This window comes from Strongylocentrotus purpuratus, unplaced genomic scaffold (genome assembly GCF_000002235.5).
Source record: "Strongylocentrotus purpuratus isolate Spur 01 unplaced genomic scaffold, Spur_5.0 spur5_scaffold_16, whole genome shotgun sequence".
In the NCBI taxonomy this organism is placed as follows: domain Eukaryota; kingdom Metazoa; phylum Echinodermata; class Echinoidea; order Camarodonta; family Strongylocentrotidae; genus Strongylocentrotus; species Strongylocentrotus purpuratus.
The window spans coordinates 17,777,657-17,921,835 of record NW_022145601.1 but is presented as its reverse complement, the minus strand read 5'-3'; the positions used below and the strand labels follow the sequence as shown (position 1 = coordinate 17,921,835).

The 144,179-nt window shown below is 37.5% G+C and overlaps 2 protein-coding genes and 1 pseudogene across 2 annotated transcripts; 2 read left to right on the top strand and 1 right to left on the bottom strand.

The window, feature by feature from the left end:
* The first annotated feature begins 47,844 nt into the window (after positions 1 to 47,844).
* LOC115924691 lies at positions 47,845 to 57,448 on the top strand (annotated as a pseudogene).
* A 5,196-nt stretch (positions 57,449 to 62,644) lies between these two features.
* LOC593176 (mitochondrial 2-oxoglutarate/malate carrier protein) lies at positions 62,645 to 81,204 on the bottom strand. The gene is made up of 11 exons (XM_030986953.1): positions 81,114 to 81,204; positions 76,904 to 76,965; positions 75,606 to 75,696; positions 73,946 to 74,029; positions 73,023 to 73,066; positions 71,431 to 71,509; positions 70,812 to 70,902; positions 69,052 to 69,142; positions 67,508 to 67,607; positions 66,133 to 66,184; positions 62,645 to 63,015 (listed from the first exon to the last, which is right to left on the bottom strand). Exons 1-11 carry the CDS (start codon positions 81,179 to 81,181, stop codon positions 62,857 to 62,859), a joined length of 921 nt encoding a protein of 306 aa, XP_030842813.1. The 5' UTR covers positions 81,182 to 81,204; the 3' UTR covers positions 62,645 to 62,856.
* A 27,081-nt stretch (positions 81,205 to 108,285) lies between these two features.
* On the top strand, positions 108,286 to 128,290 carry LOC115918704. The gene is made up of 10 exons (XM_030987436.1): positions 108,286 to 108,428; positions 112,004 to 112,391; positions 118,534 to 118,581; positions 119,706 to 119,917; positions 121,426 to 121,515; positions 121,726 to 121,876; positions 124,214 to 124,396; positions 125,541 to 125,846; positions 126,376 to 126,578; positions 127,781 to 128,290. Exons 2-10 carry the CDS (start codon positions 112,022 to 112,024, stop codon positions 128,288 to 128,290), a joined length of 2,073 nt encoding a protein of 690 aa, XP_030843296.1. The 5' UTR covers positions 108,286 to 108,428; positions 112,004 to 112,021.
* Positions 128,291 to 144,179: the final 15,889 nt, after the last annotated feature.

Genomic DNA, 144,179 nt, shown 5'->3' with positions numbered 1-144,179 from the left:
CCCTTATCTTTAGGGCGTATTTTTCACTCTCTAAGACATCAACCTAGACCCTAGAAATTGTTTCCTTTTAAAGCTTGGAAATGAGATGTCATTATTTTGTCTTTCTTATTTTCATTTATTTTATGTTTTTGCTAAAATGAGAACGGTTTTTCTTTCCAGAAAGCATCCAAAAATAGGCGTCTAGCTCCTACAAGTGTTAGCAAGGAAGCGCTTCAAAGGAAGACGAAAAGCTAGTGAAGATAGTGTACCAAGGTACAGACAGACGAATTGGATAGTACTGTGACTCTGCTTCATAACTCTAAGTAGTGTATCCATATCTCCTTAAGGAGCTCCATTGGATATGGTGAATGGAAAGTGAGTATTCGGTGCATGTCAACAAGCACTTCTAGTACTCCACCTGCCGACCGCAGAAGGAGGGGAAAACCGCCGAGCACGCCGCAGTTACATCATGGTTGTGCACCGTAAGAGATACGTGCAGTGAACGAGACAGTGAGAAATACCGAGCGCTTTTGAAGACATAACCGAAGGTGGACAAATAGACGATAAATTTATTCTAAGAAGAGGAAGAAGGTATATAAGACATAGAAAGCGATTCTACAACATAAAATGCACAGGCCTGTTATTTTCATGTAATGTAACCGTTGTTTAAAGAAATTAGAGCTCGTTTCAAGAAGCATATCAGTTCTTGTCATGGCCATTTTCCTATTCCAAACGAAATACTTATCGTGATCGTAAAGACACAGAGAGAAAGAAGGATAGAGAGGGGAGGAGAGCAGCAAAAAAAGTCCATTCCGAAGGTCAGAAAGTTGGGCGGATATAATGCCTAATTCATATGAACGAATGTCACTATAATGGTAGGAACGTTTATTTAGGCTTTATACATAGTCATTTAAGAAAGTTTGATCCAACCGTTTGACCCTTTTCTCGTCATAAAGAAACCAAATTCATTTCAGCTATCCTTTAAAAAAATATTAACAAATAGTGTTTCGAGCTCAAATATTTGCTTCAAAGGTCATTGTCATAAATAGCAAAACAAAATTTTGCTCACCTCCAGAAGACATGTTGATAAGTTGTTATAATATGGATTATAAAGACAACTTTAACTTAGAAATTAATCTAATCGAGTATTGCAATGAGCAAGGTAGCCGTTTCATATGAACCACTTAAAAAATTGTCGCAACTATATTTGCGCTTTTTGCGAGTACAGGGTATGGTGATGAGACTAACATAACATAGTAAAAACATCCGCCTTAAAAAAAAACATCCCATAAACATGAGACCTACATGCATTGTCGGTTCGAATTATTTGTGCTATTACATATCAAACTTGATTGTAATATGAACGGCATGTTAACTTGATAAAATAACTGACATTTTATCATGATCAGTTTGTCCGATCAGACATGCATACTTCACATCAATATGAAAAGGTCTAACATAGATGCGACAATACACACAACCATACAGGAACTTTGCTAGACTAAATCATCAATGGAAAAACACAAAGGTGAGATGTTACAAGTTCTGAACGAAAAGAGAGAGAAAAAGAGAGGTGTTGCGTTGAAAATATGAGATGCAGAGGAAATTAAAAGGGAAGGCAATCGATCCACCTCAAGTCTGTTGAAAAAAGGCAAATATCAGAGCATCAACGAATAAAAAGAGTTATATTTTAATGACAATGCCATGGTCTGCGTCGTGAATGTGTGCCTCTTCCACGATTTAAAGAGCCAACATGGCTGAAGGGACACTTGAAAACATATTAAATGCCCTTCGTTGGCCAATTTTATCACAATCGTTGTTTGATAAATACTTGTACATCACTGAAACCAGTAGGTGTAGCAGTTGATAAGGTAACACGCTTGGATGTGTGCGCGGGCAATTGTGTGTGAGGCTGAGGGTGTGTATGAGTACGTGTGTGAGTGGTTGAGTTTATTGGGTGTTCGTTTGTGTAAGGGAGCCTACCGCAAAGCTTCTCATATTGCTTCGTCCACAACCATACCTTGCCTACGAATGTCCGTGCACAACTTTTTATGGAGTTATCTTTCCATCTTAATGAGTTTATGGAGCTAATTGCTGACCAATCGCCCAATAAAATCACGTTATGGTGAGAAATGATCGAACGTGTTTTTTTTTCTTTCTAGCTGATCATAGCACGTATGCCCCACAATAAGAGAACTACGATAGTTCCATCCTATGACAGTAGATTAAGGTAATATGATAAATCTTGCAGAAAGCGAGATATCAGCAGAAATTGACATATGTGAAAGAATGATAAAATAAAATATTTAAACACATTTGTGGTTAGTGTAATCTGTACAATCTTATCGGACAGAGTAATTGATATGCACGTGGATGTTAAACCTTATGCCTTTGGGTTAGGTAGAATTGTACTTTTGCTTTGGGGTCAGAAAACAGCATGAGATTCTTGAATAGTTAAATACTTCTACAAATTGTGCCCTTAAGAATAAATAGAAAAGGGGGTTATGAACACATGGAGTGCCTTTCCTCGAGGTTTACTCCAGACAATTAATTCCTCTCTCAGGAGAGCAATTGTACCTATTCAATAGTTTATAGGTTTGATTGTTTACATTGGCTAAAGGGTTTTGTTACAACTATAACCAATGTATTTACATGCTGAGATTAATTTGTTTAAAGGTTTTCCAAAAGTGTGTTCACTATTATGAGTTTCATTTGCCGTGCCAAAATTTATAAAGTAGATCAAGTTCATCGTTACCATGTTCTCTTCTAAATTTGATACGTAACATTTAAGTCTTTTATGTAACTTTTTTTCTTCTTTTTAAGTAGAATGAATATTCTACCCTCGAGGTTTAAGAATATTCATTCTGAATAATGAAGAATTACTGTTTTGGTATTTTGTGTTAGTCGTAAGAAATCTGAAAAGAACACCGACATCGGAAACTGTGATTTATGTTTATCATAAACAGCCGATGAGGGCCCACAAAGCTCTTGTAGCTTATATGCTGTGCCCCCCCCCCCCATCCCCTCCCACACTAGGGCATGAAGTTATTGGTAAAAACGCATGCATCTACCTTTTTATCTTCCCACCTGTCCAATCTCAGGTCAGATACAAAATGACCTCATTTGCGGACAACCATCATCCGATGGTCGGCCTTCACAAGTAAAGTACGTCCCCCAAATGTATCAATTTAACACCAGAATATTGCAAATGGGTGTGACGATATTGTCTTTGCACTTTTGGCGGCAAACCAAAGAGGTTGTGTGGTGGCTGTTAGTGCGTCGCCCCGATACACTCTATTGCAGAATGTCATTAATATACCTACATCATCCAAGCGCAAAATATCCAGCGGAAAATATAACAAGAACAACGACAGCAAAACTGTCGCGGACGGAGATACTGGGTCTTTCAGATGAGCTATTAGAATGATTGACTGCTAATAAACCCTTCAGAATCGGCGATAAATTACGAACATGGCGTAGCTTAGGCCGATCCCGGCTTCTTTAAAATTCCAATGGGTGTTTCGCCTTGATGGAACCTTGTGACAGAAGATTAATTGAATTACCCTTTCAAGGTTATGGGGTGCAGAGGGGTAACACTGCGATGAACCTGAACAAAATATATGGCTTATTATTTCGTGATAATTATTAGAGAAGTATTGCTTCTTGACGATTAAGTATAACATAGCTCTCTAGTCTTTGCATTACGTCGTTCTCTCTGAGGTGAACCGGCTTGATAATTGTATTACCGCTCGAACATTTTCGCTATCTATCTACAAGACGAGTACACCATGAACTCTATCTTAGCCTGTTACCAGGGCCCATGTATTAACATTTTCCCTATTCTTAACAAAAAATGTCATGTAATGATCGTAACGAAACTGTTGTACCAAGTCAGAAGTAGGAAGGAATATTTTGGCTGGATATTTCTGTATTTCCATGGACAAGACTTCTACTCCAACGTCATCAACTTTCAAAAATACACATGGCACTTTGCATGGAAACTTTATATTATGCTTCAAAAAGAACGGAATATTATTATTATTATTATTATTATTATTACCAGATAACGTTTCAATTGTCTGCTTTCCCCTCAGCAATAATCCTTCTACCTTCGGGAATTTGTTGACGATGCAGCGTCTTACCCTATTTGTAATATCTGTGATATCACCCTAATATAGTTTCCATTTTCTGTCTGACACCCCCCCCCCGGAGATATTTATATTCATTTCAAATGTATCAGCTGTTATCCTATCATACAGTTATATACACATTATTTTTAAATCACCAATTTGCATCTTTCCTCTTCAATTTTGTTGATGTCATTTATTTTGGTGGTTATCGACCACATGCGATTTGTTACCGTTTGTTAATGAATATGACCAAATGCTTTTCGACATTCCTCTGGATGTGTAAAACTGTGTCAAGGTTTCAAGAACTGAAATTATGAAGAAAAAAAGAGTCCTGTAGGAATTATATATATATATATTTTTTAAATCAGCGTTTCTTTTTTTTCCGTTTTGCGAATGGGTACATGATCAATTGATTTATTCCTTCGTTTGCCTTCTTCGACTCTCTGTACGGTTGCGCCTTTGCCAAACGCACACTTTCCCACAAAACAATTCACACTAATTGACAGAGGGGTTGGTTTGTGCAACATGATAGCTTTACAAAATGACACATTCACGGCCTTGATCAGTTCCTTGACAACCATTTTAACACCGGTAAAGATTAATCTTACGCTGGAAACAGATAGTCTTGAAACCTTTGGTATTAATATCCCATTGTGGATACATTGTTCTACAGTGAGATTTCAATAAAAAAAAAAAAATTAGAAACAACGATGACTAAATAGAACTAAACGAAGGCTTACTGCAACTTACAAGGATCTTCCTTGCATCTATGTAGGGCAAAGGGGAATAGTCAGAAGTCAAGAAAAAGAAAATTGCTACTTATAAGATTTCAGCTCATTATATTCATCAATCATCATCAATTATAATACTTGACAGACTTGATTCCAGCAGTCTGATTAAAAATATCGGTGCGCGTGCTCACAAACAAGCTTGTTGCATTATCGTGTAAGGAATACATTCGGTTTCTCCGTTTTTGTTCTCATTGGTCATTTGGTCTGATTTCATATTGTTCGAACATGAAGGTTTACCTTAAATGGATTAATTAGCTACGGGATAAACCTTTTTTTAACACTAGCATAGATTAATCTTTAGCTGGAAACTGTTCACATATCTTGAAGCCTGTGGTGTATCTCTCCATGATGAATACAACAAGGTCCAGGGAATTTATTTGTGCGGCATATAAAGAGTTATATCAAGTGAATGAAATGAGAACATAGAGATTCAGGAAAAGTGTAACCCACCACTTTATATTTGCCTTCCTCCACGCCGTCAAAATGTGGTACTGTACATTGCAGGTTTTTCATTTAATTTTCTACCACATTTAAAGAAATAAAATCCATAACCATGATAACCGGAGCCCTAGAATTCGTCCTTGTTTTCACGAAGTGACGGTAGTGAGGACAATCGTAACGCAAAGTGAATGCAATTATTTTTCACTACCGTCACTTCGTGAAAACAGCGACGAATTGATTGATTTGTAGCTGAATTGCAAACTGTATGCATCTAAGAGAGACAGAGATATAAAATAGAAATGAGATAAATAAGAGAGACACTAACAGAGAGAGTTATTGATAATGAGATAGAAAGATAATGATGGAGAGAGATTTAAGAAAGGAAAATGGAAACGGTAATACCGTGCCATGAAGATGTTAAGTAGGAGAGGGCGGTGAACTAATTGCCGACATTAAAAGGAATTAACAACACTTACATCATTTAAACGAAAAAATCGAATAAAAAAAAGGCCATCGGAGGTTATAAGATGGAGTAGCTAGACCTTCTCCTTTATCAATGAATACAGCATCATCTGTGGAATTCCTTATAGAATAGTTCGATCTTGAGGCCATACAGGAAGTGATATATATTTCCATCTAACGATCCTGAACGATAAAACTCCCATGAGATATGCTTACGCACTTTTAATGTTCGGAGAGAAGAGAGGCATTATATCATCCGCATTTGTTAGGCATTTTATAATATACCATGCTAGAATTTGTCATTGCATTGCCAATCCTTGAAAAAAGGTGAAGAGAAGGGAACGCTATAGATTAACCCACTAATAGACTATCATGTCGCATATCATTTTGCTCACTGTCACTAAATCTTTTGAAAGTGCAGTGATTGATTGAAAATAATCGTTTGGATTTTACGTGACATAAAACTATCAAAGTCGATATTTGAGCATCAAAATGTTTGTTGGTTTGGGTGCATCTTTTCTAACTTTGTTTGTAAGCATTTATATACGTTTTTAAGCACTTAAATTAGAGTTATGCAAGTCCCTTAAAACTCCTATCCCTTTTCATACTCATTTTCATTCTAATAACATATTATCTAATTGAACGGTTTCTTGATAATTCCCTGCCATATCACGTTTAATACTTGCAAGTTCGTGACTTGACAGAGCTAAAGAGATTTCCGCTCTTGCTATTATAATGGTGCCCCTCCGAACACCTTTTCCCCCTTATCTTGCCTCTTGCATCCCAAGGCAGGTATCTGTTTCCATTGCAAAACATGAAACGTCTCTTGACGCCACGTCGCGGTTCTTAAAAGGTGGGAGTTTAGCAGTCTTCATACTGTCATGTTTCGCGTAACCTGAGCTGCCTTCTTGCACCCTAGTCACGATCAACCGCATATACCTAAGAAAAACATAGCTAGATACAGCACTCTGGGTTTTGCATAAGTCCTAACAGATACAATGTTACTGTACAAAGCGGGAGTGTGGACGCACCTTGTTACTCCGTGTTTGGTTTCGATACATAGAAGGTCTATTCTGTATCCTCGCCATCGGTGAAAATGTGCATTTATCCTCATAGATTCTTGTTTCCTCTTCATACAGGCGTTGGGGGATGTAAGGTTTGCTTAACCCATCACTAAACACTATAACGGCGTCATTTTAACGGAGCAATGCGTATCTGACACTTAGAAGATATTTACTTAAGAGGAGACCTTGATAAGATTCGACTTTGTTCAATAAAACAGATTAAGCCGAAGATATCCTTGACGTAGAGACCAGGGGGAGGGAGCGTTTCACAAAACTTGTCATCAGTGACAAATGACAGTTTCTGTTATAAGCTACTAAAGTCCTTTGCGTCTGATTGGTTATCAGCAGATTTGTCACTGATTTTTGTCGTTTGTCATTGAAAAAAGGCTTTGTGAAAAGAGCCCCTTGATCAAGCAGTTGATGTCATATTTTATTGTAAATGACAATTTAAGCCAAAGTAATATCGACATCTTATTCCGAGCTTATTCATTTTGAAAAGGAAGCAAAGATCAACCTCACAATCCGATTTCTCCTCTCTCCTCCTCTGCCAAGCAGTGTCATGGAGCGAACAAATTGATATGAATGTCCCATTAAACTTTAATTATTCAAAAAAGCTTACTTTTAATTGCTAGAGAAAAACCTAATTTCGGTCATTACATTCATTTCCAGAGACCGCTTGTATAACTAGCTTTATTTCAACGAAAAATAGGGATTATATTGATTTGGTAAAGGAAACAGTTCAATCAACGTAATACTAAACAGATGAAATGAAAATTGTATAAACCGGTAAGTTATCTCAATTATTTGATAGGTATAATCAAGATAATTGCTCGAATTTGCTTTCAAAATGATTAGTTTTCGGGGGAAGATCGTTCTAGTTCTTTTTTTCATCCTCTACTGATTGCGCGTAAGAGCGTCAGGTCAAGTAACAGAAGATTCGATGAATACTTAATGGATTAAATTTTACGATAAATGCGAAAAAAACTACTTTCATATTAAACAGACCGACATTCAACGAAAACAATTAGCTCCCATATCGCTTTACCGATGTCAACACTCGGTCATTGTACAACTGACGTTATAATTACCGATTCCGTATCTAAATTCTATTGTTCCAACAATCTGCGTATTCATTTTCAAAGAAAAACAAGTTAAATATGGGGTTTTAGAATTGTATAAAGCGTCTAAAAAACAAATACATAACGGAAGATGAAGCCAAACGGCTTTCCATTCCATTTTCACAACGCCATTATGAAATACTCCAGTCGTCAGAATGTATCAATGAACGCCTAGACGCTGTATAAAGTACCTACATGAACATTTGACGGATTTGAAATTATAGCTGAAATCATGAAATGAAAAGCAAAAACTCTGATCCGACATTTTTATGTATTCAATTTATCTAGCACACTGTCCTAGATAACACTGTGGAGGATAAAACATCAGTTATGATCATCAAGTGTCATGAACCGAGTCCATTTGTATATATATATATATACCATTTACCGTAGGTCTGCGTAGCTATCTGACTTCCTTCTTATTGAAATCGATTTAATTCTGTCATGTGAAGACGCCTCCCCGTTGATAATCAATAATTTAATTTCAAGACATACTTCTATATAAACCCAAGCTAGACGGGCATTCTATAACCTTTCGAAGAGATGATTCAATGCGATTTCCATCCTTGTGCCAATGCAGCACTAAGGTATGGTGAATCAGAAGTCGGAATAATTGTGCAAAACAGTGACGTATCTGTGGTGTCACAATAGGTAAAGTAGGTATTATTAAGTTTGTGGACCAGAACAATGACTTAAATCTTTCCTGATATATCTTTCATCCAGGAAATCAATTAGAAGAAAGAAAATCATAAGATGGTGTGCAAATACTTCCAGCTTTCACTAGAGATTGCTAACACACGCACCACATACGCACACACGCACGCACAAGTATATATATATATATATATATATACACACACACACGCACATTATATATATATTACTATTAAAGGCGTCATCAGAGGGACATTTGAAGTATAAAAAAGGTGATTCACTAAGTAGACATTGTCCCTAGGAGGACAATAATACAGACGAGTTTTAGGATTAGGGTTTAGGGTTAAGGGTAATGGTTAGGGTTGGGATTAGGGTTACGGTTGAGGGTTAGGGTTAGGATTTTTATGATTTTGACGAAATGTACCCGATAGGCTTATATATATATATATATATATATATATGTGTGTGTGTGTGACGGGTACTGGGATACATGGAATAACGTCTTATTCTTAAATCATAGCTTAAAACACATTATTTCCATACCATCCTTTACTCCGTACGCGCTTTTAAAAATACGTTGAAAGAAATTCGTTATGTTAACTCAACATAAGCAGAGGTTGATAGTTTTTTTTAAAATCTCTCATCGCATGAAATCATATTTTTCTGGCAGAGTTCGAAAGTTCATGTGACAAATTGTTCCAATAATCGAAATGGAAATGAAAGTCACGTATAGGATCGTTTAGGTAAACCATGAGAGTTAGAAAATGAGAATAGAGATGACAATATATTGATATTCCCTGAAGAATACGTGTCCACGAAATAGACCAGAACAGACAATCAAGAAAAAGATTAAGAAAATGAGAGAGAGAGAAAAAAGACGTTGATATGGAAGAGAGCGAGGCGGTCGGATAGGTGGGGATTTGTCCAGGCACTGAGGCTATTAACTCGTGTTGTTGCATTTAACTTTGTCATCTACATCACACCTCATTGGGCCGGAGGTGAAGAATAATTATCATGAACATCTTTAAAGATGGCTGGAGGATGACTGTTCCTTTTCTATCAGTACACAGGGCTAAGAATGTCAAAATCTTCAAAGGCTTCTTGATTGAACTGGAATAGCTCTCGGTGGCTTCAAGTTCCCACGATCGACGATGCCCTACATTCACATGACCATAAATAACATTACCTACAATGTACATAGATCTTCATTTTTGCACGAAAGCAGCATAGATCCTAACTTTCATGACATATTTAGTTCACCCTTGTGTGTTATTGGGTTTTTACAGACGTGTATCAATCAGATATGATTATTTACGTCTGGGGACCGACCTTTAACGTCACCATCCGAAAGGCGTGTCTCAGTTTCGAACCTGCGTCCTCGGCTCAATCACTTTGTAACTTCCATTGTTGGCCGGATTACAGGCGCACGCCACAACGCCCTTGCTTAACTCCCTGGCCTTAATACGCATCAATATATGCCCTTAGAGCCTCCTCTCTCTCCACTCCTCGTTTTAAGAGCACTAGCTCTTCATCACATTTAAAAGATTAGGTTGAAATGGGTTCACTAGAATTGTAGGTGTATTTATTATTCACCAAATTATACTGTAAATATCCTCAACATGCGTAATGGGTCTTTGCAATTGGTCATTAGCTAAGCTAATTCAAATAAGCTATGGTTATTTAAACTACAAGAGTTTCTTTCTGGAATCACATTTATGAAGAATAGTCATAACCTACAATCAATATGCAATGCCATTTTCACCCTTCGCCCCTTTTCTCCACTGCATTCTATAACATTTACTTGGTATAATTTTTCGTTTGTAGCGCGGCTCCCTTGACAAATAAATTGTTCTTGGTCATAAAAAATTATTAGGACTATTTAACCTACTTCATTTATTTCAACTCTCCCGCGACATGACTTGAATTAATACAAGGCATGCGATCAGATATGATCCATACCCAAAGCACGTGCACAATAGAGGAGCGTCGATAGATAGATGTCAGTTCCTTAATTATCGGTCGGGAGATTCGATACTCTGGGCGGATTATGACTCTGAAGTTCAGTGCCCAACTCTCCGACCACCTTAAACCGTTTGCAGCCCCTTCTTGCTTAACAGGCGGAGTAATAATATCGCTATGGCCTAAAACCATATTCGACTAATTTCAATTTCCTCTGAGAGTCTGTAACCACGATGGGTATTACATCCAAAGGCTCAATATATTTAGCGACCTGCCATCGACCACCTGCACGCCCTCCACCTGATAGTGTTTTAAAGCTACTTTGCCGCGGAAAAGGCGCCAAATATCTTCCATTTCTTCTATGTATGATATCGTCTGTACTCGATACATACCAGCACGCAGATTTTGTTCGACAGCTTATTTCATACAAAAAATGTAAGATCATATGTGACAAAATTATCCATTATCCAGGATTAAGAAAAAATGTTCACAAACAAAATATTACCCACGCACACAAACACACACACGCATCTCTCCATGAACAGTAGACAAGTACAATCTATACACACGCGCATACTATCTCTTACCCACACTATACTACTTTAAAAGATGCTCCATACATAATTCAGGAAATGCTGCCACTAATTAACAAAAGCACTATGAAGAGCAATATACCGACCTTAATGAAATATACTCGCTATTGTTTCCCATCTTCACTTAAATTTGCCCAGAGGATGTTTATGTTTCTCCGGTACCAAAAGACAGGAAATAGATATTGTCAATGAAAATATTCGCGCGGCGGTCTTTGGGCGAGGTTGGGATGGCATTTGAGATAGGCTGATGAGTTGACTGTTCTTCAATATTCCATTCTTCTACTATTGAGAGTTCTTTCTCCTGATATTGCCTATTAATATTTAAAGCTAGGAGTAATAATATGTACCCCTCAACTTTAGAATTAGCATAGGTCATTGCCAAATAAAGCAATAACTGCACACAAATAGTTTGCACAATTATTGTCTTAACACACAACTAGTTGACGTTTAATCTTTGGATCGAATAAGATACATAATTTTTATCTATAGCAATATCTTCGAATACTTGGGGAGGGGGGGGGGAGGAATGGTCAAATAGACTTAGTACATACCTGGCATTATAATAGGCCTCTTCTTTGACACTTGACTTAATTTCCTGATTAGTTCTACCACTCAAAAAGCAACGAGAAATAAATATTAAAGCTGCCGCATTACCCATAATGCTTCAATTAAACAGAAAACAATGGGAGTTATACTACAAGCATATTAAACTTTAGGAAATAAGGAAAACAGAGGAGATACCACCTTTTTCTAAATTACATAAACTAAAAGTTTTGAAATATCTCAAAAGTGAATTTCTTCAACTTTAGACCTCCTTTACTCTGTCATATCTCTATTATATAGTATCTACATGTATATATTAACTTCCTTTCAGTTTCATCTATTTCTCAAGAGATCAACAGATAAAAATACGTATATGAACATACAAATGTATGACTACTGTATTATCTAATTCCCATAGGCTTAACACAGGGTCCACCAGGTTCCAGTAAGCAATGCGATAAGATGAATTATCAAAAGTGATGAAGGCAGTGGCCAAAAAGGAAACAAACCCCGTAAGAAGCCAACCCTTTAAGAAAACAAGATATTAAAAATGAAGTATCTAACCTAATAAAAGAGCCTAATATTGAATCTTATATTTAGATGATAAAGATACCCTATATTTCCTTCTAAAACAGATACTGAAGAGCTATTCTGAATGTTAGAGGGAATTGCATTCCAATTCACCGGACCTTGGTCAATTAAGCTATTTTTAAAAAGGGAGGTATTGCACTGTGGGATGGGGATATTTCGAGAATGTTCTTGCTCCCTGTACTCCCTAATCTGTCACGTCATCTCTCGACCTCTCTTTTCACTTTCTCTTCGGATCTCCTCACATCTCTACACCCCTCACCATGTTCACCTGACAGATAGACGATGTCAACTTACAGTGACAGCATGGTGTTGCTTTTTTGGAATCGATTGCGTGTAAATTGACGGACCTCTGAGAGGTATGAAAAACTGCATGTGATCAACCATCCATTGTTCGGGAATTCCTCTGATCTAAGGGCTACCTTTTCCAATTATGAGATTTCTGATATTGAGTCTGGTTATTACAGCGGGCATGAATGACAAACAAGATTGTTGACCTTCGCTAGTCGAATATCGGAAACAGATTTCATTTGTGATACTATATTTAAAATTGGCGACCGACAGCGGCGGAAGAAAGTATGTGGAGGTGAAGCCGAATGTTATTACCAATAATCAAAAGAAACAACGTTTCCTACGATACCTGCAGTGATATGTTTATTTTGCTGCTTGAAAATTATCAGTGGTGTATCCAGCCCTAGGTCACAGGACTCTGGGGGCAAACCATCTCAAGTTACTGTGATTATAGTTCAGTAGGGAAACCACCTCTTAAAGGTCGGTTTACGGTGGTTGCATGACCTGAGAAGGTGGCGTCCAAAATGATGCGTTTGAGAGAAACAACAAGTTATGTTTCGATGTATTTAATTTCCGTGATTTCTATGTGCATTGATTCGCAAATGATTGTTTTTATCAGGGGGGATGAAACTTTTAAAAGGGGCAAACTCTCCCCTTGTCCTCTCCTTCAAATAGACTTTTGGATTGTATTGGGTATTGAACTCGTAGTTGGGCTTGATTGGCTATTCTGTTCGTTGCATCAGAGATCAAAGTCGGAAAGGGCGGCAGGGGCCAGAGTAGATATGAAACAACGCCACGTGGAACTGTCCATTATTCTACCTCACGTCTATAGCAATTTATGACAAATGCATACAATGACACAATATAATCTGGCAAACGTTTATATTGCAACGATGAAAGAAAAAGAAGAAAAGGAAAAACAGGAGTACTATATGTTTTGGTCATCGGAAAAGAGTAATTTCGGTTATAAATGAAATTGCTATTATTGACCAATTGATGATTTCCAAGGTCTAGTAAGCGATCCCTTATCTCTTTATTTATTGTAAAGTGAACGGGAGCGGAAGGGCGCGGAAACGACCTTCATTATATTTTATCTTTAAGTTAATCAAGTACCTTATAGACAGAAATATATATACATTGACTGTATAAAATTATTTCACGTATATACACTGGAGGGACATTGTGTCTAAGCAATTAAGTTTAATCGCCTTCGTTTCATTTTCATTAAAGAAATTAATTGATGAAATTATCCGTGGACAAATAGATAGATAGATAAAGAAAGAAAGGAAGAAATCTACAAATAAGATGTCTATCTGTGTTGGCACCTGATAATTCGCTGTATAAAATTAAACATGATTTCATCGTACTTAAAAACTTAATCATTACCCTAAAAAACCTCTAAAAAGGCCTCAATATCTGAAGAAAAAAAAACATCCCATTAACATTCCATTAATGTTTCCATGTTTGCCGCATGCATCATGTATTTCTATTTCTAGCCACCTCTCAAAATACACTGTGCCAACATTGTTTTCAATGCTTTAAATCAAATAGCAATGCACTTTCATCTATTCTAACTGCCATGTTTTATTTTGTCAGAAGGAATCATGCATCGTAAGAGCTTTATCCATTTAATCCAGCTAAAAAGCACAATGCTCGCACTTTAATTTCCTCCCGAATTAAAGATTCTGACTTAGTACAGAAACGGCGTAATTTGAAATTACTTCTAAGTGATTCCAAGCCGCGAATCATGTGCTTAAGATGAAAGGCTTTCAACGTAGAAGGAGAAGAGGAGGATTTTGTTTGCGTGGAGCATGGTCTTGCCTCTCTGTATCAGTTTCTTGTCGGTTGAATTAAACCTGATTGCGGTTAGTTATACCTTAAAATTTTGCGCTTGCTTCGCTGCCGATTACCCAAAACACGTGTTGAATGCTAGTTCTTTTCACCCGGAGCATCAATTAACTCAGCAGATGGGCTCACCATCGTTATACCTTCCATCGATCTCAAGCCCGATCTGGAACAGACGGTAGGAGCATCATTAGACACTCTTGATATGACCCCAAGTAAGAGCCATTTCGCGGTCTTGATATAAGGAGCTGGAGAGGATCAGATAGCGGAATGACCCTGAGGATTCAATCGATAAAAGTCGTGAAGAATTCGACAGAACACCTTTTGCCACTTTTTGTAACCGGATCCCCGCGAGGAAACACAGGCTGATCGACTCTGGGATATTTGCGAGCTATAAACCCATCACATTTTACACACGCTTCCGTGGCGAATATATCGATTGGAAGATGATAGGAAGGGTTAAACATCCAGATCAATGGATCAGAGTTAAGTGGGAAAGAACATGAGAAACAAGATAATGTTTATATTAACCTCATCGTTTTCATGATCATTGTGTTAAGTGATCATCCGTTTTCCAAATCTCTACTACGAGCCCATTATCTTTAAATTTCACGTTCTTGGCGAGAATATTAGAAGCCAAATTTAATTAATATTAATTGTGTTATGGGAAAAAGTGCATGATCAGTACTAGTTGGATATAATAATATATACATACATTCTACATCACTGAAATAAGGGAAATAGAAGGATAAAACGATGTTTGTCTAACGCTGACAGGTAACAGAATTCTGCAAAACACCTAGGAATGATTTTCAATTCTACTTGAAAACGGTAGAAAGGCATGAAGGTATTGCGTAAGTAATACAACATTAGAGCTTTATTGTGTAAAATTCTGTATTTAAGCTTTCGAAGTTTAATCTTTAGCATACTTGCAGCAGCTAAGACGATAGAGTATGAAAAAATTACACGTCCTTTATTCTTTCCGGTTGATTATTTTCGTGTCTTGTCGAATATCGAATTTCATATGGATATACGAACTAGAAATTTTGCGTTTAATAGGGTGTAATAGGATCGGCGCCAAAATTACCATTACACAACGTATTCATTGCACGGCGGGGTTTATTAGTCAAATTGGACAAGTTTAAGGGAATTAGCTAACTCCAGAAACACATGTGTAAGAACGTCATCTCGGGTTCAAGATTAATCTCAGTTTTAAGGGATCACGTTTTTAATGCTGATTAATTAAATTTCACCCTCACCCCTGTCTCTAAATATAGACCTAATGAACCTTTTTCGTCTTGTAATCCGCCGAGTAAGACGCGGGAATGAATAGGATGCTTAAATCATAAAAACAATCAAGAACTAAGAGTGTCTTCGGGTAAACTGGATTTTGTACTTTTCATTGAGACATAAAGATGCCCCCTCTCTCCTCATCTCTACCTCTACGTCTCTCTCTCTCTCTCTCTCTCCTCATCTCTACATCTCCCTTTCTTTATATCTCTCCATTGATAATTTGAAGGGGGTATAATTTATTAAAGTAATGCTTTGAATGGCTAGCATGATTGCATCATATTTCCTATGTCCAAGACATAATATTCTGAAGTTCAATTTGATGTAATATAACAGATTTTTAAAATGGGTTAAAGAATGCAGCCAATAAGAAGCGTCAAAATGGATCACGTGTGCTGAATTTTACCATATGCACAGGGAGCACATTTTGGTGATAACGATCAAATTATTCTCGACTTTATACTCATATTGTAGACTCATCTTATGAAACAAATAATAACATGTTTGCGAGTACATTAGTGAATATGCACTGTATTTGTTACGTCACAATAAGACGGACAATGAACTCGAGAAGTCTCGTTTGTTATCCTACTGTGACTTAACTTGCGTGCAAGTGCATAAAAAATAATGTACTCCAAACATTAATTGTATATTGAACAAGCCTTTATAGAGACATTATCTATAAATGATGCATGCGGATGAGTTCATTATACTCTTAGTTGAGGCAGTATGCATCTATTTTCGCTCTGCAATCATGTTCTTTCAGTGTGTAATATTCCGTGACAAGCCATGTAAGGTATTGTTATTAAGTGCATCTGTAATTCCCAAGTCACAAAGCTAGTCGTCGTGACTATATCATTAAATTCATTCATCGATGCTCCTTTTTTCCCCATCGTCTTTGAACGGAATGGACCATCGCGATTTTGTGCGATTCGTTTCATATTTTGAATGATTACCCTGAAAGCGAAGGTATTTTCCCCGTCTTCTCCATACCTCAAACGCACCATCTAGGGAAATACAGATGTGTAAAGATGTACGCTGTTGAAAAAAAAATCAACACTTTGCACGAGAGTTTAAAGGGTGCATTTTCTCCTCGCTCAATAAAACTCTCTTTAATATCATGAATCTAATATCTATGACTTTTTATCATGGTTATCAAGCCCATTATCTTTCCATTTAAATCGTGGTTTACCACTTAACGCTACATTTAAGTACTATTTGCGACATCATGCCCATGGCTTTTGTTTGCTTTGATGCTCAGATAGATGCTTAGAACCTGACCTATCCATGTGAACTCCTCACTCCTTGCGTGTGATGACAGACTACGTCACTCCTGCTTTCATGTCGTACGCATTTGGCAATAAAATGAACATTAACCTCAAATCAACAGATGAATTTCCATTTAATGAATCGCATTGCGTGCTGCCCACACTCCGGGAAAAAGAACAACAATATTCACAAGATTAACCGGGGATTACAGCGCACCTGTCAACTGAGCTCCAATATCGAACTACAAATACAGGGGGCGTTTCACAGAACTTGTCATCTGTGACAAAAGACAGTTGTTGTTATAAGCTGCTGAAATCCTTGCTTCTGATTGGTTATCAGCAGATTTGTCACCAATTTTGACATTTGACATTGAAAAAAGGCTTTGTGGAACGGGCGCCAGGAGGCAAGGTAAAGATCATGTAATAACGAAAGTAGATTCTGCAATTATTCCTTCCTGGTCCCAATCCAATAGTCTCTTCAAATCCTAATACAGATATTTCGTTTTTTGTGCGCATTGCTCATTACAGGTGTCATTATTTATTTATATGACAAAATCGGATATTGGAAGGATGAGGCATTATTAGTCCAAGTCTGGTTTTGATGGACAAGCGTGGTTGCCCGAGCGGATCAGGAGCTTATCATTTCCCGCTCAAGGAAATGTCAAGACGATATTGTGATGTATGTTTGATTAAAAATATATATTTCCTTTTTTTTTTTTTTTTTAAACAAACAAAATAAGCGGTATGTCACTTTATATTTCTTATTTTAAAGTTAAGTTTATGATTCGCGTTGATAGACAGTGGATTTATACATTTGAAATAAGAAATCAATTTCCTTTTTTGTGATTAGTTTATCAGATTATATTTTCCCCATGTTTGATGAAAATATAGAAAAACACATTATTAAACCGTCAGAAAGAAGATAAAAATACAAATTGTTTATGTATTAAAATCTAAAAACACGTCTCAGAATATAATGTTAATACATACACACATTTTGGGCATACTTTATGATAAAGGCCTATTTATTTGTAAACATAAGCATTACTCCATTGATTAAAAGAAAGAAAGAAATCTAAAGAAATACATGCATTTATATGTAAAGGGCGTTATCTTTTTAATGCCCCAAAGCAGTGTCATTCATGTTTTATACGTTCGTTAATTCCCTGCATCGTGGCGAAGCCCATATAGCACAACTTATAGGAGCACCGTTTTTCATAGTGGATGAATATCAGTATTCTCGGGTCAATCTTATAAAAATGTAAAATCTCGAAGAAAGGTTTTTAGGGTAACTTAAAAGGGATTCGCATGCGGTTGTTTTGACTCAAGTAGGTTAATGTAATGAAGAACATTGGCAGAGAGGCTTGAGTGGGTTGGGTGGGGCGAAGTGAGAAAGAACGAAACTTTAATACTCTTTAGGGTATTGACAACGGAGTATTGATCGAGGAAATCAAATAAAACATCTAAATATATTTTTAATCATCGCCTCCAACACGATCAATTTTAATATGACTAAATAAGAGAGTAATCTTCAAGGCTTCCATTAATTCAACGAACAACTATCATGTTTTAATATAGAATCTTCTTACGTGACGGACTACATGACTCTCTTAACTTGTTGGTGGAAGTATGTATGGACAACAATGTGTTTTTGTTTTTCAAATGCTTAAAAGCACCTGCGCAATACACAACTACGGTGCAATCAGGGAGATTAAAAAAAATGGATTCGCACAATGTAATCTGTTTAGGTAAACTTTCTAGGTTCTCAATCGAGTAAGCATATTGGATGTGCCTACACAACATAGACTCTGATAATCCACACTTTGAACACACACAATACTCATACACACCCGCACCCACACCCAACCCAGCCCCACACACACTTCTGGCTATGTTAACGTATACCCCGTGTTTATTCTAGGTGCACTTATAACATTCATTTCTCCCTCATCCTTGTTGCTCCTACACTCCCATAATTTGAACACACACACAATATACACACCCACGCCCACACCGCAACCCAGTCCCACACACACTTCTGGCTATATGTTAACGTACGCCGTGTTTATCTTAGGTGCACTTATAACGCTCATTTCTCCCTCATCCTGGTTGCTAAAATGATATTTGGCCATCGCTTACTTGTTTCCTTATCCACAGTTTCAATCACCTCTGTTAGCATTTTGAAGGAAATACGTGTAAGGAATACATGTAACGCAAGAGGATAAGTACATGCGTCAGGATATTTGGAGGAAAACAAAGTTTCGAGAAATACCTTTTGTTATATCGCTATGCCTGATTATACAGAATGCAAACCGTTAAACTTTGCTGACACTTTGTTAGTATTCTGTTTCTTCACAAGGGAGATGTTTTCCTGCTTAAACAGCAAAGCTAACGCCTAATTGTCCCAATGGCCCAGTTGTGACGCTATATATTCATTAATGTATTTAGACCATCGACTTGATTAAACACAACACAGTCTAAGCTAACCAGAAAAAAAAAACTCGTGAAATAATGCTCCCCTTGATGGAAAGATCGGAGGAGTGACAATATTAAATCAAGTTACGTTTAAAATAAACGAGGTAGCAACTGTACCTCTCGTTTAAAATTAAATCTCATAATCAATCACGATTTTTTAAATTCATTAATGTTTGTCAAGTAGTATTTCTTTCACACAATTTTACTAGTTTCTTTAGAATACGCTTCTCAGCTTTGAATGATGCAGAGTCGAATGAAAAAACGTACTACCGCATTTACTGACATTTAAAGCAGTATATCCGTTGTTCATTTATGAATACGAATTTGTTAAGATCCGATGACAAGGTCGTTGCAAACGGATATTTTGCCTTTAAGCCACTTCATTAATCTCAAACGTCCACTAAAATACTGAATGTGAGGAAACGCGCCCACCGCTAGCCAGAACAGAGAAATACAATGTTTAAAAAGGGAAATAATTCATATAGTGTGACGGAATGAGAGAGAGAGAGAGAGAGAGAGAGAGAGAGTGGAAGAAAAAGGAGTTGGGCGGTAGATGAGAGAAAATCATTTGCAGAAATAACTAAAAGAACATTCTTTAAGAGAGGGTGAGATGATAGGGTTGGTAGGGAGAAACCGAGAGGGAGAGACGGGGAGAGGGGGTTGGTATTGGCTATTTTCCTCTCCATCGCTATGCTGAAGATTGCTAATAACTTTAGAGGCGGGACAAAGTAGTTACAATGACCAATCATGAAGAACTGCATTCTTTTAGAAAACAAGGCTGTCATGGAACTTAAAACCGAAATGGCATCAAGGTGACTAGCAAATTAATCACGAAGCAAATTCAAGTGATTAAGTGATACAGGTCGCCCCCAACAGGCAGAGATAAGTCGGTCAGCATGTCACATAGAGAAGAACATGATATACAAAGACGGAAGCATTTTAAATTGTCTCTTGTACCCCCGGAAGGCGAACAAAATATCTGGAGACTTTGGTCACTTTTAGAACACATCGAGGTAATCATATTTTAACCACTGCCTATTCTTCATGCCGACTTTTGAATTTGAATTGATGATAACAAAACCATTCATTGTACAAATACGTAATAAATATATATATATATATATACATATATATATATATATATATATCTCTCTCATTCCGTCACACTATATGAATTATTTCCCTTTTTAAACATATATATATATATATATACGAGAAACTATATCGTTGTGTTTATAATCATTGAAGAACCGTCAAAATAAAAGATAGAAAAGATAGAAATATCTTATCATTTAACTGTGTTTGTAACTTTTATCGGCATTAAATTTGCTTGGTGAAATATGGAAGATATAATTGAATTTTTTTTAGAAACGTTTGTGTCAAAAGCTAAGAATGAGTGCTTGCAGAACCGACTGGAACTCAGCCATTCAACGCTGGCCTCCAAAATGTCCTTCTCGAGATTTATATGAGTTAGTTTACTTGTATTACTTTGTGATATTTCTTAGAAGGCTATCTAATAAATAATAAAATCAATATCTTTCAAAGTCCTTTCACCCTCGAGGGTAATATTCATTGCATTTTAGCAATATCACCTTTGCAAGTTTTACGTAGGCGAAGTCAGTTGGTTATTAATTTCAATAAAAGATCGGGCATGGAGATTTATATTGCATTTAATTAAGTCATTGGCTGGAATTTATACGCTCCTTTCCTATAGAAATACTAGAAATCTATAAAAATCTATGATTTGATCTAAAATGCTCTGCTATATGAATGCAAGTACATGGAAATCCTCTGATACAACATCCTTTTTCGGGTAATTCCAAACCCTCGCTGCGAAGGTCTTTAGCAGGACTTCAGCACAACAACGTCAGAAGAACACGTTTTAGGGATAATGGTGTTCTCGTCTGATTCGTCATCGTTACAGAGTTCTGATACCACATCCAAATGAGGAGTAAAGCGTGAGTATATAGTCATTGATGGGGGTGTGTGTGTGTGTGGGGGGGGGGGTGGCTGGAATCAAAGGGGAGGGGTGACACCGGAAAATAGATAAAACCCGACAATATAAAAGGGGAAGGGTGATGGGGTCTCTTTCATCTTTTTACGATATACTTTCCCTCACTTTTTCCCTCTTTTAAATTCCCTCTCTCTCTTTCTTTGCAAATCGATGGGGATGGGGGTACACGACTCCGTGTCCTCGCTGCTACATTGTGTTCCATAACCATCAACTAATATTTTCTTGAAGATGTCTTGAAGATGCACTACAAAAGGGGTTACGTTAGCATTTTTATCTTTATAGAAATCTAAACTGCCTTTCTCATCAATTTACTGCGTAAATTGTATTGACCAACTTTTTAAAACCACTTATATGCTGATACACGTTTTTATATTATATCATTTACATGGAAACATTCGACGTTGGTCACGTTATATCTAAAGAATGGAAAAGTGGTTTCAAGAATTTGTTTTAAGTCGTAATGTACTACTTACGTTACAGGTAGATGATTAATTTTGTGGCGTTGAAAGAAGTGTCCCAGACATGTCCCACATACTGCCCCAAATCTATCATTACTAAGCTATCCATTATAAATGGTGATATTTCATGTAGGCCACTGCTCTATTTATATTTCATAAGCAGCTGCTTGAATTCATTTCATTTCTTGCAAACATATTTGGTTTCTATCAAGAAAGACAAATTGTTGGGTCTATTCAATCTCCCTATTCGTGTGTTCTTCAGATAGATTAACAAACATGCGTCATAGTCGGGTCCCGGACTGGGTCGGTTGAACCAAACTTGCCACCCGATCATCATGATCATGCTGGCAAGAACTATTTGTTGTGCCAATTATTTGTTGCGGAAACAAAAATACAAGGTGGGCTTTCGATTCTGATGTCGAGTTATATATAGAGTAGAAGTTTGTAAATATTATGAGGGATAGATGTTGAACTTTTAATGTAGTGATATTTGTTTCCGCCAGACAACGCATCATTATTTATCTCACAGCAATTGATCGCTATATAAAGACGTTCACATGATAGAAACCAGATCTTATTATCGCTTCATAGATATTAATTGCTCTTAGACTAATTCGTAGTATCAACTAATGAAGTTATTCATTCATCGCTGCTTTCAGATCTAAATGCATTGCCTTGTATTATTTTCTCAAAGATATAGAATTACCAATGATTTAAAGATAAAGTTGAGTTCTGGTCATGCGATTGCATTGTGAAAGAAACGTTGTGGAATCGATCAGAAAAAGTTGATTATCTAGCATATAAGTATTGGTGTGTACTGCAAGGTTCTGAAACCATCAAATGATAAGAAATTGGGCCCCAGTCCTGGTAAAGTTACAAGCATTGTACACAGAAAGATGTAAATGGGACTACACGAACATGTGGCATATAAATCCGTCCCGGTTTTTATGTTACATGCGATATATTAAGAATATTAAGGCATTTGAAGAGCCGTGCTTTTCAGGGAATATCTTTTATCTGATGTTCTTCCACACTTGCATAATACAATGATCCAGCTCACAAATTATTTTTCACGTCTTCCCAGACTCAACCTTCTCTTTAAGTATGTGAGCTTTAAAATGGCAGCTAGCATATGTGCGTGCATTTCTCGAGCTTGGTACAGAATTACAACCGTGTATTTAAAATTCAGAGCAACAGTCGCAAGAGGACAGGGACATTTGTTTCGAGTTATTTGAGGAGTTTAATGATCGGATCCCTACCGTGGACACGTTTGCGGATATAGGAGAGCCCGAAGGGCGAAAGGTGATGTCTCATCCAACATTTTGACAAATTTGTGGTTCTCTTGGTACAGGCCGGGGTACATTTCAGCGCGATTGTGGAGATGTAGGAAAGAGCAACACCTTTTGAAAACAGTGACATCCTTGTCAGAAAAGTGTAACTTTTTAAAAGAGGGGGAGGAAGTGAATGGACGCTGGACAGATTAGAGATGATCTGCCAACATGCCAAACTTTTTATTTCTTCATCAAACTGTTTAAGCGATACCAGATGTTAGTGGTGTGAAGGGGCTTTTCAGATATCAGGGATTCAGAAATACTCCTCTCAATTTAATCATAAGGATCGTCCTATTTGCGACAAACGACATCAAAGGCATCCCGATGACTTGGTAATGGACATTCGGTTTGCAATTCATGGTTTCAGACTGGCGTGTTCTACTTATTTTAATGTCAAATTTTATAATTCATGTTAAGCGATGTAAAAGAGTCAACCATGACGAGAATAATTGGTCTCTAATAAAGGTCATGTAACCTCTTTGATCTCATGAAATGTGATACATGTACAATGAGGGTCCAGTTTAGAGAAACCTATCGATACTTGTAGAGTATTGAAGGGATAGTTGAGTTTTGTTGCAGAGGGCGCTACACAAAATAATTTTTTGTGAGAAAATAAAAAACTGAATGTCAAATTTGAAAGAACGTAAAAAAACAAAATCATCTTTGTTTGATCAAAGTCGGTTCAAAAAACGGCTGAAATAAACATAGATATAACCATTTCTAATAATTGTGGGGCACCACAATTAATATGCGAAAATTTTGAACCAGCCGTTGAAAAGGGTGATAGCGCATTATACGTCTTAATGAAGCCAATGACGATGTTGGCTTTTTGGGGCTTTTTCGTGTTGGTTATTATACGCACAACCGGCTGGTTGTGCCGATGTATTGTTATTATTAATTCACCAATTAATAAACAGTCACCGTATTTTTTCGAAGTGGAGATGAATTGGTATGATCGTATTTTATCTAAATTTCACACATTTTGGGGCCTAAAACTACCTTCATATCAATGTTAGGTTCTAAAAGGGCACTAGAGATGTCATAAATAAGAATACGAGCAATAACCATGCACTTTGAAGGCATTCGCGGTCCTAAACAAGAACTCAACTATCCCTTTAAGTACGACCGAGTTATGAACGGCAACATTTGAAAAGTATTAAAAACGATCGGGAGTGTAAGTTCCTTCCTTTTAAGGTTATTTTGAAATGTTAGTTTTTTTTAAATCACTTTTTGTATCACTGTTTATGAGGATTTAATTAGCAGTATAAATAAACGAAAGGATATATGTGAAAATCCCGAATTATTTATTTCTGTTTAGGATCCCTATCATTTGTAATGAATTGTGTATTTCGTTCAAATTAAGCAGGACAACATTACATTTTCTACAATTGTTTGATGACCCAATCAATAATGGAAGCACAAATGAAATCAAAAACCTTGGAAAATTATCCTCAACAAATTTTGCATTTTACCGACGGCATATCGGGAACTATTTCACAGATATTACCTTTTTATGATAATGATGCATATTTTCTCATGACTGCTACGAAAGTAAATGAACGTTTGAACAAATTGATTGGCGTCCTATCCGAGGAACTTGGTTAAGAAATGGTGCCTTACTATCTTACTTAAAGAGCACTAACTTATCAAACTTCTCACACCATAGTATAAATAAACAATATATTCAATGCAACTGAGATATGACAAGCATGTTTCCTGATAATGAAATACCTTACAATCAATATTCAGCACACGTGTGAAGCTCTGATAACCTGACAACATTCATGTAATAGGCAATATTCCAAACTAGTCTTTCTTAATAAAGTCAGAATGTTTTGTTCGAGAGAATTAGTGAGGTTCTGGATCAAAAAATTATATGTTAACATATTTCATGCTTTAGATGAGAGTGACATAAATAGGATTTTGCACTTATAAGGCTTAACTTTTGATTCATTGGACAACGCTAACTACGCGTTTGGGATATCATTTGAAAGTGTGCTAAGGGTATACTGAATAGAAAAAGGCTCATTTGTATTTCAAAACATATCTCATAATCCCGTTTAAAGCAAGTCGCCATTAGTGTAATGATCCATAAACCATTAATACTTTACATTCCCCGGCTATGCTATAAAACGTCAAACGGCTTCAGGAACAAAGCGACGCATTTCTTTAAAAATGAATAACTGGATTGATGTTAGAGACATGGGATATGAATTCTTTAAGGTATTGGCGGTTATCTTGTACTTTTGCGGTTGAAAGGAAACGCAGCTTATCCCGATGAACGAACGAAGAAAGGTAATATATTCTCTCATAATGTAATGGCAGCATGAAAGTGGCTTTTGCCAATTCAAAAGATACTTAGCGGTGTTAATCACACCCAAGCGCACGGAATATTTGTGGACTGATGGATTTGAAAGTACCAAAAGCGTTTTAATCGCCCAGCAAGATAGATGGAACATTTCACGTCACTCACCCTTTTTGCAAATACCTTTACCATCAGCATTGTTGTACAAAGCATTTCATTTTGAATGAACATTCGTTAGATTACATATCCGATTCTTTGATACGGTTAGGCAAGTGATGTATGATCATTGTAGAAGTCACCCTTTTCCGTTGTTGCACGGAATCATAACGATTAAACTGATATAATTATAGTCTTCATTAAAAGAAGGGGAAGCACGATAGGAGATCTGTCGTTTCCATTGGTCATCATTGCTTTCCGGTTCAAAAAAAGATTTGGAGACAAAAATTCAATTTGTCCGAGTTGCCCAAAGATGAGATGAAAGGGTAAAGCCACAAATATTCAACGTGTAGGGTTTTTCACCTCCGCCTGATAATTCTAAAACCAGGGTTATTTTTTTACATAATATGATTTCAATTTACGAGGGGTGCATATATTAGAATGCAATACTCCCCCTACCATAATAGCTAAATATGCTGTACTATGTATGTGATGAAGTGTAGGGTATTTCTCCAGCCCCCCCCCCGGCAACACCCTAAAATAGAAGATTACCTTTATTTACAATCTATTTTTTTTTAATATAAATAAAAACAAATAGTTATTGATCTTTATCCAAATGGTAGTATGGCTCTAGATCTGAAACATGGTTTATCAATGCAACCACAGTAAATCAGACATAGTGAATATCATGCTTATCAACACTTCTGAAAACACACATCGTTTACGACATTTTTCGTTTACATAAAAGAATGCACGTAACATACCTGTTCTTGCATTTGTGGAAAATCTTCTTCTTGCAGTTCCATGACAGGCAGGCCAAGGTCTAGCGTCCTCCCCGCTGCTACGGCCAGAATGGCGGCCAGTATTGCGAGGTAACACGTTGTGAGATTCATGGTGTCTGTTTAAAAATGTCCTTTCGATATGGGTAGGTAAGACTTTGAAACCAAGTCAGTTTCTTTCTCCTCTTCAATGCCGATGTCAGGGCTGTGTTTACCCGCTAAGCTACCCCGTATGAAGATGTTCAGTTGTCCAGTTCACGGTGAAAAGGGGAAGCGAGAGTTCTAAACGTTTGCTCGCGGGGTTTCTTCGGCGCGTCGGCGTTTTTGTCGTTCAGCAAGTTTTGACCAATAGCGAGGCGGGAGCAGAGCGTAATACGGCCACTTTGAGATCGTGCGTACTATTGAAGAGAATGTGGCGCTCCGCAGATATTTTATATAAGGACCTCGCGCCGGAATTGAATCCACGCTGAGTTTACTTCAGTGGAAGATGTACACGGAGGAGTCATTAGGGGGCGTGAGTTAGAATACCAACACACAGTTTTGGAGTGACACCTGTTAATTTTGCTTTGAACGTGAGATCGTGAAATGCGCTGTCCATCACGAGTGTAGACACGCCCATTGTTTTCAGAACCACTAGTTAATGACGTTCAACGTACGTCAGCATGTGCAGTTGATCGACTTGAGGGGGAAAATAAGAGAGAGAATATTCACTCTTTGTAATTTGTTGAGGGGTTTAGCGGCCCGCTCAGATTTATGTAATGAAGTTCGGTTGCATGCTCAGAATACCAAGCATAGTCATTATGGTATACGAACGACCAAGTTCAGTAGACGTAATAAAAACAATTTTGAAGAAGTGATCATTTTTCTTTATTTATTTGTTGCCTGTGGGTCTTTTGTTTTTCTATTTGTGGAGATGGAATATTCCACTGTATGACGTAAGCATCTTAATTTGCTTATCATAATTCATCGTATGCATCCTATCAATCATTGTTTATTCATCACGTCATTGGCGAAATTCGAATGAGTATATCAGTTTTCCCGGGCCGGCATATGAAATAACCGAAATGGAAACAACTCACAATTGGTTGATAAATATATTGATGTAATAGTAATAACAATAATAATAGGCCTAATCTTTTAAAGTCCACTCCAAATTTTATTTTATTGAGTTAAACCGAAAACGGACATTCTTTTTGCCGGCAGCCACTGAGCAGCGCCAGATCGACGTTGCTCTATCCCTTATTGTTGAACGCCAAACAAGGTAGCAGCAACTCCCGTCTTTTAACGTCTTTTGATATGCGGCCGGGGTTCGAACCCACGATCTCCCGGTTGTGAGGCGGACGCTCTACTGACTGAGCCAACACACCGGTATAAGTCATGATATTATAGATGAATTATTTCCTCCTATTGTGGACTAAAAACTAAATCATGACAATGGGGGGGGGGGGGGGTGGCCACTCCCTGACGATTTCAAATGATAAGTTATAACGGCTTTTCAACATGACACATAAAATGCTTTGAATTGTATACTGATTGTGGTGCGACGCTATACCTGCAAAATAAAGAAACAATTACCCGACTTAGATAATATCACGGTTTCGATTATAAATTATTTCAAAAATGAAAAGTATAATGCAGATTCGAATTGTAGAAATAATAAATTCACAAGAAAATGGTTTCAATTCGGGAATTTGTTTATATGAAATGATGTTTTCTTTCAATGAATATCAGAAATACATTATTGAAAATTTGTTAGTTTTCTGTTAACTCAACAGTTCAACAAATACTTGTATCTTGAGTCGTTAATTTTGTGTATGTTATACATGTATGATACCTTGAATATATATTTGTTAAGTTGTTGCAAATTAAAAATCAATAAAATCCCTGTGGAAGGAAAACTATGGAAACAAACAAAAAATAAGAAAAATAAATCTTTTATTATTATTTCAATTATTCTTATCATTATTATCGTTATTCTTCTAATTATTAGTATAAATATCATTATTGCAATAATTATCGTCATCACCATCATCATCATCTTCTTTTTATCTGGTAAAACTGAAGATACGGGCCAAATTATAGAAAGAGAAAAATGAATGAAGGGTGATTGAGCATATAGGGCAATTTAATTAGAATATGAATCTGTCTTGACGAAATCGAAGGAGGCACGTATTAGTATTCAATGATTCTGATATATTTTTCAACCATTCATAAACTTAATTAAAGAAAGACCCAATAACAACGGACATATGCTTACGAATATCCTTGTAAAATGCATATTTCATGACCGGAAATGAGAATGCATGAGCGAAGACTTTCCTGAAATGTTAAAATACAAATTCATCCAGTTGGCAGGTCGCTTCTTCATTTCTCTCCTAATTTCGGGATTAAATTAGCAAGGTCACGAGTTATATAAGCCAAAGACATTTCGATCTAATTAGTGACTTTCTAATGAGGGGAATTCTTCTCTGTAAAGGGAAACAATGCTACTGACCAGCCTGTAATGAGTATGCGCAACAACGTTTTGCCATGCTCTGATGGTGCATTTGTGCAGTATTCAAAGCTGATAATCATTTAATTTGTTTTATTCACAATTTCCACTCTGCATTGTGTATTCCAATGGATATTTGTTGTACGGCTACGTTGTGTATGATGAAAGCGTCAACTCAGGTTGTGCGTATGACGACCCATTTTTTTCTCTGTTTTATAAGAGTTAAGGAAAGACTTTTATTTCATTGAATTGTAAAATGTTTCGTTTGACTCAACAAAATAGCCTCCGAGGTCTAAAACGGTTTTTTAAAGTCTATGTATGAATTTATTTTATCGTATACATGCTAAAAAGTTTGTATAATTATGTATGACGATGCATGTTGAAAATAAATGAACATCAAATCAATACGATGTTCTTAAACTGCATCTTGATAAAAAAATGGAGCAGCAAAAGGTTACGATGCCATGCAAGTCATAATGCGTACCCTTCAATTAAATGTTCCATTTTCATTAGTGTTTGTATTCTAAATAACACGGAGACACTTGATTCAGCAAATGTCTGTTTTTTCTCCACGTATAGATTTCCACATTCTCTTCAATTTAAAGAGCTTGTCAATTTTACAAGGTTGTACTGTCACAACAAGGGAAATATGAGCCCTTGGGAAACTGATCAAAATATCCTGCTCAATTTTTCCACAAAAGGTTGATTTTTTTCTTTTCGTCAGTCGGTATTGACCTTCGTTGTATCTCTGGCTATTCAGAAATCAATGCCTAGATCGGCATCTAATTTAACATTGTCAAAGCAAATTGAAATGACGAGAAAATTGACGGTAGAAACGCTAAATCATGAAGTATTTATTTTCTACAGTTTTTGATAGGTCTTTTTTAAAGTGACTCGGTAACATTGCCTCAGATTCTGAAACAAAATCCTGGATTTAGCTCATGTTGCAATCATAATTATAAACATTTAGGTCAGTCAGTAATCCCATGACTTTTACAATCCGAGCGCCTGTCTGACTATCAAGATATTTATGATTTGAAATCGAGATTTCATTTTTCGTTTTCCTAACGGTTTTTATAATACTAGTCTATTGGGTAAAATGAGTATGGTAAAACCGGTCACTCAAAGATTTTTACATTTTTTAAGGCACTTCATGATCATTTTGAAGCAAATTCTTTTTAGTGCTTTAATCTACCACCATATCTCAGATACTGATAACACGTAGGGCCATGCATCTCAGATTTAACATTGTTAAGCGATTCCTTTTAATAACGTTAGCCGTTATCCATTTAATAGAGGAGACATAACCTGCGCTACTATCTTCTATTGCAAACCACGTTGCATAAAACAAAAATAACATTAACAGATCACACATTTGCATACGCAGGTCCAAAAGTGGGGAATAACTTACCACTAGACATTAGAAAATCCACCATCATTGATATTTTTTAATGAAAACTAGAGACACGTCTTTTCATTTGACTTAATCTAGTACATAATGAGTATATCAGGAGCTCCTGCAGCGCAGAAGAATGTACTTGAATAGAGTCCAATTTATAAATGTATTTTATTAGTAGTAGTAATATTATTATAATTATTATTAATACTACTGTTATCATTATTATTCTTATTATTTTTATTATTGTTAGTAGTATTATCATTATTATTATAATAATAATAATAATAATACTCAGTTTATATATAGCGCTTATCACTAGGCGCTTCCAAACTTGGAGAATATTACCCCGACTTTAGCTGTGCTTCCATTGCGGCCATTACTATTATTGTTATTATCATTATAATTATTATTATCATTGTTATTATCATTATTATTATCATTATTATTATTATTATTATCATTATTATTATTATTATTATTATTATTATTATTATTATTATTATTAATGGTTCAGAGGCAGGGCATTGGCAAACCAGGATGTCCTGGATTCAAAACCAAGCCGATACGTTGGTTCTCTTTGGTAAGACAGTAATCCTCATTACCAAAAGTCCATAGGAAAGGACTTAAAGCCGTCGGTCCCCTGGTTGCAGTCAGGTAAAACAAATCAAATTAAACAATCAAACCACATACGATCAAATAATATGTTATAATAAGAAATCCAAAGGTGAAGCATGAAGTAGTTCTGTCTTTGCATCTTTCCGAAGCCAGTTATCCGTGAGGTCGTTTTATCATACTGCTCCTGTTTTTCCCCATCTCTGACTGGATCAAGAGGAAGGATTACGGGCGGATCGTCGCAAGAAATAAAACGCGGGATACGTGGTTGACGCACACCCAATGCGCCATTCCCAGCTTGATTCTACTCCAGAATTAAGACCCGGGTTAGGAAGGTTCCCGCTCGGGTTTCGAGGTGAGGCTTTGAGTGGCTTGACAGGGACGGTATTAATTATTTCATGAGAGCGATGAGAGATAAAAGGGAATGATTGAAACCTAAGAGGACCTTAAGATAATACATTTGGACGAGGGAAGTCGGTGCTGAGTTGGATTGCAGAAAGTTCTAAGTTTGATAGATAAGCGCGCACATACCTCATATGTAATACGAGAACCCGATAGACAATGCTGGAAAAAAAAGCAACCGTGCGGTTACTTCTGACCTCATCTAATTGTTTTCTCGTGAGATAGAATATCGATCTGCAGTTGCCATTGGTGATTTGATAACTCTATCTCAGAAAAATGTTTGCCTGTTTTTACCATCAACTACTCTCCCTATTCGTTTACATAAATGTGAAGATTTGCATTCGAATACGATACATTCAAGGCCTTACTGTTCAACGAAATTTTCTTTTTCTTTGATTTTTTTTTAGCAAGAAGTCAAATATATACTACAACCATAAGATTTTGTATTGTGTATTTTGTTTTGTTTGTGTAAAGACAGAATGTATTATTTTAATTATCAACTATGTTATCTCAGGGACGTTGCGCTTCAAACATTTTTCGTGTATGCACTGTTCGTACTATGTTAAATATCTCAATGTAACCCACTGAATTTTATTATATGTAAACAATTATTTTACATGGTGAATAAATAAAACAAACAAACAAACATAACAATATGTATTCTTATCTTTTTTACAGAAAACTAAAAAGTCGTCATTATTCCTTGTACTAATACATATTAGTATAAATATGACAAATTAACAATTTACCGAGTTGGAACAGAACTTCCCTAAAAGCATACTTAAGCCAATATTTGAGCTGGGATATATGAGTCGACCATGCACTTTAACAATTATAATCAAATACTAACTGTTAAGATAAATACTTAAAGGCACACTGTCCTACGTGTAGCTACTTGCTCCCTCTTTATAGAAAACTTCTCCAATCGGTGCCTGTTGGTCCCCCATGATCCTCTTTTTCTTATGTTAAATGAGAGCTGAGTTAATGAGATAGCCACCTGTCACAGTGACCTCGCTGGCTCGCTGGGTGGTCTTATCCCTTCTAGCTGAAGTAGTAAAGCCTGTCTAAAAAGGGACTTGGTAACATTGTTCAGATGAGAGATAGTGGTGCTAAGGTAGTGACCTCAATGCTAGATGTATAATTAAAGATAATCTGAAAAATTGAGTGAAAACGGACCATTATTCATGGTACAAATTGGGAAAAACTCATTTAATCGATTCCTTACTTCTCCCAACTATATTATTACAATTTAGTTACATTTTAGGTGAGTGGAATTCGTCACAAAGCAATACAATGGCTCTACATTCCATTCCAGACATTTAATTGTTGACAGATTTTTTTATAGACTGTTTTATGTCTTTTTTCATGGAAAAACGGTTAGGAAAATTCAAAAATGGTTGGGAGAATTTACTGTTAATCACTGTTAGAGAGTGTCATACATCGACTCCTTCAAAGAAAACCATAGATATCTTCGTGGTTTGAGAATTTTTGTCAGGACTTTTTGCATGTCAGAGGGTTAGTACAGTAAAAGGAATATAGTAAGTAACATTTTATACAAAATTTAAGCAATTTTTTCATCAACCTTCAACAACGTTACCAAGTCACTTTAAGATATACGGACTCAATCACACATTGTGACCTTTCTGATATGAGAGTATATAGTCCCGCAATCCATCAAAACAAAAAGAAACATGAAACAAAAACAATTATATCTTCCATAGAAACCAGAGGATACACTGACAACAGATGTTTTACACTTTTTTCACACTAGATTCTTTCCAACTATACACCTGACATTCTCCCTCTCAGCGACGACACGACGATAGTACACGAGCTACTGGTGGAGACATCTGCTTTTGAATGTTCAAGAGTTGGATCGTGTTAAGTTCGAATACCAACGTGTTCGTTTGAAGTGCACAACCGAGGGGACGTTCCCACTTCTAAGGTAAGATACATTTTCTGCCAAGTATGATAACAATTCATGAAGCGTTCATCTGTTCACGTTGTCAAAATGATGTATAAATGAGTAGAGATATATATAGATAATTAAACAAATAAATTCCACATGATATGATAAAGTAACAATATTAATATACTACTAGTACTAGTTGCAGTACAATTAGGGTTAGTAGTGGTAGTAGTAGCAGTAATAATGATGATGATGGTGATGTTGATGATGATGTCAATGATAATAACAATAATAGTATACAAGTACAAGTAATAATGACAAAAACAATAAGTATTAAAAGAATAATAATAATAGTGATGACAATAATAGTAATAACAATAACAATACTGATAATACAATAAGAAGAAGAATAACGAAACAAAACAGTAATATTGACAATGATAATACTTTTTGTTTACCAAAGGAAGTCTCAATGATATTAATACTATTTTGGCCCTGTAAGTCTGAAACCATATTATTATCTAGATTCTCGCAAACCTACTATGAAAAGGCGCTGAAGAATTCCAGGAATTTCTTTCAACCTAGTATACCCATTTACTTCTTAACCACCGGGACAGAGATTTGCAAATGTAGATCGATGTCTTGCCATAGGATATGAGTGCCGTTGCAGGGATTCGAACACCGCACCTTGTGATTCATAGTCCCGCGACTTACCGACTAGACCGCGACAGACACACACCCACACACAGCTACGCCTGTTATATCATATTCAACAAAATGTGGGACACACCCACAAAGAGCTACGCCTATTATATCATATTCAACAAAATGTGGGACACACCCACAAACAGCTACGCCTATTATATCATATTCAACCAAATGTGGGACACACCCACACACAGCTACGCCTATTATATCATATTCAACAACATGTGGGACACACCCACACACAGCTACGCCTGTTATATCATATTCAACAAAATGTGGGACACACCTACACACAGCTACGCCTATTATATCATATTCAGCAAAATAATGTGGAAAGACCCTTTTGAAAAATGTTGAACATTCAAATGTAGCACTATTATTGGTAATGTGTAAAAAGAAAGTTACGTTCAACTTTTGGTTAGGGATTCATTCACTTTTGTTGAATATTATATATACCTTTACAAATATACATATATGTGGGAATGTGCGTGCGTGAGTGTGTGTGTTTGTGGGTGTGTGTGTGGGGGGTGTAAGACGTGTGAAACGGGGATAATCATATGTATACATAACTTCCAAATGAGAAAACACTGGCAACTGTGGATATCCCCAATATAGCTAATTCTCTTAGTTTTGCTAATTTTGGTAAAAGTGACCCGAGAGGAGATTACTACCCATTTTCTGGAAGAGTTCCTAGACATCTACATGATACTTTGCGTATCATATGAGATTTTAAAATTCTGATGAATGAACAGCGCCTAGTAAACTCTCACATAAAATCAAGAGGCTAAATTCTTGTTATTATTTGACAAATGTAATTTTATTCATTTATCTGGCGTTACATGTATCAAAGAAAAGGAATCTGTATAAAACACCTCAAATTCCAATATCCCAAATTCCATAGTTATAGATAGTTAAAGAGAAATATCCCCATTTGGCACGTTTTACCAGTATGTATGTGTGTGTGTAATTGAATACTAAGGGTTGTTTCGCGATGATTAGACAAATCAACAGTTGCGTGATGTGGCAATGTGAACAAGCCTTTGAAGAGCGTCTTTGAAGCCTCACTTCCTTTCTTCCATCGAAAAAGACTCGGATCTATCCGGTCTCTTGTCACCGATCGATAGCTCACATTCTGAAGTCTCGTTAAGCGATCGGTATTAAAAGTTGAATGTCGGTGCTTCCCACAAATCACGTCGCGACATCGATCGATAGCAAACAATATGCGACAGCTTCAAAAAGATATCTCTGGGAATCGACAAGAAGTCATGTTCGGTCTACTTGACGAGCTCGTGTGAAAGAGAAGCGACGAGATCGATCCGTTTATGTTAGCTCCGATGGGGATAAATTGTTTGAACGGTTATGAGCGGCTTTACCAGCTAAATGTACGTACGAGAGAAAAACTTGACGTCGAGGTTAGGAAAACGACCAAAGAGCCCTTTCATCTTCATCAGTCATTTATGATCAACGTTCAAGTTCTTGAATTAATCCTTTATGAGCTATAAAAAGGGACATTGCGTTCGTCTCTACAATAAAGCAGAAATAGGATTCTTGCCATTTACCCCGATGAGTGCAAGACGAAAAACCTTCGTGTGTCTGTATACGTTGTTATTCTTCGAAAATGAAAAGGCTGAACCATAATATGCCTTGAGTCTTCTTTAACTGCGTTTTGCACACGAGGCGTTATTTCGATTAGATTACTTGAACCTACTCTTATCAAGCTTATGGATATAATTAGCACATGTGTCAGAAAATCCAGCGCACCGTTAGCAATCATTCGCTTTCCATTTACTTTCTGTAAGATATAACGCAGACATGACGTGCCAGAGACCGCGCCAGTCGCTGACGTAGTACTACGTCAGTAAATTTACGCATCAATTAAATTAAATTTAATTCCAACCTTTCAAATTAAACATTAAAAATCAATTCTAAACATTTACAACAAACGTAGAAATACATATTGGAAACAGAGGGGTCCACTAAAAAGCAATCATTGAACAACTCAATTGATACTTAAGAATAATGAGTAATTGTTTTAAAAGTCCGTAACTACAAAAGGAAGTACAAAATAGGGGGAAAGGGGGATGCTAACTGAGACGGGAACGAGAGAAGACAGTACTTAACATGACAAAGCTAGAAGAACACGGTCATAATACAAAGAGTAGACAATGCCAAAAAAGAAGTGAGAGATCGTGTAAAAACGGGCAATTAATGTCTGGTAAAAAAGAGTTCATCTATTTGAGATCGTGTTCCAGTGTTTTTTAAATATCTGATGTGTCACGTAAAGAGGTTTAAATAACCAGAGTGTCCAGCTTTCAATGTCTTATTTTTTTTAAGGATACTGTCGTTGCTCCACAAACGAAAATATGAAGAAAAGAAAAAAAACCTTTCCAAATAATGGCAATGCGACATACAAGCAATTACGGATTCGATTCACTTGACGAAGCTGTACATCGTACGGTAGTTGCACGGTACCTCTACGTTGCCTCTACGAACCTGAAGGGTTCTTGCACGTAAGGGGAGGTGTGTCCGTGGGGAGGGTGCAAGATGTCCGTGGAAGATCGTAAGAACTACCCCACCGCAGCTTCGGACACTCACGTGCAAAAGAAGCCTGGTGATTTGTCTCCATAGCATCTCAAGGTGGCGCGATTGCTCAGTGGTGCGTAGAGCAGTGGTCTCGTAAGTGTGAGGTTCCGGGTTCGAAACCACGTCGACACGCTAGAGCCATTTGATAAGGCATTAATCCCTACTACCAAATCCCTCGGAGAGGACTTACAGCCCTTTGTACCCTCGGCTGTTTAGTTACAAGCAAAGACATGATTTCCTAGCAGACAATTAAAACAAGAAAAAACATATACGACAAATTTTGGGGAATTCGGGGAAATGGTTAGTTCGACGGAATTTCTGATCCTATAGCAGGTCAACTGGAAAGTTTACGAATACAAAATAATGGTATTGGGTCAAATAACCACGGTTGACAAATTGAACCCTAATTGTTTTCAGCATTTCATCTTTATTCTCAACCCAAAGGGGACTGTCATAGTGGTCATGGACTTTTACTAAAAGAGATTACCTTTTCCCATATAAATTGAAAGGAAATCATATTTCTGCTAAAGTCTCATTGATGAGTATATGATCAATATTGACACTAAAACCTTTCCAGTTAAAACAAAGTCCACTTCAAAATTCATTTTCAATTTCTGTAAAAATCTAATGGACTTGTTAGAGTAACAAAAAAAACAAAAAAACTTCGGACACTTTTGTAATCGTATCTCAAAATAATTTTCAAGAATCATAAATTTACTCAAGCGTAAAAAGAAAATCACTACTTGATGAATATATAGCTGGGTTAAATATTATTTTAGAATATTTATATAATTATGTTTATATTCTTGATATTCTATTCACAATTTGTAATCTAATGTAAACATAATTGTATTTTATCAAATCGATTTTTAATGTTATGCATTTGTATGTATCAATCTTTTGTAATTTCAATTTGTTTCAGCCTCTGGCTGCTATTTTGAATGTACGTTTTGATCAATATACCACATCAAATCAAATATATATATATTATCATTTTGACTTGTATGTATAAGATTGAGGTTAATTAATACAAATATTTATGAGGGAATGGACAATCTGATAAAAAAAAAAAAACATTTGAGGACAATATTTGCGATAAGTTGAAGTGGAATTGGTAAAAGTAATTTTGTTCTCTTTCTCAGATCTAACGTATTTGTAATGTATTTATTTATTGATGGGATTTACATAATATAGTTTGAGCTACATTATGCACTTATCTCTATTCTTTGACTGAAATTCTGCGAGTTGTACCAGCATGCCTTTCTCCATTTAATATGAAGAAAAGGGATAAATATTAATAGATTAGAAGCCCATTAGAAGTCAGGAAATCACCATCAGTCTGTGAATATCTTTAAATCAAAACTGAAAGCACGTCTTTTCAATTAACTATACATCTAAGCATATCAGGAGCTCTTTTAGCGCAGTAGCATATAGTTTCTGCGCTCTATAATTATTGTAATATTGATTTAAATGAAAAATTTCACTTTAGTTGTCTCTCGCGCACTGCCTCTGTCTGCCTTTCTGTGTCTACCCCTCCTTATATCTCTCTGTCTCTCTGTCTCTGTCTCTCTCTCTCTTTCTCTCTCCCTCTCTCTCTAACACATCCCTTATTTTCAATTTCGGTTTCTGTGGCATACGGTTTATCCTTCAACATTCAATTTGATCAATCTGTAAGAATAAGCTTAGCATTCAAATCCGTAGGCAGTGACCATAGAATATGCCACGAATATATTCTATGTCTGCCAAGTCGGCTTTTCACACTCATAGGGCATCGTGCATCATAGGCCTTGCAACCATTCAACTAATAATGTCTGTTATCTCCAGGTTCTGAAAAGCAGATAATTCCTGCATTGAGCGTCCGTTTTGCTCATATTCCTCCCTCCCCTCTCTCTCTCTCTCTCTCTCTCTCTCTCTCTATTGCTCTCTCTCTCTCTCTCTCTCTCTCTCTCTCTCTCTCTCTCAATCTCTTTCCCTTCCCCGCTTCTTCTTCCTATTCTTGTCTAGCTGTTCCTATGTCTTTCTTTAGCTGTGTACAATATACACGCGCAAATGCAAAAACACACGGATACGCCCGTCCGCCCCTAACCCCTCTCTGTTTCTCTCACAACGACCCTCTCTCGCTTCTCTTTCTCTTTCACTGAGTCTACCTCTTGCTCTTTCCCTCTGATTCAGAGTTTTCTTCCTTACTTTCTTTATCTATCTATCTATCTATCTAACTATCATTTCTCTGTCTCTTTCTCAATGTTTTTCTACAGGCCTACGTCACTTTCTGTCCTCACGTTTAAAGATTTCTCTTTGTCTCTTTTACTCTTTCTCTCTATTCCTCTCATTACTCTCTCTATCTCTCTCTCTCACTTTCTCTCTCACACACTCTCTATCCAAATCTTTCTTTCTCCCTCTTCCTCCCATGACTCTCTCCCCCTCTCTCTCTCTCTCTCTCCCTCTCTCTCTCTCTCTCTCTCTCTCTTTCTCTTTTCCTCTCCCAGCCCTTCTCGTTCTCCGTCTCTTTGTCTATTCATGTCTACTTTCTGCTATTCTTCCGGCATGTATCTAGTTTACCTCACCGGCATATAACCTTTCATCTTCCATTAACTCAACCCCTTGCTAGCACAGCTTTCTACAGTAAGTATGAAACCAAATATCCGATTATGATCATGTAATCACCGCCCACCATACATTTTCCTAGGTTTTGTGCCAGAGAATATATGTAGAGGGTCGAATTTCTATTCAGCAAATACCAAACAGAATTTATCGAAAGCATTTGCCACCTTCACTTTGAGGCTGTATAGCACCCGAAATTTACAATATTTATTATTTCGATTAGGTTTCCGCGCATGATTATCTTCATTAGATTATTGATAAGTGGAGTGTGAACGTAAGCTGCTACTAAAATTAGTGTGAAATTAAAAGCTAATTAATAAAGAAATTGATTTGCGGCTATTCGAAATGAATGTCGCTCTATAGTCAGGGATAAGAAGTACTAAGCGCATTATCTCCGAATGAACCTTTCCATTCTTTCAAAGAAAAACAAAACACGAATAGATCTTTTAAAGACTGCATACTGTTATTAGTTTTAACATGTTTCATAGTGATTGTTCTTCATTACTATTACTTTGCTGATATTTTCTAAACATACTATTGGTAATGAAATGTCTGGTTATGTCTGAAAAGAACAAATATATATACCAAAGCAGTTCAACTGATTCGCAATCAATCGCCACCAACCAAGGGGCATGTTTTCGGGAAACACAAGTTGTCATATTAGTTAGGCATCTTGAAGGTAAACAATATTAAAGGACCGATTACGGAGATTGCGTCATCAATACTGAAATTCTATTTAATAACTTGATGACTTATGTGTTTGAAATCTCATGGTCATATAACAGATCTATGTTTATGAAATCGTGTCAGGATTTTTATTTCTAAATGCGAAGGAGAGGGTGTGCTTTGCTTTGTTTTTGCCGAAGCGATAATAAATCGGCGACGAGATGAAAAATTGCAGTGTCCGGCAATTTCGTATTCACTGCCTACCCGCCCAAAGGCGGGCTAAACTATAATTGATTGCCGAGCTTGCAGTAGAGCGTTTGCTTGTACAACTCCCTGATCCTTACGCCGGGAGGAAAATTGCTGGGAAAAGATAGAAAACATGGGGATGAAATGAAGAAGAAATCCATACTACGTCAAAAACGTATCCCTGCTTTCATCGTTCTCGAAGTCTTTTCCCATTTTATTATATATTCATCACACCTCTCTCAGAGAACAGTTTTATTTGCTCCGGAGAAGTCTTTGGAATTTCAAAGGTGCAAGGGGCTGCCTTGACTTGTTATTGTCTCCTCCTCACAAACGTTGGAATGGTCTTTGGAAGGCATCTCGACGGGGTATGGAGAGAAGAGGGAAAGGTTGAAAGTTATTTTACTACGTTTTCAAGTCGTAGGAATTGAATTCGGCATCAAAGCGAATACGAGATGCAGAAACATAAAGGGATTTGCAATGATAGATCAGCTCAGCCTGATTATTCTCATTTCCTCTCTGCCTGTCTCTAACAATTTCTTTGCTCTTTCATTCCCTACATCGCGCTTCTCTCTCCCCTTCTCTCGTACTAATTCTCGTTATTTCTTCTCCTTTAATATATTTCGCTGAGTGTCTTTATGTCAAACAATTTCCTCGCTTCTATAACATCATGACTACCTCCCCCCTTTTTAATTTCCTTTTCTTCTTAATAGAATCATAATCCCGTCTATCCTTTCAAGTCGACCTCATTTCAGACACACCCTCGTCTGCTTGGCCATGTAATTCTTCAAATATCTTCATAACATCCTGTAAACATGCTCCAATATATATATACTGTTTATACGCATTAGATTGCCCTTTGCATTCAATATATGACATTTAAATAAACATATTATAATTGAATGTCTCATGACATATCAAATGCATATAAATGCAACAGTCTCATATTCCCGATACAATTAACTTTCTTCCACTCAATCGAATAAACCAATTTCTACTGAAAGAATTATCGTTTAGGGAATTATAAAAAAAGTGTTTTTATATAAATATATATTGTGTAGAAAAATTATGCGAAATATGCAAGATTCAGAACTTGGAGTTTAAGATTTAAAAAAATAGTATGAAATGTTATGTCACGCATGAGCGAATTCCAGCGTACGTTATGATGGTGATAATTATGGTGTTAATATAATGATGGCAATGATAACAATAATATCAATGATGCTAATAATGATTATAATAACAATAATCATAATGATGACTAGAAATAATAATATCATATTGCTTATAATAACAATAACGACGATGACGGTGTTGTAGATGATGATGATGACGTCAGGAAAAATGTACTGAGCGGCTATTTCGAAGAAAATAAAAGGACTTCCTCCTTCCTAAGTTTCAAAAAGGCAAGATGCTAAACATGTTTTTTTTTTAATGGCCTTATAGTTACTTGGCCAAAAATCTCAGCTTTGTCAAAAACAGAAGAAAAAAAAAACATGTCACGTTCAGTCACATAGTTGGGTTTTAGCGACAAGGGGATGAATTTGTTTTTCTTCCCCCCCCCCCCCCCCCTCTCGTCTTCAAATAAGAAAGAATCACGTTCGGTATGATCATTGAACCAAGCTAGCAAAACGTCTGCAATCACGATGATTAATCTTATACAGTGACTACATGACTTGCGTAGGTTTAGTCACCTTGATGACACATCTTTAGATTATAATTGCTTCTAAATATTAATTATAAAAAATTAATGTACCTCATACGTACTTCCATTTCTTGTAGTTACATTTTGATTAGATATTCTCCCAGATGGTTAGCTTTTTTAATTGAATTCCTTTACTTAATACAATGTAATGCTTACATATATTTTAGTCTTAAGGCTTGCTCAGATGAGGCGCGGCAAACCGCCACAAAAAGCTGCCGCAATTTCTTTTGCATTGTGGGGTTAATGAAAGACAAGAGCTCTGTGCTATAAGATACAGAAATGTAACACTACTACACGCCATATATTTAAAAAAACGCCATCCTAACAAAAAAAATACCGCTACGGTTTTGACGCTTCAAATCTGAACGAGCCTTTACTCCTTACGTGCAAACGTTTTGGTCTCTGATGCGCAAAATGCGCACCTTTGCTTTCTACCTGCAATCCCAAATTCAAACGACTTTACCCTTATCAATATCTTTGATTAGACATGTTATTGACATAAACAGAGAAAGGTAACCAGATAAAATACTCCTGATTATTATCATAGATATCAGTTTGTATTATCGAGGCTGCTTCAGTAATATCATAGGTTGAATAAATGAGCAACATGAACAAACAAGTAAGGGTCTTGACAATATGTTAGAATTCCAAAGCACGATAAATCCCCAGGGAACTGAGTTAATTGTATAGAAGTCAATTTGCATCGAAATCTGTGTTTGAAAAACTGTTTTGTAGTATTAACGTTTTGTTCCAGCACAATTTTACTCTGTTCTGAAAATATGAATAAAACCATTACCTCCAATCTCTTATAACATAATCTCGAAGACTTCTGCATGCGGATATTAATCCTTTTTCAGAAGTGATGATTTAAACAAATCTAAGCATTCCCAACACTAATGACCCGATCCCCGATGTTCAAAGAACATGATAAGGCGTATTGGCTCTAAAATAGCATAATATGACTGTCAGTACCACTGATTCCCAACAGATGTAACAACTTGCTGTCGAAGAGGAACTAAACGATTAATGGTATTTGAAGAAAAAAATGCAAGTTTGTGATAAAACGTGCGTTTCTAGCCTTATTTATTTCATCTTCACATTTTAAGAACTTCTTTTTCCTTACTGAGATGAGTTTACTGAATTTACTCTCGTTCAGTGTCTAAAGACAAGAAAAGAAAACCTAAACATATTTAAAGAAATCGTCGAAAACTAATCGACGATAAAGATTATGTACCAGATAACAACGAAAACGCGAAGATATATATAGAAAGTATATCGATTATAGTATATTCATTCATAAATTAGTGCACTTGTGTATAACACACAAGTGCACTAATTTATGAATGATTACATCTATAGAACACGTTCCTATCTACCATAGATTCAGAAAGCTTTTGATACGATAGACCACACAATACTGGCTAGTAAACTAAAACATTATCGAATAAGGGGACTGCCACTTCAGGGGTTTAAAGATTATTTTTATGATAGATTTCAATTTGTGAATTATGATGGCTATGGCTCATTACGAAAGATGACAACGTGGGGCGTTCCTCAGGGATCAGTGTTGGGACCTATGGAAGACGTTCATATCTACCATAGATTATAAGATAGGCTATGCCTCCGACTGCCCCTACTGATTTTGCTGCTGCTGCTACTATAGACGTATAAACATTTTAGCATCTTAATTAATTTTTACCGTCCCAAACATTTGTGTGTGTGTACAGAGTAAATCTTTTTATTTGTCATTCCCAAAGCCTGATTGGTAATCTCTTAGATATTACCGACATTGTCTTCCTCTGTTCTTTTCAGTCGTTCTGTTTTTACAAATGAATGTGCTATGTGGTCATCCCCTACACAATTTTTTTAATTCGTCTATTCTCCTTCTCATTTCGGGGATTGTATACGTGATACACCCGTATATCTTGTACCTTTTACATTCCGCCCATCAGTTGTATCATGAATGGTTAGCTGTAGTAACAAAACACATCGTTGACCCCTCGGGGAAAAGGAAAAATCAGACTTACTAATCTATTCCATGAGCTTTCTTAAATGAATCTCAACAAACTGTGTTTGATGGCATTTCCCCCTTACGTCTACTCTCAGTAGCCTTTCATTCGTTAGTCACTAACCATCGTAACCGGCTTGTCTAAACAATGTGATGCTCGCATGTCCTTCACAAAGTCAATAAGTTAAGCACATGGACTTGAAGCTTTTTCGTTTGGCATTCTCCGCTTTACCCTCTGTTTTCACTTTTAATGCTCTCTCTCGTTTTCTTTTCCTTTAAACCGACTTGCCTTTCGAAAAAGGATGGAGCAGATGGAGTGAGTTTCGAAGTCTTCTGTGGACAAACAACACTCCACTCTGGAGTTGCAATGACAGCCCCATCCAGGTACAGTGGCAGGCACTACAGGACGATACGGGGCAGATGGGGTGTGTTCAGACGAGATTATATGAAGCATCAAATCATGAATAAGGTTATAACATAAACCTCTCGTGTGATGAACATTCTTCTAGGAGTTTAAATCGAGAATCCACGGTAACAGAAGGAGAGAAAAGAATCACTCTTTCTCTTGTATATCAGGATGTGTTATTATAACACAGATGATACAATAAAACTTCTTAAGAAAGGAGCCAGCAAATGAGCTTTATAAACAAATAATAAACCCAAAACAGTCCATATGTTTACGAAATACTTTCTGCAGTTTTCAGGAGCAAGTAATCTTATTAGAATTTTAGAACATTGAAAATCCCTCTCAAGATACGTATTGAAGCCTTTATTGAAAGGCTGCATGAGCAAATCTAATATAGTAAACTGCCTTTATAAAAAAACTATATAAAAAGAATGGTCGTGAAATTTATAAATTGATATATCGGGCTATAAAAAAGTGAAACATATTAAATGCGAAACCGATCTGACCACTAAAAAGTCAAGTTTAGTAAGATAAGAAATGCTGAAACTACGTTGCGCAGTAGTTAGTTTCAAAGGTCGAAATCGCAGCAAGAATATATTAAATGGAAGACATACAAATTAAGTCGATGTAGACTAATCCATCATTTAAAGAGGCAAAAATAGAAGTGATCTGAAAAACAGATTTATTTATATCTCTTCGTAATAATTTGTATTTCTCATTCATTTATAGCTCCCTAACCCGTTCAATATATTATATAGGCCTCAAAAACGTTTATTTTTAGATGTAAAAGTGTACTGATTCAGTTTCCGCGAAGATCTACTTGAAGATAAGCCCTGCCAAGAATCTTTGCGTGTTTTTGTTTATCCGCTTCGAAAAGACGCCCTTCCAATTAATTGCAAACAGAAATGAAACTAAAGTAATTAACTTACGACGTTTTCCTTATTTCTGAAAGACCCTGCCCTCTTTATTCAACTTGATAATGCAACCAAAACTAAGTCTTTTCTTCTCATATACAATTCAAATCAAGTCAAATCAAATCATTAATTTTATTTCCAAATTCCAACATCAATTTAAAAAAACAGTCAATGGGCAATAAAAACATTATAAAATTAAGAAATTTCAATCAAACGATTAAGAAGAAAACAAAACGAAACAAGTATAGCAATCAAAGAGAAACAAGGTACAGACTACATTAAAAACATAAGTGTATAATTGAAAAATGGTGAACACAATTAATTGTATTGAATGCCTACAGAACGTGATAACTTTACACTTTAAAACACACTCGGGTTATACATCGTATTCTAAATAAGATTTAGCATTTAGGTATATAAAATGAAAACAGCCGCTAGGTACGGAATCGTTTCTTTTGTTTCTTAATTTTCACTACAATTAATTGACATCAAATTCCAGTTTCGAACTTTGTCCGAGACATCAATTTTCTCCACGAGGCATGTTAATAGTAAAATCTTCGGGTTCATTGAGCGATAGAATCCAGATCGTATCTAAATGTTTACGCTTTGCATACAATTCAAGCAGATAAATGTTTAATTAGTTTGTCATTTTTCTTCGTCTTCTGCTCTTCATAATCCTCCTTCTCTTCCTCCTCATTTTTATTCTTCTTTGCCTTTCATCTTTTCTCATTCTCCTACCCAATCGTTTCTCTCATTTCCTCTTTTGTTTCTTCCCCCCTCCACCCCTTCTCTCCCCATCCCTCTACCTTCTCTTGAACAACCCCCTTCCTTCCGCTCCTACTTCCTTTTCTCCAATTCTTCCTCTTTATTCCACTCTCTTCCACTTCCTCCTCCTCCCTCCACCCACATCCAACCTTTCTGTTCCTTCTCTCCTTCCCTCCTCCCCCTCCGCTCCTTGTCCCCTCATCCTCCTTTTCCTTCCCCTCCACTTCTTTTTTCGTTCTTTTAAACAGTCTGTTTGGTGATCCTCTGTTACCGGTTTCTCTATTGTTATCCATCTTGTCATTGTTTTGCCTTAGATTATATTAGAAATAATCCATCCCCAACGTTTTATGTAGATACCTCTTCTCCTTTTTACGTATGAACAATCTCCTAAGGCTAGTATGTATTTTGCATCATAAACTTCAACATCAATCTCACTGTGCAGGGAAGAAAAAAAGCCGACAGCCACGCCTGCACATTCAGCACACATTGATCTTACTTGAAAAACGGACAAACACAAACAAATCGTTCATCTGAACACAACGTCCAATGTCATTGCCTACGCCATTTTCACCGAGTGCTTTCCCGCCATTTCCCGTCATTTCCCGCCAAAGAAAATTCAAGCTAAGTCGTCTTCTGACGGTTCCTACGTAGGGAGGGCACAGCAGATGAAGTGCGAGCCAGCGGCGATCGGGTAAAGACGTTTTTTAATCACACCTCGACGCTCGATGCTCTTCAGATTGTATCCTTCTTTTAATGTACTTTCTCAAACATCCTCTTCATGAAGTAAATGTTCGATGCAGTGCTTGCCTTCTTAAACAGATGGTTCTCGTTGAGTATGTGGCATTTTAACCACGCTGAGTTATTAATCGCTTCTTCCTAATCTAATGGACTCTCAAACGGGTCCTCCTTTTTAAACTCAGTGATGTCTTGGGCTTATGGGGAAACAAATATTTCCTCTAAGACCAACCCAAGACCACTCTCAAAACTTTATTTTAATGTGTTGATGTCAATTTTTTTTTTCTGAACAGATGTTCTTTTGAACATGTTGAAATCTTTCACCGGCATATCTCCCGGAAGAAAGTGAAATAAGAGAGAACCGCTATTACTGTATACAATGACGTAACACCTATGATCCGCGTCTTTCGCCCGTACCACGCGAGGCTTCGTTTGCCCTGGCGTCGGACTTCATCAGCATCTTGAGTTGTCCGTGACGCGCCCACATCCCCCATCAATACATTTCGTTAAAAATCAGCTCTCTATCTCTCTCCTTTCGTCCGGAGTCTCCATAAGCACAATGTTGTGCCAACACACCTGCAATGTAATATGTATGTTCTTCTTTGTTTTTCTTTCTCTCTCTCTCTCTCTCTCTCTCTCTCTCTCTTCTCTATCTCTTTCTCTATTCCTCTCTTCGTCTCCTTTACTTCCTTTTCTTTCTTTCACCTTTTGCGCCATTCGCGAGCCGTGCACTCTCTCTCTCTTTCTCTCTCTCTCTTCCCCTTATCTTTGTTTAGGCTGCCAAACAAAAGGAGACCGCGGCCGATTCGAACTCGATCGGCCACTTATTTATCTAGGTATATATCCCCATAGTTTGCAGCGGGGAGGGGTTTCCATCCCATCCAAATACGTGGCCGACCCGTTACCCAGGGTAGCTTTTTCGTTTAATTTGATATCTTTTTCCCGCTTACTCTCTTTTCTTTATTTTTTTCTTTTTCAGTTTTGTGTCTTTCTTTTCTCGTTTTCTCTTCCATTGCTGTATCTTTCCCACTTTTTTTTTAAAAATCGCCAAAGAGGCTATTTTTGTAGTAGTAGTAGTAGTAAGAGTAGTAGTAGTAGTAGTAGTAAGAGTAGTAGTAGTAGTAGTAGTAGTAGTAGTAGTATTAGTAGTTAGTAGTATTAGTATTAGTAGTAGTAGTAGTAGTAGTAGTAGTAGTAGTAGTAAGAGTAGTAGTAGTAGTAGTAGTAGTAGTAGTAGTAGTAGTAGTAGTAGAGTAGTAGTAGTAGTAGTAGTAGTAGTAGTATTAGTAGTTAGTAGTATTAGTAGTAGTAGTAGTAGTAGTAGTAGTAGTAGTAGTGTTAGTAGTAGTAGGAGTAGTAGTAGTAGTAGTAGTAGTAGTAGTAGTAGTAGTAGTAGAGTAGTAGTAGTAGTAGTAGTAAGAGTAGTAGTAGTAGTGTTAGTAGTAGTAGGAGTAGTAGTAGTAGTAGTAGTAGTAGTAGTAGTAGTAGTAAGAGTAGTAAGAGTAGTAAGAGTAGTAGTAGTAGTAGTAGTAGTAGTAGTAGTAGTAGTAGTAGTAGTAGTAGTAGTAGCAGTAGTAGCAGCAGCAGCAGCAGCAACAGCATCAGTAGCAGTAGTAGAAGTATTATTTACCTTTCATCGTGAAAGCGGTCATGGCGGTTAACATGCAGCATTTTTCCAGGTTCTTGGAGGCATCTTCTGGGACCTGTTTCACAAACCCTTTTCTCAATGACAAATAACAAAAAACAGTTACAAATCTGCTCATAACCAAACTAGCTAATAATAAAAATTGTAATTTGTCACTGATGACAAGTTTTTGTGAAATGGGGCCAGATCTACGGTAGATGTGAACGTGTTCCGTAGTAGTAAATAATGTTTTGTGTATAATCGATACACTTTCGATATATAAATCCCTTTTTAATTTCTGGTAAAGTATTTGATTTTCATGGGAAGAGAACGAAGTTTATCTATGGATGAAATAAAACGCATTTTCAAAGAAGATGAATTGGGGGAAAAGAATTTGGCATTGGTAAGAAATAAATTTCCCCTACATGAGAAAATGAGAAAACTGGGAAGTTCAATGGAAAGCGAGGTAGAGGTGGAACGAAGTCAAGAAAGTTAAGTCGTTTCGACATTGTAAAGAAACCTGTACCAAAATCTTGCAGACTGCATTCCCTATCCGCACAGGTAGAAATGTGCGGGAGGGGGGAGGGGAATTGGGTAGAGGAGAGGGGGGGGGGGTTAGGGGAGGAGAGATAATTCCAAGGAGTTAGAGAGGAGGAAAGGAAGGGAGAGGGTTCTGGGATAGATCGTGTTTTAATAAAAGAAAAACTCAAAATGTCAATTCTGTAGTAGGCCTATGTTGAGATAAATGAAACTTGATTAGGATTTCCTTTTTTCTCTTTTGACACTGAAACAGAGTTTGATTAAAGACAGTTCTAAATAATTGGTTTCCTCTTCTTCTTACAAAATCGTTTTGAACAATACCTGTTCGATGACCCGAGCATAGTATCCTGAATGGAATGATTGAATACAATAATATTGTACACGCCTACGCTTGGAAAGATAAGTTACACCTTTGCCGATCCTTAAAAGTAGCTTCCATTTAATGTGCTTCTAATTCATTAATAAAGGGCATTATTTTTAAACGATACCTAGCGAAATTTAAATACCATTGACCTCCTTCATTATTGTAAGACATCCATGATTTAACATCATCCTTTTCAGTCTTTTGCGATGCGAATGGGTGATCCAGGTGAGATACGTGTCTCCAATTAAAAGCGAAAAGACAAATGATATCTATTGACAGATCCAATACGAGATGTATTTTGTTCGAATCTAATAAGCGTAGTCTCTTCGTGCAAATAGATTCGCACCAACGACGAAGATAGGTTATTGACAAAGGGGCATATTTCAATTCAATTTATGAGCAATATTGTATCGTCCTAATGTGTTTGGCGTGACAGTCGGATATTTCATTCTCCGTATGAAATGTGATAATTATCGTAAATGATGTAATCAATCGTTGCCTTTTCGATTCATTTATGATTCGATACACGATTCTTCCAAAAAAAAAAATTGACTCTGATAGTCTGTATGTACATGTATATACCGATGTGGTAAATACAAGAACAAAAGGGTAGGAAATGGGCATATTGTGTGGTCGAGTGCAACAGTGGCGTCACGTAAGTCTATCCAATTTAGAAAACAGAATTATGATTACAGAAATAGAAAGACGTAAGAGAGAGAGACAGGAAAGGACGTATGACGGAAAGAGAATGAGAAAAAAGAGAAAGGAAAGGGAGGGGGAGGTGAGATGAGGGGTGAGAGGCGTGGAGACAGATGGGTAGCGAGAAATCGTGGGAGAGGGGAGAAGGGGAGCGAGAGAGAGAGAGAGAGAGAGAGAGAGAGAGAGAGAGAGGGAGAGAAAGGGAAAAGAGAGAGAGAGGGAGAGAGGAGAGAGAGAGAGAGACAAGAGGAGAGAGAGAGAGAAAGACAAGAGGAGAGAGAGAGAGGGAAAGACAAGAGGAGAGAGAGAGAGAAAGACAAAAGGAGAGAGAGAGAGAGAGAAAGACAAGAGGAGAGAAGAGAGAGGTGTGAGTTAAAAAGAGAAAACGATAAAATGAGAGTTGGAGAAGCAAGTGGAACAAAACAAAAAAGGAGAAGAAGAAATAAAAAGAGAGAAACCATAATGATAAAAATAATTGTTTGAAAAATAAAGAAGAGGAATTGCATTCCGAGGGGAAAAGAAACTCATAACAGATCATTCCCTTTACATCAATCCCTCGTTTTCGGATCACGCATGGAGTGTTTGGGTTGACATTTTCTTAACAAAGGGACACACGAATTTGTCACGGTATGGTGGATTGTGATACCTCAACCTTTGAGGAATCTCGTAGCAACCACCATCAACTTAATCAACTTGGCAAACACCCCCTATCGGTGGTTTCCTTTACCACGTTTACAAATGGCCGACCTTTGTGGGCGATCCTGCTTGCATTGTGTTTGTTCCAATCGAGACAATTTTGGTAATCATGCTTTTGGGTCGGAGATCGCGCTGGAAATTGGCTGCGAACTGGGAGATGTGTTGACGATCTGTTTTTAGGGTACATTCGGGCAAGTTTTTGATTCCTCCGCGGGGAAAAGGGCGGTCTGAATAAACAAAAGACAAGGAACGGTTACCTGCAGCAGCAAATGAAATATAGCCCAAATTGACCAGCCGTAAGAATAATTTTCTGGGTATAAGCATTAGAGCAACCAGGGGATGAATGACAAATTTGAGAAACGTGTCAAAAGATACGTGTAGAATAGGCAAACGGACGTAGGACTTTGCCATATTGCATGTAATGTACATAGTACGTAACATAACAAAGAAAAGATAAAAGACTCGCAGTACATCCCTATTATATCTGAAAAGTTATCGACCGTAACTTGTAAAGAGTCAGTGAATTAACCCCCATACGGGGGTAGTCTCTTTTTGGGCCCATTTAGGAGGTCATAAAAATGCTTGTTTGTGACGTCATGTCCGATGTAATAAATATTTATGTTAGGTCTACCGAGCGCACGTACGTATCTATGTGCAGATTGACACAACGCATGAAGGTGGCAATTGTAGGTTAAATCAAAGATAAATCTCACCATTAGGCCAACAAAAAAAGATGTTGTATCGCCCTTTAGGTGTTCAAAACATGGGTCGGTCGGTCGGAAATCTTCTTTTTTCCCTCCCTCTTTGGGCTAATATTTCTCACCTTTTTTTTTAAAGCCGACCGTAGATTTTAAGATTTTGGGGTCGGTCGCAAAGGGCAATACAACATCTTTTTTTGTTAGGCCTAATCAGAGCACTCGTCTGATATTGAGTTTATGGATATTCAAATATCACTGGGTCAAGCCGGGCTGACTCGTACTTGTAGCTATTGGACATTCGAAAGAAAAACAGCCAAAGTGGATATGTGAAGAGGTAAAGAGTGAGAACAAAAATCGTTGCATATCTCGTGTATCTCGGTCCGGCCGAACCGAATCATTCCTTCCACACAACACCCCATACGACGTTCTTAAGTCTATGTATAGAGGCGGTCAGAGGAGCCAGATGTAATCTCAGCGGAACAACCGTCGATATCACAGACTGAAGCTTTCGGGTGTGCCCAAAGTGTTAGGAAATGAAATAAGACATTATAGTTTAAAAGCGCTTTGACATTAAATACCTTAAACGCAAGGGCAAATCAATCTCTCTAGGATACAACTTAGTTTGAAAAATATTAATTCAGCTACTTTTGATTGATGGTTTCTAGGATAATTACGTGTTTTACGTGGTTAAATATCTCTTCCCTGCTGGTAAATCTGCCTGCTTAATTCTACATATGCCCGAGGAGATGGAAGTGTATTAAGACATACATGTAGGCAGCGTTCGTTTATTAAAACCTTATAAGCAAGGGCAATTCAAAGATGTCAGTTTGTTTTCGTATTGATGGTGCCTTTGAATTATAACCTGTTTTACGGTGGTCAACTATCCCTACCCTGCAGGTGTGTCCGCCTACCTCTTTGCGGTTATAATGGTAGGAAATCTGTGTAAAATGACATAATTATAGTTAAAGGTAAAAACCAGTTTTGGAAACGCCTCCATTTCAAGAAATGAAATGGAAGCTCGTACTACCAATCATGTGAATTTGCCCGGAAACCGCCTACTAATTGATATATTTGGTAAACTATTATATCTATCTGGACCGGATAGATATAGGGTAGTCTCATATACATCTTTCTGTGTACAGTGCTTGTAACTTTGCCAAGATTGGGCCAAATTTATTATCATTTAGATGATTCCAGAACCTTGCAGTACACACCAATATATGCTAGGTGATCAATCTTTTCTGATCGATTCCACAATGCTATCTCATGACCAGAACTGGTCTATACCTTTAACGTCTCTATATTCATTACCTCAGCTAGAAACCATCATTTTAAAAAAAATTGACTTGCTATTTTTAAAACTAATGTGTATCTTATAGGGTGCGTTTATCGGGTCTTGACACTAGATATGTACATATCGAACCCCACTATCGAACCCCACTATACGAAAGTGATTTGCGGGTTGTCGAGTTTATCGTCTCTTCACGATTCAAAATAAATGCCTTGTCTCTGCGCAGCTGCTTTGCGCTGTTTGACCCGGGAAGCAGACAGTTTCTCGGAGGTCAACTACACACACATGTTTGTACGCAGCACATGGCGCGCTAGCCTCCGAACCGGAAATTAACCTGGGAAGGTCCGATTTGTATGTGGGGTTCAAAACAGCTTTGCGTTTATCATCTCTCAGAAACGTGATTCTGGCTGTATGCCACATTCAAAACACACTTTTTTGCGTCTTTAGATATGCCCATATCTAAAGACGTTTAAAAAAGGCTTTGCGTTTATCACCTTCAAAATATTTTTGAAAGACGTTTGAGAAACCTGATTCTAGGCAAAAATTTGATCAATAAACACACCCTTAGATAGCTGTATTTCCCTATTACCTCTCGGGTATTTCATATCCAAACTAACACCTATTACAATTCCATGTCATCGGACCTTTAGAGGTAGGCGGGTTCACCCGCAGTGAATAAAAAATAAATATTCATTATATGGAACGTGACATCACAAAAATGCATATAATTATTAATGTCCTTCTTTTAGACGCACCCGAAAAACAGAGGTTACCCAAATGTGGAACGTCGTTTTTTGTTTTTTGTTTTTTGTTTTTTGTTTTGTTTTGTTTTGTTTGTTTTTTTTTTTTTTTGGGGGGGGGGAGGAGGGGAGGGCAAGCCGCCCCCATTATAACTAATTTTCACGCTAATCCTCATCCTATATCAGTTGACATTGTTACACTGAACCTATATCTCTGATGAAACCATACCAGAAAATATGTCTGCGAAGCAAATTCGAGTTCATAAATGTAAAACTGGTCTGCGAAAGAAATATCATGTCTGCTGATAAATCCATAATAAAATAATCATGTTTAAAGGTAATACAATTTTTTGGTATGGGTTCATGAATTTGGTTCGAATGAACATATTGGAAGCATATGCGGTCCTTCAATATTCAGTGATCGTTGTCGCGTTTGAAATCGAGTCTACAGTTATGAAATTGTAAATAATACACTCTTTATGTTGTATAACTCCCTCTCAAGGTCAATTTTTAATAAAGCTATAAAATAATGTTTCTTGACTAAAATCTACCGATGAGCTATTTCCATTTGGAAACTATATATCTCAACTACATGATCTATTTTCTATTTTCATGGTCACAGCTACCATTGTACGGTCGTAGGTGCTCTTTGAAATTTATCAAAATTTACCGGGAGCACCGGTAAATTTTTATATTCAATTTTACTCAAAAGCAGAAGTGTTTCAGGGGTTTAATTTTCTAGTGCTCATAAAACATCCACATGGGCATCCAAATATAAAGAATCACTATCCACCCAATTTTCTAATATTCCCAAAACTTTGTATTACCTTTAAGAAATGGAAGAAGAAAACAAATCGTAAATCCCCAAACAATAACTTTTGTGAGTGTATTCTTTCCTTTATATTCCAGTAGTCCCCTTTTAGTTCGTTCCATCGAATTGTTGCACGTTTGCACCTGTTATAAAGCCTGCCCAGGGAAAAGACACTTTTTTCCTTTTAGCTTTTATGCGTCTCCATATATAATTTTTCGCTAACAATACATATTCTATTTTCCCCGTTATATGCAATTTGCACTCAAAGAAATCGATAGCAGATCTCGCAAATTCCCCCCCCCCCCTCCCCAACCGATATAATGGCTATAGAGACATGTCTGCAAAGACATAATGCTTCGTTATCGAATAATTTTCTGAAGACCATTCCACAGAGTAAATCTATCCGCGCGCTAGACATCCTGCTTATATTTTCATGTTTCATGACCTTTCATTCGTTCATTCTTCTTACTTTATTCCTTTTTTTTCTTTTCTTTTTTGGAGGGGGGGGGGAGATAACAACGTGAAACGTTAACAGAGGAAAGTATGTGCTAACGTTTTCTCGTATGTTTAAATTCATATTGGTTATAAAGAAAATATTACACATATTTGTATTATTCATTTCATGTTTTCAGAAGCGATTATCTATTGACAGGGGAAGAGGGGGAGGGGAGGGGCACACATACACGGGGTAAGAATTATTTAGGGGAATAATGTCTCACCCCTCCCCAGAAATATGGAAGAACATAACCTAGCTCTGTATACTGTGGTGACATACATACTTTGTTATGCGATGTTTAAAAACTGATAATGCCTTATTAAATGCGCGTATTTCACTTCCAAAAGCTCTCAACTTTAAATCGTCAGTACAAGGGGTGAGCCCATTAAGTGAGTGGGTCGTGTTGCCCCCCCCCCCCACAACAAAAAATACATCAAAGAAATCCCCTCGATCCAAAGAGTAAAAATCATGAGGCACATTTGGAGAACCCCTTACGTCCCTATCCACCCCCCCCCCCCCCCCCCCTTGTCCTAAACAAAACTTAACCTTCTAGAAGTGATTCTGCCCTCTGACACCCATTAGGGACATTACGCTCATTCATCTTGTGACATCATCTGTCAATCATTAGTGGGCTACCAAGAGACAGTGATATGATATATGTAGCTTCACCAGAGCTGACCACCTGTTTATAATAGACCATACAATACCAACATAGGAGTTGGTATGTCAGACGTGCTGTAGCATCACCAGGAAACGAAAGGTAATGTGAAGGTATTGTATAAAAGAGTGAGAGAGCAACTAGGTGTTGTGGCGTGCGCCTGTAATCCAGCTAACAGTGGAAGTTACAAACTCATTCAGCAGAGGACGCAGGTTCGAAGCTGAGTCACGTCTTTCGGATGGTGACGTTTAAAGGTCGGTCCCTAGACGTAAATAATCATATCTGATTGGTACACGTCTGTAAAAACCCAATACACACACACACACACACACACACACACACGCTGAGCTGGGGAAAGTTACCTACCTTTGTCTCTTGTTAGCTTACTAATGATTTGACAGATGGTTTTACAAGATGAATGAGATCTGGAGCATTTTTTTAGGGTGGAGCTTAGCAGGTCTGAGAAATTTGTTTTTAAAATATTTAAAAATCTATGAAATATATTTAGATGTTTGAATAACAAGATATGAGTTGTATGCAGCCCTGCACATCTACAGGAATCAACTTATATTAGGATTTCACCCGACCTTTAAATGCATTGTTTAACAATGGCTAATCTGGGATGCATGGCCCTTAGTGTGCAGCGTCTGTGGTATGGTGTAATATTGAAGCCCTAACAAAATTGCTCTTCAAAACGATCATGAAGTGCCTCAAAAAACTAAATCTTTGAGTGACCGGTTTTACAACACCCATTTCCCCCAGTAAACTGTAGTGTTATAAAAACCGTTGGGAAAATGGTTTTTGAAATTTCGAATTCAAATCATAAATATCTTGATAATCAGACGGCAATCGGCTTGTGAACGTCATGGGATTCTTGAATGACCTAACTATTTATAATTATGATTGCAGCATGAACTAAATCCATGATTTTGTTTAGAATCTGAGACAAAGATACCCAATCCTTTTAATCAAGAGAAAAAAGTAATTACCAGAATAATTATGATTAAAATATTATTAGCAAAAGTCGCAACCCTGTCAGTGACGCACGTTCATTTTCAAGTCGTGAGCTCTTAATCACAGATCTGCCCTTGTTTGTCATATTTTGTATTTCAAGAGAGAAAAATAATTTATCAAGAGGAAAGGTTAACGGAAAAGTGGCATGAGTCTTCATCATCTTCTTCTTTTAAAAAAAAAACGATTTCTTCTTCTACTACTTTTCTTCTTCCTTTTCCCTTTCCCCTTCTTCTTCTTTTTCTTCTTCTACTACTTTTTCTTCTTCTACTACTTTTTCTTTTTCTACTACTTTTTCTTCTTCTACTACTTTTTCTTCCACTTCTTCTTCTTCTTCTTCTTCTTCTTCTTCTTCTTCTTCTTCTTCTACTACTACTTTTTCTTCTTCTTCTTCTCCTCCTCCTCCTCCTCCTCCTTATTCTTCTTCTTCTTCTTCTTTTTCTTCTTCTTCTTCTTCTTCTTTTTCTTCTTCTTCTTCTTCTTCTTCTTCTTCTTCTTCTTCTTCTTAATCTTCTTCTTCTTCTTCTTCTTCTTCTTCTTCTTCTTCTTCTTCTTCTTCTTCTTCTTCTTCTTCTTCGCCTCGAGTCAATAGCTGGCCGGGGCTACCTTATTGTACATCGGATACATGCTTTGTATGTTTGTGTATGTTCTCTCCATGTATCTGAATTTCATTATACATGTATTTTCAATATGTCATCGTAAATTTGATTTCGCATTGTAATTTTAATCTATATATTTCTGTTTTTATTTTGTTCTATTTTAAGTATTTTCATTAATGTCCTCAATCTTGGCCATGATTGAAAACAGATTTGCTGATCATGTGCTTATCCTGTATAAATATGTTTCAATAAAATACAAAATAGCTTTAAACAAAATCGCCTTGAATTGAAAAAACAATTTCATAATTTTCAATGTTTGATGCATTCATGTCAAAAAAGAGTTTACAGTATGAATAAAAATAAGATATTTCAATTAGATTATGTAAGAAGTTTAAATGTATATTGTGTAAATGTTTGGGTTATACAATTATTCCGTGCATTAATTTAATAACAACATTATTATTTTAACGTAAGTGTAAAGCAGAAATACCTATTTCATTAATATGATTCATTGTTTATTCTTAGTCTCTCAGTGATTGATTTATTTCCATAAATTACGGTGTATTGAACCGGGTCAAATTTGGGACTTTAACAAAAACTGCGAAAAATTCACCTCAAAATTGATGACCCCCCCCCCCCCACCCCCTTTTCTTTTTTAAACCCCTGTCAAAAATTTAAAAAAAACGCATATCCTCCCCCACCCGTCAATTGATGTTGTAGGGAAGATTTTGGCAGACCGCCCTAAACATTGTTGTAACGCCTCATAAAACAAATGCATGTGGGGGGGGGGGGGGCGGGGGCGGTAATCGAATAAACGGAAAATTCAACATCTGCCAACGAATGAACAAAAGAAAGTTTAGCGTTTCTGATGAAATATAGAAAGTTGAGAATAACGAGGAATTTTTTTTGTTCACCCACCTTTGTTTACTCGTACACGGTTAGGACTTCGTAAACTGTGTAAACTGGGTTTGGGGTGAGGATTTAGGCTTTCTGTCGAGTTCCAGGTTGAAGTTTGATTAACACGATCGCAAGTACTTAAGAAAAAAAAACTACCCGAACCAATGCCAATAGCCTCGTGCGTCACCCAGTGAAATATGCGAAAATGACGATGTCGTTATTACGTAATCAAAACATGACTATGTGTATTATGTAATCCGAACATTAATTCTATACAAGAGGAATGAAATTAATGTTGAGTTGATTGTTCGAAATTAGTTGCGATCATGTTGATTACTATAGGACTGCGTCATTAGTGACGTTATCCTTCTAATTAACTTCATTCTCTTCCACAACCACGGCCAGACATCATTTCTTCTGCTCTCACCACGTGTGTAGTCCAAGCGCGTGCGCAGGATTTTTTCGAAGGGGGGGGGGGGGTTAAAATTTGAAAATCGCGCTGAAAATTTCGCAACGACTCAGCCGTTGAAAAAAGCAGGGGGGGGGGGGGTTAGAGCACATTTTTTGGGGTGTGTGTCCTGGAAATTTGGCCGATCGATATTTCGTACCGTTGGGGGTTGGGGGGGGGGGAGGGGTAGGTCACCTTTCTATTGGTCACCCATTAGCAAAAAAAAAAAAAAAATTATTATTAATACAAAAATTGAGGGGGGGGGGTTTCCTTCAAAATATACACACACAAACAATTTGAGGGGGGTTCGACCCCCTCCCCCCTCCTGCATACGCGCCTGGTGTAGACCTTAAACGGATTTGGGTATTATTTTTTGGTGTACCCATTTCAATTTTCCTCACTCATTTACCTTACCATGCAAACCTATAAAGAACATGAATTACATTTCTCACGCTACATGCACAAATAACTCTAAAATCAAAGATACCATCATAACTAGAGAAAATATTTCAAATTAACTCATATCAAAATCTTGCTTCCCACCATAACCACTTTCACAAAATTAAATATAACTTCAAATCCACTGAACAAAATCATGAACTTCAAAAGATTTACTACTTCAAGACTACTCAAAGAAGCAATACATAAATCAAATTTTTAAAAGGGGTTTTATAGCTTTATTCACGTTTGGGCAGTCTGTTGCATTTGAAGTTACAGGATAAAAATAATCCTGATATGCAGTGTCTGCAATCATAGAGAAAAATCACAAAATCACACATTCACAGAGTTAATTTCAAGTTATTTCAAGACCCTGTCCAACTAGGTTGCTCGTATATTCATATATCTATATACATATGATGGCATGCACTAATATTTTATTCAATCTTCAGCAAACTAGTTGAATTGAAAACTTGATGTCCACAAACTTCTACTGAGATTACTTAATCATACAATCACGTCATCTTCATGATTTCTTCATAGTACAATATAACACTTAATACTGACAAAAGGGGATAATCAATTAAAATTAATCACACGTTCCCCCACTTCGGTCCTTATGACTTTAAAACAGTAATGTCCAGCATTAACCCCTTGGGTACTGAATTGTCATATTCCCTATTCCCTATTCCCTAGGGGGGTTAATAAAGGGAAGTATTTATGTTGGTAAGAGCTGCAAAAGCATTCAAGCACCAAAGTGAAACGTCCTAAATGGGAGGGGGCATATCACAAGCATACACATTGCATATATGATACATAATTTAGTTAATACCCAGATTATTGGAGGGGGTGCCCCCATCGACCCGAGGAATGAGATTCATGTGCACAAAAGACTGGTGATGTATGTGAATCCATCACCTCCAGGAGTCAAGGCGCCTCCTCATAACCCTAATAAGGCCTGGGGGGGGGGGAGGGGGCATTATGGCCCCTCTCCCCCTCCACGATTTTTCAAATTGTTCGGGAACGATTTAGGATGATGCATAGGTAGGTAGCGTAATTGCTATGAAATGGAAAAACATCCCACTACCTGTATCACATCATTGGCTTTACGTGATTGTCAAGGCTCTGCGTCGATTGACTGTGTGACTACATCCTGAGTTTACCAATGTTTACCATCTTATTTTCGTATATGGCTTCATTACTGAATACTAAACAGTTAGATGGGACAACATCAAGCTCGTTAAGAGGCTTAAAGACACAATGTATTTCACATCATGGCCTCCCAAAGAGAAAGGTTAAAGTACTTGATTTGTTTTTCCACAGTTCAATTAAATTCCATCAAAACAAAAGACAGAAATAAACGCAACTCATGGTGGAATTAAAGGTAAAGGCCAGTATTGGAAACGCCCCCCTCTCAAAAAATGAAATGGAAGCTCTCATTACCAATCATGTGAAAGAATATGTTTTGACTAATACATGATGATAAAAAATTTGCCGGGAAACCGCCTACTAATTCATATATTTGATAAATTTGTTTCTCTCATGGTCTGTGAGAGATATAGGGTAGTCCCATATACATCTTTCGGTGTATAGTGCTTGTAACTTTACGAAGAATGGGCCAAATTTCTTATCATTTTGATGATTCCAGAACCTTGCAGATGCTAGATGCTAGATGATCAACCTTTTCTGATCGATTCCACAACGATTCTTTCACAATGCAATCGCATGACCATAACTGGTCTTTACCTTTAAGCATACCTTGCTCAGAAACTGCATGCACATGCAGTGGCACATGACTAGTTATTAGTTTTCACTGAGGATACAAAGTGTTGAACATTATTATAATAACCCCTCAGGATGGCTAAATGTATATCCAAGCTTCCCTTAAAAATGTGCTGAAGAATGTCAATAAATTTCTTTCCATCAAGTCCCATTCCTCACCTGGGTTGAGAGTTACAGTTATGGATAAATGTCTTAACCAAGGAACATTAGTGTACTGATGCAGTAGGGACTTGAACTCAGTACTCTAAAGCCCATCTTGATGTTAACCGGCTTAGCCAATATAACAGTTACAGTATCAGGATGGACAAAATTAATGCAAGTGTATTTTATTTCAGACACTGTGATATGACTCTTTAATACCTACATGCTATTTGTTTTTACTCAAATTTGGACTACAGGCCTTACATTTGTAATATTTGTCATATTGTTCGGGAACGATTAAGGATGACGTATAAGTAGGTAGCGTAATTGCTATGACAGGAGAAGGAACATCCTACTACCTGTATCGCACTACTGGCTTTACGCGACTCTCAAAAGCTCTGCGTCGCGTGATAGTGTGACTACAGCATTACGCTCTTTACCATCTCGTGTTTGAATATGGCTTCATTACTGAATACTAAACAGTTAATAGACGGGACAACATCAAGCTTGTTAAGAGGCTTAAAGACACAATGTATTTCACATCATGGCCTCCCAAAGAGAAAGGCTAAAGAGCTTGATTTGTTTTCCACAGTTCAATTAAATTTCATCAAAACAAAAGACAGAAATAAACGCAACTCATGGTGGAATTAAGCATACCTTGCTCAGAAACTGCATGCACATGCAGTGGCACACGACTAGTTATGTGTGACTTGATATGCCATTGTTTTAATATACTCAGTAAGCCTACATAAACTCTTCGTCCTTGCCTAGATTTGATCGTATCCTAAAGATTACGTTCTTCCAAAACTCCTATTTTAACCAAAATGGGTAATGATGCTGGTCTTAAGGAGTGTTTTTTTTCTTCTCCTAAGGATACCAAGGGCTGAATACTATTAGCACTCCTGGCTACATGTATTTCCAAGCTTCCCTGACAAATTTGCTAAAGCATATCCAGAAATTTCTTCCCATCAAGTCCCAAATATGGATTAATGTTCTAACCAAGGAACATTACTGATGCAGTAGGGATTGGAACCCAGTACCTGAAGGTCAACATTACAGCGCCTAATCCACTATACCACGAAACCCCAAGTAAAGGACTAACGTCACCACTATCACACAATTAAAGAATGAAATTACAAGTAAAAGTAATCTAGTCACAACAAGCTCCTTGTCCAATATAAAACCATGCAGAATTGAAGCTATATGTAATCCCTAATGATGTTAACCAGGGACCCGTTTCACAAAGCCTTTTTTGCAATGACAAATGATAAAAATCAAAGACAAATCAGTTGATATCCAATCAAAAGCAAGGATTTCAGTAGCTTATAACAAAAACTGTCATTTGTCACTGATGACAAGTTTTGTGAAATGCCCCCCAGATTAGCCAATTATGGCGGTTACAGAATCAGGACCGACTAAATGAATTTGATTTTGTGTTATGTCAGACACTGTGATATGTACTCTTACCTACATCCTATAGAGGCCTTACATTTTCATGTTTTAGACAGTTTTATTTTTTATTTTTGTGTAGCAAATAAAACAGAATCCCTTTTTTCTTATCAAGTCATTAAACAAAGGAGTACATGTTAGTATGACGGCTGACTGTCAGTTCGAGACTATAGTCCTCTTAATCTTTGTCAGCAAATGCATCCCTTTAGCTTGATAACCCGATCATAATGTCCACTTTAAAAGAGGATATAATATATACTTAACATTATTAAAAAACCAAGCATGTTTTACACGCTTGGTAATGTAAGATAAAGCAAAAGCTTAGATAATGAAAAGGGGCTATACGTTAGACTCAATAGGGCAACATTGTGTGGGTTTTACTTTAACATATCATGTCCAATGATTCAGTGTGGGCAGGGGTGGACAGGCGCTAAAAGGAGATTGGGGAATTTAATATTTCCTTATGTAATTTGTTCCCAACCGACCCTCAGACCATAAATCGAGGGTTCAGTGACACAAAGATGTAACTCCATATTTTGCCAAAATGAGTATTTGATATAAAAATGTTCAGAAAAATGTGGGCTAAGAAACACAAAGACTTAACTCCTTACGGCCCAAGTACTCAAAATGGCCAAAATGGAGTTATGTCTTTGGGTAACTGACCCCTCGAAATGGATCGGCCCTCAATCCAAAATATAGAGCGGCCGGTGGGAAAACTCTCCAAACTCCCCTTGGCCAGTCCACCCCTGAGCAAAGGAGGGTTAGATGTAGGACCTAGATCTAGGGCCTAGATCTAGGACTTGTTCGCGGCTCTTTCTCGGTAGAGCCTGTTGAACTGCTCTAGGAAGATGAAGGTGAGTACGGTGTGCGGTCCCAGGCGGGTGTAGTACGGAGTGAAGCCCTTCCAGAGACTGAAGAATCCCTCACTGCGTATGGTGCGTGACAGTACATCCTGTGGACAAAGAGAACAAGACAGGTTAGAAGTTTCTACAGCTAAGCAAGGCCATGGAAAATAGAATAACATCTTTTAAAGTGTGGATTTAGAGAAGAATGATGAAAATATCCTGGAAACGAATGAAAACCAACAAAGAGATATTGCACATGGCAGGGCATAAACAAATTGCACTGGTAGGATTAGTAAAGGAGAGAAAAGTCAAATACTTTGGTCATGTTAAAAGACACCAAAGCCTCTTAAAGGATGTATTGGAGGGAAGAGTGGAAGGAACTAGACCGAGAGGGAGACCCGGAATCAACTGGGAAGAGAATGTCAAGAACTGGAGTGGACTAAAACTGCAAGAGTGCACCAGAATGGCAGAAGATAGAGTGAAATGGAGAGATGTTGCAATCAACCTCCGAACCGGGAGAAGATACTTAGATAGATAGAAGAGAAGTGTGGAAAGAAGTTCAAGGAGCGATCGTTCTCCTTCCTACTTCCTTCCTGGGCCCAGGTGAGTGCAGTACGGAATGAAGCCAGCATCTGTGATTGTGAAACCCCTTGCTGCTGAATATGAGGTGTCATGATCGAGTGGATATGTCACCGGAGTGCGGACCACGAGGTCCGTGATTCGAGTCCTGCCGCGGCACTAATGTCCTTTGGCAAGACATTAATCTACATTTGCCACACTCAACCCAGGTGAGGTAAATGGGTACCTGGTAGGTTTATTCCTTGAAATGCACTGATAACAGCTGCTGGAGCTAAAGCTAGGGTAATAATTTTTGAAAGCTCTTTAGAAGCGCATAGAGATATTATTTCATTACGTATTATGCGCTATACAAGAACTGAATATTATTATTAATCAACTGGAATTAGGCCACTGTGAAACCCTACAGAGAATATTATGTCAGCACATTCTAAAAAAAAAAAAAATAGAGAACAAGGGAGATATTCAAAGTCACTATTATCAACCAAGAGTATTACATGGTGAAACCCTACTAATATTGGGGCATGTCTGTACATCCTAAAGGAAGATTAGGATTAAGTTACTACAGAACTATAAGATTAGGTTATGGTGAATCCCTACCAAGAATATGTTAAAGGTAAAGACCAGTTATGGTCATGCGATTGCATTGTGAAAGAAACGTTGTGGAATCGATCAGAAAAGGTTGATCATCTAGCATCTAGCATCTGCAAGGTTCTTGAATCATCAAAATGATAAGAAATTAGGCCCATTCTTTGTAAAGTTACAAGGGCTATACACAGAAAGATGTATATGGGACTACCCTATATCTCTCACAGACCATGAGAGAAACAAATTTACCAAATATATGAATTAGTAGGCGATTTCCCGGCAAATTTTTAATCATCATGTATTAGTCAAAACATAATTCTTTCACATGATTGGTAATGAGAGCTTCCATTTCATTTTTTGAAATTGGGGCGTTTCCAATACTGGTCTTTACCTTTAAGTCAGCACATTCTAAAAGTAGAAATACATACATGCCAACATTTGAAAATCAGAAATCTGTACAAATTATGCTATTTTCAAAAAAAAGAGGAACAATCCTAACTCTCCTATTCAATACTACAGACAAAATTGTACAGGAAGAGGAACACCTGCATTAAAATGATAATTATCTTCTCCCAAAAAGAGGAATGTTCCTCTTTAATCTGAACAGTTGGTATGTATGGAAATAGAGAGCAAGGGAGATATTTAAAGTCACTATTATCAACCAAGAGTATTACATGGTGAAACCCTACTAAAATTGGGGCATTTCTGTACATCCTAAAGGAAGATTAGGAATAAGTTACTACAGAATTACAAGATAAGGTCAAGGTGAAACCCTACCAAGAATATGTTAAGTCAGCACATCCTAAAAGAACACATATAGAACAAGGGAGATCGAATCACATGGTGAAACCCTACTGGAATTGGGGCATGTCTGTACATCCTAAAGGAAGAGTGAAAAGGGTAGGATTAAGTAACTACAGAAATACAAGACTAGGTCAAAACCATACTGCATATGCTGCACAACAGTACATCCCAAATAAAGAGGGTATAATGCATAAAAACCCCTTCCAGGTCATAAAGAATCCCTGCGTATGGCATACGCCTGTACATCCTCGAAGAAATAGAGCTTAAAATTGGTTAAGTTACTGCTGTCCAGCAAGTGCACCACTCGGACAAACCCATCCACAGGGCTAAGAATCTCTAGCTCTGCAAGATAAATACATGACCAAACTTTGGCAGGAATCCATCGATCGGTTCTTGAGATAATGCGATCACGAAAACAGGACGTACAGACAGGCGGACGGACGGGCGGACATGTCAGTACATCGTGGACGAACAGAGAACCAAGTAGGGTCAAAGCGATAGTCCAGCCTGATCTAGCAACAAGCTACATAGAAAATCACCCACCCATCAATTCATTCTTTTGTCTCGCCCAATGCAGTTTGTATACAGCTTTTAGTGACCAAATGTAGAGCAAGACCAACTCTCTATAACAAGCACATTGTATACATGCCTGTTTCCCTTGGAAATGGTATTATAGTAGTTTGCACAAGTTTAGGACTGTCCGTAGAAAATGTATTAGTTTGAAGAAAAACCTTTCCGATACTACATACACACCGTAGCAACCATATTCTAGGTGTTATTACACCGTTAGTCCTAGCAGACGGTATACTATACACTGTACATTGATTCACTGTTCATGGTCGACAGCTAAATTATTGCCCGCACCATCGAATGAACGGAAGCTCTGATACCCATTGAATCAATATTCGAGCCAGGAAAAAGGAACAGCGCCATCTAATCATCACTGATGAATAACTTGAAAAACAGTTTAGCCAAGCAAAAATAATCTTTTCAGATTGGACAGCCTTATAAACCCAACAACAACAACCAGATTGTAACCATAGCTGCCAACAATTGAAATTGAAATTGAGGGAGATGAAAGTGAGAGAGAGAATGAGTGAGAGAAAATGAGAGAGAGAGAGAGAGATTGAGAGAGATAATGAGAGGGAGAGAAGGAGAGGTAGAGAAAAGTGGAGGGAGGAAATAATGGTGCATATAGTGCAGTAGGGCACAAAATATCCTGGACTTGTCTATAGATGCACATGTACAATACTTACAATGGCACCCCTGTATTCAGGCTTTCCATCTATTATCCTCATGTTCTGGATTCTGCAAAAGAGAGAGATGAAAAAAAGAAGAAGTTATAACAGTCTGTCCTACATCATCAATAAAGGATAGCCTCCAAGGCCTATATTCACCAAAATCCAACTGAGCCTGTGCACCAACTATGTACTATAGCCTACATGTATGGAATAAGTTGATAACTAACTTTAAAACAATTTTTTTAGAGCATCAATATTGCATCCCCGGCCCCCCCACTACGTGGGGGGGCCACTTGCGTGTTACCAAAATGTCCGGTAAAGGGGTACTTTTCGTGCGACAAAGTCCGGCCCGAGAATTGTAAAAAAAGGGATGTATTAACTTTTCATCCGGAGATTTCTTTAAAAAGGGGGTCTTTTTTTCTTTTTTTCTCTCGTCTCTTTGGACTCCTGAGAAATTATTCTGAATTAAGGGGGGTACATTGAGCATTTTTCATGATTTAGGGGGGTCTCCAAGGCAGGAAAATCCCGCAAAAAGCCCGCGAAAGGGGGGTTCGGAAATGTTGGCAGTCCTCAGATAGGGGGTGCTTTCAAAAAGAGGGAACGAGCATATGCGTACCCTAAATAACACTAAGTGGGGGGGGGGGGGGCCGGGATTGCACCATATTACGGACACTGATAACACGTAGGGCCATTAATTGTAAGGTTCTATGAATATGGGCCCTGGAGTTTGTGAGGAAGAGGTATTTGATAACAGTGTTGTACATGAGTTTATACTCTTATTGAATCAATGGTATATCCAATACCTTTTCCACATAATTTTCAGTAAAATAATTTTTCATTGTTGTCGGTAATATTTGAATATATTTGAATATGTGACTTTTGACATTGTGACCCCAAAATCTACTCAGTTCATCGGCTCTGCAAGATACATACATGACCTAAGTTTGGCAGGATTCCATAAATTGGTTCTTGATATAATGCGAACCCAAGAACGGGACGTATGGACAGACAGATGGACAACCCAAAAACATATGATAATACCCTATTTACAACCGCCAAGCCAAAGCTGAAAGATTTGATAGATGCTCCGGCAACAATCGCTCAGGGCTTTATTTTGTCAGAGATGTAGGGTTAGGGATGTAATTGGGTTTTAGGTTAGGATTACAGTTAGGACTAGGATTCAGGTTTAGAATTAGAGTTAGGTATAGTGCTGGGTCTGCGGCTTAGGTTCAGGAATTTGTTAGCCAATGAAATCGACTTCAGAGCAACTGCACCTGGAGCATGCATCATAGAACCCAAAGTCCCCCCACGCCCCCCCCCCCCTCCAAAAAAAAATAATTCCCAAATTCTCCCTCCACATATATATATATATATATATATATATACAAACCTTGTTTTGGCAATATCGACTGGCATTGATGCAATAGTAGTCACTAGACCGCTGATCATACTAGCACCAAAATGACAAAAGAGATTATCTTGGAAGTAACCTGAAGAAAAAAAATGAGAAGAAGAAAACCCATTAGATGCTTAGCAACATGTAGTGGGACAAAAAGTCGCGTCCAAAACGCAAAATGCAAAATTTAGGAAATTTATAGTTTCATCACCTAGAGCTAGAACCACATGGTTATATGGTAAGAAGCTTGTAAAGACATGTACTATCTCAATTAGGCTTAAAGGGGGTGTAGCATGACGAGACTAAATGTCTTTCCCATGGCCTGACTCAGGGCCAATTTGGTTTAATATGACGACGGACGACGGGACTGCAGTATTCTTGTGCGTGCAACCATAGTAGGTCCACGGTGCAACATACGCAAACTCTAGCGTGCGCTGACCGTTAATCAAGTCCAATCGTTTACGTGCAGTTGTCCAAAAGGAGTCATAGATGGCGTTAACCAGTATTTGCCACGCTACACCCCCTTTAATGTTACCTAGACTTCCATTGAGATATGTCAAAAATAACTTTTAATTAACATACATCACTGACTATCATGGCATTTGCATTCTGGACGAGTCTTTTTGTGCGACTATATTTCAATAAGCTACCTTACTACTATTACAAAAACAAAATTAAGAAGCATGAACAAAACGGTCATGAACAACCAGGATAATTACTAATTACAGGGGGGGGGGGGTTTGAAAGACAGAAGGACAAGACAACAAGCAAGAAAAATAACAACCAACGGTAATTAATCATCATTGCATCAGGACCTCGTTAAGGAGTGCGTGCAAAGAAAATAAAGGTCATTTCAACAGTCATTTATAGATTAATTGTTCTTGAAACAGCCACGTGAGCTTCCTTTGCAATGGAAAACTTGAATCAGACAACAACAATTAAATTGTCCATGGGATGGTATTCTCTATGGGTAGCATTCTTTTTTGCATGCATTAGTTGATGCTATGTCAGGCAAGTGCTCGGCAAGTTTGGGCCGTAAACATCATTGTGAAGTTTTTGCAGCTTCAAGAATTTCACAATATGAAAGAATGAGCTGGCACTGTTCATGTGAACATGTGTGGCTAAAACAACAATTTGGAGGTGCCCTGTGTTGCTGTTATACACAAAAATATTGGTTTATAAAAATATTCCCTTATATATTCAATCCAATTCCAATCAATTTAGTTATGTTTCCAACAAAATATTTTAAATCAATTATAAACATTTACAACAATTTAGGGATACATTTTGGAAACAGAGGGGTCCACTAAAAAGCAATGCTTGTACAATTGTGTAACCCTCAAATGATACTTAGGAATAAAGAGTGATTAAATTAACAAATTCATAGCTACGAAAGAAACTATGAAATAGGGAAAAAAAAGAGGGGATGCCAACAGAGACGAGAAAGGGATAAGACAGTTTATAGTACTTACAATGTATCTCTGTATGACTATCCTATTTAAGGAAAGGGTAATACATAATTAGCAGCACACACTTACCTGTTCCTAGTAGGAACTGTTTAGCCTGTGAGTAGGATGCAAGCTGAGCTGCGTTTACCACCATCGCCCTGGCAACGGTCGGACCGCATCCCTAGGAGGGTGAAAAAATGAGAGAGAGAGAGAGAGAGAGAGAGTAAACAATATAATTAAAGAAAAACTTGAGTCCTGGTAAAAAAAGAAAATGAATTCTCACAGAAATAAACAAAACTTACACTTAATGTTCAAGATTACAAATAAATGTCATTTGCCAAATAATATTGGTAGTAATTGTATACTGGCTGAGTAATGAGCATAGAAAGATAAGGAAATCAAGGTTATTAGCCCCGACACCATTTGTGTAGTACCATATACATCTTTCTGTGGAACAGTGCATGTTACTTTACCAAGACTGGGCTAAATTTGTTATGATTTTGATGGCTCCAGAATCTTGTAGTACACACCAATACTTACATGCTACATGATCATCTTTTTCTGATCCATTCCACACCTTTTCGTTTACAATGCAATCACATGACTAGAACTCAACTTTATCTTTATGCCTCTACAATCAATACTTGTCAACAAAACTGTGTTGCTAATTGGTAGCCATCTTTCCTTCTCTATTATGATACTCCTCTGCCAACGCTAATTAGTTCATTTTTCAGGATTTGGGTACAAATTAAACTACAGTTGAACCATTTGAATGCTCTGTTCACTTCTACCATGGCAAAACGCATTGGATTACTGCAGAGGTTTTTAATTGTGCTGCGCTTCTCTTTGTTGTACATGTGTCTCGTAACAACACACAAGTAAATGAGTACCCATATGATTTTTTTTTTTACTGCATCCAGCTCCTTTTTTCATCCCGAGTAGCTGACTTGCCAGTTATTCACATGCAAATAAAAACATGGCCCTTTACTTTCTGCCCTAGCGTACTGGTTTTACACAGCGCCATCTCATGGTCAACTTGCCAACAGTGCGTAACCCAATATCAAGTTCCCACTTTGCAGACAGAGGACTTGAAGCGAGAACCAACGGCGCAGCTAGGGAAGGCAGCGAGTTACGGGACCATACTGCCACAGCTGACCTGAGATGGCGTTAGAGGGGAGTTGGCGGTTGTACTTCTAGTACAGCATGGCTTTAAACTTTAGAGGTGTCGTGGCCGAGTGGATATGTCACCGGACTGTGGATCTCAAGGTCCGCGGTACTAATATCCTTTGGCAAGACATTAATCTACATTTGCCACACTCGACCCAGGTGAGGAAATGGGTACCTGGTAGGATTATTCCTTGAAATGCACCGTGCTCTGATAACGGCTGCCGGAGCTAAAGCTAGGGTAATAATTTCCAAAGCTCTTTGGAAGCCCATAGAGACGCTGTATAATGTGATATGCACTACAGTGTGAGTCAAAAAAAAGGTTTACAACTAGAAAATTGCTAATTATTTTTAAAATCATCTATGAAGAGTATATTATTATACATCTAATATGAAAGAGAGTTTTATCCCAAATCAAGTCGATTTTTGCACTCTTGCAAACAATGCCCCCTGTTCAACCAAGCGTGAACACATACCACACAAACATGGTACCAAATGATTTGGGATAAAACACTCTTTCATCAGATGTATAATAATATACTGTTCATAAATGATCTTTAAAATAATTACTGGTAGCAATTTTCTAGGTGTAAACTTTTTTTTGACTCACACGGTATATAAGAACCAAATATTATTATTAATATTTTTAATTCATTTGTTAGAATATGAGGATGAGAAGAGCCTACCCTCCACAGTGTCAAGAGGCCTTCTTCTCTTGTGATCCTGGCCAAGGCATTGAAAACACTTGTATAGCCTCTCCTCTCAGCCACTGGCAGTCTGAAAATACAATCAAACACAAGGATAGTAATTGGTTGAGTGGATATGTCACCGGACTGTGGATCGCAAAGTCTGTGGTTCAAGTCCTGCCACGGCACTAATGTCCTTTGGCATGACATTGATCTACATTTGACACTCTCAAGTTAACAGATACACACATGGGGAAAACCATTACATGTATTTCCACGTAAAGGACACTTTCAAAGATTACTTCTATGTTATCATTACGGTATTAATGCTATTACTACAACTTCTAGTTCTAATTAAACTAATACTTCTTTTATCATCATTGTTGTTTTTATCATCATTCTTCTTAAAGATGTTCATGTGTGGGTATATAGTTGTTTGTGAAGTAGGTGACATGGCGATCACTACCTACATGTACCACTGAGCCAATGGATATTACGCTCCTGTGCGTACATCTGTGTGCTGCCCTCTATATACCCACGCTTGGGTAACTTTAATATTAGTAGCAGTACCACCATTAGTGTCACAATTAATATCATGTCGTACAGTCTTGATACCTACCTTCCATCTGAAGTCATTCTGATTAGAGAGATTTCAGCCGGTGTCCCTACAAACGCCCCTATTGCTCCAGATATCATACCTACACCAGGGGAAAAATACACACAGCATCAACATGAGGATGCGCAAACCAAGCAAGGCAGAAATTTACACAGGATACACATTACGATAGTGCTATATTCACATTTCACTTCTTTCTACCCTGCTATTATTAAAGGCATTGTTTAAAGGTGAAATTCAAAGAAAATCACAAATATGTCAACTATTGTATTACTAAAAACTGGTAAGCTAACTGATGGCCATCATACAAGTTTTAGGTCAACTACATATCAGGTGATTTCTAAAAATACAAATACAACCACCTCCATAGCAGCTGGGGTATACGAGAGATTCGCCGGAAAATAACGATGTTTTAATGACGTCACTATATGGACCAATACTGCCCAAGCAGACGACATCCCATAAAGAATGAACATGATTACAAAGCTATTATTTGTCAAATTATAATGAGTTTAGTGTATATAAATGTAATGGCAAGTCAAACCATTCAAAAGGGGATATGACCCGATTCTGATAACTAAAATCTTTTGCTTGTAAATACACAGGATAGGGGTTAATTAACAATCAAAGAAACCAGACTTTTAAATTGAAAACCCCCGGAATGATATTAAGGACAGCACTTGTTCCCTCTTGAAACGCCGAACATACCGCGGTGTGTCCAGCTGAATATACAATGGCGTCTTATTTTGTTTACGAGCGACAGATTCCTTTATTTTTGTATCGCTGCATTTGTCATAAAAATAAAAAAACATGCGCGGGTTTAGAGTGAGGCAATATATTATACATTTAGCCTGACGGTAGTGAAGTAAGAGAAAGAACTCAAGAGAAGATGAAAACATAGGCACTGAAAATGTGTGAGATGTCATGGGACATCGTCTGCTTGTGCAAATCATGTTCATACTGTGATCTCACACATCTCAGCAGCGTTCGGAGAGCTCTTCAGGTGTTATGCCGGTGCTGTATTTAAGCGTTTTGTAATTTATAATCATCATTACTTCGAATGTTTCCAAGCATTGAATTTTGATAGCCTTGTTGAATCAAAGTTTCAACTTTGCAATAATGAAAATAAAGTTAGTTTTTAAAATCAATGAATATCTACTTTAACAATGTTTCCATTTTTTACAAATCTGAGATGCATGGCCCTACGTGTTATCAGTGTCTGTGATATGGTGTATTAAATATTGAAGCCCTAAAAATGTTGTGCTTCAAAATGATCATGAAGTGCTTCAAAAAAGTAAAATTTGAGTGACCAGTTTTACCATGCTCATTATTCCCAAATGAAGTGTTATAAAAACTGTTAGGAAAATGTTTTTTGAAATTCTGATTTCCAATCATTAAATATCTTGATAATCAGACAGGCGATTGGCTGGTAAAAGTCTTGGGATTCCTGACTGACCTAAAGGTTTATGATTATGATTGCAGCATGAGCTAAATCCAGGATTTTGTTTAGAATCTGAAACAAAGATACCCAATCCCTTTAATACTCTGTGAATCATAATGGTTGACGTTTGGCCTTCAATGTTTTGTTTGCTCACCTATGCCAGCCTTCATTAAAAATGGTGGAGGTTTTCCATCGGCACTGCGGAGGGAAAAGAAAAAGAAGAATTGCAATTTACATTAGAATCACAGAATCTTGGTGGTTTTGAGATCCCCTCTAAAACCCTAAGACACTTGGTAAAAAAGGGCTGATGAGGGGCACTTTATGAAACTCGTCAAAAAGAATGGGACGTACCATAAATCTTGGGGGTGTATCGTGAATTCATATGGGGGGGGGGGGGGGAGGCATTTGCCCTTGTTTGTGTTTAATAAGCAATATATAAGTGAATCAAATTGGTACATTTTTTAAGCTTATGAAGTCCCAACTTACAATGACCTTGACAAGAAAGTCCCTGAAGCAGCTTTTTTAAGCTTTTGGGATGGAAACACTGGAAAAACGATGAAATTGTAAAGCAAACCTTTGAACCCCAAACCTCTCTATTCAAATGCTGACTTTGTCAACACCAAAGATCCCCTAGTGCTAGACTTGGGCACCAGCACTTTAAAGTGACCTGTGAAATTGAGTAAACCACCAAACCTTTCTTTTATAGACATTGGGCCAAATTTGTGCAAGCAGCGGTATTAAACCTGACTAAATTTAGTTGACTGATCTATCGATACCTAAAAAGTACCGCGATTATATAAACAGAATATATAAATCACATTAACTTGGTCATGAAATAATAATGGGAAAATAATTTCACATTCAAAAGAATTTTTTTTTTTTGGGGGGGGGGGGGTAATTTTTATTTACTTTTAGAATTACGGCAATTTGTGCAGGATAAACACAGTGAAATTCAGTATTGTATATATATATATCAGTGGACTGTCTCTGATTCTCTATGCACTTAGGTGGGGTTCAAAACTTGCAAAGGTAAGGTGGCTTTCATGAATGCATGCCCTTAGTTTTTTTATGACTCACCCTATAGCCATATCAAATAACGTTGTGTATATTCCCAGCCTGGTGGTGGTGTATGTGGCTTGTCGTAATAATCCAGCTGAGAGTCTAGGAAATTAAGAGGAGAAAAAAAGAAATATTGTTTGGGTAAACAAAACAAAAGGGGGAAATGTAGTTTGAGACAACCCTTTAAATTAGAATGAATTATTTTATGGGTTTCTTCTTAGTACATACAGTTGACAACTACATTATTCATATCTCTTGATATTTTAATATTCATCTTTTTATTTTTTTGGTAACTCAAGAATGAAATGTGGCCTGGTTGAAATAGGGCCTTTGTTGAATACTTTTAGAGGTAAGCTTTAATTACTCACATTCTCAAGAAACAAATATAGGGACAAATCAATTTTTCACATTCTTATAAAAATTACAAATCTCGGCAAGGGTAGGAATAATTTTAGTTGATAACTGTATGTATGGAAACATATCTGTACTAGTTTGGCCAGGAGGGATTATACCTCCCTGCATGGTCACTGACAGGTGGTTATCTCATTAGATCAGCTCTCAATTAACATACAAAAAAGGGGACCATGGGGGGGGGGGGGCCCAACGGTCACCGCTTAGGCATTGTTTGCTATATAGAGGGCGCAAGTAGCTATAAGTAGTGCAGTGGGGCTTCAAATGGAATCATTATCAAACACATGGTACTACATGTACATGCTACTGTACCTTCAAATAATCCTAGCTACCGGGTAATTAAATAACAAATTTAAAAGGGCACGTTTTCTCTTGTAACACCCTGAGAAAAGCAGCTTAACCTCTCCTTTTGAAAAGGTATTTTATTCCATGATCAAATTTCGCTGGTACCCTGTCCCTTTTGAATGACTAGGGTAAAGTGCACTATGGTACATACCAGCATAATGTCAAAGGAAAGTGTACATTCATATTTATAAATATGTCCATGTACTTTAAGAAACCTTCATGTGACATCAGAGAGTTCCTAACTTTTTTTTAAACTAAAAAATTTGGTTTCCTTCCCCACATATGAATGAATGACTTCAAATTGCTCTCTTACTGACACATAATGGCATTTTTGTTTTGTCCTAAATTACAGAAATCGCACTGAATCGTCATTTGCATTTGCAACATTTGCTCTGGGCTATCAGTCGTCCAAGATACACATGCGGGGTAAGGGTCAGGTGTGAAATTAGGTCTTTGGTTGGGTTCCAGGTTAGGATTAGGGAAAGTTTACAGTGGTTGTTCCCTTGTCGCACTTAAGGATTAGGCCTGTGTAGGAAAATTAACTGTGGAGCAACAGTCGCTTGAACATGTGTCATGGAAATAAAACCCACTCGACAGAGGTGTTGTGGTCTAGTGGATCGTCACGAGACTGTGGATCACATGGTTCACGGTTCGAGTCCCGCCGCGGCACTAATGTCCTTTGGCCAGATATCAATCTACATTTGCTATACTCCACCCAGGTGAGGTAAATGGGTACCTGGTAGGAAGAAATTCCTTGAATGCTTCAGCACCTTTTCATGGTAGCTCGGTTAAACCCGGAGTAATGATAAGAACGCAGGGCCCTCACGGAGAACAGTATGAATACTGACGAGGCTACCCTGGGTAAACAAGACATACATTTATTATTTCTATTATTATTATTATTATTATTATGCAACCTCACCCATTGTACAGACCAAGTGCTCCCTCCTCTTTAATAATACTTTTGATGGCATGAACACTGGTTTTATGGGCTTTAGCACCACCTCCTTCACCTGTTACCCAAATAAATAAAAAACAAAGGAGGAATACAAACAGGAAGAGAAAAGGACAGAAAGAAGAGGAAAAAAAAGAAAAAGAAAAAACAACAAAAAATGAGTGAATTTAGAGATAACGGTTAGTTCTGGTCATGCGATTGCATTGTGAAAGAAATGGTGTGGAACGGATCAGAAAAAGTTGATCATGTAGCATGTAAGTATTGGTGTGTAGTGCAAAGTTCTGGAGTCATCAAAATCATAATAAAGTAACAAGCACTGTACACAGAAAGGTGTATATGGGACTACATAAATGGTGTCGGGGCTACCAAAATTGTGTGGTTAATGATATTTATTTGTAATCTTGAACATTCAGTGTAAGTTTTGTTTGATTCTGTGAGAATTAATTTTCTTTTTTTTTTTAACTAGAACACACCTTTATCTTTATTAATGCTAGACGAATTGAATTTGGTTTTTTTGCCAATACAAAGTGGTGAATGTTATTTCGTTACAGCTGTTTATAATCTACATGTATCAGGATAAAGGTTGAATATTTGGTACATGTTACTGCTTTCCTATTAATAAACAGAGACAAAGGTACAGAAGCTGTCTTCCTTGAAGATAGAAATTCGTCATAATTCTGTAGCCTTATTCACTTCATCGATAACTCTCAGTCATTTCTACCATAATGGTAAGAACTGAAAGATTAAAACAACTGTTCACAAAGCTAAGAAGGAAGCAGGTGATAAGCAAAAAAGCAAAAAGTAGAGGCTGACATTTTTTCTTTTCTACTTCAAACCCTAGTGATATGCCAATTTCAAGAAGGAAAACTGAATAACAAGCAAGAAAGCTAAAAGTAGAGGATGACGTTTGTCTTTTCTACTTCAAACCCTATAGCGATATATGCTAATTTCAAGAAGGAGAACTGAACAATCTAGTCCTTAAAGGAACATGAAACCCTAATGTATGTTGGTTTTTTCATTTTCATTTTAAAACATTGTACATGTAGTCTTGAAAGTTATATCTGAGCTACAGTACATCCAGTCAACCTGTCTATAGCGACCACCCAAGGAAACACAAAAAGTGGTCTTTGTAGACAGGTTCCTTTAGTACATGTTTCAATGAGAAACCATTTTCAAGGGAAACAAAAAAAATGTGGTCTTTGAAGGCAGGTGGTCTTTGTAGGCAGGTGATCACTAAAGCAGGTTTGACTATATTATGAACTCACCACTCATCTGCATCCTGTTCTTAACCAGGTCTAGAGGCTGGACAAATACTGTAGCTGCCATTCTATCAAAGAGAACAAAGAAGAAATCATTCTTGATTTTTATTTCAACAAGGGAAACGCTCTCGGCGGTCTCGCCTGCATAACGTAATTCAATATGATAAACAAAAATGTCAATGACATAGCGCTCATCCGCATCTCCCAACAACAAATATCGTAAATTTTATGTGGTACACTTTTGAACTGGTCAAACAATCAAAATTTGATGCCCTGGAAGGGACATAATTTCATTTCATTTGCATAAAGTACCATAAATAATCAATATAGAGCAACATCTCACAATTCTGTGTTGAAGTTTAGTGTTCCAAATTTAGCTCCATCAGATAAGGCAAACCAAATCAAAATCGGTCAAGAAATGAGGGAAAAGAAGCAATTTTTGTTATTTTTGGAATAAATTTGCATAAATTACCATAATCAATTAAAGGAGAGCAATTTCCAAATTCTGTGTAGAAGTTTAGTGTACCAAAGTTAGCTCTACGATATAAAGCAAACCAAATCAAAATCGGTCGAGAAATGAAGGAGAAGAAGCCTTTTTTGTGATTTCGAATAAATTTGCATAAATTAGCATAAATAATGAATTTCACGATTCTGTGTAGAAATTTTAAATCCCCCTCCTAGCCCTATCATATGAAACAATCAGAATCAAAATCGGTTGAAAAATAACGAAGAAGAAGCATTTTGAAAATCCTGATGTTGATGCCACAACAAAGTCTAAGTTTGTTGACCTTAAATGACCTTTGACCTTAACTTAGTGACCTGAAATTCAACTCACATGATTGGGGAGACTTGATAACCCTATAGTCCAAGTTTCATTGACTAAGAACTTATACTTTCAAAATTATATCAAAAATTCAAAAACTTAACCTTAGCTTAAGTTTTTGATGATGATGCTACAACATAGTCCAAGTCTGTTGACCTGAAATGACCTTTGACCTTGACTTTGTGATCTGACATTCTACTCACATGATTGGGGATACTTGATTACCCTACAGTCCAAGTTTCATTGACTAAGAACTTATACTTTCAAAATTATATCAAAAATTCAAAAACTTAACCTTAGGTTAAGTTTTTGATGTTGACGCCGCCGCCGCCGTCGCCGCCGTCGCTGCCGTCACCGGAAAAGCGGCGCCTATGTCTCGCTTTTTGCTACGCAGGAGAGACAAAAATCAAATCACAAGCACTAAAAATTAAAGGTCTATCAGGTTATGATCCAGGAGGGTGTTTCACAAAGATCCTAAGTTGGACTTAACAATGACGGAAAGCCATTAAATGTTGTACAAAATATTTTAAAAGGCATCAAATGCTGATTTAAATCATTCATATTTTCAATTATCAAGGATATGTCATGTTCTTGATGTGGAATTTATAAAAAGTCTAAAATACTTGAATTTTCACTTTTTAATATATTTTATTTCAAGAATACAAATAGCTTTCCATAATTTTTAAGTCCAACTTAGAATTAAGTTCGTCTTAGGATCTTGGTGAAACCACCCCCCCCCCCTTCCCCCTCCCAGGTCTCAACACTCACAGGCGTGCTAATCAGTTCATGGTGATCTCAACTGGCATACCGCCATCTACTGAGGCCATTAAACAAAAATATACATGTTTAGCGTCCCCGCTCGCTTCCTTTTTTTGGGGGGGGGGGGGCCTGCTATTTTTTTTTTTTGAAATTTGAAAAAAAACAGAAAAACGTCGGCGGCAATCTTGAAAAATAGCCCAACTGTCAAGGAAAATGTACCGAGCGGCCATTTAGAAAGAAGAAAAAAAAAAGGGCCTCCTCTTTCCTATTTTTTGAGAAAACAGGACGCTAAACATGTTTTGTTTTTATTTGGCCTGATATTATTTAGCATCCCACATCACGACGTCCCAGTGTCGCACTGCATGCATTTCCCTCATATGCAGCACATTTTACGGAAGCGTCATCAACACATGTCAGAGGTCAACATCATAAAATGCAGATCGTCAAGTCATCCGTTATATGTGGAAAGGAAGCAAGCTGTATTGCTCTGGTAAGATAATTGCTAATTTTAGGTTATTTTTACCTTTTGTTAGCGCTTCATTAGGAGTAGGAGCAGGATAGCAAATGTTAGCCAGCTACATGTACTTCAGATGCATTTTTTTATTTTAGGGCTTGTTTACCTGCCTCTCCACGCGCCACGCAGGTCTATGGGCGCCATTTAGGGCTTGATATCAATATCATATTTTACATTATCACCAAGCCCTAGCAAAACCCAGGAAATTTTCAGCAACGTAACTTAACTGTATTAGTATTGTATTAGTAATTTACATTTGAGTCGACATTCGTTACTCGATCATATTCATAATCATCAACGTTGTCATTGTCAATCTCATTGATTATTTAAATTGTTTAAATCTGTAGCGGCTCTTACATTCGCCCTACTTTTACCGTACATGCATGTTCACACTTCACAGTTATTTTCCATCACGCTACTTATTTATATTCATTTTTTGGAACATGGTGTATTTTCCTTCAATCACGCATTGTGTTTCCGCGCACCGGTTCACCCGTGTATTTTCAACGCCACAAGGTTTTACTTTACTCCCGCTTACACCTCGGTCGAGTCCACACATCTCTGTGATCCTCTCTCTACACTCGAGATTCTTCTGTGCCTTTCGCCTATCCTACTCTTTCTCTGCCGAGTTCATCGGGCTGCAGTCTCCCAGTGGAACGTTATAGTCAGCACCGACATGGTGCCTGACTCTCCGCTGGGAGCTGCCAGTTTCTTCGTTCTGGTAGCTCTTTCCACTCTCGAGCTCAGACAATTTACCGCAGCTCATCTAAACATTTCTTCATCAAAGTCCTGGTCATTCATCGAGCGACTCACTGCTCTTCTTAATTACCGGCTTTGCATGTCTACCTTTCTACTCTTCGCTTCCGACAGCGAACGACCCACTGTTCTGACTTCGAGCGCCACTGTTCTTCTCTTCTCTTCTCGTCTGAGAGCTTTGATCTTCACCATTTTTATCACGAGCGTCAGCGTCGAGATCCTTCGAGGTTCTTCAGCCACAAATTCGAAGCTGCATCTCCGCCTTCAATCCTCCGCATATTCATCGCATGAGCCCCTTCCTTTTATCACGAGCGTCAGCGTCGAGATCCTTCGAGGTTCTTCAGCCACAAATTCGGAGCTGCATCTCCGCCTTCAATCCTCCGCATATTCATCGCATGAACCCCTTCCTTCGTTCTTCACATCTCTTCTTTTCATTGGACTTTCGACGTCATTTCATATATGTCGTAAGCTCTTTTCATTCATTATGTACATTGCATTTATTCATGTTCATTCTCATCATTGATCATTATGTACTCTCCGTGCAATATTCACATTATAAGTTTTCTCTATTTGCTTGACTGCACTTTGCAAGTGTATTGTCAGCTTTGTTGATACCTCAATAAACATAACGAAAAGGGAATACTTTCTTTCATGTATTTTATTGTCAGTGCAACCTTGCTTCCTCGTAGCTAAAATAAAAATAAGAGTTATGTTGTGTGACATAACAGCTTTAAAGCCAGACTTGACAAACACTGGAAGAAGGAGCAATATCATTCACCCTTCTCCCAGTTGACACTCCAGTTATGACAATCCTGATATGACCCAGCAAGCAAGATACAGATGTAAAATGACTATGGTGCAAGACCCGGAAGCTGGGACATCCCCCCCCCCCCTTGAAGTTAGACCTGGAAGCTTGGCAGCTGGAGACGGCTTTCTTCCAGAAGCTTTGGTATTCAAGGTATTCAAGGTGACGAGTGAACACGCTTTCAAATATCCATTCACATGATTCACGATACCTCAGTCACAGTCACACATTCATTTCTCTACAAATCAATATCATATCATTTGAAAGTATCATACAGCAGGTTTTACAAAATATTGCGTGAATGTAATGCAGTACAGTGTAACTCGTCTTAAGACACAGCCAGGGTGGTATGCTGCTATGTGTGATGTTAATACTTTGTTAGTGTTACTTACACAATGAACAACTTGCTGACATGACAATATTTATTACATGTGGGACTGATGACTATCCTCGCAAGGCATTACTTAGGGGTTTGGGGGAAACTAGCTGCTTTATTCAATATTCTTAAGACGGAAAGCACATCAAAGGCATAATATAATATAAAGGATGAATAACTTACCCAGCTGTTCCTCCGAAGAGGAATTTAATCGCATTTGGAATGGGCGTTTGCTTGGCATTTGATGACATTTTGACAATCGGGAAAGTTAATGCAATTGTGAACGTAGATGGCGTGCAAGCATTTCTTGTCGTCACGTAGACATTATTTTTAAAGCAAACTGTTATACACCGATTCGGTTTGGGGGTTTTATGTACCTGCCCGCCGGTTCATTTCTTTCTCCGCCCCCGCCCCCTTCACCCTCTTTTAATACATGCCAAATTTGCCTGTATGGTATTCCATTTTCTTTCCTCTTTCTCCATCTCAGATCATCTCAGATCAATGTATTCAAGTATTATTCTGCCATTAATCTCTTGCCATATTTTCTTTTAACCTGTACATTTCCTACATCATGTTTTCCTTCTCTTGAGCTAATTATTATTTTTTTTATTTATGTTTTATTTCTACATTAACTGCATATGAAAAGAGTTTACAAAGTATCGCATATACAAGGTAACAAAACATGTACATAATAGTCGATAGATATAAAACAACGATTCAATGGCAAGTCATTAAATACAAATGATGCTAACAATAATCTGCAGCCTGAATGAGGAGGAAACCTTGGAAGCATTCGGAAGCATAATATGCTTGTATTTTAGGTTCCCTTTACAATAATACGTTTCTTTACATAATATATAAAAACAAAAAACAAAACAAAAGAAGACCAAAAACGGGTGTTTTATCGTTTCCTTTCTTTTCCCCTGTTGTGAATCACTTGTTTGTATTTTCTTCATTTAACAAGTGTTATAAAGACATCCATGAAATAATGATATCGAATTTTGAATTGATGAAGAAAGAAAAAGAATTTGATGGTTAAGATTCTTTATTCACGCATCTTTTGAACACTGTCCTGTTATCATCACATTTCACTTCTTAGAATACAGCGGAAATGTTCTAGCAAATATAGTTCATCCTAACTTTTTCTTTGTGTGCCTCTGATGAGGTTTTTATTTACATTCAAACATCAAAATAATAAGGTTGTGAGAACAAATACAATTGACGTAAAATGTTATCAATAGAAATCACATATTTTCTCAAATATACATTATTTTGCTGCTTTTCATCTATATAAAAAAAGTAAACATTTTTTTTTTGCTCAAGGGGGGGGGGGGGGGGGGGGGGGGTCTGAGGGGGGATGCTGAGGGGGGAGGTTTCATCCCCCCCCCAAAAAAAATATAATAATAATAATAAATAATAATAATAATAACAATGATAATAATAATAATAGATAATAATAATTTTTTTTTTTTAAATAAAAAAAAAAAAAAAAAAAAATGAATGAATAAAATAATGCTGTTGTCTCTTCATTTTCAACCTTTCTCTCGCTGACTTCGATCCTTCCCCTTATAGGATATAGGAGAGGAAAGGAGACGAGAGCGAAGAGAGACACAGGGAGGATGGACAATTATATACAGGGAACTTGGGAAAAGAGTGGAACGGAGGAGAGGTGAGAGATAAAGAAAGGGTAAGAGGGAGAGGGGGAGACAGAAAGCGAGAAAGAGACAGATATACGGAGAGAGAGAGAGAGATAGAGAGAGGGGGAGGAGGACGAGGAGGAGGAGGAGGAGGAGGAGAAGGAGGGTACGAGAAGTCGTTTTGCGAGAGAAAATTAATGCTGGGTGTTGAATTTACAATGAGAAAAAAATAGGGAGACAGAGATGAGAGGAGAAAAATTGAATGACATGTACACACATATAGTAAAGAGAGAGAGAGTGAGAGAGAGAGAGAGAGAGAGGGAGAGAGAGAAAGAGATGGTAGGGGAAATTTTGAGATTCAGGGAAAGAGGAGAGGAAAAAGAAAGACAAAAGAGAACGTATGTTCGGTCTGATCTATTGAAAAGCACAACCTTTTATCTGTCTTTGTCACGTCAATTAATCATTAATTCTTCGTGAAAGATAATAGTTTCGCACCAAGTGGTCACTGCATGGTCAGCGGTGATTTTGAGCGGCGACGACCGGATGTTCGCTTCGACGTCGCCTCGCTTCCTCCCGACGGCATATCGCTTCGGCGGTGGCGCCCCCGTTCTGGGCATCGCCAAGATCTTGCCCTATTTTTATCTTTTAATTACTTAACAGCAAAGGGTTTGATCCTTAGCACTTAAGGATCAAACACTCTGCTGTAAGGAGCGAACGTTATTAAAAGGGGCAGGAACCAAGACGTCTGTACCATTGTATATTTTCACTCTTGTGAGGAATTATCTTGATGAAATAATGGTCGCTTGAGAAATGACTTGAGAAATGAACAATACCTACTAGTATGATTGATATTCTTTTCTTAAAGTGACTTGGTGACATGATTGAAGGTTGTTTGCTTAATTTGTGTATAAAATGTTACTTACTATATTCCTTCTACTGTATAACCCTCTGACATGCAAAAAAGCCTGAAAAAAATTCTCAAACCACGAAGATATCTATGGTTTTCTTTGAAGGAGTCGATGTACAGTATGACCATAGAAATTACGTCTATGGTATGACACCCTCTAACCCATTTTTGAATTTTCCCAACCGTTTTTCCATGAAAAAAAGACATAAAACAGGCTATAAAAAATCTGTCAACACTTAAATGTCTGGAATGGAATGTAGGACCATTTCATTGCTTTGCGACGATTTCCATTCACCTAAAATGTAATTAAATTGTAATAATATAGTTGGGAGAATTAAGGAATCGATCAGATCAGTTTTTCTCAATTTGTACCATGAATAATGGTCCGTTTTCCCTCAAATTTTCAGATTATCTTTAATTGTAGCATCTAGCATTGAAGTCACTACCTTAGCACCGCTATCTCTCATCTGAACAATGTTACCAAGTCCCTTTAAAGAATTATTTATGTCAAATAAGAATGCATGACCCCCCCCCCCCCTCAAGGGTTATTTATTTTATTTTCATTCTTTACCTCGCCTATTAAATCGTATTTCCTAACAAACAAATGAAACAGGAACTCATTACCAAGAAAAATGAAAAAACGGAGGAGGGAGGAGGGAGAAGAAAGAGAGAAAGAGAGAGAGAGAGAGAGAGAGAGAGAGAGAGAGGGGGGGGGGTTAGAATTTACCTCTCAAGGAGTTCTCATTTTGGTCGCTTGTATATGGCCTGCGGTGCGTCCAGCTATTATTGTACATCCCTTTCCTGAAATACGAGTCTTGCTAGTACTAACATAATCGTCTACGATATCAAATTAATCAAACCGAGTAAATGAACACGGTTTACTACCGCTGCATGGCGGCAGAACAATTTTAAGAGCCTTTAGCATGGTTAACCCTATAGGCCATCAATGATTCACGGTTTTTCGTGAAACCGTGGGGTAAATATACGAGTGGTGAGCATTTAGGGAGTGCATGCCGGGCCCAAACAGGAGGGGTTGGCTATTTCATAATGGAGCTGCATTTTGCCATCACGGGGTCAATGACATTCTGTCTTTGGGGATGAAATTCTAACCGAAAAGTGGCGCCGAGCCCTTTTGAAGGGTCACGCCATCCTTTCGGTGAGAGCTTGACGAGCGAAAATGAACGGACACGTTTTGCAATTTTCTTTCTTCATCCAGTCTACGTTTTCTTTCCCTTTTTAAAGTTTGTTTGTCTCCTCTCTCTCTCTCTCTCTCTCTCTCTCCCTCCCTCTCTCTCTCTCTCTCTCTCCCTCCCTCTCTCTCTCTCTCTCTCTCTCTCTCATAAACACACACACCCGAAGAAGTCATCCATTGAATCACAAAAGAGATTCACGATACGGTTTTCGATTTTACCATTATTTTTACCCCAGACTGCGTGAATGAGATTTTTGTTTTTGTCACGGACACGTTTTGTAATTTGCTCCTCCATTATTCTAGCACTTCTGGCCCTGTCGTACAAAGAGTTGATATTAATCGCGATTATGTACATAAGAGATAGGAGGCTGCAAACTTCCGATTGATTATTTTCCTCTCATTTTCCCTTCCCCCTTCTCTCACACCTCTCTTTTTGTCCGCTCTGTTGTGCATCCAAGTCCTTCCTTGCTCTCTCTCTCTCTCTCTCTCTCTCCCTCTGTCTTCCTCTCCCTTTCTGACTTGAAATTTGAAACTTGAATTAGATGAATGGATGAACTTTATTGACCGTCCTAAATCTTAAAATGATAGATAAATGAAAAGCATTAATAAAAAAAAAAATAGTGATAATCACATGGTCCCGCATACAGGCGTTGGTATTGGGTAAAAAGCGAGTTCGTAATTGCACACTGCGCATGCGCAAAAATTGGGAACGAACTTTTCCAAAGGTCACATGAACATAAAGAGAGCTGAGAAAGGAACTGTAATTTGTTTGTGTGCTGGCCTTTCCGTCGTGAATGATCACATCCTGACACATCAGTCACCGAAAATCATTTCTGAATGTCGGAATTGGTTCTGTATAGTAAACTTTACTTGGAATCTGATCATCGGTAAAGCATTATCGGCATTATCGTGAGTCCCCAGGATTCAGGGACACGTGTTACTCTGAAAAAAATGTCCTTACTTCCAAAATTGTATCCACCAAAGCGCGCGTTTAAAGGTAAAGACCAGTTATGGTCATGCGATTGCATTGTGAAAGAAACGTTGTGGAATCGATCAGAAAAGGTTGATCATCTAGCATCTAGCATCTGCAAGGTTCTGGATTCATCAAAATGATAAGAAATTTGGCCCATTCTTCGTAAAGTTACAAGCACTTTACACAGAAAGACGTATATGGGACTACCCTATATCTCTCACAGACCATGAGAGAAACAAATTTACCAAATATATGAATTAGTAGGCGGTTTCCCGGCAAATTTTGTATCATCATGTATTAGTCAAAACATATTCTTTCACATGATTGGTAATGAAAGCTTCCATTTCATTTTTTGAAATTGGGGCATTTCCAATACTGGTCTTTACCTTTAATGGATTATTACTTCATTTAGTCAAGCCAATTTATCTAGTAGGCCTATAAAAGTCCTTCACTATTTAAAATAAATAATCTATAAAGGGTGCTTTCTTTATTTGGTGATCAACAGAAACATGATTCTAGGCCACGATCTTTTCGAAGCGTGACCAGATTCAAAGAATGCTTAAATGGGGGCATTGTTGTATGTAGAAAAAACAGGATTAAGATCCAATGCAAGGCTTCGAAATGTAAAAAGAAGAAAAAGGAAGTTGAGATCGACCTTTATGTCTAGACGTTGCATAATGCATTTCGTATAGGTATTATCTTCCATCTCAGAGTGATTGCAGGATAATACAGTTTAAGCTGTCTGGGTTTTTGAAGATAATGCTTCAAAACAAATCGACCAAGCTGTTTACTTCTTTATTCATGGTCTGTTTCTACTGTTTATCTAATTTCATTGCCCACCCTCGAAAACGAATTTATTATGCATTTCACAGACTCTGAGGAAAGTTTGTATAGGAGAACTATATAATATATTTATGCATGTATACCGGCAGAAGAAAACAAATTTCAATCATATAACATGTCATTCACTTCACTTCTATGACTCTGAAGTATTAGGTATTCGTTTAATTTCCTCTTAAAAATTAATGAACATAGTTTTCTATTTCCTTTATACCATTGGGAAGGGAATTCCAATGTTTTATGGCATTGTAATAAAACGAATTTCCAATACTACTATACTCTTTCGGGTAAGTTAATGTTGAATCTGCTATTTCTTGTATTATAATCATGTAAGTCAGTAACAAGATCGAAGTTGGATCGAATATAATGATTCGACCTAGTATGATATGTTTTGATCTTTGGTCGATTTCAAGAAAACCAGCTTTAGAAAGTTGGCTGTAGCCAACATGAGTTCTTGGACCAGCACAGTTGATGAATCTCACCATTTTGTTCTGTATAATCTTCAACTTCTTTTGATCTGACTTGTTTATATTACTATATCATGCAGGGTTAGCATAGTCAAATAAACATTGAATAAGAGCAAAACAGAGTATACGTCTTGCTTTTAGTTTTAAATCCATACAACTTTGATATCCTGTACAAAAAATTCAGACAAGAATTCGCTTTTTTCCTCGTGATCTATGAGAAATTTTAGTGACGGTCCACTGTTGTAGGAATTCTCGATGAATAAAAAGATAGAAAGCACGGCGAACAGCCGGTAAAACATACACTAAACAGTGAAGGACGAACGCACGCACAATTTTCACGTAGCCCTATGTACATTACGCAGAGCGTACGAGCTAGTGAACGGGCGAGTTTATGTTCATGTGACCTATGACACGTTGACATCATACGACTCCAGTGGCTATTTACAAAATCGCTTATTAACCAGGGGCTACAAACAACTTGGAAAACATGAACGACCATACCGATGTGTCCGTGGTTCATGGTTCGGGGGTTGCGGATTGAGTTGTAATTACAGGATCTATGGATGTATCTACCGACAGCCCACGGGACCGACAATGTCGGCCTCGTTTGCGTCGGTCACTCAAAACCCCTCCTTTAATTTGTCAGAAGGCCCATGAGATGAAATTGACCGGCTGTAGCATTATACATAATGATATATACACATTTTAAAAATTATGAAATCTATTTTACATACACCCACTAATATAGTGGAGCTAAGAGCAGCTTATTCCAAAAGTTGAAGAAACTATTCCATCATAGTGATAACAATTAGAAGAAATTATGTGTCTATGAACGGTTTCATATCAATGAATACTATTTATTCTATTAATATCTGATCATTAATAATAAGATAATAAATATAATAATATATGCGATTTGTATGGCGCCGAATCTTCTTGACATCAGATGTTTTACGACTTTTTGTATATAATTATTTAATAACAGTGGTCTATGCACCCTGATTATCAATTTATGTTTGTATATTTTTAACCATTTGCAGTATTGTATTCTATATGTATTTTAAAAACTTGTTTGTAAAAATGTAAACAATTCAGCCATTGTCTGCTAATAACATTTCGTATTATAACATGAATAAATATTTAATGAATAAATGTTCCAGGCACACTTGTGAAACACAAACAAAAAGGAGATCACATAAAAGCATCCGAATTATAAACAAAGGAACAGAAGTAAAATAGAACATAATTTATAACAGAGCGTTTCATTGTATGCCGAATTAAACAGATATGTTTTAAGATCATAATTATATTGCTTTCACTTTCCTTCATGAACGTGATAGATTGCATTTCTATTTGTCTTTTCGACCAAAGAACTACAATATTTGAAAGAACGAAACCCCAAATCTTAAAACAATATCATAAATGGATGGATAGATACAAATAATTTTTTTGTATAAATTTGACAACAAGTTTTAGTCATATGGATTCTTAAAAGTCAGTAAGCAGACTTTTTTTTTCAGCAGTCAAAATGGGTTTTAATATCAGTGTTCAATCTGATTTTATTTCAGTTCAAAGTGGCGGCAGCTACTGTCGGGAACAACTTCAAACACACTCCCAGATTCCTCCTCTTGCCTTCCATCATTCAATTCGCAGAGGTCTTTACCGTGGTGAAAGTTGAATGATAGACAGTCACTGTTGAGTGAGCACATCATCGCGCACCGTGTCGTAGTGATCGCGCGCGCGGTGTCAATCACATGGTCCCGCATACAGGCGTTGGTGTTGGGCGCACCAGGGGCTGCAAACAGCTTGGAGTTCATGACCGGCCGTGATGGCCGTGAGTTCGTCGTGGTCGATGGTCTAGTGGTCACGGATTGAGTTGTAATGATAGGATCTGTGTTCGACGAAGTATGTAAATACACAAAAAAATATTGGTTACCAGCGGTGCATATATCGTGGCGTAGCGACAGGAAACACTTGCTCCATGAATTCCTAAAAAGGAGTGGGCAGGAAAGTGACAGAAATGTAGAGAACAAAAGCAAAGCAATGTGAAAAACAGATTGATCACGTCCGAAAGTTACCAATAATAGGTGACATAATACCGTTTTTCGATTATCATTTTATTATTTCAACGTAAGATTGGAGACCCCCCCCCCCCCCCCCCCGCCTCTCCCCTCTCAAGTGACCTTCATTATGGTGAGACCAACGAATATGCCTACTGGGCATTTTGATTTGGGGTTCATTGTGTATAAAAAGGCTAGAATTAGTATTATATTCATTTCTTTATAAATTTTAATTCGTATCTAAGGAGCTACATATATAGGCAAGCCTGACGAGGTTTTTTTTTAATCCCAAAAGGGCGATATTCTATCCATTAGATGCCGTCTGGTTGCTTACTTACTCTTAGCAGTCAGGTAAAATAATCACCACCACCAACAAATTCATTAAGCACTTAAGCTCCCCTCCCCCTCCCCCCGTAAATGGAACAAACATTTTCAAATAGAACATGATTTTGCACATAATTTCATTTTCGTTTAATTGCCTGTGGCGGATCCAGGATCGAAGGGGGGGGGGGGCTCAAGTTGTATAACTCACAACCAAAACAGAAACAAACACACGAACTACAACCTTTTTAGGGGGAGGGGGATGGGGCACACGACCCCTTTACCCCTGGATCCGCCACTATCTACCTTCAATTAAAAGAAGCCATCTCGGTGCGTTAGGCAGCTGCGTGATGGACGACACAGCTTTCTTAGCCACTGTGCCTTCATCTGTCTTGTTCAAATGGTACAGCATCTTATGGGAATAGTCCGTAAAATAGAGGTCATTCTCCACCCCTCGTAAGGCTATTACGTACGGGTCATATGAACTTTGACCCTCCACCCCGGTCACGTGAACGCGGCGGTCGGAACCGTTGAGGGTTACCGATTCGATCCGGCCGAGCGCCCGGTCGCTCCAGTATACTCGCTCCTCTGTGGATGAGAAGTTAACCTGATTTAATCAAACTTGATACCAAGTTACACTAGAGAATCGTGTATATTATGACGCGGTAAACCGCAGCAAATCAAACGCCGCAATTTGTTTCCACGTGTAAATAAATGGCAACAGCGCGCAACAAAGCTCCTACACATTATAATGAATAGCTCTGTATTATACACAAATATGAAGCGCATTACATTTTACGCCATCATTACAACAACAAAAACCGCCGCGGCTTACCACTTTAAGTAATTTCTGTAAGCTTCTGACAGCACTGCACATAATTGGCTGTGAACAAATTTGTTATAGAAATGGGACACACGATTATTGTTTTCAACTATATTCTCAATTGATTTCCTATAGCGTTTCCATTGTAATACGTATATCACACACAACTTTATAGCGCGTTGAGAGAAACAGCTAAGTCATCAGAAATTGCTCCTAATATGTCAGTAGTTTATAGACTTAATAAGTCCCTTCCCGTAGAGGTTGTACATGGGAAGGAACTATTGGGAGTTCCATGATTTTGAACTTTGACCACGTATACGCCGCGTTCTCGTGTCACATAATTATATAGCTCTCAATACGCCATGGATGATTTTGCTATCCACAAATATTCCTCGCCAAACATAGGGCAAAATACTCTGTAGTACTCATAATAGATCTAGATTACATTAATGGCCTTCAATCATGAACTCATCCGTTTTAAGAGATTTTTTATTGGTAAAAACTGAAATTATTTACCCATGTAGTCGAGCTCTAAACTCATCAACTCTTCGACGCCGCTTACGATGACGATACGACCTGTCCCGTTTATATACGAACGTTCGATCGTACGCAAGGCGAGGTCACACCAAATCACAAATCTAGGTAAAGGAAGGGTCAATAAGGATAAATTTAATCTAAATCCGGGTAGGGAGGGGGATGGGAGGTTACTCCGATTTAGTTTGGACGGCTAATTAACCCTGGCAGAAAAAGGGACTTCCATTCATCGTCGAGGACTTTGGATGGAAAAGCAAAATTAATTCAATTATATTGGCATCTAGGATTTGTATTTTAGCGAGAATGTCGGTGAGGTATTATTTTGAGGAAAATAACAAACCATGTTCCAGGCGAAGATCTAAAAGTAGGGCCAGGGCTGAGGATTTACCAACACAAAACCATATCCGGGGGGGGGGGGAGGGTTACAAAGATCCTAAGTTGGACTTAACAATTATGGAAGGCCGTTAGCATCTTTGAAAATATTTTGTAAAAGTTATTCTTAAAAAGGCATAAAATGTTGATTCGAATCATTCATATTTCCATTATCAAGGAGATTTCATGTTCTTGATGTGGATTTTATGAAAAGTCAAAAATTCTTAAATGTTTGCTTTTTACTATTTTTATCTTAAGGCTAGAAATGGCTCTTCATAATGTTTAAGTCCAACTTAGAATTAAGTTCGACTTAGGATCTTTGTGAAACCCCTCCCAGGTTTTATTAGAAATTATTTTGCAAAATAGCGACCCATTTAATAGAGAACTTTCTTATTCATTGTTTGATTGTTCTCGAACCTTCACTGATCTGTTCCTCTCATTGTTCTCCTTGTATAAAAAAAAACACTTTTTATCAGGTTAGAGTCTCCTTTAATATAAGTCAATTTCTCTTTGTTTTCAGTCTGGTAGTGGGTGTACAAATGTGTTGAAATTGGCCCAAATAATATTTCTATGTAGAGAAAAATATCAAATAACATGAACCTCCAACCACTATAAAAAAAACACTCAAGTGTTAAATCACCATTAAAATGGAAAAGAAGTGACCACTTTTTTCAAAATGGTTGATTAACCAATACTATAGAGGTTGAACCTAGCATGTTTAAAGTGTAAATCTGGCACTTGGAAATGTGGTTGCTCCTTGGCCCTTTTAATTCACGTTAATGGTGATTTAACATGTTAGTTTCTAGGGCGTCTTCTTCATTTTCGAAGAAAAATGTAACGGCTGGGAAACTAGGAATCAATATCCCTTGGCCTATTCACCCATTTTTCTCCGACACAACGATGTCGTTGGGTTCAGCAATATTGCTGTCGACCAGCACCCCTCGGTTCGTTCCGTCGAAATTGACGAACTCGATCTGACTTTTTCCTTTGTCGCACCACAATACACGATCATTGACGGTGTCGATGGCGATACCCCGCAGTACTGAAATGAAATTGAGTATAGAATTGATACATTATTTATTTCCATCATCACATTATGTACCGAGATTGAAATTGAAAACAATCATAGCACATTGAAGTGTAAATTACCTGTAAATTGACATGATAAATGATAATAATTATGTGAAGAAAATATTATTAGTCTTAAACAGTAAATGATTGATACTTCACATTGAATGCAACACTAACAATAATACGGACGGTTATAACACGTACGAGTAAAAAATATTTAAAAAAGCAGATTGTAATTCAGTATAAGAGATGAAGGATTAAAATATTATAATGATTACAATGAAATTACGGGGTACAAAATTATAATTTAAGGACGTAAAGGCTTCGGTAAGTGATGGTTAAAGTCGAAAGGGGGATTCTTGTTAGATATAATATGAGGGGTAGAACACCTTAACCCTGTCCAAATAAATTCGCTCTAGTAAGCCTGTATCTTTGATATATCATGCAGACATGTTTTAGTGTTCGGATTTTTGTATTATATTACCATCATCATTATGTGTGTGTGGGGTGGAGTTCGTGTGTCCGTCGTGTGTGTGTGTGTGTGTGTGTGTGTGCGTGTTTTGGAGAATTTACACAGGTGTAAATATAAATATGACCGTATATTTCGAGGATAAATTCGTTTCCGAATCTACGTTATTTACAGAGGAAACTTCTAACCATTTAAGGTACTTGAAACATAGCTAATTAAAAACAGAACTCTGTGACGGTTCAATATTTCACCTCGCACGGGAGGGGTTAACTTTTATTACATCTTAATGTTTATTTCTTGGATTTTTTTGTATATGTTTAACTAATATAATTATTGATAAGCCAGCTTACTAATTGAATCTTGATTAGTGAGCACGCTATATTGTGACCCATCCAGTTGGGCTCGGCAAACCTCAAAAACATGACGGTCTGTCCAGTACAGGAATCCAGACCGATAATCGAATGATATGGCATACGGATATCCAGTGGATGGGATCGAAGTGGCGGTAAATGTTACATCCGAGTATCCGGTCGGACTTGGTTCAGCGTGATATATGCCCATGTTCGGATGAGCGGTCATCAGCAGCACCTCTTGAAAGGGTCACAAAGGTAACAAAAATAAAGAAATAAACTTTAAAGGGATCGGGTAACTTTGTCTCAGATTCTGAAACAAAATCCTGGATTTAGCTCATGCTGCCATGATAATTATAAACCTTCAGGTCAGTCAAGAACCCCATGACTTTTACAAGCCAATCGTCAGTCTGATTATCAAGATATCTATTATTGGAACTCGAAATCAAATTTTGCATTTTCCTAACGGTTTTCATAACACTACAGTCTATTGGGGTTAAACGAGTATGGTAAAACCGGTCACTCAAAGATTTTACTTTTTTGAGGCACTTCTTGATCATTTTTAAGCGCAATTTTTGTACAGCTTCAATATTACACCATATCACAGACACTGATTACACGCAGGGCCGTGCATCTCATATTTAACATTGTTAAACGATGCGTTTGATTAAAATATAAATATTTAAATTCACTCAGGATTATCGGGTTGATATTTTTGGCACAGGTTGCTCAAGGGAAGCAAAAATGACCCCTCCCCCTCGAAGAAAAAGAGCAATATAGGGCGTTTTAAGGTTGAAACACCACCCTTCCCTGTCAACCTTGGTAATTAAGGTCGGGATCATCTCCAGAAACTAATTACTGATTTTGTTTATTTAAAACAGAAATCTTACCCCGCCCCCGTCCATTGCAGAGGAAGACTGAAGCACAATGCATAGATTCACACAAGAAAAATGTTTGCTCTTAAAATAAAGGCGCAGCCCCGGACGGCATTGCTGAAGGAAATAACTTCCAGGAAAAACAGTTCGTTTTTCTTAATTTAATAGAAAAGTGCATATGAAACCTATATATTTGGTAAACCAAGGAAAGGTTTGCATTCGTTTTCGAATTATTTTTGAAGTGATTACACATTAGACGGTATACTGACAGTTTCAATTGGGTGTATATCCTGCAAAGGTGCAATGAAATTTGTTATTGTCTATCAAATTTATAATCACTGAGTCTTAATTTACAATAGACCAATTCGTAGATAGTACATGGTTCAAAATCAATGACCCCCAGATATCCCAAGATCCTTTTAAACATGGAGAAGTCCCACCCTCCTCATTTTAGAATTGTCTATAATAATTCACTCATGTATTTTTCCCTTTTTAAAAGAATACTTTCACATGAGCGTCACAAAATGTTATGCCGCTGCATATAATGATCACGTAACTTTCATGAACACTTATCTATTATTCGCATTAATAATCAACTTGAAGCTCCTTCACGACTTTACAACTCACCTCCAAATGTAGGAGAGAAGATGACGAGAAAAGTAATCAACACCATCCCTTTTGCTGTTGAATGCATTGTCGATTATGGTTGTGGTGTAGTGGTTCAGTCACCCAATCCAAGGGTTGAGGGTTCGAATCTCAGCCCGGCACTTACGTCTTTTGGCAAGACAGTAATCCACATTTGCCGCTCTCCGCCCAGGTGTAAACGGGTACAAGCCAATTGCTGGGGTAATAGTAATAGCAGGGCCCTCGGGAAGAACGGCTGATGCTGATAGGGCTTCCCTGGGTAAACAACATTGTTATCATTATTATTATCATTATCATTACCACACGTGTAACTATTATCATTATTGTTATTTTTATGATAAGATAAAGTAGACGATAACAATAATGTCTAAAATGAATATTGCATTATATAGGACAACTGCACATCAAACACACCCGCACAAAATATTTACCCCTCCTCCCCTTCCCTCCCCCTAAACGGGGTAAAAGCTTATGGCGAAAGTTTTCCTAGAGGACTGAGGAGCTGTCCAGGAATCCTTGACCGGAGGATTATATTCGATACATCTAGTATAAATGAGTATGTCTCAATGATTCTAAATTCATATAACAAATAAGGTAGAATGTGAGGACCCTATTAAAAAGCAGTGCTTATAGGTTCCTGGAAAGATAAATATAGTAGAAAAACCGTAGCAGCAGAGAAGGACGTAATTCAGAGGGAGAATTTAAAACACAATGGAATAAGGAAGTTGACAAGTTTTAATCTTCATGTGTTTTTTTCTTTATAAATCTTTTAAGATGATACATACCAATAGTTACAAAATGTGGGTCTTGTCAATTTTTAATGTTTTTCTTGATGCGCAATGGTTTTTCAACAAAACAGATTCTTTTCTTTTTCTTTTAAAAGATATAATGGGGCGAAATAAGGCAACAGTGACTGTCTGACAGGACACATTTTTTTTAACTTCTCTAATACAAATGGTATAGATACAACGTTCGCCTTTGGGTATTGAAAATTATACCATATTAAAAAACACATTTACAACCTTCGCTGTAAACTAGGTGCTCAGAAACCATTCATTCGTGACATAATCTCCCAAATTAGCCATAACACGAAATGTGAATAATCCCCATGCTGCATGGCATTCCATTGGGACTTTTGAATTGTTTGTCTAATATCCATTAGTGTATTCAAAATGAATGAAAAAGTCAGGAAACGAACACAAAATTTGGATTAGAATATCTTCAGATTAGAAACTTAGAAGTTATAACCTTAGAAACTTAGAAATTTATAGAAAATTAGAAGCGTAGGAAATAAGAAGCTTACAAACTTAGAAAATTAAAACTTTAGCAACTTAGAAAATAAAAAATCTAAAACCTTAGAAAGTTTAATAGAACCTTTGAAACTTTTAGAAACTTAAAAAATTTAAAACTTAGCAAGTTAGAAAATTAGAAAATAAGGATGATAAATTATAAACTTTTTATCTTGGCACAATAAGAATAGAAATCAAGAAATGTATAAGTCAGAAAATTCGGAAATTAGAAACTTCGAAAATTAGAATATCAGTAATTTGTACCATATACATTTAGAGAATTACAAAATAAGAATACATTTAACATCACTTTCCCCTATCTATATTAATTTTTTTTTTTTAGATAGATAATAAAATTTATTCCATTCATCATAAAAACATTTAGATACAATAACATACAAAATCACAAGATATATAGTCAATATAAGGTGATCTGGACAAAAACAAAGAGAAAGTGAATATTTGTGTGAATGAGGCAGCTAGAAAGGAAATGCCTTGTTGGTGCTGCCACCTACAAAAAACTGAAAATTTGAAATTAGGATAAGAAGAGAGTATGAGTACTAAGACCAGATTAAAGATTTACAGAATAAATACATTGTACAAGCATATATACCCAAATGATTAACAACAACAAAAACAACAACAAAAAAAGGTTTGTTTTTGTTTCTTACATTGACAGCAAACAAAACAACCAAACTAAAACACAAAAAAAAAAAAAATCAAAAAAAAAAAAAAAAAAAAAAAAAATGATCAAACATTGCTAATACTTCTACTGAGTAATAAGGTTTTATATCTCTTTTAAATCCTTTTAATCTCGCTTCCCCTGATTAACATTCAACTTCGTATAATTCTTTGACTGCTTTCGCATCAGTTTACTTAATTTGTGTCTATATCTTAGATTCCAATCAAATGTTTTGGGCTCCCAATGAAAGGAAATACTAGTATATGTCAATTCTAAGAATATAATAATAATAATAATAATACATGAGATTTATATAGCGACATTATCCATTTTAATTAAATGCTCAAGGCGCTTCAAAATATTATGGAACACATTACATCATGACAAAGAATCGTGTACATTTACGTAAGAAAGAAAATGCAAAAAAATGAAAGAATGAATGAATGTCTGTCTTCAAAACGTGAAATAAAACGTCTATGTGTGAGCGTGCTAATAACATTGATGATGATAATAATTATATAACATCAGTGATTATGTTTTTTTTTTACTATCTACTTATAATTTTTAACAAAACTCCGTCGTTTTGATAATGAATGTATTTTTTCTTTTTCGCAATGCATGTACACAAGACGAATCTCAATATCAGATGGACAGCAAAACAATGGAAAGATAGATATACAAAGAAGGGAAGGCAACGCGAAAAGAAGATGATACAACCCCGGTCTACACTACATGTCTCTCATTCGATGCTCTGTCACGTGGTATAGAAATCGATGGTCACGTGACATCCACCAATTAAGTCCGGTGCTGCCCCCCCCCTCCTCAACTACCACCTACCACGATACCAGTACCCAATCAGTAATTCGACATGGGATACCCAAGTGACATGGTAACAATTATTATTTATTTATTTAAAAATATTTATACAGGATGACAATGTCAGCCAAAGCTGTTTTTCATATTGGTCCTGTATATACAAAACATCAATGAAATAGTCAAAACATAAAATATATTACATATACATGGATATCAAATAATAAACCATTTTATAAAATAATCAGCGATTTAAATCGTGATTCAATCTTTCATACATTTATAAATTTTACAAATACGCGGTATAACTTCAACATGAAAAGACTCTTGAAACATATATGAATTTACGTCAAATTGATTGAAAATTGATATCAATTGTGTTGCTGCTCCCCTTCCCCCCCCCCCCCCCATTTATTCTGCTTTTTTCGTTTTCTTTGATCTATGACTTGCAGAAAGCAGAAACCGAAACAAATTGGAAATGTCGAGCTTGCTTGACCTTCATTTGTCGTACGATAGAGAACTCATAGTAGTCATGTATCAGTATAGTCAGATGCATTGTTCAACGATCTAGATTTTGTATTGCCTCTTTAATAATTGATCGCTGGAGGTCTCGTCTATTGTCGTCAAGGAATATTAAGATAGCAATGACGGTGAACAGCAAAAATGATGATAAAGGGCAGAAAATGAAGGCGAACAGCGATGAATTGTAATAAAGGGTAGAAAATGCTCAACCTGCTATTAGGCCTAATAACAAAACTTACGGGTTTCTCGACCCGCCCGCCTCCTTTTTGGCCGCCGGCTCCTTTAACAAAAATTACTTACTATTCAGAAAAAAAAAAAAAAACTATACAAACAGGCTGTAATGTACATTTTAGCATCTATAGCTAATTCGAGCTGTACACATGTACATTTTTTCACTGTTTCTGAATTTTTAAAATGGACAAAAATGATACAAATCATCTGACTTGTCATACATTACATCAGTTTACTCAAATAGCTAAATAATTGTGAATAAATATACCTTGGCCAGCAATATTTAGCATGGCGGCAATCAGCGCTCAAAATACACGGGGGCGGTGGGCGATTCGCCCCCGTGAGCTACATAATCGCCCCCGTCAGGTTGCTCACGGGGGCGATTGCAAAATTAAAAATCGCCCCCGTGGAATTATAATATAAAGATTTTCTTTTCTGGTATAACTTTAACACGATATTGAGTTTCAATTTTCAAATGAAATGGAACTTAGATTAGCGTGCAAGATTTCTTGTTTTATGAGTAGGCCTATTATTACCGATTCAGCTCACAGTGCAGTGCCGCCGTCAGCAGTGCTTATAGGCCTACTGCGCCCTTAGTAGCGGTACGTGTGCACGCTGCCGCGCTATGTCTGCTGGAGCTGGAGGCGATCGCGCAAGGGCAGAAACATGGTCATGGAGAAGTTTTTCGTTGTGAAAGCGTTAACCCGCTGAAATCTGGTGATTTCAAATGACTAGCAAATAATGAACCTCGACCAGTAAATCAATATTAGGGACCTTTAGATTTGCACGATGGGAACGTGGACTGAAACGTGTGACCTCCTTTTAAGGCAGTGCCAGTGCTTAAAAGGACGTGACATGTGACTGCCAGTGCCTTAAAAGGACGTAACACGTCCACGTCCACGCAAATCTAAAAGTCCCTATTGAGAAGAAGAGGAAGACCAAGATGTCGTGGAATGATATGGTAACATGGGCAGATCTACGGGGGGGGGGGTTAGGGGTTTAACCCCCTCCTCCCACCCCCGGCCCCCTTGGGCTGCCAAGTGAAAATGTGATATTAAAGCGGGGGGGGGGGTGCTGGAGAGGAGGACTACTAATCTATTTTATTTGTTTCATGGGGGGGGGGAGTGAAGCGCCGTTTTAGCATGACTTTCTTTTTAACTCTTACTTTCACCTATCTCAGATAACCCTAAGTTTTTGGTTGCTGCTTTATATGTAGTTGATAATGCATGATTAAAGTAAAGAGAGAGAGAGAGAACCACCATCATTTTGCAATGGTTCAGGGTTCGTGTAATGTACATTTGAAACCATTTCTTAGCGTCTCAACCCTAACAAAATGGCAAAACTATTTTTGAGGAAAAGCATTATACTGAATTAAATAAAGAATAATAGCTTTATATTGCATGATACTAATACTGATACGGGCTAAAGACAATGTGGTATTTGTTTAGAGGTATTCCAAAATGACATTCTGATAATCAACATTTGTTCTGGTATCATAATGTATATACGCATAATACAACTGATCTTTATGATTTCTTAACGTGACATAGCTTCTTTTCCCCCTGCAAACAAAAAAGAAAACAAGGTTATTTAATAAAAGGATCATGCGACAAATAATCATTGTGATTCAAATTGATGCAAGGATTTTTTTTGAATAAGCAATGCTTTTCACCAGAATCTTCTTTGTAAAAACGACTTTTACAAATCTCAGCCATGCAAATCTGCCACTGTGTTGTAAGATCACTTTCAGATTAGGAGAAGTGTATTCTTTAATGAGTATTTTACATTGAATGGAACGTCTCAACTCAGTAAGCATGACTGAGATTTGTAAAAGTTGTTTTTACAAAGAAGATTCGGGTGAATAGCAGTGCTTATTCAAACAAATATTCGCATCAATTTGAATCACAATCATTATTTGTCGCTTAATCCCTTTTAATGACCTTGTTTTCTTTCTCGTTTGCAAGGGGAGAAGAAGATATGTCACGTTAAAGACATCATAAAGATCAGTGTTGTATGCGTATATATTATATACACAGGCCAGTAACAGCTATGTAGCTTGTAAATTTGTAAGAGGGAAAATGCTGATTGGAATGATAATGATGAAATAGCAAATAATTGAGGAGTATCATAGGTACCAATTCAATGGATATTTGTATAAAAAAGAGCCCCCGTCAGTACTAAAAGAGCCCCCGTGAGAAGGCTCACGGGGGCTCTTTTTTTGGGGGGGGGGGGGAAGAGCCCCCGTGGACAAAAAATTAATTTGAGCCCTGGCGGCAATAAATTGAAAAATAGTAATTATTAAAGCGCTGCTCCCTCCTTTTTTTAAAGTCCAGACGAGAAATTCGTTACTATCGTTAGTTGGCCTTACTAATATTTAACGTCATATTGGTGCAGGCATATTCAAATACATGAGTTGTCTCAGGCAAAAGTAATGAATACATGAATAAAAACAATTTGTATACTTTCATCCTAAACAAGGGAAATGAGTATTAACAAATTCAATAAGCTTATAAATCACGCATGATTAACGAAACTTCAAAGCGATAATAAACACATGATAAACAACAATTTTCACAAATTTCAATAGAGTGGTTTTCTTTTTTTTTAATGTTGCTCTACATAGCAACAATATCCATGAACAAATACCCAGATAACATAAAAGTTTCTTAATTAATAAGCTTATAAATCACGCATGATTAACGAAACTTCAAAGCGATAATAAACACATGATAAACAACAATTTCACAAATTTTAATAGAGTGTTTTTTTTTTTAATGTTGCACTACATAGCAACAATATCCTTGAACAAACACCCAAATAACATAAAAGTTTCTCTTACCATACACAGGCTACACTACATTAAAAGAAAAAAAAAACGGTTGTGGTCCAGTGGCTTCTTTCGTTTCAGCAGAATAAAATAGCCAATATGCTCTCGTTACCCGCGGTAAATGATCCTGACAGCATCATGATAATTTACAAATCAATTAGAGACATTTCAGATTGCAGATTCATTGGTTGATTTTCAAAAAGGTAGCCCATCAGACTGATATCTGAATTATAAATGTCCATTGCATTGAGCTTTTCTTCATGCGCAATCAGTACCAGTCAGTGCCAAGTCCGGGAATCTGAACGCCCCCCCCCCCGTCATGGAAGATGGGGCTTCATGTGGAGACATGTATTCATAGTAGAGGATATGGCAGAGGAGAGGGGGTTGGATGCCTCACCCCCCCCCCCCTCTCCCCTAATTCTCTTAAGGTACACGGGAGCAAATTATATGCATTTAATCACTTACTAGTACATGTATATATATGCGGATTGCATTTTGCCAAGTGTCACGTGACCCCCCCCCCCCCCCCCCAATGATATTCCACAGTCAACCGGGCTGTCACGCACGTACATGTAGTAAACAAAGACAAGGATCGTTCTAACCGTTACTTAATCAAATCATCAGCAATACATTTAAAAAAAGCGTAAATCAAAATGATCGTAGAGTGACCATACTCTATCAATTGATTTCAACGATTGTGCAAACACATTAAAAGACACGTTCCGCAAATATTGAAAATAAAGTGTGGTCATGCTCAGGCCATTTCCATGTTGATTCACTTGTGTTTTAAATCAAATCACGAAAGACGCTCTTGTGAGGTTAATGTTTTCTGATACTTAGTCGTGTTTGCTTTTAGGCAAGGTATATGAAAAGTATAAGTGAAACCAGAGTGAAAAGTTTTAAATCAGATCATGAAGCACGCTCTTAAGAGTTTTAATGTGTTATGATATTTAGTATTGTTTGCTTTTGGGCAAGGTATATGAAAAGTAACATAATATATATATATATATATATATATATATATATTTCTAAGTGAACCCTATGAAGAAAACGGAAAAGAGTGAGAGGAATGGAAAGAAACAGGGATGGAGAAGGGTAAATTCGCATATATAAGTAAAAAAAAAAATAAAAAAAAAAAAAAAAGAAGAATTGTCTCTCCCCTTCTCTCTTTCCTGCCCTTTTTCTTCCACCAAGATATTTTAACAGTTTACCCCATTTCTACCGACAAAATAAAGCTGCAGCATCATCCATCAAGCAAAAATACTTTGGATTCGTCCCACAAACAAAGGGTTTTGCTTGTAAGATTATTTCTCGCTAATCCTTCACGTTTGAACATTGCAGATATCGAATAATCTCCTATTTTCTTACACTGATTTGTTTTTCCTCTTTTTTAATGTCTTTCTATATAGTATATGACTTGCCACTTTGAACATACCTTACTTCTCCTTAATCGTCTTCTTCATTTCATGCTATTAATAATTTTACATTTGTTTTGAACGATATTTTTACCCCATCCCTCTCTCTCTCTCTATCTCCCTCTCTCTCTATTTCTCTTTCTCACTCGGTTCTCCTCTGTCGTTTTTTTCTCTCTCTCACACACACGTCCCCACCGAAACACACTTATACACCATCTTGAGATGAGAGCTTCGTAAAACTGTTTTAGTTGTTTTTTAATCTCTCTTTCTTGCACACGCATACACACGCACACACACACACACACACGCATACACACACACACACACACGACTCACACACACACGCAAACACACACACATACACACACAATCTTGAAATGACCTTAGTGATACTGTTTTTAGATAAACAAAATTCTCACCTTTTTTTTCTTCTCACCGTATTTTTCATTTTAAATGAAATTAATAACTTTGTCCTTTTACGGTACACTAATTTATTGATGAGACAATTTATCAGTCTGCTTACATTTTGAGGCGGGAGGTTTTGGGCAGACACGTTTTCGTTTTAAAGTGGGCCAAATTTCTCAACCAAAATTATTCTACTAGATGGCAACATCGTCCGGAGTCTAGACGGTCAAGCGACAGGGGGATTACGTTGCACGAGTTACTGACAAAACAACCTGTCAGTGGCATATAAAGGAGTTTATTGCAATAACCGTCAACAACAAAAAACGTGTGCCGGAGGGGAGGGGGAGCACGACATATATATACATGACATACATCAAATATATCATACATGTAGGCCTACATCAATCATGGAGAGCCCTTCTAAATCATATTAAAAAAGATATAAAAAGAATTTGTGATTGATTGATTGGTCGCCTTTATCCCCCCCCCCCCTTGAAAAACAGCTTATCGCTGACAAGGGCAATCCATCCCATGAGTGGAGAATAAATAAATAAATAAATAAAATAAATTCATATTCCATGCAAAATTAACAAAGCATGTTACATTTTGCAAATCATAAATTTACTTCTCCCTCCTCTCTCTCTCTCTCTCTCTCTCTCTCTCTCTCTTTCTCTTCCCCAACTTTTTCATTTTCAAACACATCATCTCAGACACGTTAAAAGAAAATAATACCAAATGACTATGATTAAATGTTATGTGTGTTACGACTTACGAACACATGGAGAAGAAACGAGGAAAGGAGGAAAGGGTTAGAAATAGTAATTAAAAAAAGAAGGGAAAAAAGAGATGAATGTATCATATCTGAATTCATTTTTTTGTTATTATATGTTGCCGCTAAACGGGTTTTCTCTTATTTTGAAAAATTACACCTGATATTTTCATCAAAGATTTTTACTTCTTCCTTTTTTCAAAAAAAATATTGAAATGAACAACTGATTGCAAATTGATTTTCCATTCAAATTAATAAATCGTTGCAATGAGCCAATTTTTAGGTCAATAAAAGGTATCTTTTTCATTCTATGTCGGCAGCTAAATAGTGCATTAAATTTGGGAGTGGTAATTGAAAATGAAATGATAATGCTATGGTGTAAGTTATGATAACAAATCGTGTTTTGACAGTTAATAATAAGAGCATGAAATTGGTATCCCCGCTAAATGCACGTGCCTGGATAAGAACGTGAGGTTATTGTGATGTAATTCTTTGGGATAAAACAACATGTTTGCAAATGAATACATTTCTACAATAGGCCAGTGTTTAGGTCATTGAAGGTTTCTATGTCAATCAACGTCGTCAGTCAACAAAATATAACATAGCAACTCACATTTCCATCAAGTAGTTTGTTTCTTTGTTTGATCAAACAAATATTGAGATAAACATTGTTTGCAAATAGATTCGCCTTTCTCAACTTGAATAAATTCCTACCGTAAGCCAAATTAGTGTTAGGTCACTAAAGGTTTCTATTTCATTCTTAATTGACAGCTACTAAGTGCATAAAATTGGGGAGTCATGTGTCAAAGTAAATAGGGTACTTCAAGCACCTGAAAAGGGGTACTTCTAAAGGGCTAATTATAACAAAATAAAAGGGGTCCTATTATATTAGTATAGGGGCACTTTTTTAAGTTTTAAAGGGCACTTTTCCAACAGTGAGCACTTTGGGGGGTACTTTTTACCACGTTCCCTATACTCAGAAGGACCCATATAAATCATAATCAATGCCGAGTTTTTAATATAATTTTCACCCATTCCTCTACTGCATAGAATGTCTGATTTTTTAATTTTTTTTTTGGTTTGGGGCATAACATCCCCTCCCCCGTGTCCCTCATCCTAATGCATTATGGTGGTTAAAGAGGAAACCTCCAAAATACAGAAGCGTGGAAATCTATTTGATAGGACTCATCTGAAAAAAGGACGCTTTCTTTTTATTTGGATCCACTTCAAAGTAGGGGTTTGAATTTTCTTTTGAGAAAGGATTAGACTCCAACAGAAGTGAACCTAACATCACTCTTAATACAAAAAATGGAGTGAAATTCTACATTTTAAGGATTCTTACTGGGGGTCGCAACTTCTGCGGTGTGGAAGGTACGACGTCGTTTCGGTCCGCCCAACAGCGAGCACGGCGAGCCAAAACGGCGTGCCACTGGAGCACCTCTTGGAGGCTGTTCACACCGCAATGAGATAGCGCGGTCTATCGTAGCACCCCCTTTTTTCTAGCGCGCTCTATCTCTCGTGGAGGCTGTTCACACCGGCAGAGATAGCGCGCTAGACCGCGCTATCTCTGCGGTGTGGGAGGTACAACGTCGTTTTGGTCCGCCCAACAGCGAGCCACGGTGAGCCAAAACGGCGTGCCACTGGAGCACCTCTTGGGGGTGGTCCACGAGAGATAGCGCGGTCTATACAGCGCTATCTCTGCCGGTGTGAACCCGAGCTACGATAGCACGCCGGAAGTCATCGTTCTACATGCTGGGAATTGTATACTCATTCTATTTTGGTGCGATCTAAATCTGAATCGGTACAATTCAACACTCATAGTTCGTAATAGCACGCGAACTCTTTGACCGCTCTGACCTCATGACGTCACGCGTCATGACAACAGGACCTCTAAAAAAAGGAGGGTGCTACGATAGACCGCGCTATCTCACTGCGGTGTGGATCCGGCGAATGCCAATGGGCGGACCGTGGGTCGCGCTACGATAGCGCGATCCACGGTCCGCCCTCGTTCCCCCTTTGCGGTGTGAACACGCTCTTTATTAGTTGAATTCACTCCAAATAGAGTTTGAAGTGTGACGTCATCAAATATCTAATTTTAGAATTTGTTAATTTTTTTCTTCATTTTTCGAAAGAGCATCAAAAATAATGTCCAAATGTCGAAAACCAATTGAATATGTTAAGTATTGACTGAGATACGACCATAAGAATAAATATACTCCCCATAGGAACTCAGTGTTATATGCTCTGGCTCCTAGGAGCCAGAGCATATAACACTGAGTTCCCATAGGACATATATTTTCTTTCGAAAAAATGAAGAAAAAATTGAGAAATTCTAAAAATAGATTTTTATGACGTCACAGCTTCGGTACTCTATTTAGCGAGTTCGTAATTAGGATTTGCGCATGGGCAGATAAAGGTCATACGATCCCAAATAGTAAAACAAGCGAGACAAATACTGGTATTGTGCTCATGAAAGTTATGTAATCAGTACTCTCTTGCACAGGTGGAAGTATTCTTCTCAAGAGGCAAACAAAAGGTATTCATGAAGCACGTCCATCACTTCGGCAGTGATTATTCTAAAATGCACAAGTGGGACGATTACATGTGTACATCGTGTAAAAGATCTGTTGATATTTGGGGGTCATGCGTTCCGAAGCTATTTACGAACTAGCTTATTGGAATCCACTCCCAAAGTAGTGGTCGTATTGCTCATTTTTTTTTCGGGGGGGGGGGGGGGGATTCCATTATAATAGGGGTTGTTAGGGATATTTTGGTGCAGATTCTTCTAAAAGCACCGAATTTGGCCCAGAGGTAGATTATACCATATTATATCCCTCATGTATAGTTGTTTGCATTGCGATTGTACAGAACACGAAAAAAGTATAGATAAGTACTATCTACCTGAGATAGTACTTATTGTAAAGTAATTTTTTGCTGGTACCCCACTTGCCCACCCTTGCCCATTGAATACGCATAGCAAAGTAGGTTACGCGAAATGTCAAAGTCAATGTCAATGTCAAATGAGCGCGCATTGACTGCATTACATGTATGCATGTTGCGCTTTGTAAAAATCTAGCTGAAGCTAAACTGTCGGCAGAATCAGTTCTTATTATTATGTAAAATTCACATTAGATAGACCTTATTGCCGATGTGGGATATAAAACAAATATTAACCTCCTTTACTCGGGCAATGGATACAAACTATCATCGCCTCGGTAATCTCGGGGCTACCATCTTCCCTCGCCTTGCGGCTCGGGAAGATAGTAGCCCCGAGATCACCTCGGCGATGATAGTTTGCACCATTACCCTCGTAGTCGATTAATATTTGCTTACTATTACGATTTCTGCCGGACGCCAAGAAGGGCGCTCTCTGGGACTGCCATATTGGGCAAATCCAAAATGGCCGCCATGTGAGTTAAAGGTCAAGCGTAGTTCCAAAAGGAAAAGCGCTTGTATGATAATAGTTTATTAGGGTTTTGGGTGTCAGAGAACTTGATTATAATGTTCTTTCATTGATTTGAGGTCCCCTTGAGGCTGCAATACTTGTCATATTGGTCAAATCCAAAATGGCCGCCATCTGAGTTACAGGTCAAGTGTAGTTATGAAAGGAAATGGGCTAGTATGATAAAAGTTTATATATTTATGGGGGTTTTCGGGTTCAGAGAAACTGCTGTTCTTTCATCGATTTGAGCTCTCCTGTGTGCCCATGCCTTGAGCCATAATGCATGGCCGTCCAGAGGATTTGTTTATGTTGGGGACCGGGGTAAAATGCAATAAACTATTGAAAATGTATTGCATTTTCTGTTTTTATTTTATTTATGGAAACTGCCCCCTACCCTAGCCCCCGCTGCGTACAGTCATGGTTCAGTGACAGAGCAATGGCCTCGTAACTGTGAGGCCCCAGGATCAAAACCATGTCGATGTGCTATATTGGTGCCCTTTTGTGGGGCATTAATCCTCATTACTGTCATTTATCACTTGAGGGCGTAGGTCCCCTAGTTAATAAGCATAGTAGCATACACATGCTTTAGCAGTCCCGCAAAACACACATTGGAAAATGATTATTCAATAAAATCTGAGAATCTATACTTTTATCTAGATCTATTATTTTTAAATTATTTTTAAAATAATTCCATAAATTGGGGTAAAACTAAAATATTCCACCTTTATGAGCGACAGTGTAGTAAACTTAAATGGGGCCAAACTTGACTAGTTACATAACAATGTAAGAGATATTAATTAATTCCTTTAAATGCTAGAGCGCCGCAGTGGCTGCCTTGCTAAAGCCAGGGTAATAATCGGGGCAACGCCAGGAGCGTCACATGTGTGCTATATAAGAAGACACCATTATTATTATTATTATTATTATTATATTGGTTTTAAGGATAACACAGTTTAAGCTGCCCAGGTTTTTGAAGATAATGCTTGAAAACAAATCGAACAAGCTGTTTATTTCCTTATTCCGAATTTATCATGCATTTCACAGAGGAAAGTTTGCATAGGAGAACTATATATATACGTATGTATACATATATATACGAATAATTTATTGGGCTTATTTTCCTTTCCAATATATCCGTTCAATATGGCACAGCTTTTCTAAGATATACAGAGAGGTTATTTCTTAAATGAAATGAAAGGTCAACAGCCCTTTCATTTCAATGTTTGGTAGCAAACTCTAACCCGTCCCTTGATATGAACAAGTTAATTGTCGGTCGCTTTAGTTTGACAGTGTAAGCTAGGGTATATGGCCAGCCTTTGATCACGGTGTAGAAATACCACCTTTTTATACCCCGGTTAAACCAACTAGTCTAGACTGACACCAGACAAAAGGGGAAGAAGAAAGAAAAAGAAAGTAGATCGGTCAGTTTAATAGTTTGGCGGTGAAAACTAGGGTAACGCGCCAGCCCTCGTCACGTCACGGTTGAAAGAGCACATCAAAATATATAACCTGGATCAAATTTCTTTCATCACTGATCAGACCAACTGTGTTCCTGTGAGCAAAGGAGGTAAGACTTCTAATTTGATTTAATCATCAATAATAATTTAGAGTCTGTTTTCTTTTAGATATTTAAAAAGAATATGTATATTTACAAAATATTAGATACAAAGTTAATGGTGTTTATCATACAGGTTTAATTCAAACTAACAAGCAACTTCGTATTGTTCTTAGAAATGCTTTGTAACTGTTGATGTCAGGTTTGTCAAATTAAAGAACCTTTACCCACTTTTTATGCGTTGTTAATAGTTTTTATAGGTTCGGTCACTATATTTGTGTGGCACAAACATTGACCCCAAACCAAGTGCTGCAGCCCACATTCCAATAGTTTCCTTTCCCTTTTTGCTGTTTTCGCTGCTGCCTCTTCTTCTACTACTTCTTTTTCCTCCTTCTGCTTCTTCTCCTTCTTTTCCTACTCATTCTTCTTCTTCTTCCTCTTCTTCTTCTTCTTCTTCTTTTTCTTATTATTCGTATCATTAATGTTGTTATTGTTGATTTGTTTATGTTGGTGGTGTTGATGTTGATTTTACTATTTTTCACCAATATTGTTGTTGTTGAGGTAGAGGGGCGGCGAAGCGTCTGCCTAGTGGGGGCAAACAAACCAGGGAACTTCCTGGAAAAGAAAGGTGCACCTACAGAGAGAAATCTCAAAGCGAAAATATACAATTTTTATTAAATTGGTACATGTTTATACACCTACATTATGACTAAATTTTCAGGAATAATTTCAATATTTGTTTCTCTCTGTACATGGTCGGAGATACTGCTTAAACATCATTTTTTGCAGTTAGGCTTTATGGTCCGAATATTTTTTTGCGGGAGACCAAAGAAAGCACGATACTCTAGTTGTATACAAACATTAACTGGTGATGATATCATTGTTTTAAATATGAAGGCTAAACAGTTCTACTAATTATTTGTGCAGAGAAAACAAGACGAGGCCTTTGAATACAACGTTTGGCAGCAAACGAGATAACAGAATCAAACAATTTGATTTTAACTTTTGTATAAGTTTTTTACTGTCAAAATATAACCTATATGAATGGGGACAAATATATGTATGGGGAGATTGTAATACCATCAAAACATCACGGCATATGATGCTAGAATGTAAAAAGATAATTGTGTTTTGAAAAATCGTAAAATGTTTGATATATCTTTTATCTATTAGATGATACATAAATGGGAAGACTTTAGTAATTGGATATGATATAGGCAATCAGATAAACATTCTGATTAAATTGGCTGAATATGTTATTTATTGAGAACTACGTTAAACATTTTGAAGAAAAAAGAAGGAAAATGAACGATAAAACTCCTTTAACTGGTTTGAAGTATCAATTGATGTCACATTTAAATTCTAAGACAAAAGCAAAGGCTGATGAATAACCGGTAAAAGCTTTGACTGATATGCTAAGATAATGTTTTTTATTTTATAAGTATATATGTTATTGTGAAAGTTGTAGATATGTGAAATAAAGTTCCATAAAAAGGGTTATTAAAATTAAATGGGAGCGGCCGTAATGAGCCAGCCTTGAGAGAAATTTAAGAAATAGTTGCTCTTATTCGTCTTAAATATATAGCGAGACCAAAACCAGACAGACGAAAAAGAAAATATAAAATGTTGATTATTGGGGGTTTGGGGTGATGTAAACTAAGGGATATTGCCTGCCTTTTCCATCGAATTCATGATCTAGATATAATACTATGGCCATTAATACCCTCATTACACCGACGAGACATCTCCTTCTTCTTCTTCTTCTTCTTCTTCTTACAATCATTATCATCCTCATGAGTTGAAATCTTCTTTTAAAACGGTACTAACAGAAGACTTGGCTACGGGTGTTCAGGCATTGGTTTAAGGAGTGGGTTGAGTTCTGACTAGGGTGAAAAGTACCTTCTGACATTTCTTATTCGTTGTATTGTCCTCTGTAGAATAATATGTCTTTGGATTTCCCGAAATTCTTACAAGAATAAAAATAAATGAGCTTGATTTGATTATTTCGCGTTATAAGATAATGAAGCGGATCCTAATCAAATGATTGGTTGAGAGCGCACACCTGACCAGGCATTTTCTTTGTCTAAACACATAATTTTACTAATGACCCGTCATTAGTAAAATCATGTTATTAAACATCATTTTATGAAACAAATAAAATATTATCTTATAAAACTAATAAAACACATCATTTTGTTCGGGTATTAGTAAAATTACCCATGTACCTTCGAAACAGTCCAAACACCCTCGGATATCGCCTCGGGCGTGTTAGACTGTTCCAAAGGTACCTTAAAGATACTATGTCCCTTTTGCAGCCAACCTCAAATTCTGTAGAACTTTGCAGGAACTATGAATATATCATGTATGTTCTATCTGTGAAATTTAAACGTTAGCATTTTCCTAATATTCAAATTATGCAAGGAAACCCGTTTACTTGCTAGACTTCGCTGTCAGACACTATTGAGTGACGGATTTGCTTTTTTCTTCTTTGGTTATAACATACATAAAATGAGCAGGGCTCAAATTAATTTTTTGTCCGCGGCGGCTCTTCCCCACCCCCCCCCCCCCAAAAAAAAAGCCCCCGTGAGCCTTCTCACGGGGGCTCTTTTAGTACTGACGGGGGCTCTTTTTTATACAAATATCCATTGAATTGGTACCTATGATACTCCTCAATTTTTTGCTATTTCATCATTATCATTTTAATCAGCATTTTCCCTCTTACAAATTTACAAGCTATATAGCTGTTACTGACTTTCATCCCCTGATGACATTCTCTCGATTTTTTCCCGTTCTGCACATTATTTCCTCCTCAATATTCGGAGCAACCTTTACTTTCTTTCTTAACTGAGCCGCGTAGCGGCGAGGCGATTTTGTGTGTGTGCTATTTTGGACAGGCGCGGATCCGCGGGCCAATTCTACCGGCCCGCCCCCCCCCCCCTAGCCTCCCAAACCGGTAAGAAAAATAGGATAGTAACGTAAATTTTACCTTAAGAAATGAAATAAAACCCCCCCCCCCCCCCTGACCTGCCAGTGACACAAATGCGGCATCAAAATATTTGTGCTTCTCTGACCGTAATTAAATGCCTAAAACCCCTGAATCCCCCCCCCCCCCCCACACCAATTTACGCTCGCTACCCTCTACCTGATCGTAAATACTTTAGCCCCCCACTTTGATAAACGTTCCGCGGGGCCTGTGTATATAATTATACGCATACAACACTGATCTTTATGATGTCTTTAACGTGACATATCTTCTTCTCCCCTTGCAAACGATAAAGAAAACAAGGTCATTAAAAGGGATTAAGCGACAAATAAAGATTGTGATTCAAATTGATGCGAATATTTGTTTGAAAAGGCACTGCTATTCACCCGAATCTTCTTTGTAAAAATTGAATTTATTGAAGCATGAAAATTAATAGGTCCATGCGTTTTGTTGCTGTGTTTCTTTTTTCTTCTGTTTGCTTGGTTGTTTTCTGCGTTATACATTCACATGATACAAACGTTGTGTAATCGACGTATTGTAAGGCTTTAAACATTTGTTTTCTTCTACTTCCTTCTTTCATTCCCTCTTTCTTTCGGCCTCTTAGTCTAGATCTGTTTTCACCATGGAGACACCACGTAGTGTATGCAGTTGTGTGTTCACCCTCCTCTTCCTATTGCCCGCGCTATCACTGGGCGCTTCTACCAAGCCCGTTCCCGAGCAGGTGAAATACGTCGGCATCTCCTACGATATCATCAAGGGAAACCCCGAGGGTAACCAAAACAATGGAGGGGTCGACCCCGGACTCATGACGACTCGGCGTGTTTTGAAACTCACTTACGACAACGGGAAAGTGACGGCCGACAACGAGTACCGAGTGCCCGACGAAGTGGAATTCGTGCGACGTAGTAGCTCTTACACGTCGCAAGAGAAGGATACGTTTTACGGAACGAAAAGCTACGCCAAGAAGCTTTCCCATCAAGTAAATGTCGATGGTAAGATGCTCGTTTTGTGACCCCATGCTATATCGTGTTGTGATATTTTTTATATTTTCAATCACATCAATGATAATTTATAAAGGCAAATAAAACCTGCCCAATGTGTTAGGCCTGCGTTTCAAGGATACATTTTTTGTAATTATTAGTACTTACAAACAAGTTTTTACGCATGCGCCTTTATTTGTATAAATACATTTATAACTAAATTTAAGGTATTCATGGGGGTCCTGCATAAATATAACGTACACAATTTTCTTGGACGGTGCGGACTATTTAACATGACTTGTGTCGTTGATTGAATGGTCCTTTTTCGTGATTTAGTCGGGTTTGGTACGCGGATCTGTGTTGGCTGCCTCGTTACGGGTTTATTCTTTCGCCTGCTATGGGTGATTGTGTTTCGGTGGTTGGGTGAATGGCGTACGTTCTTTGTTGCTAGGTGAGACAAGCATTAATGCCTTTCCTGCCTGGCGGCACGAAGTGTGTGCGGTTTGCTTTCTGGCTGTCGGGATGCAGTTATTCGTGGCGGGTGGGTTGGATGGTTTTGTGGCGGGGCGCTCGTCTGGGCTTCGTGCATTGGATTCGGTTTCGTGTGTTCTTTAATTATATGCCAACAAGGTTCTGGCTCGTACATACAGCTGCTCGTACTCTGACTGATGTCAATATCTCTCATAATTTGTTTAGTCTAATCACGAGTGCAAATTGGACCTTTCCGTTGGTTAAGTTTAGGATATTTTTTTTTTTTTTTTTTTTTTTTTTAAAGAAAGTTTTACATATTACGTTACATGAGGTTATTTAAAAACATAAATGATATTGCATGTTTAAAGTGCGCATTAGATTGAGTTTAATCTCTATACCTTTTTTCTTTTAAATTAGATTCTCTATTTGAATAGCTGTATTAATGTTCCATGGGCTACAAACACTTTGCTTTTGAGACCTGCAAGTGATTATGACTATGTTGCCATTTTTACCTTTACTTATGTTTTCTTACTACATTTTTTTTTCAGCACTAGCACAACCATGTACACAGGAACGTACACATGTTCACAAAATTACATGCACAGACTCACACTTTCACACATAGACACAAACTCACACAGCGTGCTCTCTGTGAGATATTTGAGATATTCCAGAATTCTGAATGATTTTTCCTAACGCAAATTTTGACCAAGGTTTGAGAAATGTTGAAAGTAAGTATTATACAGCAGAAGAACTTAATTCTAGTTTTAATTCATCCAATAATAACGATCAAATGTACGGTGACTCAAACTCCATGAATCTTCAAGCCAATCCTGACTTCAGCCTATTTCACGTTAATAGTAGAAGTATGAATAAGAATTTTGAGTCCGTACAAGAACTTTTTACAATTAAATAACTTCCAGTTTTCCATAATAGGCTTATCTGAAACTTGGCTCCATAAAAATTCCCCACCTCTATTTAATATACCAAACTATCACATGTTTCGTTCTGATCGTGACCATGGTAGAGGGGGCGGAGTAGCGCTTTACATACATAATAATTTTAAAATTAAAGTTAGGTCTGACTTACACACTGAAGGTGCTGAAGATTTATATATTGAAATATTAAATGATAAAGCCAAAAACATAATAGTTGGCATAATGTATAGACCCCCTAATCATAATGTAGAAATTTTCTTGGACAATTTTGATAGATGTCTTGATACTGTTTCCCAAGAAAATAAAGAAGTTTATATAATGGGCGATTTTAACGTTAATCTTTTAAATTCTGATGATAACCACATTGTGAAATTTAGTAGTACACTGCAATCTTACGCATTTAACTCACATATTGATAAACCAACAAGAATTTCATGTATTTCTCAAACTCTCATTGACAATATTTTTTTCGAATGTAGCTCATAACAATTTTACAAATGGTCTGTTATATTACGATATCTCTGACCATTTACCGATATTTATTATTTCTAAAGTTCACCTTGTTAAAAAAATGACTAAAAATAATTGTGCAATGCATAGAAAACAGACAAAACATAATATTGAATCATTCAACTTTGATTTAACCAAAGAAGAGTGGGTCGAGTTATTAAGAGCATCTGACGTAAATGTAGCATATGAAAAATTTCTAGAAACTGTATTACATTATTATCATAAGAATATACCCCTTGTCAAAATAAAAAAAAAGGTAAAAAGGCCAAACAACCAGGGATTACTAAGGGTATTTTGCGTTCCAAAGTCGCCCGTATTAAGTTGTACAAGGAAGCCCTTACAAGTCAATGTAACGACAAGCTTAAGAAGTATAAAACGTATAGAAATAATCTTACATCTCTTATACGATTGTCCAAGAAGTTATATTATTCTAACAACATAGAAAGTAATAAAAGTAACAATAATTTATTATGGAAAATTGTACAGGAACTCTTAGGCAAGAAAAATACAGAAAGTAATAAATGTTTCTTAATTAATGAACAACAACTAACAGATCCAATTAAAACTTCAAAAGCTTTTAATGAGTATTATATAGATGTAGGCCCTAATTTAGCAGCTAATATTGATTCAGGTGACATGGACTACAATAAGTCCTTGAATTTCCCACGTGAAAATTCATTATTTCTTACTCCAACCAATGATTATGAAATTATTAATGTAGTTCAACACCTTAATTCTACAAAATCTAGTGGCCATGATAGTATAAGTGTTCACTTATTGAAACAAATAATCTTTAATATCGTAACCCCCCTGACATATATGTGTTGGAGTATTTATGGACTTGTCAAAAGCTTTTGATACGATTGATCATAAAATATTAATTCATAAATTACAATACTATGGCGTAAGAGGTCAAGCTCTTTCATGGTTTACTAATTATTTATAAGACAGACAACAATATGTATCTTTCCAAAATCATGAATCAACAAAATTAACAATTAAATGTGGAGTACCGCAAGGATCTATATTGGGTCCATTGCTTTTTATTATTTATATAAATGATATTATTGAAACCTCTTTACTTTTAAATGTTATCATCTTTGCTGATGATACGAGTATTTCTTATTCCCATAAAAAAACTTTGATACGCTCATAACGCGGTTAAACTGTGAATTAATGAAAATTTCTAGGTGGTTTAAATCTAATAAATTGTCATTAAATCTTAGTAAAACAAATTTCATTCATTTTAAACAGACCAACGTACATGATATAAGAAATTGTAATATTGAGATTAATGGCTTGCCTTTCATTAAAAAACAATCTGTTCAATTTTTAGGAGTCACTATTGACTCTCATCTAAATTTTAATGAGCATATACGTAATATACATACATCAATATCAAGGAATATTGGAATACTGTATAAGTTAAAAAATATTCTTTCTGAAAGATCTATGATTATATTATACAATTCTCTAATTTTATCACATGTGATATATTGTAATATTGTATGGGGTAATTGTAGTTTAACAAGAATTAATTCCTTATTTTTGCCTCAAAAGATAGCGATTCGTATGATCACTAACTCACATTATATATCACATACGGAACCTTTATTTCAGCGTTTAAAAACATTAAAAATACAAGATATTCACATTTTCAGACATGCATTTTTATGTATAAATATTCTCATAATCAACTACCATCCCTATTTCACAATATTTACAGTTTTAACTCAAACATTCACACATACCCCACCCGTTGTTCAACAAATTATCACTTAGAAAATCCTAAAATACTTTTAGCACAAAAATCAGTAAGACATCATGGACCAGATGTTTGGAACTCCTTACCAAATTCAATAAGGCATTGTTCATCTCTCTATTCTTTTAAAGCATCTCTCAAAAAAACTCTTATATCGAAGTATCTACATAACTGATTTCAACATGCAGTAGGCAATTGTCAAATTTTGGTCACATTGAAACTCAGTTTTGCAAATTTTGTTTTCTATTTCGTATTCTTAGTTTCCTTTATTGTAAAGGCTATATTTGTTTCCACTCCACTATACCACACAGAGCTACGTGCACTTCCACTATTCGTTACAAACACATACAAACAAGCACGCTCGCGTGCACACGCACACACACACACACACACACGCACACATAATATATATATATATATATATATATATATATACACACACACACTTGCACAACACACACACACTCATACACAAAGATCGTTTGAACACTTTTTCTTTTTAAGGTTTACCTTAAGATTTTTTTTTTTTTTTTTTTTTAGGCCGCCATCCTTGTCAAGCTTTGCTTATGATTGCGGTCTCCTGCACTTTTCCAATTGAAAAGTTCGGATAATACTTTAAATTTATGATTTATATGTTATGGAAATATTAAGTTTTGTTATTATATGTACATATATTATGTAAAAAAAACATTTTGACATGAAGAAATTATTGTTTGTTTATGTTGTATTATACCTTGCATTTATATGTTCTTTGTTATACTTATTGTTATTTTATATGGAAAAAATGCAGAAATAAAATAAAATCAAGTCAAATCAAATACCCGTTTCACATGTTGCGTCATTTTGATCGCGCTATTATCTGCGTTAATCAAGCTTTCAATCAAGCTGGCAAAGCTGCGTTTATAGTCGCCAAAGCAGTCCTGTGTTAGGCAGATGTCATTTCGTGCTTGATTAGTGGGCATGTTACAAAGGCGATGAAATTCATCAAATCGCAAACAAAGCGTTATCTAGCGAGTTTCTACGTAAATGCCGTCATTGGAAGTTTAATTCATTGCGCATTGAGACAAGGGGTGACGACACATGAACGGATGTTTCGTATTTTGTTTGAATAACGGGTGCGGATGGAGGGGAATCGAATAACTTTAAATTCCTTCTTTTCCGTGCCTTGACATTTACGAGATGGGTAGTTCTATTTAAAACCCGGGCGTCAACACCGTATATAAAGTAGTTAAATTTGCTCAAGCGTGGTTATATAGAGGGTAGCACACGGAAGTACGCACGAGAGCGTAATACCAATTGGCTTGGTGTTATGTAGCGATCACCAAGTTGGCTACTTCACGAACGACTATAGGCTATACCCACGCATGGACATCTTTAAGAACGAGTTTATGTCGATTGCGTATGTCTGTAAAAGCTGATCATTAGCTTTAAAGTAGATATTCATTGATTTTAAAAACTAACTTTATTTTCATTATTGAAAAGTTGAAACTTTGATTCGACAAGGTTATCAAAATTCAATGCTTGGAAACATTCGAAGTAATGATTAATATAAATTACAAAACGCTTAAATACAACCCCGGCATAGCACCTGAAGAGCTCTCCGAACGCTGCTGAGATGTGTGAGATCACAGTATGGACATGACTTGCACAAGCAGACGATGTCTCATGACATCTCACACATTTTCAGTACCTGTGTTTTCATCTTTTCTTGAGTTCTTTCTCTTACTTCACTACCGTCAGGCTAAATGTATAATCTATTGCCTCACTCTAAACCACGCGCATGGTTTTATTTTGATGACAAATGCAGCGATACAAAAATAAAGGAATCTGTAGCTTGTAAACAAAATAAGACGCCATTGTATATTCAGCTGCACACTGGGGTATGTTCGGCGTTTCAAGAGGGAACAAATGCTGTCCTTAATATCATTCCGGGGGTTTTTCAATTTGAAAGTCTGGTGTCGTTGATTGTTAATTAACCCCTATCCTGTGTATTTACAAGCAAAAGATTTTAGTTATCAGAATCGGGTCATATCCCTTTTTTAATGGTTTGACATGCCATTACATTTATATACACTAAACTCATTATAATTAGCTTTGCAATTATGTTCATTCTTTATGGGATGTCGTCTGCTTGGGCAGTGTTGTTCCATATAGTGACGTCATTTAAACATCGTTATTTTTCCGGCGAATCTCTCGTATATCCCAGCTGCTATGGAGGTGGTTCTATTTGTATTTTTTATAAATATCCCGATATGTAGTTGACCTAAAACTTGTCCGATGGCCATCTGTTAGCTTACCAGTTTCTAGTGATACATTAGTTGACATATTTGTGATCTTCTTTGAATTTCACCTTTAAAGCTTCTCACCTTTTATATATTCCATTAATATGGCAATCTACATGACTCAACGAATATAGCATCAGTCAATAATTGTTTTCTTTTTGTCCCTTTCATTCTCCCTTTTCACTCTTTAGTTGACGTTCAAGCTGTCTTCGCTAGCTTCCAGTTTGCTGCCAGCCACGGTAAGAAGGATATCCTTACTCGTTAATTCTAATGGGGGAGTGGGAAGGGGGTTGTCGGTCTTGCTATTTGGGGGCGGAATGTTTACAGTTGGGCCCATCGACAATCATTTTGGGATTTAACTTTCTATCCGATTTTTTACTGCGCCCTGGGACGGTTCCAGGATTTTGTAAAAATGGTGAAGGATTTCCGACAAGCAAAAAAAAAGAGGGGAAAAAGGCGTTTTGTTTTTTTAAATCCTCTTACAAGGAATCTATTGTTTTAAATCATGATACGATAAACATATTACAAGGATCACATGATTGAACAAATTCAAGAACTATTTACGATAATACATGTGTTCGAATCAGTTTTTACTCAGTGAATTTCATATTCTCCAGAATTTTGTTAATGTTCCTTTGAGAGTTTCTGTTGTGTTCTCTTTACGAGGTACATGCAGGCGCGGATCCAGTGGGGGTGGCCGAGCGGGCCTCGGCCCCTGACCAAAAAAAAAGAAGAAAGACGGGCCAAAAAATAAATTGTGATCAGAAAATTACCTTTTCTTTTTTGCTCAAGGGGGGGGATGTTAAGTTTTTTTTAAAAAGCTCTCACTACCGGCCGGCGCGAATTTGAAATTTTCAGGGTCAAGATAGAAGAAAAAGAAAATTACTGCTCAAGTGCTCACTACCCCCCCCCCCCCCCACTGAGCGAAATATCGGCCGACACGATTTTCAAATTGATTTCAAATTTAGGCCTCCCCCCCCCCCCCTAAGAAATCCTGGATCCGCGCCTTGGTACATGTAGACCAATTTCAAATTAGCTATGACATCTTTTTGAAATTTGCAGACCTCATGATCATAATGGAAAACAGCTTATATTTGTGAATTCTAGAGATTGTTATAAAACCTTCTTCAGAATAGTGCTAGAGTCTTCAACGTTACAATATGCAGATGACCAGTATTCGAAATATATGCATACTTCTTTTACATTTAAGAATAAATAAACAATGCTTTGTACATAAAATAATGAAACTTTCAAAACAAAACACAGTAATATAGCCCTTAAAAATAAACCAAAAGGGATAAGTATTAATCAAATGTGTAGCAATGTATCTTTAATTAACACTTCATATTTGTTATGCTTGCAGAATACCAGTCCATCAAGAACGATGAAAGTACCAAGGGTTACGTGTACTTCTCAGAGCAAACGATCCAGAACTATGGCAGTATTCGCTACCTGACGACCCTGGCCAACACTGACGGGTTTGAGCCCAGTCGAGAGTTCCGTGTTGCCGCCTGCGGTCTGCCCACTACCTATGAAAGAGAGGCCTACATGACATTCCTCTCCGACTGGGGAACGGTAAGGATTTCCTCACCTTTAATAAGGATGACGGTGATGACGATGATGATGATGATGACGACAATGATCACAACAACAACAACATCAACAACAATAATAATGATAATAATAATAATGTTATAATGAAAATGTTAATAATAATAATATTAATAATAATCGTAATAAGAATAATAATTAAACTAATAATGATAATGATAATTGTTATAATTACAATAGTAATCATCATCATCATCATTATAAAAAAATGATTATACAGATAATAATAACAACAATAATTGAAATAATTATGATAATCATAATGATAATCATCATCATAATAATTATTATAATGATAGTAATAATATTATTATTATTCTAGAACCGAACCGCGCCTGCCTTTGGAATGTTTGGCTAGACATTACACTAGTCTCTCTCCATCAGGTGTAGGAAATGGATAGTAAATGAACGAGCCAAGATTCACAGCAATACTTGATATAATTATATACATTGTTGGTCATAATGGTGGAATAATTATTTTTACCCCAATTTATTGAATGATTTTGACAATGATTTATTCCTAATAGATCTAGATAATAGTATACATTTTCAGATTTTATTGAATGACAATTGGGGAGTGTTTGTTTTGCAAGACTTCTAAAGCATGTGTGTGCTACTATGCTAATCAACTAGGGGACCTACATCATTAAGTCATAACTGACAGTAATGGGGATTAATGCCTCATAAAAGGGCACTAATACCAGGATCAAAACCGTGTCGATGTGCTTTATTAGTGCCCTTTTATGATGATTTCAGTTCGTGTAACTGAACTGTCAATAACCGTATCAGGACACCTACCCCCTGGGCATCCACCCCCGGATAACCAACCTCAGTCAACTACCCCCTAGGACAACTATCCCCTAGGGCAACCACCTTTTAGGACGACTACCCCACAGGACAACCACCCCCGGACAACTACTCCCGGACAACTACCCTCTAGGACAACTACCCCCGGACAACTATCCTAGGGGTTAGTTGTCCTGGGGTTAGTTGTACGCTGGTTAGTTGTCCGGGGTTAGTTGTCCTAGGGGGTAGTTGCCACAGGGGGTGGTTGTCCGGGGTAGTTGTCCGGAGGAATTTGTCCGTGGGGGTAGTTGTCATAGGGGGTGGTTGTCCGTGGTAGTTGTCCGGGGTAGTTGTCCTAGGGGTAGTCGTCCTAAAGGGCGGTTGCCCTAGGGGGTAGTTGTCGTAGGGGGTAGTTGACTGGGGGTGGTTAACCGGGGTGGATATCCAGGGGGTAGGTGTCCGGATACGCTTATTTTTATATGTATATTGATAATTTCGTGTAACCGTCAATAACAGATGGCGGCTCAAAGGACCTCTGACGCAAAGCAAAATGCCAGAACGGTCGATTCCAAAATGATTTTTTTTTTATTTCAAAAAGAAGGAAATACGGAGGTGATACAGACACCATGATAACTTCCCTTTCTTTAAAGACGTTTGTATCGTTTTCTCTTGTTTTACGAATGTAGCACGTTGTGACGGAAGCTCTAATGGGGTCTCGTTCGGGCACAACCTACCGTGAGGACACGTCATCTTTCATCAAAGATTCCACGCGAGATGTAAGTGATAACGTGAACCATAGCTTATTTAGAGAGATAGTTGTGACAAGCGCACGCGCATACGCGTTTATAATATTTTTCAAATTTTGGAGTGACCTGAATAGTATCTACTTAAACCCCATTGAACGTAGTTTGACCCATGATGTCTATTTATTTTTTCTCGCACGAACAACTGCCACACCTTATCTCGGTCTCTTGTTCTTCAAACAGATGTCTAACAGCGCAAGTGTTGGAGGTAGCTACAAAATCGTCTCTGCATCGTTATCAGTGAATATGGACAGGTTCACCAAGACTGCAGCATCGCAGGAAAAGTTCGGCAAAGTGTACAAAGAGTTCTCAGTGGGCAGCCTGGAGTATAATGGTACGTACGTGCATTTTTGAAAATTGGGAATAAAGCTTAAAGCCATACTGTACTAGAAGCACTATCGCAAAATGCCCTCTAGGGCCATCTCATGTCTCAACTATAGTTCGCTGCTTCCCTAGCTGCGATGTTGGTTCTTGCGTCTAGTCCTGTGTCTGCGAAGTGGGAATTAAGTATTGTGTAACGCACTGTTGGCAAGTTGAACATGCGATGGCTCCGTGCAATAAACAGAGCACTAGGGAGGAAGGGTACATCATCAGAGCAGTATTGCTTTAAAGGAACATGATCGCAGCTACTTTCGACAAATCAACCTAAGGCAATTCCAATGGCCTTGTACGTCATTCTTCTAGATGTGCGAATAAAAAAATGATATATTCCTTAATACACCAGTTTACAGTTGTATCAGTGCGCATGCGCAGACAGTTGACCTCGGGTCATTGGCCTTGAAACAGGGCCAATAACCTTTGACCAGTGGTATTTATGCGTAAATTAAGATTGCGCCCATGCAAATTATGATTTGCGCGCACAACGCAGCGCGTAGGCAGTGATATCATCATAATTTGCATGGGCGCAATCTTAATTTACGCATAAATACATGACCTCTAGGTCATTGGCCTTGTTTAAAATGGCGCACACAACTGTAAACTGGTGTATTCGAACCTGATTTCTATGGGGCATTACGATGGCGTATCGAAATTGCTCTTGAGTTGAGTTTTCGGAAGTATTTGCAATTTGGTTTAGGGTTTCAGACAACAATAGCAACAACAACAACGACAACAACAACGGCAGCAGCAGTTGCAACAGCTTCTGGTGTCGGGCTCGTCAATATTACTGTCATCTTCTATAATGGGGCTTTCACATATACACTCCGGGGCCCGTAAGGCGAGTAAAAACAGACATTTTGGGAATTTTCGGCCGGTGTCCGGCCGGTTGACGTAAAGTTCTTACGGGCGCCTGGACATTTTGTTAAGCCGTACGGGCGTCGTGGTGTTGAGTTGGCTGCTCCCAATTCTCCCGGCGTTTTTATCTGACCGTTAGGCCGTAGAAAGTGAGATCTGGCAGTCTTGTAAAGATTGTCTGACATTCAGTGATGCATGCAGAGATTCAAATGAATATGGTATCTAAATGTACTGGGAGTATAACTCTATCAAGATATATCATGAAACCCATGATTAAATATTCATACTTCAAACAATACAAATTTTAAGGAGTTTGACATTTTTTCTGACTCACTCTGTAGTTCAGTGCACCGCACGCGTCTTATTTTTTCGTACCACGGCGAGGCCAGATTCCATTATGAGCTCATTTTCATACATAACAAGCCATGAGAGCTTGCAAAAAGGTCACAAACAATTCGACTTATTATTTGTTGATTATTTATTGCTTTGCCTCACTTTTTATAAAGGCAAAACAACTAAATAAACTGAGATTTGAACCCTCACGTCAATTCCAAATTCCAAATTCCAAAGTTCTATTAGTAACACGCTGTCCTCACCGATTGAGCTGACGATGAGTTGATGACAGGTTGATTTGTATAATTACTATCACCCTATTAGTCACCCTATCGGATTCCACGTGCGCATGCGCTGGTTTCCTTTCCGAGTGCGCATGCGCAGGTTTACCTCGCGAGCTCAATTTGGCCTCGCCGTGGTGCGAAAAAATAAGACGCTCCCCCGCACGGCACCCGGCCGGGCGCCTTGAGGACCACGGCACCCTGCACCCTGCCTTACGGGCGCCTTGCATTTCACTCGACCAATTTTCTCCGGGCACCTCCCGGGCGCCGCAGAATATGTGACCACACATGCCGTAGAAATGAAAATCGGACGGTTCCCGTACGGTCTCTAAATCCACGGCAAGCCGCCGGGTAGGGAAAATCGTACGGGGCCCGGTTCATATGTGACCTAGGCATAAAGGCGATGAGGGTATACTGATCGCAACTTCGGCAACCCAGAGCTCGTCCCAGAGCCCATCAACCCTTTCAGCGTTCTTATTCTTTTGAAAGAATAACTTTGTGTAACCCTGTATTTTTTTGTAAGGCAGGAATTTCATGTTACTAATGTGTATTGAATATTTATTGAAATCAGATGAGCTTCAAATATTACTTCCATATATTATGCTAAAATTTTAAACACACTTATATTGAATAATATATCATAATTTGTTTGCATATTTTGTAAGTTGCGAGCAATTAAGCCATCGAATGCCATTCATAATAATTGAAAAAGACATGAATATGAATCATGTCACCTTGCCCGTTTGCGCTCGTAAAATAATGTATGCTTTTTTTCTTTCTTTTTTCTTCTCTTTTTCGTCACCAACTTCCTGAATGTCTCCTAGAACCCATCAGCATAGATCTCATCGGGCTCAATGAAGTGTTGGATTCCAAGTTCTGGACCAGACAGACGGACTATGAAACCAGTGGAGATTGCCCAGCCAACTGGCAAAGAGAAACTATCCAAGCAAACATCTTGACAGCTTTCAATGATTATCCTGCATACAATGATGTCACTCCGAGTGAAGGTAATATATGCAGTGTTATGCTGACGATTTTTCTACTTTGTACACGAGGCATTGTTTGGCTGACGCAAAGAGATATGATGTCTAAATTGTTTAGCTGACGCAAAGAGGTATGATGTCCAAGCTGTTTGGCTGACGCAAAGAGGTAGGATGTCTAAGCTGTTTAGCTGACGCAAATAGGTAGGATGTCTAAGCTGTTTGGCTGACGCAAAGAGGTATGATGTCTAAGCTGTTTGGCTGACGCAAAGAGGTAGGATGTCTAAGTTGTTTGGCTGACGCAAAGAGGTATGATGTCTAAACTGTTTGGCTGACGCAAAGAGGTATGATGTCCAAGCTGTTTGGCTGACGCAAAGAGGTAGGATGTCTAAGCTGTTTGGCTGACTCAAAGAGGTAGGGTGTCCAAGCTGTTCGCCTGACGTAAAGAGGTAGGATGTCTAAGCTGTTTGGCTGACGCAAAGAGGTATGATGTCTAAGCTGTTTGGCTGACGCAAATAGGTATGATGTCTAAGCTGTTTGGCTGACGCAAATAGGTAGGATGTCCAAGTTGTTTGGCTGACGCAAAGAGGTATGATGTCTAAGCTGTTTGGCTGACGCAAAGAGGTATGCTGTCTAAGCTGTTTGGCTGACGCAAAGAGGTATGATGTCTAAAGCTGTTTGGCTGACGCAAAGAGGTAGGATGTCCAACTGTTTGGCTGAGTACGCATGACCGCGTCTGTCGACTGTGGAGTAACACGCCATAGAGAATCATGTAAATACCGAGTACTGAATTCTAATAACACTGTTAAACGCGACGCGATGATGTAGTCAAGGTAAAAAAAGAAAAAAAATACTGGAGTATACTTCAAAACAATTTCATTTTGTAAACTTGACTTTAGTTCAAACCGTTTCCAGCAAAGGATAAATGATACCTTTATGAGCAATATAACAGATTTGATCCCTGTATTTTATTCTCGAATATTGTACTCTGAATCATTTATGATGGCAATGCATGAAATATTGCAAATTAATCGGTAACTTGGTTTATGTGAAAATGTATTTGTAAATTCTGTATGAAATTTGAATCGTATTTGCAGTTTGGTTTATGAGAGGAACGAATGAAAAACTTGTAACAAAAAAAAACTTGTTTCTTCCTTGTCGATTTTGGCAGACATTCAGGTAGCAATGACACTGGCATGGCCGGATGGGAAGTACGCTCTTCCAGAGGCGGTGACACTAGCAGGGGATACGTGCCCGACAACAGCATTCACATGGGACTTCGGCATGCTGTACCAGAACACGGACACATCCGGGGTCAATACATGCTCCAGGGGGAATCATCTGACCAACTATTGTGACGATGAGTCCTTGAGGAGCTACTACTGCGTCAAGTCCACCCCGAAAGTTTCAACAACCTCGTGGTCTTGGATGCCTGGTGTGTACTGCATCTACAAAGTTGGCACAACCTGTCCAGACGGTGAGTCTCGTAATGACTATAGTCTAGAATTTGGCCGGTTCTTCATCAAGCCGCCGAAGATAGCGTTATCAACGAGTTCCTAATTATGCTCACCAGCCCAGCCTGAGAACCTATTTTATGGCCGGGCATCTTAATACAATGAACACGCTACCTTCGGCTGGTAGCAAGTAAGTAGGGGGAGGTAGCGTTTGTGTGGTGGAGATCAAAATTTGATAGGCCAGATTCAAGACTACATAATGACATGCAAAAAGAAAAACGGGTGACACTATACAGTTATTATTCTATTGCATGGAAATGATCATGTACCTACAGCTTTTAATTTCATAACATGTATCCTTGTAGGCTACCTTACACTATATGAAAATCTTAGTTGCCAGGAGTTGTATAAAGGTGGTTGATATCCAAAGACTTTAATTTTTCCAATTGATACTATCTAGATGCAACTCCCTCCTTTTCCCTTTTTAACTCTCTCTCTCTCTCACTCTCTCTCTCTCTCTCTCTCTCCCTCTCTTTCATTTTCATATTTTAGGGTTCACGAGTGGTAACATCAGATGGAACGACGTAGCTAGAGTGGTTGACCCGGACTATAACACAATGCCCGCGGGGACCTATACCGGTGGACCAACAGAGATCGAGTACTGTTGCCGTGAAGACGGCAGTGCCATCAACCCAATCATCCTACCAGCGGAGGGCAGCTTTTACCTCATGAAATTCCACGGGGCATGTCAGACGGTAAGTGTCTAGAGGGTCACTTGACTCATCTTCAGATGGCTGACGGTTTGAATCCACATCCGGTGCGAACGTCCTTTGAGGTTTCGAATCTCTGCGCGTTGCGTATCCCTTCAAGGTGCCTGCCAAAACATTACAAAATTAGACAGGAAGTAAACCTGCGATTTCACCTACTGTACTTGTTTTTCGTATATCTTCACAGTGGGTCGCACACATGACTGGTTCTACTGTCTTTTATTTTGGAATGCTGTTCCTCTTGAGGGCCCTGTAATTAATATTACCCAAGCTATCCAGGTACCCAATTATACCTGGTGTAGAATGGCAGATGTGGATTAATATCTTGCCAACAGACGTTAGTGCCGGGCTGGGATTCGAACCCTCAACCCTTAGATTGAGAGTCAAGTGAACGAACCTCTATACCACGATACATTCACACCTTCTTTCTAGTTTGGTATACTAGACCTGTTTACCTGGCACTTTAAAGGGACTTGGTAAAATTATTCAGAATGATTAGAGAAGATGGTGCTTAAAGGTAGTGGCCTCAATGCTATATTGATGTACAATTAAAGATGGTCTGAAAGTTTGAGTGACAACAGACCATTATTAATGATAAAAATTAGAGAAAAAAAACTGAGATCTGATCTATTCCTCAATTCTCCCGACTATATTATTACAGCTTAATCACAATTTAGGTGAATGTAAATCGTCACAAAGCAATTAATTGGCTCTATACCATTCAAGACATTTAAGTGTTGACAGATTATTAAAAGTCTGTCTTATGTATTATTTTCAAGGAAAAACGGTTGGGTTGAGCGAATTTACCGTTGGAGGGTGTCGCACAGTGACGCCTTCAAAGAAAACCATTAATATCTTTGTGGTTTCAGAATGTTTTCAGGATTTTTTTTTTTTACATCGTAGAGGATTAGTACAGTAAAAGGAATTAAAAATTTGATACACAAATTACGCGGTTTTTTCATCAACCTTCAACAGTGTTACCGAGTCACTTAAAGCGTTAATAGAACATGCATTTTGTTTAAAATTGGCTCTCCACATCCAGGGGTTTAATGAGTGCCTGGCAGCATGTATTCCTTGAAAAGGCACGGTGCGCTGATATTCAGTGGCCTCTGTGTCATGAGATACAATATAGGATATTACACTCAAATATGAACAAGGCTTTACAAGTAGTATTGACATTTTTCGTGCAGGTACTTGGCATGACTGTAACGGAGGAATCTCTCGAGTGGGCTACCAAGGAAGCCAATCCCGACACGTGGCAGGATGGCACACATCCTAAACCTGGCAATACGGGCCATAATGTCAAGATCTACTACTGCTTCTACCAGCCAGAAACGGTTGCGAAGAGAGGCCTTGGTCTCCTGGCGGAGGATGCAGGTGAAGTGAAGAAAGAACTAGAAGAAGTCAGAGAGCTCGTCAACTTGCTAGAAAATCAGCTCGATCATAGTAAGAGAGATGCACTTGAGAACAAAGAGACCGAGGACGAGGATAGGAGTGTTGAGTTTGAGGAGGTTGAGTTAAGGGAAGACGACAAGGAGACCGAGGACGAGGATAAGCGCGGTGGGTTGGCGGAGGAGGAGTTAAGGGAAGACGACATGGCGGGTGAAGACGAAGACAAGAAGTTCGAGGAAATAGTTCGGGCTATGGATCTTGTGCTGCGCCTGCGTGAAATAGAGAGGGACATATCTAAGCTAGGGTAATAAAGTCTAAAGCTCTTTGGAAGCGCATATAGATGTTATTTCATAACGTAATATGCGCTATACAAGAACTGAACTATTATTTTTATTATTATTACTCGCAAAAAGGGAAAAGGGTTTAAAAAAAAAAAAATTGTTCATGAAAAAATGGTAGTTTTTCAAAATCCTGGTGTACGCGTTTAGGGTTATTTTTTAGTTACGTCAGCTTACTAAGTTACTTTATAAAGAATAGATCAAATTTGAAATGTAATTATTTTTTTCAAAGAAAGGACTTATGATGACTGCGCATTAAACCCATCTGAAAGTGTACAGGTTGATGTGAAAGGTATTACAAAGTTTTCGGAAATTTTGAAAATTGGGTGGATAGTGATTCTTTACAATTTTGATACATTTGGATGCCCCTGTGGATGTACTGTATAAGCACTAGGAAATTTAGCCCCTAAAACACTTTTGCTTTCGAGAAAAATTGAATATAAAAATTTACCGGTGCTCCCGGTAAATTTTGATAAATTTCATATAGCGCCTACGGCCGTACAATAATAGTTGCGACCATGAAAATCTCAGAATATGTAGTTGTGGTATATAATTTCCAAACGGGAATTGCTAATCGGTCGATTTTGGTCAAGAAACATTGTTTTCTGGCTCAATTAATATTTTGACCTTGGGAGGGAGCTATAAAACATAAAGAGTTTTACAAGAGTTTTACATTATTTACAATTTCATAACTGTAGACTCGATATCAACGATCACTGAAGATTGTATAGGATCGTATGCTTCCAATATGTTCATTTGAACCCAATTCATGACCCCATACCAAAACTTTGTTTTACCTTTAATGCTTCTCTATTGAAATGAATGTTTACATCGTGAATTTAATAATAATAATAATAATAATAGTTCGTTCATATATATCGCATATCAGGACCGCAGGCCCTCTCAAAGCGCTTTACAGATATATATTTTTGTTTTACATCAGAAGCGCAATTAGATGTATTTGAAATTGTCAACAACTCAACCCGGTGACTACTGAATTATCTAATTCCCATAGACTTAACACAGGGACCACCAGGTTCCAGTAAGCAATGGGTTAAAGGTTAATCAGTATCGCACTTCAAAATGCTCAAGGGGTTACAATTTTCCAATACTTGTTTAGGAGTACACAAAATTCACGCGAAATCCTCATTTAGGGCGTCCTTTGGCTTCAGAAGAAATCCTCGTGTTAGGGGGTGTCTGGAAAGCCAGTGGTCACGCATGCTACAGTATTTCTACTAGTCCAGAATCTGGCCTATTTAATTTTGATCTCCACCACACCAACGCAATATGCGACCCCCCCCCCCCCCCCCCCCCCACTTACTTGCTGCCAGCCGAAGATGGCGTGATCATTAAATTAGGACGCCCGGCGAAAAGCTGGGCTGGTGGACGTACTAGCATAATTATGAGTTCGTTGATATAAAGTATCGGCCAGATTCTGGAACATATTTCTACATGACTGAAACCCCTGAGAAAATGTCTAAAAGGCAACGGCATCACAACTGCGAAGAGGATTTCGTGTAAGATAGAGGGTGGGCTAACTTAGGCAAATGTGATATATATTGGGCCGATAGACTTGGACGAGTATGATCATATATATATAGATGTTTTGGGAGTCTTATAGCATTGGGTAATATACAAATAATACATAGCAGTGAGGGCATTAGTAAGAATTACCCACACAAGGTACCTTCGGAACAGTCTAACACGCACGAGGCGATAGCCAAGCCGGTGTTTGGACTGTTTTGAAGGTACCGAGTGTGGGTAGTTTTACCAATGCACGAACAAAATGAAGTGTATTATTTTTTTTATAAGATTATGTTTTATTTGTTTTATAAAATGATGTTTTATAATTTGATTTTGATAATGACCGGTCATTAGCATTAATTTTGATAATGACCGGTCATTATCAAAATTACGTGTTAGGCAAAATACATGCCTGGTCACGTGTACGCTCTCAACCAATCAATTGATTAGGATCCACGTTATCATTTTATAAAGCAAACTATTAATGGCTATTCATATTGGCTGGGTGACTTTTACGATGTATGCATTTTGTAATGGTTAAGTGGGAACTCTCTCTCTCTCTCTCTCTCTCTCTCTCCCTTTCAGTCTCATACAACATAACTGTATCAATTTCATTTAGAATTGTTAATAGGAATATAGGCCTAAGTAGATATACAATCTACAATGTCGGGCAAAGTATTTCTTTGGTAAAGGTCTTGTGAAGTGAATTAAAACGAAATGATACTTACCAAAAAAACGTGTTATGCACTCTTTGAACGTAAGAATTAGGAATATATATGGATTGTAATAAAGATAAATTCGAGTTCGTGTCATATATCAATTACAGTGTGTAATAATGCCTGGTGGTAATTCGGGGACGGTTGATTATGAAGTACATAGAAATTGGTATTGAGATCATCAAAATGATTAGAAATGTATGCAATATTGCTGAAAGTTCGCACGCACTGCACACAGCACACAGAAATGTGTAAGTGGGACTCAGCACACACGTGGCATGAAAGTTTGGACCGAAGCTCACAGCTTTTTCCTTTCACGTCCCAAATTTTAAGGCATTTGAAAAGCAACCCTTTTTCTTCTTCTAAACTGACATGAAAAGAATGAAAAGGGTCATAGATTATTTTTCGCCTTTACCAGAAACTGAACCTTTTCTTTAAAGACCCTGTCCGATGAAAATACAACTTGATATGACTGGTAAACTGAATGAATTTAGAATGCAAATATAAAGGAATAACAAGTATTTACCATTTCAAAATTGCACAAAAGCAAATTAAAACCTCATTTGCCGCACCCCTCGAAGTTACGGGTCAACAGGGGTCAAATTTGCCGAGGTTACGGTGACGACATAACATGTGGACCCAACCGGTTCACCTATAATATAGCTGAGACGATGAGCGGTGCTTAATTAATGCAAAGTCATTGTGAATATGCGTACTCCACATAAGATGATGTCATCAAGTCCATAGCCAGTTTTTAGGTCGGCAATTTCCGATTTGCAAAGCTTTAGATTTTGAGGTTTTAGAGAGCTGATACTCCTCTGACGTACATTATAATGGCATATATTTGATAATATTGTGATCTATTGCTCATAAACTTTCCGTTGACATATAATTCATTCATTTGATTTTTCAGTTAGGCACAATGAACTCTTCCTCTGCTTACTATGACGGTAAAAAGGAGTTTCCCATGATCCCCACCCCTCTCCTTCACCCCTCAGCCCCCCCCCCCCTACCTGTCATCAACGGGTAAAGAATATAGACACGTGGGAGAGAGATGCACAAAGAGAGACAGAGAGAGGGGTGGTCGGTGGAAGAGAAAGAATAGAAAGGGAAAAGGGGTATGATAGAACAGCATGATATAGAGAAAGAAAGAGAGGGGTGCAGAGAGAGAGAAGGGGAAGGAGAGGGGGAGAAAGAAGAGAGAGAGAGAGAGAGAGAAAGAGAGAGGGGGGGATATGAAGATAGGAGAGAAGAAAGAAAAAAAGGAGAGAATAAACACGATAAAAGGGATTTCTAACTATATCATCAGTACATCAGAGTCCATAGAAACATTGAAACAATGCAAGAATAGCGAGAGAAATAATTGGAATAGAAGTATAGAGAACGAGAGAGAGAGAGAGAGAGAGAGAGAGAGGGAGAGAGAGAGAGTGAGTGGGATATGAAGATAGGAGAGAAGAAAGAAAAGAGGGAGAGAATAAACACGATAAAAGGGATTTCTAACTATAACATCTGTACATCAGTGTCCATAGAAACATTGAAACAATGCAAGAATAGCGAGAGAAATAGTTTGAATAGAAGTATAGAGAACGAGAGAGAGGGAGGGAGAGAGAGAGAGAGAGAGAGAGAGAGAGAGAGAGAGAGAGGAAGAGGGTGTGCAAGCGTTGGAGAATGATAAGCACCAGATAATATTCATGACTTTTTTTGTTTTTGCAATCAAAAGTCTACAAGCGAGCAAGGCAAAATAGTTATCCCATCCTCACGCGCCTCTTTGGCCTAAAATTTGGAAAGGGGACACATCTCGTGCTTTGTGTACCTAAAGTATGCAATGTTTGCAGTTACGTAGTAGAAGATGAAGAGGTGGTATTAGAAGTCAAGGGCGGATCCTGGAATTTCATACCGGGGGGGGGGGGGCACAAAATCGCATGGTGTGAAATATATAAAAAAAAACGATGTTTTATTTATTTATTTATTTATTTATTATCTTTTGACAGGGTAGCCCATTCACCAACAAGTAGTGGTCTTCCATGGGGCCCTGAATAAACATGTACATGAGTGAGGCTTAAGCGGCGAGGGAGCGGATCGACAAAGCGGGGGGTGGAGGGGGTCAGAACCCCCTCCTAGAGTAGGAAACATTTGCATTTTTAGAACCACATTAGGCGCATTTTCAGGCACTTCCTGGAGTTATATGACGTAAAACTGCTTTCTCCTATACCCCTCCAAGTGTAGGGATCTTTTGCAATTCGAGAACCACATTTGGCGCATTGATATCTACCGGCACTTCCTAGAAAAAAACGAGGCCTTCTAATTGGTTAAAAGTTAGAAAAAAGTGATCTGGTACGTCGCGAGACGTAGTCTAGTTCTAGATCCTTTTATTGATTTTTGTTATTCGCCGACTATAAGCGCTAAGCCGAGTGATTTATATATTTATTTTTTTATTTTGTATTCTTTCACCAGGGTAGCCCCATCAGTAATTAAGATACTGTTATACTTGGGGGCCCTGGATAACATAAAATACATATAAAGACATACATTACATGAAAACATCATTACATGGTGAGTAGTAAACATACCAGAAATAATAGAGATTAAATCTCAAATGTAAATTTAAACTCAAGCAAGTAAAAATAAAAATTTAAAAAAACAAGTCATCAAGAAAATCATACATACACAAATTTTGAAGAAGAACAAATATGATTTTGTAGTGACAGTGTATTTAAGCATAATTATTTGTAATTTGTAGGATATTTATGAGAAATACAGTGATCTGCAATTGGTAATTTACTACATATTGAAGTTTGTGATAGTGGCTACTTATTTGCGAGTACTTGGGTTATATTTACATGTTTCTAAAATAACTGGTGCAAAATGACTGCTTAGTTTGTGCATTTCGTAACTCACTAGGGAGGTTGTTCCATGTCATTGCACCCTCAAAGGAAAAGGCTCTTCTACCATTTTCAGTTTTAACTTTGGGGATGACTAATCCACGAGTATCAGCGATTCTAGTGCTATAACGATGTGTTGCTGCAGACTGAGTAAACATATCTTAAAGATATGAGGGGGAAATACCGTTTACAATATCGAACAAAAGTTTACATGAACTGGAATTGCCAACGTTTTTCCATGTTCATCCATCTGAGTTTTGAGAACATTTCTGAACTTGGTGTAAGTACATTCATTTGGAGAACAATCCTAGCCATCTGTTTATGCAACTTAATCAGTGTATCCCGAAGACCTTGATTACAATTTGACCATGAGGTGCAGCAATAATCAACATATGGTAATACCAGTGCATTTGCTAATTTTATGGCGCGATCCTTAGTGACGGCGCGATCCCCGAGAACCGGTCCGGAAAAGACATAATATAAAAAAAAGTTCGGTATGAAGGTAAAGAGTACAATAGTAAAAAAAATCTGTTCATTGATTTCAAATTAAAACTACGATACTATAAATCAAATAAACAAAGATCTTTATTGACGAAACACTTGACGAATTTTTTCAAGAAATGTTAAGGTTATAACTATTTGTTTAATTACTTTTGTCTTTTGTTATTATGTTAAAATTGTGACTTCAGATAGCACGTGTTATCATTTGAACCTTTCACGTTATTGCTTTTCAAACGAGAGAACGAAAGAACTTAACAATACAGGCCCGTAAAACTAGGGGTTCGGGGGTTCGCGCGAACACCCCCCCCCCCCCCCCTTTACAACCCCAATTTTTGTTAAACTCAAGACAGGGGAGGGGGCGTTGATTTTTAAAAAAAAGTGGTGCTCCATACCCCCCCCCCCCCCCCGTTGAGCAAAATAAAAATTAGTTCACTACCCCCCCCCCCTGCTCCTTATTCGCCGCTAAATATTGTAAGTGCTCATTACCCCCCCCCCCCCCCCTCGCAATGTCTCACTCTCACCTCTGGTTTGAAGTTGGCAACGCTAAGAAAAAAAGCTTGTACGGGCTTGATATATATATATATATATATATATATATATATATATCTTCTTTCTGGCGTGTAGGGCTGGGCGCGCGGCACTGTTCTACTCCATAAATTAAATAGGGGGTGGCCTTCTAAACGGTTATCGAATGTGATGAGCAGGCCAAAACGGAATATTGGGATATCAGAATTCCCGGACAGATATATTTGTTCTTCTTCGAGAAAAAAAAAAAGTTAACGTATACCCCCACACCCGCAAGCACCTCCTCATATCTTTCATTTTACATTAATCATACTAATGAATGTTGTCTGTATTTACGGTATTGCTCCACCGCAATATAAGGCAACAGTTAGAAAAAGAAAAAGCGTGAAACCGGTTATAAAGGACAAAAATGTTGGGGAGGGGGGGCCCGGGGGTCATGAAAATGACAAAACAGAAAGAGGTGTGGGGAAGAAGAGAGAAGGGGGGTGGGGGAACCTGGAATGGTTGAATAATGGCTTAAGAAAGTTAGCAGGGGTTGGTGGTAATAAGAGAAAATAGGGGTGGGTTGTCTTGAAAGTACCTTTAGAATCTTTGCGATGTTGCCTCTCCTCGTCTTGGGAAACGAAATAAAATAAAATAAAATAAAAAGGAAAACGAAGAAGAAAAAGAATACTTATAAAGAAACCAACCAGCGACAATAAGAAATGCAACTTCATCTCCTGTCGACAATTTCCCTTTTTCTACAAGAATTCACTCTGTCCGGCTCAAAAAGTGCGCCTGAAATCATTACAATAAACTCATCCACGCGCGGGAAATGAAGAAACTATTCGCGCGAAAAATTTTAATCGAAATTTCCACTGTATTTTGTGTGTGTTCATCTTGCCTCTTTGCATTGTCTTCTCTCTCTCCTCTTTAAAAAAAAAATGATTCTTTTGCCGCAATAAGTACTCACGTCGGGTAGCCTTAAAGAATCACACTTCGGCAGCCGATTAGTCTTCACAATTAACCAACTATGAGAATGTGTCTTTCCACATGAGTTCCTGAAGCTTCTAAACCTTCCCCGGTTGCACTTTTCAATCTAAAAAACTTGAAATATGTCTTTCCTCTTTGCACGTTTGGATTGCTTGGGTGATCAAAAATCATTTTCTCATTTATCATGGGTGTTTTTTTTCCTTCTCCTTCTTATTTTCATTTTATTTTCAAGTTTTATGGGTAGAAAATGTTCAGGATGCGTCGACAAAGAATCGTTTGCACATAATATGATATTGTCCTTTCGCGCTTAAGTGGGCGCGTTCACCTTGGCGTAAATTCAAATCTAAACTATAACGTAATAGTAATAAGCAATGATGTTGAAGTACGGAAACATGAGAGGCGGTATAGATTGAACTTTGAATATGCGTTGTTTCAAAATAAGTAAAAAAAAAAACAACAACAGAAAAACCATTTGTGACAGAAACAGTAGTAATAAATAAAGGATTTAGGAAAGTACACGAGAGAGAAATCGAAAGACAGAGAAGAAGAAGAAGAAGAAGAAGAAGAAGAAGAAGAAGAAGAAGAAGAAGAAGAAGAAGAAGAAGAAGAAGAAGAAGAAGAAGAAGAAGCAGAAGCAGAAGCAGAAGAAGAAGAAGAAGAAGAAGAAGAAGAAGAAGCAGAAGAAGAAGAAGAAGAAGAAGAAGAAGAAAAGAAGAAGAAGAAGAAGAAGAAGAAGAAGAAGAAGAAGAATAAGAGAGAGAGAGAGAGAGAGAGAGGGGGGGTTGAGACAAATCCCCGAAAGATAGATAAATTCATCCATCTACACAGACACGGATACTGATAACCAGACAAACAAATGAATGGATAGATAGATAGATAGATAGACAAATAGAGAAAGATAGATAGAGAGAGATTGGTATAAAGACAGACAGATAGAAATAATATATATATATATATATATATTTAATAAATTTCTCTTACCTTTTTGATGAAGTAATTGTGAATATAGGATTTATTCTTGACAGATATATTTTGTATCAGAACTCAGAATCATCATTTCACAATACTAATCGCATACATTACGTGTTGTTAGGTAGGGCAAAGCCATAATGTTTACTCTATCTAGTAACAATTAATGTATGCAATTCTCATTCCGACTATTGAATACAATTATTCATAACAGAAGAATAAAATAAATGTAACATGACAAAGGTTTAAGCCTTAAATTTAATTACATTACAAAAATGGTTTATTCTCAAAGAGATTGGTTAGTTTCTCTATAGCGCCACCTTTTGGTATTTTCCGTCATGCAAATTGCACCAAGAGCAACTAAAAGTCACAGGGTTGACCAAAAGAGAAAAGATGCCCATTCATTTAAAACTGTTCCCACCAATGATCATATTGTTGTTGTTGTTTTCATTGTGTTTTTTGTCTGTTTGTTTGAGTTTGGCAAACATTGATTAATAATTTGCCAAAGGACGTAAGTGCCGTGATAATGGGATTCGTGATCCAAAGCGGGCGATTCGTCAAGCGGACCTAAACACCTCGACCATGTATCTCTACTGAACTCTTTGAAGACTGTGGCGAAAACATGTTCATTTAAGGTTACTACATTTCAACATAGTTTTCCCGTAATATAATAATCCTATATTGATCAAAGATGAATTAGGGAAGGATGAAGACTGATTGGTATGGACAGAGACAAATTGTAAGTTTACAACATTTACTTTAATGAGGAAGTAACTCCAGTCTTCCAAAGCATCTGTAAGGTTAATCATAGAAAATTCTATTTGCAGATTCTCGATGGGCGTCTAAGGAGCCAGACGGATTTACAACCTCGTCGTTGTACAGATTAAAATGGAAAGAGAAATCCCCTCCCTAACCAACTACACTAACCCTCCTTTCTTGTTATACTATTCGCTCTCTCTCTCTCTCTCTCTCCCGGTCTCTCATCCTATCCCTTCCTTTCTATTCCACTCTCTTTCTCTCTTCGTGTTATTCTCCCTCATTCTCACTCTCTCTCTCTCCCTAACAACCTTCTTTTCCTGTCTCTTTCTTTCTCTCTTTTTTCTCTTTCCCTCTTGTTTTCCGACTTCCTTTCATCTCCCTCACTATTTCTCTCTCTCTCATCCTATCCTTTCTGTTTCTCTGTCTCTCGCTCTCTCCCAACATCTCCCATCGTTTCTATCCCGCTCTCTCTCTCTCTCTCTCTCTCTTATTATTGTCTCTCTCTCTCTCTCTCTCTCTCTCTCTCCTCTCTCTCTCTCTCTCTCACTCACCCTACTCTCCTCTTCTTGTCTCTTTATTTCTCTATCTTTCTCTCTATTCTGTTCTTTTATTTTGTGTGTTATTTATTTCTGGACCAGAGCGATGTCGAAAACACTTTTTTTTTTTCTTTCTCTCTTTTTTCTCTTTCCCTCTTGTTTTCTGACTTCCTTTCATCTCCCTCACTATTTCTCTCTCTCTCATCCTATCCTTTCCGTTTCTCTGTCTCTCGCTCTCTCCCAACATCTCCCATCGTTTCTATCCCGCTCTCTCTCTCTCTCTCTCTCTCTCTCTTAATATTCTCTCTCTCTCTCTCTCTCTCTCTCTCTCTCACCCTACTCTCCTCTTCTTGTCTCTTTATTTCTCTATCTTTCTCTCTATTCTGTTCTTTTATTTTGTGTGTTATTTATTTCTGGACCAGAGCGATGTCGAAAACACTTTTTTTTTTCTTTCTCTCTTTTTTCTCTTTCCCTCTTGTTTTCTGACTTCCTTTCATCTCCCTCACTATTTCTCTCTCTCTCATCCTTTCCTTTCCGTTTCTCTGTCTCTCGCTCTCTCCCAACATCTCCCATCGTCTCTATCCCGCTCTCTCTCTCTCTCTCTCCCTCTCTCTTATTATTCTCTCTCTCTCTCTCTCCTTCTCTCTCTCTCTCTCTCACTCACCCTACTCTCCTCTTCTTGTCTCTTTATTTCTCTATCTTTCTCTCTATTCTGTTCTTTTATTTTGTGTGTTATTTATTTCTGGACCAGAGCGATGTTGAAAACACTTATCTGTGTGTGTTTCATAAGTTTTGTTGAAAGTTTCTATATCTTTAAAATATAATACTTATCAAACTCAACAGGTTTCTCTACTTTTGTAATAACTGTGTGAATTAACGTTTACAATGGGCGCATGGATTGGGTGTATCAAAAGTGTGTACCTCAGGTTTTTATTTAGTGACATGATGGAAATAATTCAACATTTTGAGTTAAAACCATATTTGAAAAAAATTTTTTTTTTTAAAGACATGGAGTATATAGTGTCCGAGGTGCCAGATACAACATTGGTTTCAAAGTACAATTCAGTATTGTAGGTCACCATGGTCTGGGGTTCGAGACATGGGGGGAGGGTGTTTCACAAATACCCAAATATTTGTCAATGTCAAACTAAACTTTTAGTTGGACTTTAAAATTATGGAGAGCCATTCGTAGCCTTAAATTAAAGCGAAAATTCAAGTATTTTAGACTTTTTTTTATAAATTCCACATCAAGAACATGAAATCTCCTTGATAAAAGAAATATGAATGGTTTGAATCAACATTTTATATAACTTTTACAAAATATTTCATAGATGCTAACGGCTTTCCATAATTGTTAAGACCAACTTAGAGATAAGTTCAAATTAGGATCTTTGTGAAACAACCCCCATGGTCTTGGGACCCGTTTTTGCCAAGTCTCTGTACGATTTCGAGACATTGCCCCCAATATCTCGGTCTCGATCCCGCGGTCTCAGTCCTTACAGCTAGGTCGTGTCTTTGAGTTCAGAGGCTTTGGTCTCGAAAAGAGTGCATGGTTCTAGCCCCAAATGTCGAAAACTGTAGATGGGAAAAATCGCCACTTCCCTGAATAATTTTTTTTTTTTTTTAAACGAACAAACAAAATTAGAAAAAAGAAAAAGGAATATACAACATTTTTTTTGCTGATCTGACAATACAATTTAAGTTTGTAAGATGCACAGAAAAACGACCAAAATATAAATCATAAATTATAAAAGCTTTTCAAAATAAAGATGACTTTTTCTCGCCGTCCGTTTGTAACACTTCTTTGGTAGCCGAAAGTGCAAACCCAAGTTGATAGCGCTAGACTGAAGAAATTGACCAATTACTTGAACATAATTGCCAATCATAACGTCGGTAGGAGAAATGATGCGTGTGTTTCATTCCGAAAATGATTCGAAATTTATTCTTAACCGCCAAATCGAAGAGATATGACATGTATACAACGTTCCGAGTATAGAAGCTGCGAGAAAGGAGTATCAATATTGTCGAGATTGAATCGCTTTTGATCATAAACTTCCTGAAGTGATAATGCAGTTATATGGAGATGATATTGAAAGCCGTTCTCCTGTGATTGTCGGTTGTATGAATATGGAAAAGAATGTCCTTGGGTTCTTCTTTCAATCTGTTTTCCCCGAGAGGGGTTTATAATTTAAGGAGTTTGGTTGGATTACTAAACGCGATTTCTTTCGGTTAAATGGGTGTATACGACGCGGCCAACTTGGCGCCTGTGGTATTTTCTGCTCGGCTGGAGGGCGGGCCGCCGGGCTCATTTCTGGCAGCGCGCGACGGGGGGACTTGGGAAGTAAGTATTAATGCATAATGACCGTGCTAATGCGTCAGGCACAGAATGTAGACGATCATTAATGGAGGGAGGCTGTTAAAACGACCATTATTCATCAAAGTGATATTGCATTGATCTACAAAATCACACAATAATATGTTACTCTTCATATCTCATATATATAAGCAGTAACATGACAACTGTGAAACATGAATAAGTATATGCAATTATGCATACATAAAATTATTGACGATTAGAAAAATAAATAAATATGTATGCCGATATAAGTAATTATATAACTCTACATGTTGTATTAACAGGACATCTAAATAACCGACAGTTCCCTCTCTTGTTCGTTTGCTAAATTCAATCAACTGAAATCTTGTTAGACCTGTTTCCAATGTATTGTCATTATTCGAACTCTCTCCCTCTCTCCGTCTCTCTCTCTCTCTCTCTCTGTCTCTTTCTCTTTCTCTCTTTCTCTAGCTTTTTCTCTCTCTTTCTCCTTTCCCTCCTCCCCTTTCCCACTTTTTCTCTATTTCTGTCTTGTATTTCTTTTTCTCAATTTTCTGACAATGTGATAATTACTCATTAATAATTTTCACCAATATGTATAGGTCATTGACATTCACCAGTGTTAAACAGTATAATAACAATTCCATAATAGCATTTGTATTAATATATCATTTGACATTTCCGTATTATGTGTATTTTACTTTTACAATGCTTCATTAAAGGTAATACAAATTTTTGGTATGGGGTTATGAATTTGGTTCAAATGAACATGTTGGAAGCATAAGCGATCCTATAATATTCAGTGATCGTTATTGCGGTTGAAATCGAGTCTTAAGTTATGGAATTGTAAATAATTAACTCTGGATGTTGTATAGCTCCCTCTCAAGGTCAAGATATTAATTAAGCCATAAAACAATGTTTCTTGACTAAAATCGACCGATTAGCTTTTCCCGTTTAGAAATGATATATCACAAATACATAGTCTGAGATTTTCATGTTCGAAGCTTCCATTATAAGGCCGTAGTCGCTATTAAAAAAAATTATCAAAATTTACCGGGAGCACCGGTAAATAGCTATATTCAATTTTTCTCGAAAACAGAATCGTTTTAGGGGCTAAATTTTCTAGCCCTTATAATACATCCACAGGGGAATTCAAATATATCAAAATTGTAAAGAATCACTATCCACCCAATTTCAAAATTTCCCAAAACTTTGTATTACCTTTAAAGGTATTACAAAGTTTTGGGAAATTTTGAAAAATGGGTGGATAGTGATTCTTTACAATTTCGATATATTCGGATGCCCCTGTGGATGTATTAAAAACACCAGAAATTTTAGCTCCTAAAACACTTCTGCTTTCGAGAACAATTGAATATAAAAATTTACCGGTGCTCCCGGTAAATTTTGATAAATTTCAAATAGCTCCTACGGCCGTACAATGGTAGCTGCGACCATGAAAATCTCAGAGTATGTAGTTGTGGTATATAATTTCCGAACGAAAATAGCTAATCGGTCGATTTTAGTCAATAAACATTGTTTTATAGCTTAATTAATATCTTGACCTTGAGAGGGAGCTATTCAACATTAAGTGTTTATTATTTACAATTTCATAACTTAGAGTCGATTTCGACCGCGACAACGATCACTAAATATTGTAGGATCGTATATGTTTCCAATATGTTCATTTGAACCAAATTCATGACCCCCTTACCCAAACTTTGCATTACCTTTAAATTAAGCTGAATCAACTCAATTCTCGTTCATTTGCTTACATTTTGTTGTCATAAATTGAACTCTCTTTTCTTTTTTCTCTTTATCCTTTCCCTCTCCCTCGCTTCCACTTTTCACTCTTTATTTCTTCTTTCTTCTCAATTCACTGACAAACTGATTATCACCATTTCCCCCCTTTTTTTTCTTCTTGATACTTTAAGTTATTACTGAATTTTTAAATCAACTGTTTTTAATGCATTTTTATATGATACAATGTGAGCAATGTACTTTAACTTATTACTGAATTTTTAAATCTACTGTTTTTAATGCCTTTTTATATGATACATTGTGAGCCAATTATTGTTAGTCTTTGGACTTTTTGGGGGGTATATTTGTAATAAAACCGAAATTGAATTGAATTGAAAAAAATATAACGTTTAATGGTACAGTAACCGGACATCACAAGAACTGGTATATTACCTTAACCTTAACCCTAACCCAAGCCCTAAAGGCCCGGTCACACAGCCTTTCGCGTCTGTATCGCGGGTAAAATTTCGCGATTTTTTTTTTGCCCGCGGTTGCCCGTGGTGGAAAATGTGCAAAATTGGCTTACCCGCGGTTTACCCGTGGTATGCCCGCGGAACAGACGCCGGCGACTGTTCCGCGTCCTTATCGCGGGTGAAGCGCGGCGGTACCGCGGCCTACCACGCTTACACGCGGTACACACGCTAATGCACGTGATAACAACGCGGTACAGACGCGGAACAAACGTGCTATGACCGTGCTCCACCCGCGATTACCCGCTAAAATTTCGCGTCCAATTCCGCGTGTAACCACGTCTTAACCGCGGCCGTAGCACGTCCTAGCACGTTCGTTCCGCGTCTGTACCGCGTCTTTACCGCGTGTGTACCACGTGTACCGCCCGCGATTACCCGCGGTCTAAATTTTTGGGCAGCCCAAAACTTTTTCGCGCGGCCAACCGCGTGTGAATTTCTTACCGCGTGTAACGACGGGTAAAGTACGGCTGTATCGCGTCTTTATCGCGACCTCAAAGCGTCCAACAGCGTCTGCTTCACGGGCAGAAATTTTTGGCCGTGATTCGGCCGCGATACGCCCGTGGAGGGCTGTGTGACCGGGCCTTAACTTGGGAGGCATTTCAGTTTACTCTGCCTGCAAACGTTCGTAGAGGGCAGTAATTCTATTATTCAATCATTAACAGGACACGAAAATGTCCTGCCAATGACCATGTCTACTCATTTTCCACTTATCATGTCCGTCTTGTTACGCTGTTAGATGTATATACATACAAACACACACATATATAAATATATATATATAGAGAGAGAGAGAATATATAATTGAATGTTGATAATCCTCCGTCACAGCGATATACAAATAATTATCGATGGAACCTACCCACTCACGATCAAACAAAGTCGACATTTTTAATTCAGAAATTACAACAATTTTAGGATTTCAGATATCGCTTTCTTGGGTAAAAATTGATATTATTCATTGACAATGTCACTTTCACACTCGAATATTAAAAACAGAAACGGTAAATCATATCCATTATTGTCGGTGTGCAATATAAAGATCGTGATATAAATGCATTGATCTATGACATGCAATGTCGATTTTAATCAATGTCTACTTTAAATACATTATGTTTGTGGTGTCTATTGTGATAAATCAGTCATTCGTTTTTAGATGAAAGACTTTTAATTCAGTGCTTTTTTAACTTTCTTCTTTTAGTAAGATAAATCACGACACTGGCACGCATTCGTGTCTAAATTCCCACCGGGTAAATTTTCTTCATGTATTGATATACAAATATGTCCTTGTTTATATAAACTACGTACTACAAGCAGATCTTCATTCGGCCGTGATTTAAGTTGTTGACTTCCCGACATGTAAACCTCCAGTCACACCTACGAGGCCGACTGCACACTGACCGATACACTGAATTTAAAAATATATATATATTTATTTATTTATTAAAACATCTTTATACAGGATAATATGTTCAGGTATATTATTTTTCAACATGGTCCTGTTAACATTAAAAAGCAAATCACATGTGAAATATATAACAAAATTTCAAATACAATCTTTTTACTGCATATGTTGACATAAAATAAAAAAAACAAATTGTAAAGACTCAGAAATGTACGTATCAAGAGATATAACATACTACCGTATTATACATTTTAATTAAATATTAAAACATATCAAAAAATACAATAAATATAAATATTTACAAAATAAAATTAAAAATAAAGCTTTTTATAAATCAATTTAAAAGTTTCAATTGTTAAGGACATTTTTTATAAAATGGGGAAAGCCAAATCATCGTTTAGCAGCGGAACAATAAATTAAAGGCTTGTTTAAATATTGAGAGGTGGGCTTCAGGTGGGACTACATTAAGAC

Excerpts from the sequence above, each read along its gene's own strand:
- LOC593176 (XM_030986953.1), bottom strand. The coding sequence starts at position 81,181 with ATGTCATCAAATGCCAAGCAAACGCCCATTCCAAATGCGATTAAATTC. Across the intron at positions 74,030-75,605 it reads GCACTTGGTCTGTACAATGG|ACTCTCAGCTGGATTATTAC; the intron begins GTGAGGTTGCAT and ends TTAATTTCCTAG. Across the intron at positions 69,143-70,811 it reads GCCTCTTGACACTGTGGAGG|GGATGCGGTCCGACCGTTGC; the intron begins GTAGGCTCTTCT and ends TCACCCTCCTAG.
- LOC115918704 (XM_030987436.1), top strand. The coding sequence starts at position 112,022 with ATGGAGACACCACGTAGTGTATGCAGTTGTGTGTTCACCCTCCTCTTC. Across the intron at positions 118,582-119,705 it reads CCAGTTTGCTGCCAGCCACG|AATACCAGTCCATCAAGAAC; the intron begins GTAAGAAGGATA and ends TTATGCTTGCAG. Across the intron at positions 126,579-127,780 it reads TCCACGGGGCATGTCAGACG|GTACTTGGCATGACTGTAAC; the intron begins GTAAGTGTCTAG and ends TTTTTCGTGCAG.